The sequence below is a fragment of the Cupressus sempervirens genome, chromosome 4 (genome assembly GCF_028749045.1).
Source record: "Cupressus sempervirens isolate cs-2001-9-10 chromosome 4, ASM2874904v1, whole genome shotgun sequence".
In the NCBI taxonomy this organism is placed as follows: Eukaryota; Viridiplantae; Streptophyta; class Pinopsida; order Cupressales; family Cupressaceae; genus Cupressus; species Cupressus sempervirens.
In genome coordinates, this window is record NC_143121.1 from 415,136,541 (window position 1) to 415,280,719 (window position 144,179).

The 144,179-nt window shown below is 35.2% G+C and overlaps 1 protein-coding gene across 1 annotated transcript; it reads left to right on the forward strand.

The window, feature by feature from the left end:
- The first annotated feature begins 27,525 nt into the window (after positions 1–27,525).
- LOC149561809 (phosphoribosylamine--glycine ligase-like) lies at positions 27,526–117,426 on the forward strand. Its single transcript, XM_089825333.1, has 4 exons — positions 27,526–28,282; positions 52,372–52,742; positions 76,013–76,543; positions 116,720–117,426. The coding sequence occupies exons 1-4, from the start codon at positions 27,913–27,915 to the stop codon at positions 117,128–117,130; spliced, it is 1,683 nt and encodes a 560-aa protein (XP_089681459.1). The 5' UTR covers positions 27,526–27,912; the 3' UTR covers positions 117,131–117,426.
- The last annotated feature ends 26,753 nt before the right edge of the window (positions 117,427–144,179 follow it).

Genomic DNA, 144,179 nt, shown 5'->3' on the forward strand with positions numbered 1-144,179 from the left:
TTGAACATCACCTCTACCTAGCAACCTAGAGAGCCATTTGATAGGTTGGCCTAATGATAGCTCATTTAATATATATGAAAAACTCTAGAATATCAATCCATCCATTCTTGTGTGGAAAATCTAGAAAGAAAGGAATAGATGAATATTTTGTGAGTTAGAAATGAATATAGCATCATTACTTAACAAAACAAAAGCATGTCTAATAGAATTCATGAATAATCATTTGAGAAAAACAATAAAAGAGGAAGGATCCTTCATAGAATGGGATGGTAAAATGAAAAGAATTTGGAAAAATCTTATCAACCCACCACTAGTATATAACAAGAACAAATAGGAAGCAAGGAAAAATTACAAATGGGAACCACCATCGAAAGGATGGTCAAAATTAAATATTGATGGAGCATCTAGGGGGAATCTTGGTAAATTAGGAATAATATGTATCATTAATATAGATTTTGGAAAATGGATCACTAAAAGAGCCAAATTGATGGGGATTATTTTGAATAATTTAACTAAATTGGAAGACCTTCAAGAGGGACTTGAACTAAGTTTTAAAAATAAATTAAGAAACTAGTAACAAAAGGGGATTCTCAAATTGTTCTCAATGCCTTGAGAAAAAGAAATAGCCCAAATTAGGTGTTGAATTCAAAACTAGAAGAAGTTCTTATATTATTTGATCTTATTGAAGAAATAATAATTCAACATATATTCTGAGAAGGTAATCAAAATGTTGACATCTGATAAGTAAATATATTACATGGGATATAGGTAAGGGAGAAGAAGCGCTTTTTTGGGAGGATTCATGGGATGGTCTTCCCTCCCTAGATGACTTAGGCATTTCGAATAACATTAAAAATGTATTGATCAATGCATGGGGAACAAAAGTAAGCAACTACAAACACCTTCTGAAAGAAAATGGGGTAGACATGTGGGGTTGGAAATCATTAGAAAACACAGAATTGGACCCTGAAGAAAAGAAGACCTTGGAGGAGATCCTTCGACGACAAAAGGTTAATCATAAGGAAAGAAGAGAAATACTCATCTGGGGAGCACTCAAAGATGGAAGATACAATGCTAGAGAAGGATATAATTTGATAATATAGTCACAAAGATGGGAAGCAATTAATATGCCCCTTAAACTTTGTTGGGACACAACTTGCCTACCAAAAGAAGGAATGTTCCTCTAGGTAGCACTTCAAAATAGGATATTAACAATAGATAGACTTAGGAAAATAGGCATTGAGGGACCCTCAAGATGCTACTTATGTAAAGAAGAAAGTGAGTCAACAGAACATCTATTATTTCAATGTTCGTATGCAAAGGAATGTTGGGAATGACTCCAACAAAGGCTTTGTTGGACATCACCTCTACCTAGCAACCTAGAGAGTCATTTGATAGGTTGGCCTAATGGTCGCTCATTTAATATTTATGAAAAACTCTAGAATATCAACCCATCCATTCTTATGTGGAAAATCAAGAAAGAAAGGAATAAATAGATATTATGTGAGTCAGAAATGAACATAGCATCATTACTTAACAAAATCGAAGCATGTATAATAGAAGTCGTGAATAATCATCTAAGAAAGATAGTAAAAGAGGAAGGATCCTTCACAGAATGGGATGGTAAAATGAAAAGAAATTGGAAAAATCTTATCAACCCACCACTAGTATATAACAAGAATAAACAGGAAGCAAGGATTAATTGTAAATGGGAACCACCATCGAAAGGATGGTCAAAATTAAATATAGATGGAGCATCTAGGGGTAATCCCAGAAAATTAGGAATATGATGTATCATTAATATGGATTTTGAAAAATGGATCACTAAAAGAGCCAAATTGATGGGGGATTATTTCCAATAATTTAGCAAAACTGGAAGCCCTTCAAGAGGGACTTGAACTAAGTTTAAATCTAGGTATTAAGAAGCTAGTAATAGAAGAGGATTCTCAAATTGTTCTCAACACCTTAAGAAAAAGGAATACCCCAAACTAGGTGTTGAATTCAAAACTAGAAGAAGTTCTTAAATTATTCGATCTTATTGAAGAAACAAAAATTCAACATATATTTCAAGAAGGTAATAAAAAAGTAGATTCTCTGAAAAATAAAGGAGTAGATGGCAAGGACATATTAATCTATCAAAACCTTTAAATTCATAAATTAATGTGATTATTTATCAATAGTATATTTCTATCAATCATCATAGAGCATATAGCCATAGGAATTTATTTAATAATTATCATCAATATCATAAAAAGTTAGTGCCAAGCTTGGTGGCAAAACATCATAATCAACCATGCATTTTAATCATAACATTTTTGAGCTCTTCTAGATTCTTCAATCTCGTCTCCCTTATAAACTGGGAGTCATTGTCTTTAGTTCATTATTTGTTGTTTTAGTCATAGTTTTTGGGTTTTTGTCTTTAAGTTAGCATGGCGATGGTTGTTGTTGTTTTCCATGCACTAGAAACCAAAACTATGGCATTTCGGTGCATGTTAAGCCCAAAAGGTGGAACAAATTGCTAAACCCAATGGACAGTTTATCTAGGGTTGTAGTTAGCAGGGTCTTAGGTAAGCATTTTTTCAATTATGATTTTACTTGGTGCACAAACAACTCTGTAATTGGGTCTTCATAGCTTACTTGGCTAGAGCAAATATAGGTCATGTTGAGATTATTAGCCCGTGTCACAATGTTTTTGATCCTACATGGCTAGAGGGCTTAGAGAATGTTATATTTGGCATCAACCATTAGCAAAGGATTCCTCTTCCCAAGGTTATATGAACCACATGCCTGGTAGTTTGGGGCAAGCTAATGTCTACAAGCATCCTATTTTAACTATCAGGGACAATGTGTTGTTTTATCAAGTGTGGCCAAAAATAGAAGCAAATATAAACTTTCTTCTGTAATGGAGAAGGATCATTAAGGAGCAGAATGTAGAATGACTCCAGAATTACCCAAATCTATATTCTGCCTATATTGAGCTGAAGGTGGAATTAGACACTATAGAAAATGTAGAATTTATTCTTCCCAACTTATTCAAATCCAGCAAGGAGAAGATGACGTATGTGTTTCCTCTTGGGCGCCCGGTGTCAAACATAAAGGAAGCCTTAAAAATCATCATGGTCTGTGTGAAGAATGACGAGGTTTAGGCCTCTGTAGAGAGGCGTGTCTGTCATTTGGTTTTGGTGGTCTATGGATTTTTGGTGTTATAGGTTTTGTGTTATGTGATCAATGGGTCTTTGTTTATATCTGTTAGATCTGTATCTTTTACCTATGTGTGCTAAAATGTTGACACACTTCTATGAGTCATTGTATCCAATATTGCTCAAGAATGAGGTCTCAAATGGCAGCTCATAGCTCTCTATTCATGGAGTGCAAGGGTTTGTAATGGAGGCCCTCAATTTGACCTAGTTTGTGCCCATGCAAGTACACCATAAAATGAGAGATTCAAAGATCAAAATATGAATGCAAATGAAGATGCAAGCTAATCTAAATGATAACAATGCAAAGCAATGCAAGAAATAAAATCTTATCTATGAAAGGAAATAACAATGCAATACTAATCTATGAAAACAAATATGACTCTAAGATAATATGAAAATGCAAGGATGAAAGTTCATGATGGAAGCCTTGGATGCAAGAGAGAATAAGACAAGAAGGGAGAAGTTGCAATCCAAGCCCTAAGGCTCAAACTCCTTCTCCAAAATCGCTCTCTAAACCTATAGCATAACAATACTATAGCAATAAACTATTTTCTCTATATATCTCTCTATATTTCTCTCTATATCTTTCTCTATATGAAAGTGAGAAGGAGAGGGCTCCTTATAAAGGAAAATGTGGAGGTGGGAGGCTTCTCACAACCAATATGAGATAATAGAGTTTGATCCATGTGAGACAAAATTCCACCAATGAGAAAAGAGGAGTGTTTAAGAAGAAAGTGGAAAGAGGAAAAAGAGGAAACCCATTTAGAGATATGTGCATTTAAGTGTAGAGAGAAAAAAAAAAATTTATTTGTTTTAATTTAATTTATTTCTTCTTTCATCACAAAGATATATTTAAGTGGGGATTTTATTTAATTAAAAGGGAGCAAGTTCTTTTAATTAAATATGAAATATTTAATTAAATTAAAAGAGGGGTTTTCTCTTAATTAATTAAATGTGAATTAATTATTTAATTAAAAGAGAGGTTTTCTTTTAATTAAATAAGACTTAGGATAAAATGATCAAACCTTAAGAAATTTTGAAATAATTGAATTAATTACAGTTTGATCAAAGAAATTGATTTGAATTGATTTAATAAAATATTGCAAGCCATTGATTCAAGAAATTTGATAAATTGAATTATGGGGGCCCATAGTCTAGGCGACCATTTTAGGGTGCATACATTTCCCCCCTCTTTGACTAATGTGTGATTGATTTGGGAACACATGCAGTAAAAGAAAGAAATTGAAGTGTGAGATAGATTTGGGATTACAAAACAACCCAGATGTGTGGTCGATTTGGGAACACATTCAGACATTGAATACAAATAAATTTTGACTTGAGAAATTTGAAGGAAAATTTGATAAAACTGAATCAAGGATTGAAGTTAATAGATATCACCCCCTCATGATTGAAATTGAAATGAGATAGAGAGAAACAACAAATTGATAAATTTGATCAAATTGAACAAAAGATAAAGTTCTTGATGTAAGATGAAAGATATAAGAATCACAGAACCAAGGTAGATCAAAAAGCATGAAATATTATGCCCCAAATTTGAATTAGAAGAAAAGAAGTGGGTTGAAAATAAATGGAAGATAGACGTTTGGAAGAGGTGGAAAGAAATAACAACAAGAAAGATAATTTTCCTCAAGAAATAGAATGCCCCAAAATAATCAACTATTTAAGATAGAAATTTCGATTGAGATCATGAAAGAAGATAAGGAAATGAAAATCAAAACATGACTGTAGTTGATTAAAATTCCACAAGAAAGATGAAGGGAAAACTCTCTCAAACTCATAATGCAAATGAACATGAAGTATAATAATGCAAGCTACATGAAAATGCAAAGGTGTATTGCAATAGAGAAACTATAACATAGGATTTTGTGTTCATCATTCATTAGAGAATGTAAAAGAACTTATTTTCATCATTGGGCCATTATTAACAGACATCAAAAAATCACACAATCATCACTAGTCACAAGTGCAACTATGAAGATATGAATGTCATTTATATTGGATTGGAATGTGGAAAGATTCTAACATAAGTATCAAAGACATAAAGGTCAAGATGACTTTGATGTTAGCTTACCCAATTTAATGTAGCAAAACCATGCTTGCATCAAGGCATAGATGCTAGGATGACCATAAGAATAGTTGTGCAAAAATAGTCAAGGATGATGTCGCAACTCTCCTAAGTGTTTCAAGGGGCAACAAGAGACACTCTAGAGTTTCAAGACCACACCCAGAAGTAGAAAGAAAATAAAAACATGCCCCATGCCCCAAGTCCTCTAGTCTACGACATCCTCATCCTTGAAAGACTATTAGGGAGGGAACACTTAACAAATAAATCATCATAGACAACACACAAAAGAAAAATAAGCCAACAAGTCTCAACCAATTTTAAGTGTGTGTAAGTCACATGACTACTTTCCTTAGGACATCAAATACGTTAATGAGAAGCATCACAACATCTTAGACTATCGAAAATGTACCCAATAAGTGTAGAGAAACACTCGATGTCAAGGGGAAGTGTTGAAAACCATTATTGCAAGAGTTGCCAAACAAATGTCAATACAACAAAGAGACCTTAGATAAAGCAAAAGACCATCTATGCCCCCTAGACCTAGACCAGGATCAACTCCAAACTAGGAATTCCAAAAGGACATATGAATTGAAATGGATTAAGCTTAAAGTGCAAAGTGATATGGTGATAGACATAAGTATAAGGATCTCAAGTAGCACTTGTTTCTAAGTTTTTGCCACTTGGAAAGATTTTTTGATTTTTCTCAGAACTTTTTTATAATGGTTTTGTATTTTTAAGATATTTGATTTTTTTTTGGTGATACATCAAAGTTCCGATTGCTAGGGTTGTCACTGAGATGATCATTTTTTCAAGGCATTTATAATTTTTAGGATTTTTTTCCAGCATCATATATGATTTTTTTTGGGATTTTTAGAATGACATAAAGATTACTCACTCTCAAGCAATATCACATCATTTTGTTCCAATGACTAGCAAGGTGTAAGGTATGATGGAACAAGAAACTGGTGGATATGATGAATAAGCAAGGAATGTATGAAGCAAGTGAAAGTGATCTTCAAGGACTGACTCCTCAAGAGTACCTAGGCTAGGGAAAGATAACCATATAAATCATGTATTGGACAAGAAAAGAAAGCCATGAAAGGAGATAGCATGTGGGATAAGCAGTGGAAACTAATAAGCAAGAAGCATGTAGTCCAAAAATAGTAGGCATGTCAAGAGGCCTATGAGAGCCATGTTTTTCATTGCGTGATCAAGACCAAGGGATCAAATGGATAGGATAATGGTAGGAAAAAATAATAAGAATGAAGGTAAATATGTAGGCTATGAGTGAATGAACAAGCACAATAGACAAGTTGATGAATAAGATAGCCAATACACAAGGATAGCTCAACATTGTCAAGATCAAAGAGGAAATATGGGATAGATGGATTATGAAAAAATTATGCATGATGCCTGTTTGCCAGGTTTTCATCATGGTATTTATCCAAGGTGCCACAAGAAGTGGTTTTCACCATAGGACGAATTTATTTCTCTTTACTTTTTGCTGCTATGACACTTGTTTACTAGGTTTTCACCAAGGTACATTTTCAAATTTTTTTTCTGAATTTTTAGAAAGAGCTCAAGTTATTTCAATTTAGATAGTGCTCCTATAGGAAGGATAAGTCATGATAAGCCAACACCATACATAAGTATACTCAAAGATGCTAATAGGGTGATGGAAAGGAGATGGTAGATAATGTATATTGAGGACAAGGTTTTATGCTTTGGAGAGATAGAAGGAATATGGATAGCAAGTAAGTATATGCTTCAAAAGATTCCATAAGGGTAGGTGAGAAAGTAGGCAAGATCAACATCGACACACAACTTGAAGGGTTATGAAATGATGGAGTAATTGTGGAAGAAATAACTTCAGGTTTAGATGTATGAGGAAGTAAGAGAAATTTGGAAGGAGATGGAGTGGAAGTCTTTGGAAGCTTCTTAGGAAGATTTTTGGAAGAAGACGGAGTGGAAGCCTTTGGAAGCTTGAATGCCAACTTTGAACTATTTTCAATATTCAAGTCTTTCAAAAGAGACTTGGGAATTCATATAGCTTTAGATTTTTCTTTTCCTTTGGATACTTTAGAACACATTTCTTCAATGATGGATTTAGGAACTCATATTTGCTTTGATTTAGCTCTTTGGGTAGTAGACCTTTGTGATCTCTTGAATAATTGTTCTTTCTTCTTATTCACATGTCGATTAGATGGGACATAGTGATATTCATTTTAAAATGGATTCTTATGTTTTTTCTTAAATTGATCATCCAAATTTCTTCCAAAAGAATTGGGATTTGTAGATGAATAAGGATTGTATGATTGGTTCATATGGATAGATGAATGAGAATTCATCAAGGATGAGTGTCTTTGTTGATCTCAAGATATGATAGGAGAGCTAGGAGGTGAGATAGGAGTGAAAGTAGGATACAGAGGAACACAAGGTCCCAATATAGATGGAAGGTTTGAAGGCTTTAGCTTTAATGGATAAGGACCTAGGATAGATGCAGGAGATGTGAAGGGATAGTGAATAGGGATATTAGCATCCTTAGAGTGAGTAATGTGACCAAGGCCATCAATAGACTCATGAGTATCTTTAATAGGAGAAACACCTTGATAGGATTGTTTGAAGCTTGAGCATAATTTTGAAGTGAATATGGAAAATTAGAACGAGGGATACTTTGATCTTGACAAGTTTCTTTGGATAAAATAGGCATAGAACTTTCTTCTCAATTTTCAGCAAGCTCAAGGTAAATAGTGGAAGTAGTGTCTTCATCATACTTAGGAGGTGGATAAGACATAGGATATGGAGGGATGGCATCTCGAAGGAGATGAAGGGGTGCTTCATCTTGATCTTTCTTGACATTTTTATTGTTATCTTTTTGAGAGTCCTCTTGACATGGAGCCACTTCTAAGGGCAAGGGAGTATATGAGGTTTTCATGATAGGATCTTGAAGGACTAGCTGAAGTAGGCATAGTAAACATAGCATTGCGTGAAGGTTGAGGATCTTTAGTCTTAGAAGCATGAAAAGGGTTTTCAGCTGAGTGTAGATTAACTTGAGTTTATTTAAGAGGTAACCCTTGAGAATAACTATAGGGAACTGCATGAAAAGCATCACGACCTTTGTTTGATGGAAGAATGTTGGATAGCTTTGAATTTTTGGGAGATGCATAAGTATTGGAAGAAATGGAGGCATCAAGGAAACCATCACTAGACATGGGTTCATCAACATGATCTTGCTCAAGAGAAGCATCTTCATTACATAGGTCTTTAGGAATTTCAACATAAATGATTATGTCATCAATAAGATCTTGAATTATATGTTTAAATGCAATACAATCTTCAATTGTATGACCTTTGCATGTATGGTAGCCGCAATAGTGATCATATCTCCACCAATAAGGTTTTACCTTAGGTTCACAAGGTGTAGAAAATTTGTATTGTAAAGTAATGATCGGGTAAAAGTACAAAGTTCTATCACCTTTCAGGCTAACTTATTAGAACAACTGCATTTGAGTATTTCTATCTGAAAATCATTTTCATTAAAACATATGATCTAGGAAAAATCACTCTAGCTATGTTATATATGGTTTCACACATTTCTAATTGGAAATGTCTATTTAATTCATGTTTTATACTACTTTGTATCCAATTACTAAAGAAATTAAATTATTTCAAAAAATTGACATTTCAATAACTCTTATTATTTTTTACAATATTTTTTTAATAACATATAAACACCAATTTATAGAGTTCAAATTCAAGAATATTCTTATATAGAGTTTATAGTGCTTTAATTAGATATACTATATTGTAATTTAAAAATTCTACAATAACATATTTTAGCACTCAAGAAGATGTCAATTTTGAGAAAGGAAAAAATAGTAAAACATATAAAAAAAAATAAAAAATTACATGATGTTCTAGAGGAGAGAGTCCTCTTTAAGAATGTATAATGTTTATTTTGGTTAGAATAGTTTTGTTTTGAAAAATGTGGTGGGAGATGAAAACTAACGATTTCAGGTGAGTTGAAATTTGAATCATTATAAAAGATAAAAAATAGGTCTAAAACCAATTTTTATTTTTGATTGTTCTAGCTATATGTATTATCTATATCATAATCTAAGAACGAAGGAAAATTAGTCTATTTCCATATAGTTTTGTGGTGGGAACTAGACCCCTAATTTGCAATGTTTCTTAGCAAGTAAAAAATTGTCTTTAAAAATTAGGAAAATATATCAATTCTTATTCCAAATAATTATTAAACATTATAATCCTAAACTTCATCCATTTCTAGACATTTCATTAGTTTACTTCATATCAAATTCTAAATAATACTACCTTTTTTAGGTCATTGAAGATGAACAATTATACTTTTGTTAGCCTTTTCCTTTCTAAAAGGGTGACACATGTTTGTGCTTTTACCCGATCTTTTTTGCAACTAAGGTCTCAAGCACCATGTCACAAGAAAATCCCAAAGAAGTAAAAGTTCTCTCAAAAGTATATCTAGGATCATTTTTGTCATTCTCATCTCGATTAAAGATAGGCCTATCATGAAATATTGGCATATTCTCAAAGAAGTTATTATTCACTTTCTCTCTCAAGAGGTCTTTGGATCTAGAAGATGAAGATAATTGATGTCTTTGAGTAGAAGATGTAGACCTTAAAGAAGATGATTCACATTTATGTAAAGATCTTAAGGAAGATTCATGTAATGATGAAATCTCTTTCTTTAGCATTTCTTCATTTCTATCATGCGTCTAGGGAGACTAGCAGGTAAGTCTAGATACTTTTTAATGGCAGAGGAGAACTCATAATCATCTAGACTTGACTGAGGTTTGGTAACATAGGGTTTGAAGTCCATAGTGGTTTTGAAAGCATATAAAAGGAAAGAATCCTTAAGGCTTAATTTGATGGATGTGTCCCCTTTTGTTCAAAGTGGGGAAGGTTCTAAACATTCAAGCACATCAAACACACCAACAACCCATTCAGGTTTCTACAAGGATGCACAAGCTCAACTAGGGGATGTCCTTGATATACGTAAGGTACGTGAGGCCTAGATCTGTAAACGAATGAGAATATTGCCAAACAGCTAGGAGGAAACGGTAACCCAATCTCCACCTTCACTTCCCAAAGGTATAAAGTTCTTTGGGGCTTAGCCAAGATTGACAATATTTCTATTTCCAAGAGACCTATCTTTAGATTCAAGTCACACGAACATGAGAATTGAGGTCGTCCCCTAGGATGATCATTTCTCTAAGCAGGCCTCATAAAAAATTTAAAAATCAAGATCTCTTATTTAGGTTCCCCTCAAAATACTTAACAAGGATGCAAGAAGAAAACATCAATAAGAAAATCTTAGCGATTAGAAGACAAAAGGGGTTTTTTATTTTAAGCTCAAATCCAAATGTGAATGATTCATTTTAAGCCCTTTATTCAATGTTGCGAAGACACACCAAACAATTTGACAAATGAAAGAAAATTATTTTACAATGAAAAAGAACACAATGATCACTTTTTATAATTCAAATAAGAAGGTTTGGAATGTGTGCACTTTGATTTCATGCTTTCCAATTTTTTTCATCTTTTTCTCTTTAGACCTCCAAGTTACCTTCACAAATTTCAATCAAGTGCATGAAATCATGAAGAAATAGGAAAATTCACATGAAAATATATTGAACTATTTGATTCCATGTAAAATGACAACTCCTATCATGCATTGAAGTTTGTGCAAATAAAGTGCAAGTCAATCATGAATTTTAACCTAATCAACAAGATTGGACCTATATGTTATGAATTCAGATCCAAAAACCTAAATGCAGAAAAGAAACCCCTGTCAAAAATCAGAGAGCTTTCCAAAAATGTTAGAATTTTGAAAATATCTTTTCATTTGTGCCCTAGGGAGCTCTATTTTGTCAAAACAGACCAGTTTTTGCAAATCAAATTATTGAGCCTTAATATGATCTCCAAAATCAAAATACAAAGAACCAACCCTATTTAAAATTTAGAGACCTTTCCAAAAATGTAAAATTTTTTTCAAAAATTCACTAATTTGCACCCTAAAATTATTTTTTATGAAAAATAAAGAAAAAATTATAAAAAATACAAAATACCTCGAAAAAATCTTTGATATGTTGCCAATTTGTAAAAAAAAATTAGACCAAAACACCAAGCCATTTGGGAGATACAATCAAATCTTTGAGATCTAGGGTTTTTTGTCTCCAAACAAATCTGCACAAGAGGGTTAGCTCCAAAAATATCTAAAACCAACATGTAAAGGTGGGTTGCCCCATGGTGGGCACCAAAAAATGTGTGTGCTAAAATGTTGACATGCTTTTATGAGTCATTATATCTAAGATTGCTCAAGAATGAGGTCTTGAATGGCGGCTCATAGCTCTCTATTCATAGAGTGCAAGGGTTTGTAATGGAGGCCATTAGTTTGACCTAGTTTGTGCCCATGCAAGTACACCATAAAATGAGAGATTCAAAGATCAAAATATGAACACAAATGAAGATGCAAGCTAATCTAAATGATAACAATGCAAAGCAACTCAAGAAAGGAAATCTAATCTATGAAAGGAAATAACAATGCAATATTAATCTATGAAAACAAATATGACTTTAAGATAATATGAAAATGCAAGGATGCAACCTCATGATGGAAGCCATGGATGGAAGAGAGAATAAGACAAGAAGAGAGAAGTTGCAATGAAGCTCCAATGTCCAAACCCTAAGGCTCAAACTCCTCCAAAATCGCTCTGTAAACTTGTAGCATAACAATACTATAGCAACGAACTATTTTCTCTATATCTCTCTGTATATTTCTCTCTATATCTTTCTCTATATGAAAATGAGAATGAGAGGGCTCCTTATAAAGGAAAATGTGGAGGTGAGAGGCTTCTCACAACCAATATGGGATAATAGAGTTTGATCCATGTGAGACTAAATCCCACCAATGAGAAAAGAGGGGTATTTGAGAAGAAAGTGGAAAGAGGAAAAAGAGGAATCCCATTTAGAGATATGTGCATTTAAGTGTAGAGAGAAAAAAAAAAATTTATTTATTTTTATTTAATTTATTATTATTATTATTATTTATCACAAAGAGATATTTAAGTGGGGATTTTATTTAATTAAAAGAGAGTAAGTTCTTTTAATTGAATAGGAAATATTTAATTAAATTAAAAGAGTGTTTTTCTCTTAATTAATTAAATGTGAATTAATTATTTAATTAAAAGAGAAGTTTTCTTTTAATTAAATAATACTTACGATAATATAATCAAACCTTAGGAAATGTTGAAATAATTGAATTAATTACAATTTGATCAAAGAAATTGTTTTGAATTGATTTAATAAAATATTGCAAATCATTGATTCGGGAAATTTGATAAATTAAATAATGGGGGCCTATAGTCTAGGCAACCATTTTAGGGTGCAAACATTACCTAGACGACCCCTTTGTATTATGGGGATTTTTGATATCTATGTTATAGTTGTTAGTATTCTCAATTCTGTTAGGGCCCATTTGGTAACGGGAATACAAGCAGAATAAGCATATGTAAATTCTTAAAATTTTGAATTCTTCATCTAGATGCACCAAATCGAAATTGGAATATAATATAAAATAGGAATACGTATTCCAATTTTGGCCCAAAAATGAGGTTTTGCAATTCCACCTAAATAGGTGGAATTGAAATATGTATTCCTATTCCAGTTTTATTTATTTTAGAAAACATAAATTTTTGGGTCTGCAAATTCCCATCAAATTCTAGCTGAACCAAACAAAGAATAGGAATATGCATCCCCATTTTCTATTCTAAAATAAGTATTCTAGAATAGCTATTCTTATTCCCCTATTCCTATTCCTAAGCCAAACGAGCCCTTAGTGTTTGGATATCAACTTAAATTGCTCGTTTCTTTCTATGGAAAGCCCAATTTGTAAATTTTTGTCTACACATAATACAACCAAGTTATTAAGCATCTGTTGTATGTTTTGGGTATGTATATGGTAGTTGGAATTCACTGCAGAGGTGTATTTTTGTATTTCCTTTATCTTGTTTGGTACAATTCGATTATGAGAAATAGAGTATTTTTGTCATTTCCATCAATTTGGGGTTTCTTCCTCTCCCCTATTCTAACACAAGTATATCACTAGGTCTTTTTTAAGGCATGACTCAAATCTGGAAGGTTCTAATATTTTTAGTTAAGTTTAGATGATTACTTTACTTGAGGTAAATGATCCATGCTTTTTGTATGGAAATTTCATCTCTTTTCCCTTTTTTGCTTGCAAAATAACAAGTAGTTCAAAACTTAAGCTAATTAATAGGAAGCTAATAAGGAACAATCATACATAATTAAAAGGAAGCTTATCCATATGTAAAATGTTAATTGATTTATCATTTATTCGGTCATGTACTTTAATAATAGAGGCAACAATAGAGATTTTCCCCTTAATTTGGACCCAAATTTGATTAGAAGGTTATCCCGATTAATCTAAGGAATTAGTAAAGTTTAGTTTCAAGTAAATTTCCCAAATCAAACTTTTAAAAGAGGAATTCCTAATAACTAACAAATTATTAAATACTAATCAAAGAGGCTATAAGGCATATGTATCAAGAATCAATGCATCAAGAATGGAGATTAAGTAGGTTTAATTAAACAAAGTATATATCAGTATAGTTTATCATGAAGTTGAATGTTACAAACATAAGGACTTTTTGACAGGAAAATAGGGAGATCAATTCTGATGATTTTTTTTTTTCTAATAGAACTAATGTAATTTTTGAGTTCCATTATCATCAGCAAGTTAACAAGGTGTAATCACACCATTCATATTTGCAAAGGTATACTCTATTGCAATTAATGAAGTTTAACATGTCTTCATCGTTTACTCCCTAGCCACTGAAAAGCAAAAGATGTATGTAATTAAGATCAACATATCTGGAAATATTCAAAAATGAGAATCATATCAATTATATTAAATATAAAACAAAAGGAAATTGAAATGTTGAGACTGGGTATGCACCTTTTAATCATGTAATAATAAAGGACTAAGGTCCCAGGTAAGAGTGGAGGTTTTCTTCTCCATTCTTTCCTACCAGTGCCCGTTTGAATGGAGATACTATGTTGTCTTTTTATTAAATTAATATAATTATCGAGGCTTAGGCTGTTTATATATATATATATATATATATATATATATATATATATACCCAAAATTAGAAATTAGTTTAAATTATATAAAAATTCTACTAAAAAATATAATTTTAAAATATTACTTTAGAAAATTGATGTTTAAAGTTTTCATGTAAAATTTCCATTCAATACTATTTAAATATTAGTTAAATACTAATTAAATTATATATATATATATATATATATATATATATATATATGTAATCAAGATTAAATTATATTAAATATTATTATTACAACTAATTTTATTTAAATTTTAGTACTTACTATTGTATCTAATTAAACTATTACAACTATTGTTTAAATCACTCTATTACTTCTACTCACTATGCTTAAAAAAGATTAACTATTTTTTTCTCCCCCAATTTATTTTTCACAATTAGATTTTAAAAAAAAATACTAATAATTTTTTTTGATATAATGAGACACTTCAAATCTCTTCTATAAAATTTAATGAAAAATAAACAAAAATAATTTAAAATTACAATACACAAAAAATATAAATATTGAATAATTTTCTAATTAATTAAAATTTTTAAAATATTAAAGACAATATAAAATAAAATAAAAAAGTTTAAATTAAATTTTTAAGATTATTAAATTATTTCATTAAATTATTTATTATATTCATTTATTTACCACATTTTTATTTTTGTTCATAAGTTATATTTGTTTTAATCAATACATAACTTAGATTTTAATGTTTAATATTATCTTGAATTTAATTTTTGAGCCCAATGCATATGTAAAGTGGAGTAATAAATGTTTAAAAAAAATTATAATTTATAATTAGATATTCTAAAAAAAAATAAAAAATTTAAAGATCCATTTCAAATCTCTTCAATAAAATTTAATAAAAAATAAATAAATTTAAGATTAAAATTATAATACACAAAAAATTTAATTTTAGAATTTAATAATTTTTTAAAAAAATATTTCTATTAATTTTAAACATTATTATATTATTTTATTTAATTTCTTATAATATCAATTTTTTTTTCCAATTTTTTAACAATTTTGTTTTGGTTAATATTATCCTAAAATTAATTAATTTTTTTTAACCTAATGCTTATGGAAAGTGGGGCGATGAACTATTGTTTAAAGTAAGGGATCCGCGTAAATGAAAAAGTAGAAAATCATTTTCTTAAGGCCCCGTTTGGTTGGGGAAGATGAATTTTTCTCATAACCAGGTTATCTGATAACCAAGTTTTCGAAAACCTGGTTATGTATTTTAGGAAGATAGTTGGACCGTTTGGTTGACACGGAAGATGAATTTTCAAATCCATATTCTGCGTTTGGTTGCCAATTTAGAAATTGGAATTGGAACAGAATATGACTAGGAATATCTTTTTGTTGCGTTTGGTTGTTCATTTTCTAATTAGAATTGGAATTTGATGTAAATTTTTTTAATCTTATTTAATTAGTGAAACACAAGGATTAGAATGAGTAAAGTATTAATATTTATGATTTAATTTATTTATAATTAGACTACATTATTATTATTTTTTATTCTTGAATATTCACAGTTTTATTTTGTTAGTCAATAATAAATAAAATGATTATTATTTTTTATTTTAATTCTATTTATTAGCAAAGAAAAGTAAAAAATAATCATACATGCAATCATTTGTACGAAGTTATTTTTTGTCTCATTGTTGGAAATTGTGATCATATATATTATATATTTTTGAAAAATTGTGTAAGACAAATTTATCGTCAAATTGAATTTATTGTCAAGTTCATCCGAACTTCATAATTGTCGAACTCGAATTGAAACTTGAACCTTGTGACTTAGCCGCTAAATGTGTGTTTGTGTCCTCTCTCTATCCCTCCCTGTGTTTGTGTTCATCCACGTGATTTGGCAGAAGGATTGGACACAATAAATGTTGTTTATGTAGATGAATTATTGCCTACACTATATGAGAATTCTCGCATCTCTTAAGACTAGTTGCCGACACAGAGAGGGATTGTGAGGCGTGTTGTGGCTCTTGGTCGGTATCTTCAGAATCCATTGGCCATGGTTGCAACATTATATAGTCTTGGCAAAGAAATATTATCATTGAAGCTTCATTCACTGGAACATTTCCTTACTCAAGATGAAAAGTATGAAGCTGTTGAGCAGGTAATAGTTACAACAACCAACTGTAGAGGCTATTAAGCGACTTGTCTTTATAAATGCTATTGGTTTTTTTAAGGGTTAGAGGGAATGGACAAGCAGCATCCGAAAACCATGTTATGGATCCATTGGATGATTACTAGAATTCATCCAAAGTCATATGAATTTGCCAAGAAAATGGCTAAGGACATATATTGTGAAGAAGCTGGACATGATATAGATGATATGGATGAGGAAACACAAGAAATGGCTGTTGAGCATGTCAAAAAATATCCTGATCTATTAAATGCCCTTGATATTAATGAATATGCTAGAAGTGTGGAGTAATGGACATCCAATAAAAAGTAGGAAACCCTTGCTGACATAAAGAGTGAATTGTTACATGGATTTCAGGATTTGAGATCGCCATATAAAGAGGAATTTTATCTGTTGACTGGAGAAAATGAAGAGACCCTGTTAATGGGAAAAATTGTCCCCGCAGAGTCCAAAATCATCGTATAATTTGTGATCTGGAATCAAGCTTGACATGAATAATATTGAAAGAGGAGCTTTCTGATGATCTAGATATAGATCCTTTAGAAAAAATTGCAGAAGGCAGCATCCTTACCTATTGGGTGAAAACTATGACAAAAGTGAAGTACCTAGTTGAGTTAACTTGCAAAGAGAGTTCACTAAAGAATTATAACTATCAGGGTGCATAGGATAAGGATAAGGATATTGTGGAGGGAGGAAAAGACCAAAAGGATTTTGCTAGCTATCTTCGACTTGGAAAATACTTTCAATTGGGGAGGAGACATTTGAAGATCTTGATGAGGTCATAGACAGATATATATTCAAGAGAGGATGAGATATTTCAGTATTTCGTTCTACTGTTTGGTGAGTCATAAAACACACATCAACAGACAACTTTCTACAGATGCAGGAACACACAAGCTCCTCTCTCTCTCTCTCACTCTCTCCCTCTGTCCCTCCGTCCCCCCGTCTTATCCCGCACTCTCTGCCCCTCTATGTATCTCTCCCTTTTAATAAATTTATTAAGTTAGTTAATTATTCAACAAAATATGCAACTAAATGTTACGTGAAATATTATATAGGAAAAAATATACCATTTTACATTCACATACATTAAACATTTGATGATAACTTTAACAAGAAAAATGATGCTTTGTTAATAATTGCTCTTAAAAAATGTGGAATTTTGGCAACATAGATTTCACATGCAATTTTTAAAAAAAGATCATGAAAATCATTAATCATATAAATCATATTTTAACATCATGAAATTCTAATAATGAATTTCACATAATTACTACAATATGAAAACTTGCTAACTTGATAGAAAAATATCCATGATTTGATGGTGGTGTGAAAACACACCATTAAACACGAAAACACTGAGAAATCCTCGATGTATGCCTTTATGCCCCACATTCGACGACACACCATTACATACGAAAACACTGAGAAATCCACGATGTATGCCCTTATGCCCCACATTCGACGGCAACCCTCTCATGCTGCTCAATCTTCCCATTGCTGTTTGTATTGTTAGATGGTCAATCCTGCATATATGAACTAAACATGCTTGAAAAATCAAAACCTGATTTTTTTTTAATGGAATACACCAAGGAGTGGCATCAGAAATATTGATCATTTACAAACACAGTAAACAATCATCAGATAGCTCATTTTTTATCAGCATGTGTGGTCTTGCAATATTAGCAAATCAAGAGCAATAAAAAAATACAAGAGAAAGACACTTTATCAATACCGTTGACAATCTTGTCAAGAAGCACGTACATAGGAAACCAAATTGTGGAAAAAAAAAATAAGAAATTAAAAAAATATCCAAGCAAATTAGGAATATACATATAACATGGGACATAATCATGATTGTACAATCATCTACCAAAAATCCTCAATACTTTTGATAATCTTGTCAACGAGAACATACATAGGAAATCAAATAGGGACAAAAAGACAAAAAAATAAAAACATATGCAAGCAAATTAGGACTATAGATATAACATAGGACAGAATCATGAACTATACAATCATCTAGCAAATCACATTTCTATATGCTTTCAAGTTCTACAATTGAGCATTCATCATTTGCCACTCCTTGTGTATTCCACGTATGTATGGTTCAAATATAACTCTAATTAACAATGCAATGAACAACTATACCAAACGTTTACGAGATCATAAACTACGTGTTGTGAGAGATCAATACAATACCATTAAACAAAGCCAACTAACCCTCTGGAATTATTTCACATGCCAATCGTGTGAATGCCAATGAAATGAACAACTAAACTATGTACTGACCAATGCCAATCATGTCAATGAAATGAATGACTAAACTATGCATATATCAAGTATGTATACATACGTACATACATGCGTGAACATACATATGCACAGACATACATACATACGCACATACATACATACATACACATGTACATACATGTGTACATACATACGCACGTACATACATACATACACACATACATACATACATGCTTAGCAAAATAGAAAAAATGTGCTCGGTAATGATTTCCAATATAGTGTTGTGACAGATCAATGCAATACCATTACACAAAGCCAATTAACCATCTGGAATGACTTCACATGCCAATCGTGTGAATGCCAATGAAATGAACAACTATCCTGCGTATTGACCAATGCCAATCATGTCAATAAAATGGATGACTAAACTATGCATAGATCAAGTTTGTATACATACGTACATACATGTGTGTACATACATATGCACATACATACATGCATACGTACATACATGTGTGTACATACCTACATACGCATATACATACATACATGCTTAGCAAAATAGTAAAAATGTGCTCAGTAATGAGTTCCAGTATAGTGTTGTGAGAGATCAATGCAATGCATAGATCAAGTATGTATACATGCGTACATACATGTGTGTACATACATATGCACATAATACATACATATGTACGTACATACATACATGTGTGTACATACATATGCACATAATACATACATACGTACGTACATACATACATGTGTGTACATACATACTGTTTGTTTCAAATCTGTTTAGCAAAATAGTCAATATGTGCTCACTAATGAATTCCAATATAGTGCTATGACAGATCAATACCACTGAAATGGACAACTATACTTTGTAACAGTTTCTTGCTAGTAATGAGTTCTAGTATAGTGTTGTGAGAGATGAATGCAATACCATATAAATAGAGCCAATTCATAAGCTATGTATAGATCAATGGCAATCATGGCTTTTATCTAGACATAATCAATATGTGCTCAATATGTGCTCAATAATGGAATTTACAAGTATATCACTAGCTTTTATCTATACATAGCTGACCTATACATAGTTTATCATGGTTCTATTTTTATCTGCTATCTGCTTAGCATAGTCAATAGATGTGGTAACTATTTGTTTCAAATCTATTTAGCAAAATAGTCAATATGTGCTCACTAATAAATTCTAGTATGGTGCTATGAGAGATCAATACCAGTGAAATGAACAACTAAACTTTGTAACAGTGTCTGGCTATTTGTGTCAAATATGTTTAGCAAAATAGTCAATATGTACTCAATAATGAATTCCAATATGTGCTCATGTGATTACTTGTATATATCATAATGCCAATCATAATAGCAAAACATGGCAATCATGCTTTTATCTATACATAGTTGACCTATACATAGTTTATCATGGTTCAAATCTGTTTAGCAAAACAGTCCAATATATGCTGTAACAGTTTGTTTAGAATCTGTTTAACAAAATAGTAAATATATGCTCACTAATGACTTCCAGTATAGTGTTGTGAGAGATCAATGCAATACCATTAATCAAAGTGAATCATGCCAATGAAATGAACAACTAAACTATGGATATATCAAGTATGTATAGATCCATGTAAAATCATTCAACATACTTATGATGTCATAAACTATGTACAGATCAATGCAATACCATTAAACGCAGTCAACTCATAAACTATGTATGGATACATGGAAGATCAATGGCAATCATGCTTTTATCTATACATAGTTGACCTATACATAGTTTATCATGGTTCAAATCTGTTTAGCAAAACAGTCCAATATATGCTGTAACAGTTTGTTTAGAATCTGTTTAACAAAATAGTAAATATATGCTCACTAATGACTTCCAGTATAGTGCTGTGAGAGATTAATGCAATACCATTAATCAAAGTGAATCATGCCAATGAAATGAACAACTAAACTATGGATATATCAAGTATGTATAGATCCATGCAAAATCACTCAACATACTTATGACGTCATAAACTATGTACAAATCAATGCAATACCATTAAACACAGCCAACTCATAAACTATGTATGGATACATGGAAGATCAATGACAATCATGGATTTTATCTATACATAGTTGACATATACATAATTTATCATGGTTCAAATTTGTTTAGCAAAACAGTCCAATACATGCTGTAACAGTTTGTTTAGAATTTGTTTAACAAAATAGTAAATATATGCTCACTAATGAGTTCCAGTATAGTGATGTGAGAGATCAATGCAATACCATTAATCAAAGTGAATCATGCCAATGAAATGAACAACTAAACTATGGATATATCAAGTATGTATAGATCCATGCAAAATCATTCAACATACTTATGACGTCATAAACTATGTACAAATCAATGCAATACCATTAAACACAGCCAACACATAAACTATGTATGGATACATGGAAGATCAATGACAACCATGGGTTTTATCTATACATAATTTATCATGGTTCAAATCTGTTTAGCAAAACAGTCCAATACATGCTGTAACAATTTGTTTAGAATATGTTTAACAAAATAGTAAATATATGCTCACTAATGACTTCCAGTATAGTGCTGTGAGAGATCACTAATTAAATAGTCAAAATGTGCTCAATAATGAGTTTCAATATAGTGATGTGAGATTAATATAGTTTCAGTTTAGTGCTATTAGAGATTAATGCAAAACCATTGAATAGAGTAATCATGCAACATAAGTCATTGCAATCTAGTCAGTAGCTGAAATAGCTAAATGGTACCAAATGTCATTGCAATCCACTCCACTCTCTCCACCTCATCCATCATCAAGAACCCTTTGGCTCTTTCACGTTGAAGCACAAAGGTATCATGTGCTTTCACAAAAATTGCTCGACTCAGTTCAGGGACAGCTTTGAGAGCAGTATATGCAGCAGTCAAAATATTATCATCTTCAGATTTATCCACTTTTACAATCTGAGGCTTAATGAGGCCATCTTTCAGTTCCTTCATAGTTTCGCATATCACATCCAATGATGCAGCCAAAGATGTCTTCTTCCTCTTTCCCCTCCTTGATGATGATGGTGGAGGAGTCCCTCTAGCACTTGCACTCGACTGATTGGAATGATATAACTCTTCATCAATATCTGGTTGGCTGTCAAGAGGTGTACCACAATTGGTATCATCCTCATCAAGCACATTAAATGCATCGTTCATAGGGTGCCCTTCTTCAGCATCAAGGGGTGTTGTAGATGCGAACCCTTCAGCAATGTCGTTACCGACAATTACAGCCAACTCATTGAAATATTGAAAAGGTGACCTCTTATACATTCTTGCATTTTTGAATTCTCTCCTCTACATATAAGCATTAATAGATGGATTGGGTTGTAAGTTTTTCATTATTAAAATAAGAAGGGAAAATTTCTTCAATGAAAAGAGTACAAAGATGATCCTACCTTCAAAAGGTCATCCCACACTGAATCCTCAGCATCCACAGTTTGAGTTTCTTCATTCCAAGCTAACCCACTTGTATTTTTCAAGTCCTTCATTACTTTATATCCTACTTTTCATGCTTTTAGCTTATTCTTAAAATGATCTCGTGACAGATTCAAGTTCATCGCTGCATTGAATGTCCTCTCTATCGCAGTCCATGCCTCTTTTTTAAACCCACCTTCACATTTCCGTCCGAGATGGACTTGTTCAAGGAGCAAGTCTAAAAACTTGCGTTCCATCGATTTTGTCCACATTTTCTTCTTTGAAGAAGAAGATTTGTTGCTCACAGCGAGGGATCCATCTATATCACTCAAAGTAATGGGAGAACACATCTGGTTCACATGATTAGATCCGTCCATGCTCATCATGAGCTCGGTATATGCCATTGTGTACTCCTTCTTGTATTTCATTTAAATTTGAAGTAGAAAATCTTTAACTATCAATTTGTAATACGTCATAATGGAACAAGGCTAACATATTGAATAGGTAAACGTATTACGATTTAAAGTAATCATACGACTGAAATTGAAAGTTATTGCTCTTTAAATTTAAATGGAATGCAACAAGCAGTAACATCAGAAAAATAGGATTTTCAACGAATTCGTTGTTCTCTTCTTACTAGTGGGCTTATGATCTTCTTCATTTGGTACTCCTTGCTGTATTTCATTTAAAATTGAAGATGATAAACTTTAAATATCATTTTTTAATACATCCTAATGCAATGAGGCTAACATTTAATAAACTTGAAAGAATTTAACTGAAGATGATACACATTTTAAGCAATAATTGATGATAACACATCAACATCAAAAAAACTACCAGTAAGACAAAATGGTGATATCAATGGCAAGTAAATAGTCATGAGCCCCATTATGAAGCATGTTATTGTACTTTCTCAATGCAAAGATGTATAATAATTGTGCTTTCTTGCATTTAAATCAATGTAATCTATATTTCAAGTTGAATTGTGTATTGTAGATATGATCAACAATTTTTGTACATAATGTAGGTGTGAAATTGAAAGTTAATGTTCTTTTTATTTAATTAGAATGTAGCAAAGACTGATATCAGAATAACGAAATCAAACACCATCATTGTATATGCATACATCAATTTAATCATATAAAGCACATTGCCTTCTAATAAATCATTTATTCTCGAGATCTATAATCTTCCCACATCCTATTTGCTATATCTTCTCTAAATTGGGCCCACTCATTTCTATCCTCCTGAGACAACCCATATGTCTCAAGTAGTGGCACCTCTATCCCATCACGATCATCTTCCTCTTCAATAGCTTCTTCCAATGGAAGGCCATCCTCTATCGTAATGAAATTGTGAAGTATGCAACATGCTAAAACAATATAGGATTGTGTCATGATATCATAAGACGTTGCATGTCTTAAGATTGGAAAACGCTGCTTCAGAATACCAAATGTACATTCTACTGCATTTCTAAGAGAGGAGTGTCGATGGTTGAACAACTCATGTGCAGAGTTTATTGAGTTTTCTCTTGACCACTCTTTCAAGTGGTAGCGTGTACACCGATAAGGAGCGAGAAATCCAGGTGCATTTGGATATCCAGCATCCACGAGATAATATTTTCCTATATAAAGAAAGTATATTGTCAATACTTGATCCATTTAGCATAACCTTGAGTATATTAAAATGTGATTTGGCTTACCAGGGGGAACTACAAGTGGATCTGATCTGGATAGAGCTGAGGCTAGAACACGGCTATCTGCAGCAGAGCCTTCCCAACCAGCAAGGCAATACTGAAACTTACAATCAAAGGAGCAGACACCCATAACATTTTGTGATAGGTTCCCTTGTTTATCACGATATTTACCCTGTATGTCGACATCAACTTGCACTGGAATATGGGTACCGTCGATGGCTCCAATGCAATCCTGTGGGATATGATACACTGATCAAATGTATGCTCAAGTAATAATAAGATAAGGACAACATTCTAGACAATAAACTTGTAATAATGTGTGATTTACCTTGAAGAATGGTTCAAAACGATCCTTCCCACTAATTTCAGGAGGAGTGCCTGGACTAGGTGGTATGAAGTAATCTCTGTGAAGGGCTAAGATAGCCATCAAAACCTTGTGGAAGTATCGACTGACTGTCTCTCTTGAGTGCCCAAAGTTATGGGCAATCTTGCGGTTCCTTAGATTGTGCCCAAGGGTGTGGAGGAACATCACTAGTTGTTCCTCTAACTTCAAGTGGATCGTATCTCTCAAGCTTCCTTTCAGCCTCAGAATACGAGCTAGAGAAAAGAAGGCTGCCCTACTCATCTGAATCTGATCATGACAATCCACCTCATTCGAATGAATAATGTCTCTACAAAAGGAATTTCCTTTTCTTATTCGTTTACCCATTTGACTACCTTCTCGGGCTACCAGTACTTTGGCTATGCCAACAAAAGCAAAAAGAATTGTGAGAATGCGGGTGTATGTGGTCTTCCTAACTATGTTTCCTTGGACCTCTATACTCTCCATAGGATCCATCAGTGACCTGAAAGGTGGACAATTTAAACACTATCAGTTATGAAATATCAACTATCACCTATCGAGATACAACATGATTATTTGCTAGCCTCATTGCATTAAGAAGTCAATTATTTATTCAAATACAACAAGGAGTACCAACTACCGAGGATCATAAGCCCATAAAGAACAAATTACAATGTGTCATTATACTCCATGTAATCTATCTATACCAATGAAAGCATAATATTGATTCCATTTGTCTATATGTATACACACATGTATGTATATATGTATGTGCACACACATGTATGTATGCATGTATGTACGTACACACACACATGTATGTATGCATGTACGTACGTAGACACACATGTATGTATGTGTGTATGTACATACACACACATGAATGTATGTATGTATGTATGCATGTATGTACGTACACACACACATGTATGCAATGCATGTACGTAGACACACACACATATGTATGCATGCATGTACGTACACACACAAGTATGTATGTGTGTACGTACATACACACACATGTATGTATGCATGTACACACATGTATAAATGTACAGACACATGTATGTATGTACACATACACATGTACAAACTATAACTTGAATTTGGGCTTTTATGAATGTGTTTTAATAAATCGTCGGGTCCGCTGAAACTGAGGCTCGTCTTTTAGAAGATGAAAAGTAGCATAGTTGGCAATGGGAATAGAGTTTCTTTCTGCATTGATCTATACATAGTTTGAAATCATGGCTTTTATCCATACATAGTTTATGACCTCATAAGTATGCTGAATGATTTTGCATGGATCAATACATACTTGATATATCCATAGTTTAGTTGTTCATTTCATTGGCATGATTCACTTTGATTAATGGTATTGCATTGATCTCTCACATCACTATACTGGAACTCATTGGACTATTTTGCTAAATAGATTTGAACCATGATAAACCATGTATAGGTCAACTATGTATAGATAAAAGCATGATTGCCATGTTTTGCTATTATGATTGGCACTATAATATATACAGGTAATCACATGATCACATACTGGAATTCATTATTGAGCACATATTGAGCACATATTGATTATGCATAGATAAAAGCCATGATTGCCATTGATCTATACATAGTTTATGATTTGGCTCTATTTAATGGTATTGCATTCATCTCTCACAGCAGTACACTAGAACTCATTACTGGCAAGAAACTGTTACAAAGTTTAGTTGTTCATTTCACTGGTATTGATCTCTCACAACACTATACTGAAAGTCATTAGTGAGCATATATTGACTATTTTGTCAAACAGATTCTAAACAAACTGTTACAGCATATATTGGACTGTTTTGCTAAACAGATTTGAACCATGATAAACTACATATAGGTCAACTATGTATAGATAAAAGCCATGATTGCCATGTTTTGCTTGATTGGCACTATGATATATACAGGTAATCACATGAGCACACATTAGAATTCATTATTAAGCACATATTGATTATGTATAGATAAAAGCCATGATTGACATTGATCTATACATAGTTGATTCATACATAGTTTATGACTTGACACTATTTAATGGTATTGCATTCATCTCTCACAGTAGTATACTAGAACTCATTATTGGCAAGAAACAGTTAGAAAGTTTAGTTATTCATTTCACTGGTATTGATCTCTCACAGCACTATATGGCTCTATTTAATGGTATTTCATTCATCTCTCACAACAACATACTAGAACTCATTACTGGCAAAAAATTGTTACAAAGTTTGGTTGTTCATTTCACTGGTATTGATCTCTCACAGCACTATAGTGGAATTTATTAGTGAGCACATATTGACTATTTTGCTAAACAGATTTAAAACAAACAGTCAGAAACTGTTACAAAGTTTATTTTTTCATTTCACTGGTATTGATCTCTCACAGCACTATACTCGAATTTATTAGTGAGCACATATTGACTATTTTAAAAACAGATTTGAAACAAACAGTTACCACATATATTGACTATTTTAAAAACAGATTTGAAACAAACAGTTACGTTTGAATGAATCAAAAAAACTTAAAAAAATCCAGTATGCAAAGGTGGGTGTGAGAGGAGAACCGTTTACCGCCGCCGCTGTTCAAAGTGGAGAAGAGAAATCACAGAAAATGCCACGGCCACAGGAAACCACGGGCACAGAAAACCCACAAACCAGAAACCCTTGCAAACCACGGCCACAAAAAACCCACAAGCCCAACAAACGCAGCAAACCAAAAACTCTCGCCTTCGCACAACAGAGCACGAAAACAATACAACCGTCGTCTTCCAAAAAATCCAATTTGTTCTTCCAAAAACCTAAGGCGGATTCGACGGACCCAACGATTTATTCAAACGCATTCATAAAAACCCAAAACCTGGTTTTCATTTCAACTTCCACCTATTTCTTGGAAGAAATTTCTTCCAATTTTTGAACGAAATTAGCAGACGAAACCCGAAACCGGATTATGCATTTGATGAACCAAACGCCACCGTTTTCTTCCATAACCCGGTTTTGGCGCTGAAAACCCTATTCCGCGCCCGGTATTCCCGTAACCAAACGGGGCCTAAGTGCACACAAAAATCAAATCATTCCAGTGTCAAGCCGGGTTCCCCGACTGATTGAAATGGGGGAGAAAATGGAGAATGAGCGGACAGATATCTTCTGATCATCTGCATTGGTTCTCATATATTGAATCTTGAGGTTAGACAACTTCAGTATCGGCGTCGTAATTTCGCGTAAATATGAGAAAAAGTTGATTATTCTCTTTATTCTGGAGCTTTATCTTTATGCTTACGAACGCGGCGGAGCTCGGTGTTAAAAAAAAATTATGGCGGTCTCTGTTGGTGCAACTAAGGTCGAGTTTATTGTATGTACAGCGGGGCAAAACGCAACACCGAAATCCGGGAGAACAGTGTTCCAGCTGCATTACTTCTAGATTTTCAGTGGAATCCTAGCATTTTTTGACATTTTATTTAAAAAATGGAGTGCTTTGTTGTGCTCAACTTCAAGGGTCTCCACAGCCGGCCATTGTCTTTTTCTTCTGTTGCGTTTGTTAGGCATTGCATTTTGAAGCCTGCGACGGCTCCCAAAATTAAATATTGTTGTTATTTCTCATCTTTTGGAAGAAGTAGGGTTTATGCCAGCAAAACAGATAATTTGAGCGCAGCTTATTCGAAGAGCAACCGAGGAGGAGTAAGAAACAAATGGAGCACTGACATTTATCTGTCGCAGAAAGCAGATGATTTGTTCTCAGTATCCTCTTCGAGCCCTTTCAATGTTGATCATTTAGGCGAAAGCACCGAGGGAGACATGAACCTAAAGCAACCCGATCGTGTTGACACAGAATCTGGTTTGTTCCCGTTGAAAACCTTACTCTTTTGATCGTTTATGTTAAAGTATTCCCATTTGCATCTGATCGAAAACTCCAAGAACTGAAACCCCTTCTATTTTTTGGGTTATATGTTAAAATTCATATAATTTTGTCTACCAAACGTATAACTTGTTTTATAAAGATTTAAATTATTTTTTTCATTCGAAGACTACCGTATTTGTTGTTGGCAGAGTTGTAATGGACCTTGTTGAAATCTACTATATAATTCAGATTTCTCCTGATTCGTAACAGTTTAAATTTTGCAACAGAGTATAAAATGAACACAACAGATCATAGGTAGGAAAACTGGTATTGTTTAGATTTAGTTCTCAAACAGCAGTGCTAAAACATTTAATACGATAACCAACAGAGAGAGAACAGAAAATTACTAAGTGTCAAAACTATTGCAGTATGAAGACCTTTCCTATTATACGAAACTTACAAACACTATAGCTCAAGTGATGAATGATCTGTTCGCAAAGACACAACTGCTACATGAATTGATTGAGTTTACCAGACCCATAGCAAAGCTATGATGGAAATCTGAAGAGGTTACCGAGACTCATGTGAGAGCATACCAGATAGACATCTCCCGCACACAGATAGGCATCTCCCGCACACACTCCTGTAGCATGCAATTTGAATATGGTTTGCACCGAGAACAAAAAACATGCACGATACCACTCTAATCAGGAAAACGTGTCCGCACACTCTATCTCACTTGCTGACACTGATCAGATACTGATCATCCTGAACATGTCTGCAATCCTTGCACAATGCCCGTGACTATTGGTGCTACGTAGACTGTGATTGTGATGCAGAGCATCTTCACAAATCTTCAAGAACCCCCCAATCAGTCATGGAGTTCCATCATAAGTACAATTTATTCAATATTCTAGAGGCATCAATACATTTTTCTCAATACAATCAGCCATCATCAAATAACAAATCAATCTTGAAAACATAGATTTCAATTCTGCCATTCGAGACAGGCCTGCATACAAAGATTCATAACTTTTTAAGAAAATCTTATTTTTTCAATCCAACTGTCCACATTAGGTGCCATTAGGTTTTCAACAACATATCCAAAACTCAGAAACATCCAACGGTAGAATCCAAAGTTATGGTCTCTACACTGAGACCCATTTTCTGTAACTCCTTTAAAGATGGTTAAAAACTAGTTTTCACTAAAACGGTCATAACTTATACAAAATTAACAAAAATCTACCAAATCAATTTCATTAGAAAGCTGATTCATTCCTCTTGTCAAAAATATAAGTTTCATCCCTTGAAACAACAATTAAACATCCGTACATGTTGCTTCAATATGACTGTAATTTGAAAATCTGAAAAAACTGTCATCCATAGAATGCTCATAACTTTCTCAAATCTGTATGAAATAAACTCAAATCAAAAGCAATGGAAGGATTATTCATTTTCCCACTCTACCATATCAATAATACATCATTTTCAGGTTGTACATGGATTTTTGCAACTCTTCACCTTCTTGACAACTTCTAAGACTTTTGACAAATGTGATGCCATGACTTTGCATAAAAATTAAAGACATATTGAAATGACCATTTAGTAACCTTTTACATGGTTATTATCCTTTTAAGGGTCATTTTACAACTTTCGATATATTAAACCAATTGGGACCTTAACTATAACAATGTGGACAACATTACATTTTTGTTACAACTTTCCTTTTCAATTGGATTCCATAGAATGACATTGAAACATATATGAATGAAAACAAATCTTTAAAATATCCATTATGATATCATGTAATTATATTATGGCTAGGTGCTCCTACACCAGATTGATTCCCACACACTTGCCAACCTGGAGAAACACTACTGAGAATTATACGAAGGAATTGAGCCTGAAGTACGGAAGAGAGAAGACTAGGGGTTACATCCTATTCCCAGCATGATAGGTAAGGGATTTCGTCCTTCCATGGGATACCAGATTACCTTGCAGAAGAAAATCTCTGAATTGTTCGCATCCCCTCTCCTCACCAAACAAATCCCTTATCACTAGTCTTGCCACAGAGCAAAGAAGTGTTACATCCCCCATTACGAGCATTGCACCATCAATGACGAAAGTTGGTAATGCATCTGCAAGTATGCAGGAACATCAATTGACCAAGGCCACTCAAGCAGGGATCTCCACATTTGACACAGGGGAAGAATGAAGTGCAATGAGGTGGACTTAAAATATTTTAAAGTTATTTTTACTTCCATGCTCAAATCACCCTTTTTTATAGGGCTTAGGCATATCGGGGTGTGGGATAGGCTAAGCGTCACCCAAGGCAAATCAATTGGATGGTGGGGACATGACAATCCTCCCTTCCTGGGATTGCTTGTCCCCAAGCAATCGAAGAGCTGGGTGCTGCAGAATCTGATCACCTTCCCAATTTGCATCATCAATTGACAAGTTGGCTCATTTAATCAGATATTCTTTAGTGACTCTCCTTCTTAGTTGCCTTTCCCTAGTGTCCAACACTTCTGCAGGCACTAGTTCCAATTTACCCTCTTCATCAAGTAGGGGTAGCGCTGGTAAAGTGGTAACATGTTGCCCCAAGGCTCTTTTTAGACAAGAGACATGGAATATATTATGAATTCTTTTGTCTGTTGGCAGCTCCAACTCATGCAACTTTCCCAATTTTCCTTGTTACCTTGTAAGGCTCATAAAATCTAGGCCTGAGTTTTTTGGAACCCTTCTTTTTCAACGAACTCTGCCTATAAGGTTGGAGCCATAAAACCACCATCTCCTTAACCTCAAAAACTCTCTCTGTTCGGTGCTGATCAGCATAAATCTTCTGTTGATTATGAGGCTATTGCATATCTTCTTTGAGGGCGGATAGAATGTCCTGCTATTCTTGTAACCAATCTCGTATCAAAGGAGTCCGACTATCTGCTAAGGCCGAATCCACAAAAGAGAAAGGTTCATACCCATAAAGTGCTTTGAATGGTGACATACCAATAGTCATGTGATAAGTAGAATTGTAACAATATTCACCCAAATACAACCATTTGACCCTTGCTTGATGCTGCCTAGAAATGTAATTTTGAAGGTACCCCTCTATCCACTTATTTACTATCTCTGTTTGACCATCCGTTGGTGGATGGTAACTAGTGTTGGTCGTAAGCTGACTTTCTGCAAGTTTGAAAAGTTCCTGCCAAAACATGCTAAGGAACTTACTATCCCTGTCACTAATAATGGTCTTGGGTAGGCCATGCAGTCAAAAGATCTCTCTGAAGAATAAACCTGCTACTTGTGAGGCTGACCAATCGGTTGCTACTGCAAAGAAATGTGCTTATTTGGTCAGCCTGTCTACCACCACAAAAATATTGTCTTTGCCTTGAACCTTTAGAAGACCTGTGATGAAGTCCATGAATATACTCTCATACTTGTGCTCCGGAATCAGCAAGGGCAATAAACCAGTGGGGTGTACATGTTTGGATTTATTCTATTGGCAAGGTAAGCACTCTGTAACATGATGGAGAACATCATCTTTAAGACCCTTTTATGTGAACCTCTCACGTATTTGCTCGTAGGTCTTTAAAGCACCCAATATGTCATACTGTAAGGTTGGCATGAATTGCATGCATAATCTACTCTTTTGGTTTGGACTTGGGAACCAAGTAAGTTCTCTTTTTGTAATAAATAATATCATCCATTAACCTATACCTATCATCCTGAATCTACACTTCAATAACCTTGCAAGCGAAGGTGTTTTTGGAATATTTAACTAGTAGTTGAGACTTCCAATCAGCCGAAATTTTGACATAGAACAACAAGTGACATTAACTGGTCTCTTGGACAAAGCATCAACAACTACGTTGTTCTTCCCTTTGATGTACTTAATGTCAAAGTCATAAGCCTAGATCCTGCTGATCCATTTTTGTTGCCTTTCATTCAACTCCTTTTGGGCCAAGAAAAATGTAAACTATTGTAATTTGTCCTCACCACAAAACATTCATCCACCAAGTACTGTCTGAATTTGGCTAGGGTGTGCATGATAGCTAACATCTCCTTGTCATAGGTGGAGTTCAATTTCTTATGATCTTTTAGTTTCCTACTTTCATAAGCAATAAGATGCTATCGTGCATGAGTACTGCCGCAATCCCATCGCCTGATGCATCACACTCCAAGACGAATGCTTTGGTGAAATCGGGTAGTGCTAGCACTGGACATGTGCTCATCACCCTCTTGACTTTATCAAATATCACTTCCAAATCTATAGACCATTTGGAAGCCCAAGCCCTCGTGAGATTTGTAAGAGGTGTTGCAAGTTGTGAGAATCCCTTCACAAACCTCCTGTAGTAGTGTTGGTTAATAATTTGTCCTCCTATTAGATTTTATAACAACTCTTTGATACCCAATGTTTTGGAGAGACAAAAGGATGTTTACCAACAAATGGGTCAGTGTATATATTCTATCATTGCCCTCTGAGTTATTAGGTACAACTTCCTATGATTTGCAATGATATGTAATGAATATGTTTTTATAAGATCAGAAGTTTTGACATTATAAGCTTTTAACCTGAGAGCAGTAAAGGATAACCAAATTGTTTGTAGGCACAAACAATTCAGGCAAGATGGATTTGAATAACCTATCACACCCAATGGAATGACTGTAGTAGATTATCTTGAGATTTCTAACCCTTACTTCTATTCTAAATGCAGAAGAGGAATGAAGAGATATGCACATGAGGGCAAATGGAATTGCTTTCACTATAAGCCTTGAATGAAATGTAATCCAACCAATAACTAATAGATTCATACACATTTATCTTTCATTTCTCAATGAAACTATCTAACATGATATGAAATTAACAAGAGAAAAAACATAACCATATATGAAGAAAGTAAATGGAATCACCTTCACTATAATTACCAAAATAAAATAAAATCCATATGATTATCATAGAATCACATATGATTGTCTTTCAACTCTTAATGCAGAATTGATCTATGCATGGTCAACAAAACATGACAAGTAGATAGGGTAAATGGAATTACAGACCAATTCACCATCAAGTTTGCCGACTTTTGTATTGTCAAATGAGGTTACATTTATAGTTTTCTGTCATCTCTCAGTTCAACAGAGCAACAGTCACAAAATAGAAAAGAGAATAAAATATGAAATCATCTAATGATATAAACACGTGGCATTCTTTCCATCAATGATTATGAATTCATAGTACTTTTGGAAACACTCGATGACTATTCAGCTTCATGCAATCTTATGAATCCTGCGGAAAATCGTTGTTTTCTTCATATTCTATTGTTTCACGCATGCTTTTATTATTCATATTCCAATGGTCATTGCAGTTTTGAATTTGGATCGTCGATCTTAAACCAACGATCATGATTAAAACATTATAACCCTTCCTTTGTAACTTCCTTCGTGGGTCCCTTTTTGTACACATGTTGAATTATCGTTATGTTGCTATGAATAACAATTGAGCAACTTTACATAGCGACGTAGCGACAAACGTAGATCTTTTTCTGATCTAACAGTAGTGATAAAAGACATTTAACCCTTTGTTTACTTTGCTTTGTGGGTCCACTTTCTAACGATGCATGTCGTGGGAGACAGGTGGAACGATTTCATTGCTTGGAGAGTCCAACATTAACCTTTTCATTGGCTCATAACATAGAATGTCTTTATTTCATTAACCGTGGCGACTTGGTGACAGTTGTTCATTAACCATGATCGTGATTTCGCAACATTCAACTTAATTGCCTTTTCTTAACCCGCGACCATGCGATTTCTGTGTTTTCTCTCTATCACAATTTTTGACCATGAGTTACCTTAACTTGACCACGATGGTGTGATTGTTTCCTTTCGCTTAGTCATGACCTTAACCTAGGGTTTGTGTTAATCATCAACAACCATGCGATAACCATAGATTTCCAGTATTGGATGGTTAAGATTCAGAAATGCCTTAACTATCCTTTTTGTTTTGCAGTGTGGGTCCACTTGTTCTACGTGTCACATCGTTGTTATGTCGCTTGAGTTATTCTTCGTGTGACTTTTTATAGCGATATAGCGACAAGCATAGATCGTTTTCGATTTGACGGTCAACGGGATGCATCATTGAATACTTATATTTCCATCATTAAAACATCATCCGTTGATCTAGTCTTTATCAATGATTTGGATTTGGTCTTCTAAACCATTTGACTTGTCAATTGGCCAATGGCATGCATTCTTTCATTCATTTGACTTTTCTTCACCATGTAGCTTATTATGATCGCATCTGAATCGTTCGATGATGTGTATTTGCTTATCTTCATATTTTGACTCCAGGAGGGTTTTGAATGTTTTCTTCTGCATGAACTGCTTCTTCTACTCACTGATCTTGCTCATCTGCAATGTCTTTCATGGAAACCATAACGTAACGTTGAATCTTTGTCTTTATCATGGTTAGGAACAAATCAATAAAAGATCTAGACCTTCTCATTGGGATGACACATAAAAATCTCCCAAACCCCAATCACCTAGCTTTGGATTGATGCATTGCTCATATGATTCCCCATATTAGGTTAACTCAAAGGAATGATGAGAAGAAAGGCCATCCTATGGACAATCTAGACCTAGACTTAAGACATTGATACTTGACTTGACTCAAAAAACCCTAAAGCAAAAGATATGAACTGAAACTTGGGTAACAAGTAAGAACACAATGCAAGGAAGCATCTCAAATCTGACACATTCTTCAATGGTGGCCAATCTAGTATACCCTGAATCTTTTTCTAATGCACTTTAACTCTATTGGCACCGATCACGTGCCCTAGATACAAAATCTCTATTAATCCAAACTTGCATTTGGATTCTTTAGCAAATAATGAGTGCTGCTCCATAATTCCAAGGACCTCCAAATGTTGCAAGTGTTCCTCTCATGTCTTGCTAAAAATCAGAATATCATCAAATAATACTAGAGCAAACTTAAGCAATTGCTTATTAAATTTGTGATTCATGTATGACTGGAATGTAGCAGGAGCATTTGTGAGCCCAAAAAGATCACCAAAAACTCATAGTGCCCATAGTGACACTTGAATGCTGTCTTATGCACATCCTCCTCACAAACCTTAATTTGACGGTAACCAGAACAGAGTTCAATCTTTGAAAAGTAGACAATTCCATTCAACTCCTCTAAAAGCTCATTAATACGGGGGTATAGGATACCTATTCTTAATAGTCCTCTTGTTCAATGCCCTACAGTCTATACACATACGCAAAGTCCCATTCTTTTTCTTGACCAACACCACAGATGAAGCTAATAGACATGAGCTCGGCCTTATATGTCCCATGTCGAGTAACTCCTGAATAGTTTGCTCCATCTCTGCTTATAGTGCCTTTGATGACGATATGGTGTCGTAATAACTAGCTTAGCTCCTTCTTCCAACTCTATCACATGCTCAAACCCACAATCAGGAGGTATACTTGAAGGGATATCACCAAAACTCCCTTGAGTTTGTCTAACACAACTTGAATATTAATGTGATGCTGCTGTCCCAAGTTTGAATCAAACTTGGTGGAGATAAAACAATGTGCTGCCCACTTAGTGTCCTCGTGTCTCAAAATGGATTCCATCCTATGAGCTAAAACAATCTTGGGACCCCTACTAGTCATAGCTCTGAGGATGACTTGCTAGTCACCTTCCATAAACTCAATCTGTCTTCGATTATGATCAGTGGTGTACCTACCAAGAGTTTGGAGCCACTGCAAACCCAAAGTGACATCCATTCCACCTAACTCAATCACATAAAAATTTGGTTCAAGATTATTATTATTATGAAGTAATTGGAAAATATTTGCTTGATATAATCAGAGACCGAGAGGTCAATTTATGCAAAAGAATAAAATGATGTTTCCTTAGGAAACAATCGTAAAGAATAGAAACTTCTTGTTCTAGCTGATTGTAAACAAACAATTGTCTACAACTTAATTGAATATTAGAAACATTCTAATACTTACAATAGATTACAAATAGATAACCATTAACTAATAATGGAAGCTAACTGTTATATTAATGCCCTCCCTTAATGGTTAATCTATCCACAACACCAAGCAATCCTCTAAATTTGACAAACTTATCAGGACGAAGAGGCTTGTTGAGAATGTTTGTAGTGTGATCCGTTGTAGAAACATATTACAAGTCTATTGTCCCATCTTCAACCAACTGTCGCATGTAGTGATAACAAACATCCACATGCTCATGCTTGGTTTGTTCTCGGAAGACTAGATTCCATGCTAATTTGATAATGACATTTGCATATCCCCAAGCATTCGATGAAGCCAAACAATTTCACAACCTGTCTTAACTGCTCCTCTGTATTCAACTTTGATGGAGGAGAGAGAAACTGCCTATTGCTTCTTATTGATACATGCGACGGCACCGGATCCCAAATTGAACATGTATCCAAAAGTTGACTTTTTATCATTAATAGAGCCTTCCCAGTTTGAATATGTGAACCCACTAACTCTAAGATTAGAACTTGAAGAGTAAAGAAGTCGATAATCTAAAGTGCCTTCACATAACGAAGCACACGCTTTGCTGCTATCCAATGACTAGCCTTGGCAGCTGTTATAATGTGGGAGATGAAGCTGATTGCAAAGTTGATATCAGGCCTAGTAGCAAAGACGTAGATGAGGTTGCCTACTAGTTGCCTGTATGTAGTATCATCAAGGGGAGGAGAATCAGAGTTGGCTGATAACTTGAGACCTTTCTCCATAGGTGTAGTTGCAGGCTTGCAATCTTGCATACAAAATTTGTCTAATAGAGCCCTGACATATTTAGACTAAGAGATGAATATACTGGAAAACTGTTGCCAATCCTCAACACCTAGGCACTAATGCATGAGCCCAAGGTTAGTCATATCAAAAGATTGCCATAAATTCTATTTGATTCCCTGAATCAAAGATGCCAAACTGCTAGTGATGATCAAATTATCCACATAAATAACCAGAAGGATGATGTTACTGTCAGTAGTCTTGATGTACAAATTTGAGTCTGAAAAACTTCCCCTGGAAGCCTTGATCACTGAGGTACTTGTCAATTTTCATGTACCACCAAGCCTGAGGGGCTAGCTTCAAGCCATAGAGAGCTTTCACTAATATGAGAACTTGATGTTCTTTACTAGTAACTTTGAAATCAGGAGGTTGCATCATGTAAACCTCTTCTTGTAGGTCACCATTCAAGAAAACACTCACGATGTCCGTCTGCTGGACCTTCCAACGAAACTGTTGTACCATGATTTGGACTAATATGATTGTGCTCTACTTTGTAGTAGGAGCAAAGGTTTCCTTGACGTTGAGAAAAGCCCTTTGCAACTAAACGAGCTTTGTACTTATCCAAAGTACAATCAAATTTGTATTTGATTTTGTAAACCCATTTGCAGCTAATGGGTTTCTTCGTTGATGGAAGATCAGAAAGGACCCAGGTGTTATTCTTTAGCTAGCTCTGATGTTCAGAGGTCATAGGCTGTTCCCACTCTGGAATTCCTTTAGCCTTGGAATATGTTTGGGGTTCAAACACATTGTGATGTTGGTCATAAGAGAAAAATTAGTTGACTTTGTAGGTTTGCTATTTTTTCGAGTTATTCTCCCATCGATGAGCTTATCATCACGAAGATCAACAAGTGTCTTAGTCCACCACTTAGGCCTAAGATGAGAATGACCAACATTACTATCCATAGATTCTCTATGATTATGTTCCTCATTAGAAGAATATGGATCAAACTTAGGTAAAATATCTACAAATCTGGGTGATCCTATAAGAGAAGCTAGAGTTGGTTGTGCATGGATTACTGGTGTAGTTGGAGCTATAGGAGCTATTGGAGACCTCCCATCAGGTGAACCTAATGGAAGTCAAACTCCCAAATCATGAGCCTTCATAGGCTGATTTGCTGGATTAGGAACAGGAGAAACAGGCATGAATGACCCTTGATGCTCATAAAAGACTACATCACGGCTGTATAGGAGATGAGATGTTTTAGTGTTGATCAAGCGATAGGCTTTGTGAAGACTGTTGCATCCAACAAGCATGAGTTTTTGACTCTTGGCATCCAACTTAGTGCGTGACGCATAAGGGATCCAAACAAAAGTAAGAGAGCCAAAAACCTTCAGGTGACTAATTCTAGACTTGCGACTTGACCAGGCCTCTTTCAGAGTCTTACTTTTGACCGCTAGTGTGGGTGACCAGTTCAAAAGATAAACTACAGTGTTAATTGCTTCTGCCCAAAACTTCTTCGGAACATGTCTGTGTTTGAGCATGGCTCTAGCCATCTCGGTGATTCTTTTGTTCCAATGTTCAGCTACACTGTTCTGTTGTGGTGTGTATCCATGATGCCATGAATATCCAAGAAGCTAGAGGATTCATTAGAACAAAATTCCCCCCCATGGTCTGACCTAAGAGTAATAATAGATTTCCTAGACTCTTTTTCAACTAAAGGTTTGAACTTCTAAAATACAATATGCATCTGATTTCTTTTTAAGAAAATATACCCACATTTTTCCACTGAAATCATCAACAAATAACAGACAATACCTGGACCCAAGAATAGGAGTGGCCACAGGGCCGCAGATATCAACATGAACAAGTTGAAGTACTTGAGAAGCTTGCCATGAATCGCCATTGGTGAAAGGTGTGCAATGTTGTTTCCTAGCTTGACATGCATCACAAACTCCTAGCTAGTGAGTTTGAATATCTGGCAATTTGAGGACAAGCTCTCCCTGAACAAGTTGAGAGAGATAATGCTCATTTAAGCACCCATATTGCTGATGCCAAAGTGTGCTAACAAAAGATTGTCAAGCAACCATAGCTAAGTCCCAAGAATCACTAGAGTTAGTAAGTCGGAAAAGACCATGATTTGAAAGACCCACTGCAACAATAGATCGAGTCTCCCTGTCAGTAATGGTATATTGATGTGAACTGAAGGTGACATCAAATAGTGGGGAGTGTCACAACAATTGATTGACTGAGAGTAGATTTAGTTCCATCCCTGGAACATAATACACATTGAGGAAAATGAGATTCCTTTCAGTAGGTTGTAGCTGAATGTTGCCTTTACCGACAACAATGTACTCTTCTCAGCCACCAAAAATAATAGAATTTGAATAAGGATGGTAGTAAGTGAACCAGTCTCTGCGGTGGGTAAAATGACGAGAGGCACTTGCATCAATGTACTAAACAAATGACTTCACATGATCTACAACTCTTTTAGTAGTCAAGGCGTAAAAGGTAGATTCGTTCTGCTAAGTGTGCTTTGCATTGTTTGCTTTGGGTTGCGAATCCAATTGTTTAGATTGTGTAGCTATGCATATTTGACATTCAACCTTCATGTGACCAAACTTTTGTGGCAATAGTTGCATTGAATGTTTTTCTAGGAGCCTTCTAAAGTTGGAGCCCTCTAAAGCTAGAGTAGGGGACTTCTACTGATGAGACTGTTGAGACGTGCCTTTATTCTTTTGAAAGGATTTAGCAACAAAGACTTGCTCTGTGGAGGTGGAGTTAGAACTACTACCGAATTGTGGTTTCCATCGATCTTGCCGAAGCAGAAGTGTGCAAAGATCTCTGAACTTCGGATCAACACTAGTAGACGTGATGTTGAGAGTCTCGATAAAATGCTAGTAGGACTTGAGCAAACTTTTGAGGGTGATGACCACAATGTTCTCTTCCTCCATCTTGTGTCCAATGGCAAGCAACTAATCACAGAGTTCCTGAATCTTGTTCAGGTATTCCTGGAGCGATTTTTGCTCATCCATGATAATAGAAAACAGCTTCAAAAAAGCTTAGAAAATGACGAATTGCAAAGAAAATTGCAAAATCTGGTTGCGAGTAAATATTAGAGGTTTGTAAAAAGCCTAGATGCCTCCAAATAGGCAAAAAACAACCACTTTTTTTACAAAAAGGAAAAAACGGGCCATAAAACAAATGCACAATTTTTTGAGAAATTTGGACATGAGTAGCAGAATAATTTGGGGTGAGTTCCAGCGAATGGCGCCCAACAAACCTCCACACGAACAACAAAGAATAACCCTCGGTTTTAGAGGATTCAGTCACGCTAGTTGCAAATAGAAGGGCACGAGTTGCAGATTGAGTTATAGACAAAATGGTGCGATTTTTTTGACAGAAAACCCTAGTCGAATCAGAGGTTTTGGAAGCAAATATGCATGAAATAATTTTGAAAATAAAAGGCAGATAATTTCAACCAAGAAATATAATTATTTTTGAATTTTTTTTAGAGTATTGGCTCTGATACCATATTAGAAAGTAATTGGAAAATATTTGTTTGATATTAATAGAGACCGAGAGGTCAATATATACAAAAGAATGAAACAATGTTTTTTAAGGAAACAATTGTAAAGAATAGAAGTTTTCTATTCTACCTGATAGAAAGCAAACAATTATCCACAACCTAACTAAATAGTGGAAACATTCTAATATTTACAATAGATTACAAATAGATAACCATTAATTAATAATAGAAGCCTTCTATTATCGTAATAATTATAACTACCCAACTTAACTTCAAGTTGTGAAACCATTCTTGAGCACTTAAGAAGACCTCCACCAGCAACCTTGACATCAAAGTGCAGAACTGTATCCCGTTGTAATTTTCTTTTTGCTGTTATAGAAGTGCTGATGAAGTTAAATGTAGGCCCTGTATCCACCAAGCAAACTATTCGCTGCCCCTTGAGTACTCCCTTAAGATGAATAAGACTACCTATAATATCTCCAAAGAGGGTAGCAACTGTAGGTGGCTGAATTGGAACTTGTTTATCTACCTTTCCTGACTGGGGCTGCTCATGAAGATCCTCCTCCTCACTGTCATTAGATTTGTTACCATCATTTTCTTATCTAAAACCACTTCAATATAACGAACCTTGCCATTCCCTCTGCACCTATGATCCGGTGACCAAGGTTATTTGCATTTAAAACATAAATTTCTCCTTCTTAGCTTGTTTCTTGACTCAAAATCAGTTTTGGGTGGGTCACCCTTATTCTGATTTGATGATTTCACATGGGTTTTGGATCCTTTGAAGGGATTTTTGGAAGGCTGAACTGCTGAAGATGAGCTATCCAAATCAAGTGTCATCTTGATTGCATCTTGTAAAGTACTTGGTTTCAACACCTTGACAAATTTCTTGAATCTCTCACTCATTCCCTCCATGAACAACACTACTTTTCTGTTTTCAATCATGTCTAGGACCATGATAGATATCCTCTGAAATTCATCAATGTAGGTATCTAAGGATCCATTGTACTTGAGCTGAGCTAATTCCTTGCAGTAAACCTTTATGTCCTTTCTATGAAACCTGCTTATCAATTTATTGCTAAACTCTTCATATGAAATAATCATGCCATGATCTTGGGTTACTAACCCATGGTGCCTCCAGTCATAAGCTTTGCCCTCTAAATGCATGGTAGCAAACTTGATTACATTGGTTTTAGACATGGGTTAAGTGTGAGGAAAGTATCCAATTTTTGTATCCAGGCCCTGGCTGTAGTTTTCCATTATCATCAAATACTGATAATGAGAGCTTGTTCGTAGCATGTTTTAAATCTCTATTAGGAGTCCTGGGCCTCCTACTTTATCTAGCTCCCGTCATCTCCCTTCGCTGATTCATATATTGAACAAAGCCTAAAACCTCCTTAACATTCTCTGGAAACAAGTCTCATTCAACATGTCTAGCCATGACATCTTCATGTATGTCTCCTACAACTCCTGCATTAACAACCTCATCAGGTTGCTCCGTAAAAATCGACATTAAAGATCTGTCAGCAGTTTGAGTGAATGTCTCTTTGCCATGTGGTGATCCAATAACACTCCCACTCACACTGTGATGGCTTTGGGGTCGTCTAGGCCCAATATTCATTTGCTGTATTGCTTGTGTGACTTGCCGTAGAATAGTAGCAACCTGACTTTGTCCATCTATCAGAGCCCTTAGGGGTTGTCTCTTGCTTCTCTATTTGCCTCTTCTCCTGTGTTTGGAACCCTTTCAACCAGTGGATGTACTCCAATGACCTTTGAAACTGTTTTGCCCTCAGGAATTTGTGGAGGTTTCCATATTCCACGCGGTTCTCAGTTGTATTGGTGCATTCAAGAAGAAAACCACAAGGCAGGAGGTTCATTACTCTGATACCACTTTAATGGACCTTGTTGAAATCTATATAATTCAGACTTGTCCTGATTTGTAACAGTTTAAAATTTTGCAACAAAGTATAGAATGAACACAACAGATCATAGGTAGGAAAACTGATATTATTTAGATTTAGTTCTCAAGCAACGGTGCCAAAACATTTAATACGATAACCAACATAGATAGTACAAAAAATTACTAAGTGTCAAAACTATTGTAGTATGAAGACCTTTCCTATCATACGAAACTTACAAACACTATAGCTTAAGTGATGAATGATTTGTTTGCAAAGACACAACTGCTATATGAATTGATTGAGTTTACCAGACCAATAGCAAAGCTATGATGGAAATTTGAAGAGGTGACCAAGACTCGCGTGAGAGCATACCGGATAGACATCCCCCGCACACAATCCTGTAACATGCGATTTGAATATGGTTTCCATTGGGAACATAAAACATGCACGATACCACTTTAATAAGAAAAAAATGTCTGCACACTCCTCTATCTCACTTGCTGACACTAATCATCTTGAACACCTATCTCTACAATCCTTGCACGATGCTAGTGACTATGGGTGCTATGTAGACTGTGATTGATTCCCACACACTTGCCAATCTTCAGAAATACTACCAAGAATTATATGAAGGAACTGAGCCTGAGGTACAAAAGAGAGAAGAATAGGGGCTACATCCTATTCCCAGCATAGTAAGGGATTTCGTCCTTCTATGAGATAACCATATTATGTTGAAGAAGAACATCTCTGAGTCGTTCGCATCCCCTCTCCTCGCCAAACATCTCCCTTAACACTAGTTTCACTATGGAGCAAAGAAGCATTACATCCCCCCATACGAGCCTCACACCATCAATGGTGGAAGTTGGTAACGCAGTTGCCACTATGCGGGAACATCAATTGACCAAAGCCATGTAGGCAAGGACCTCCACATGGATGTGCAGAAAGAATGAAGTGCGATGAGGTGGACTTAAAATATATTAAAGTTATTTTTACTTACTCGCTCAAATCACCCCTTTTTATAGAGGACTTAGGCCTATTAGGGTGTGGGATAGGCTAAGTGTTGCCCAAGGCAAATCAGTTGGAAGGTGGGGACATGATAAGAGTGTGTATTTAACAGAATGTAGATGGAGCCCGTTTGTTCCACCTCTGGGATTATAGCTGCTTCCATCAAAGGCTTTATATTTTAATAAAAATTCTGGAAAAACTTTGCTCTCCACACAAGTTGCGAGGGACTCACACCCAACATCCTTTTATTGGTGCTGCTATTAATTGACTAGTTGGTGGACAAATACTCTATGCTTTTTGCCACCTGTTTTGATTGGAAAAAGTTTCCTTTGCCCCTTCTTATCTTGAGTCTATAGTCATTGCAATTGTATCTACATAGTTATCGGAATCAAGATTCTTATTCTCCACAAATAGGTAGTAAGCTAGATGGTCTTATCCTTTGTGGAATGTTCTCCACACAATTTGCGAGGGACTCACATCCAACATCCATTTATTGGTGCCTTTTTTAATTAACTAGTTGGTGGACAAATACCGCCACTTGTTTTGATTGGGAAAAGATTGCTTTGCCCCTTCTTATCTGGAGTTTATTGTCATTGCAATTGTATTTATATAGTTATCGGAATCAAGATTGCTATTCTCCACAAACATGTAGTAAGCTAGATGGTCTCATCCTTGGTGGAAACTCTGTTGTTAAGTGTGCTATTCTTGCAGTAGTACTCTTGAAAGGTCCATTTTTTCTAGTGTAACATGGGGACTCGCACCCCCTCCCAAACCTCGAAGTACCTGTCCCCGCACCGGGTACTTGAGTACCCAAGTACCCTAACCTTTGCCATTCCGCAACCATGCCGCTGTTGGGATGAGTATTTGAATTTCTATTTGAATTTTGATTTTTGGATGTTACTATTGGGTATGTACTATGTTACTATGCTGAATGGTTCTAGTTCACGTTGCAATTTTGCTATGTTTAAGTGTTTTAATTTGGTATGTTCTACAATAATGTCATTTCATAACTAGCATTTCAAGTTTTGTATGTATATTATTCAACACCCCTCACTGCCCCATCCCTCCCCTTGTCACTGTCCCCCCATCATCTTGAAAATGAAGCCCATTTTCCCTGCGTCCCGGGAACTCCTCCCGGCATCCTGCCATATCCCAGTACTGGTGTTACACTGATTTTTCACCTCTATTAACATCACTTAGGTGCAGCGAGTGCTGAGTGTACTGTTCATTCTCATGAGAGATGAGTTCTTGTGAACTACTACGAATGAAATATGAATCAAAGAGTTTGACTAAAAAATTATACAGTTGAATCTTGATAGCAATATCTACTATTTATCAAAAAGAACTCTGCCAAAGCTTGGCAAGAGACTTTGTCACTCCAAATTAGAGTCATTGAACTGTTAACAAAGAAGGATTTTTCTTTCTTAGCTTTCTTGAGAAGCCCAGTGTGATAATCAAAATTTGGATATTTTGGCTAAAACATATAGATATCTCTCAAAATTTAGAGAAATTGCAGCAAAATCTTTCAGGGTAAAATCTGCAGTTGAAAAGATAAAGTTTTTCTTTCTTCCAAAAAGTAGGGTTTTGATAGGGAAAAAAAAGATATTTTTATTAAAAGAAAACAAATAGAGGAGAAAAACTTGCTGTTTCCTAAATTTAACACATTTTATAGTGTAGAGATATGGAGAACAAATAAAATTGAGAGTTTACCCAGCCCGCATGGGTGACGGAGTTGGCTTGGGCCTTGGGTTTACTCGCCAATGGTCTCGAGTTCCAACTCCAATATCCAAACTCACTCAACGCGCCCATCTTTTGGGTGGCTTGGTATATTTCTAAAAGATTAGTCTCGCCTTAGCTTGCCCCTTCCTGACCTTAACTTGGCAGCAATTCCAAGGTAAGGAGAGTTGGGCATTGAGAGAGAGAGATTACCCATGAATAATGAAATATGGATTCTTGTCATTTATGTTCATATCAGTGATTACATTGCATTACACAATGCATATTACATAGTACATAATAATAATTAGATGCTAGGATACAAAATACATTGATATCAAACTTAACTCTTAACAAATGAACTATAAGCTTTGTTCACAGTTTTTACACATACTGTGGTTACAGTTTGAGTGCATCTCATAAAGGCCTTGCTAGTTTGAGTGCATCTGACAAAAGCTAGATGATCAAGAACCAATCGCTAGTAATACATCCAACATATAAATATTACAATTGTTCAGAACATAACACTTTAAAGTCTTCAGTTCAGAAATTACACTCGACACTAAGGCTTTTTGTTTCACATAAAAAATGAACATAAGAGTGATACCTTCAGATGATTATTACATAGTCAATATGATGATAGAGTAGAACACCATACACTCCTAAGTCTTCACACACACTATATCATATGGCAGTTAAGAAACAAAACAATACTGATCAATGAATGAAATGATGCCGCAGCATAAGAGAATAGACAATGTGTTGTTTTCCTGAGGATCACTGGAAATGTAATTGCACTGCCTGATTGGTATGTGTGTTCCAAGTGCAGCAAACTCTCTTTATGTTATGGATGAGATATGAATAGAGATGTCACTTCATGGGACATGTCTATTCATATCTATTTAATTAATATAATAGTCTATTATATAACTACACACACAAATATATATATATATATATATATATATATATATATATATAAAACTTCAGTTTAGTCTCATGAGTTTGTCCAACTGAAGTTACCAAACATTAACACAATGAAAGAAATGAACTGACAACCACAATCTGGAAACCGCCTACCATTATAAATGCAATGCTAGCATAACCATAGCATGCTAGCATAGACATAGATGTTCACATGGAGTCAATTCAACACTGCTGAAATAATAAACAAGGAGTAAGGTCTCTCTTTTCATCTTTCTTCCAGTAATACTAAAATGACAAACGATACCAATGGACCTCGTGAATACCAATGAACATGAGTTAAGAAACCACTGCAGAGATTAGGAGAATGAACCAAAACCTCCATAGAAAAATCGATGCTAATAAGGAATATTGATAACTATCGTCATAAGAATTTGCATACTCACAATGCCATGTCATCGCACAGGGTACTCGGAGAAATACAAATCACAAGCACTCTTAATTACCGTCACCAATGATAGGAACTGATTGCATAGGAAAAAGGTGTCATGAAACAACCAAACTAATGTTGATCAATACACATATGTAGATAATCTCTCTTGCAGCTACCAATACATTAACACTTTATTCTATCCCAAGCATTAATTGAGTAAACCATTTTCTTTGTTTAATTTATCTCTTATTCTATTGTTTAACTTTAATCAAATAAATGTAAGTTAAACTTTTAATAAAATAAATGTAATTTTTTCATAATTAGGTTCAACCTTATCATCCTATCCCACAAGAATTAAATAAATGCAAACCATTTATCTGATTCCCTTTTTTCCATCTTAAATTTAATTAGACTATTGGTTAGTTAAAATCCTTTGCACATTTTTAGGTGTGATTAATTTAATCAAACACACCCTTAATCATTATTATGTATTTCCATCTATATGCAGTTATGATTGCATATGTGAATCTATCCTTTCATACCACAACAAGTGGAAGTTATTGATAATTCATGTGGTTGTGTGTACTCTTGTAGTTTTCTTGATTGATGCTAGTTGCTGAGGGAGTCACAACTCTTCATTGCCCATCTCTTCACCTTTCATTAAAGTTAATTAACTTATAATTATAATATATTATAATGTATTTATTTATTTTTATATATTAATTTTATTATTATTTATCACTAAATCCTATTTTAGAAAGGGGACATTGCAGCTCCTCCGGTTACCCACTTGCCATGCCTGAGGGGAAAACCATCTGGTAATAGCTAAGCATTGATTATCAATCTTAATCACAAATGTACAATGAGGGGATCCAATCAAGTTTCTGCTCCAAATTCTCACTATCCTATCTTCTACAGCTGAATTTTCCTCTCTCACAAACACAGCAAACTAGAAATTTTCCAAACCATTGTACTGTCTTTGTAGCAGCTTTTTACAGATAAAGGTTTGGACCCTTTTGCATGCAATGGAAGACTTAAATTAGGACTTGGAAGTCCCAAATGTTGGTTCATTTCTAATTCTGTGTTCCATGCATGGTGACAAAACTGCTGGTTGTCATCAGGCAATCAGCTTCAGGATTTTGAAGTGGTGAAAATGATTGAATGTTTGGATCCATATGGTGTTGAAGATTGTAGCTGCGAAAGAGATCTTTATCTCTGATTTTATGAGAGAGAAATTTGTTGTTATGAGTCATGACCATTATGGCCATCTTCAGCTGAAAGAGATATTTGCAATCATAATTAAGTTATTATTTTGTGTAGAAGGACATGTGTCATATGTCATGCGAAGAGGCATGCGTATGGAAATATGAAGTGTTGAATATGTGGAAATATAAAGGGTCTTATTTTTGGGACTCAAAGAGACTTTAATGTGATAGGTGAAGAGTCTTATGCAATCTATTAATATGATTGCTTGGTATATTGTAACTCAATGAAGTGGAAAGCCTTCTACTTCTTGAATACTTTATGATCAATAAAAGATATATTTGCTGGTGTGGCTGGGTTTTCCCCTTCAATCTAGAAGGGTTTTCCTAGGATAAATTCTTTGAGTGCTATGTGTTTTGTTTATGCTCTTTTATTGTTGTTTATCTCTAGATTTCTGGGCTAAAACATTAACATGGTATCAGAGCCTAGTTGAATAAAAGCAATAAAGGAGTACTAAATAAAGTGATTGCTTAGGAATTTGTGAATATTGAAGATAAGGATAGCAAAGATATTTCTGTTTTGGACAACTAGAGATCGACCCAAGTATTGGCACTATGTAATAGAGTTTATTTCAAAGCGACATATTTTATTTGAAATGTTGTCAAAGGAAAGATACTATGCTGAACAATTTGAAGTATATTTAGAAGGACTTTGTTGGTCTTCAATGCGCATGCATTTTTAGAATTGCTAAAACGGAGGATTTGATTAGTTTGGATAATGAACGCTTGTCGATCGTAAAATCTATGGTGATGTTTTCTCTTCTCATTCTTTTCTTGTATAGTAGCTTCTTCATTTTTTTTACGTATATAGGACATGTTCGTGGCCATTATTCAGAGCAGGAGTTTTTGCACGATCATTCTTTTTGATGTTTTAAAAGATATATCAGTTCGATCCTTGAAGTGCGGATTGATTATTTTCTATTCATCTTTATTATCTATGGAATAATGAGTGATACTTGCTCTCTCACTCTGTGATAATATATTTTCAATAAGGTGTTCGTGCGTTGGACATATATTCATTCTTTCTTGGTGCTCGAGTCCTCTCAGGCATTTGTGCTTTCATTCTTTTAAGAGTGTTCTCTTTTCTTTATGGTAGATTTTTTTAGATTTCTCTATCTTTTCATATTATCTATGCGCTCATTCTTGTTTGGATTTGCCATAAGTATTGTCATGCATTCTGTGTTTAGTCTTTGCCTAGATTACTTCTTCAGTTATGGAATTTTTACTGAAACTATTCACAGAAGATATATGTATTTGTTCTACACATGAGGATATTGGGTCTCTTTGTATCATCTATTTAGTTAGAGGTGTCCCTTGGTGGAGAAGCCACCATAGTGACTAGTAGATTCTCTAACATGGGGGCTTATTTGAGGTTATAATCAAGAATTTTTATCGGTTTCTATGAAACGGTATCAGGAAGTTGACCGGCAAATATACTTCATTGGTTATCCTACGTAGTTGAAGGAGGATAAAAGGTTCTCTTGCATTCATAAGTGATGATTGGAATTTGGTTCTATCTTATCATTTAGAAGTACGTGTATATCTGAGTTCCGTGGTTAAAGGATACTAGGTATCGGTTTATTTTCAATGTGCCAATATCTGTCAAGGTGTTATTTGGAGCAAAATGATGCAATAGAATGTGACAGTAAAGAACAAAAGATCGTGCTGGAGTTACATCACCATATATATGGCAACAATATTTCTCCTACTCATGCTTTCAAAAGTCTTCTTTTGGGGCAACTTTATTTCTCTCTTGTGCATTTGAAAGTCTGATGTTTGAGCATCGTTATTCATTCTGCTTTGGCGTTTGATATTGATTCAACAATTGTTCTTTGCAATAATTTCTTAACCTTAAGTGTCGAGTGAGTTCAAGTATTGCTAAAAGAGGAAGTCCAGTTTGTGCTGGGAGCAAAGCATGTTGTCATGGAATGACATTGGAATTTATAAGGATGCGATCACAATACTGCATCATCATATGGTTTTGATTTTGGCTCGTAACTTCAACTTGAAGATAAGTATTATTGTTTTTTGTTAGAGGCTCATAAAAGAATCTCTTTTGTGTATATATATTTATATGAATGATGACACCTTGAAATGCCAATGATAGTAGTAGAGATGACTACAACTATTGAATATCACTAGCATGGAGCTAAGTTCTAAATTGATATAGAATGTTTTTTTTAGTTAACATTTATAAAGTGATGTTAATTTAGTGATTGCAGGATGCAACAACAATGATCCTTAGGGGAAGGCTTCATAAGCTACATTATGTGCGTGTAGAGTTTTTCAAATAATGGACTAGCATCAACTTAAAAGGAGCTTTGGGTGCAACGCGATAGTGATAGATTTTGGAAACATTGTTTGCAGTCTTTGTGGCATATTGCCTTCATTACAAGGGAAAATAAAATTTAGAGAGGGAGAGACTATTCAACTTCAGAGGGAGGCTACGTGATAGAGGGAGATGTCCAATCCTTTGCAAGTTTACACGATAGCCAACCATCTTATTGTGGTAATTATAGTTGTTTCTGCTGAGAGGGAGTCTCCGTTAAGAGAAAATCTCAGTTATTAATTCATTCTTCTCTAGGAGAAGTTTGAGGTGAAAGTCCTTGTCCTATCCTTTGCACGTAGGTACGGTGGACCACCCTCTGCAAGTAGGTACAGTGGACCACCCTCTACGTATAGGCATGGTGGAAATATATTCTTCTCTGGGAGAAGTTTGAGGTGAAAGTCCTCGTTCCACCCTCTGCAAGTAGGTATGGTGGACCACCCTCTTTGAGTGGGCATGGTGGAAATGTATTCTTCTTTGGGAGAAGTTTGAGGTGAAATTCCTCGTTCCACCCGTTGCAAGTAGGTATGATGGACCACCCTCATTGAGCAGGCACGGTGGAAATGTATCCTTCTCTGGAAGAAGTTTTGAGATTAAAAGTCTTCTTTCTACCCTTTGTGAGAAGGCATGGTGAAAGACGTGTGTGACTTCATTTTATGTTCTTATGAAGTAACTATGATGGATTATGTTATGCGTATCAGCTTTGGTTGCAGCTATTTGCGCATGCCTGAGTAAAGACCTTTCTCTTGTTAAGAGTGAGTTTTGAAGATTTTAGCTGTGACATAGATCTTTATCTCTGATTTTATGAGAGAGAAATTTGTTGTTATGACTGTTATGGTCATCTTCAGCTGAAAGAGATATTTGCGATCATGATTAAGTTATATTTTATGTGAAAGGACATGTGTCACATGTCATGTGAAGAGGCATGCGTATAGAAATATGAAGTGTTGAATATGTGGAAATATGAAGGGTCTTATTTTTGGGACTCAAAGAGACCTTTGTGTGATAGGTGAGGAGTCTTATGCAATCTATTTATATGATTGCTTGGTATATTGTAAATCAATGAAGTGGAAAGCCTTGAACTTGAATGCTTTATGATCAATAAAAGATATTTTTGCTAGTGTGGCTGGGTTTTTCCCTTCAATCTAGAAGGGTTTTACCAGGATAAATTCTTTTGTTATGTGTTTTTGTTTATGCTGTTTTATTGTTGTTTATCTCTAGATTTCTGGGCTAAAACATTAACATATGGATTAGTAAGATTCTAATGTAGAAGATGAATTATGGAAGAAGAGGAGTTATGGGAGAGAAATGCTGTGCATTTGGAAGCAATTGGTTAGAAGATGGAATTTAAAGGTCAATATAGTAAAAATTGGAACAGAAGAAATTACCATTAGAATATACTCCTAGACGCAATGCAGAAAAGTAAGTATATAAATAGATGAGATAAATATTTTGCATGGGTAAAGACAAAATGCATAAGTCTTACATGGAATAGTTTGAATGGCCTCAATTGCTTCTGAAACCATGTGCTTGGGAATATTGAAGCTAAAATGACAGGGAACGGTTATATTACCAGCTAGAATTAATTGTGAAAATGTTGTTCTATAAGGGAGATCACAATTGCTCTCAATATGTTGTCTTCAGTGAAATACGTGGATGATGAATTTCTTAAACTTTTGACATTATTGAGTATGCTGACGTCTTCCACTTGTATATATATTATAATTTTGATGAATAGAACCCTGTAATTTCTCCATGTTTTCTTTGACAACAGTTATTAATCACTTATTTTTTATGTTATTTAAATAATTTACAAAATGTTAGAAATGCAGCATTAGCATTACTTTATTAAGGAATTTATCGATGTGATTCTGTAAACTACCAAGCATACATCTATTCAATGAATGAACACTAACATGAATGAAGTTGTGTAGCTACTGACAAGAGTACTGTACTAATTGTTTCTAATGATATGTTGCTATTGATTATAATTCAGAAAGATCTTTAAAATTATCTCTGTCCTCACTCTCCTGCAAGCCTCTCCTATTAATTGATCGGCACAGTTTTAGTTATAAAATATGATGTATTCATGTTTGCAAGTTAAAATATGAATTCTCTCACAAGAAGCTATTGATAAACATTGAAAAACAGTCATGCATATCTTAAATAATGCTTTCTTGCCAGTGATTCTGATTTGAAATTTAAAGATACATTTTTGTGCAGGAGGGGTGGTTGTATTAGTCATTGGAGGGGGAGGTCGAGAGCATGCACTTTGCTATGCATTGCAACGATCACCCTCGTGTGATGCAGTGTTTTGTGCCCCTGGAAACGCTGGCATAGCTGATTCAGGAGATGCAACCTGTTTATCAGATTTGGACATTCTCAATGCTCCTGCAGTTATATCATTTTGCCGAGATTGGGGAGTTGGTCTGGTTGTTGTAGGTCCAGAAGCACCTTTGGTTGCTGGACTTGTAAATGAACTTGAAAAAGTAGGAATCCCTACTTTTGGTCCTTCTTCACAAGCAGCAGCTTTGGAGGGGTCAAAGGATTATATGAAGAAGCTGTGTGACAAGTATTCCATCCCTACAGCCAAGGTTCTCTTATTAATATTTTAGTGTAACCATTGTCACTTTTCAATTTTGAATTTATTCTTACCAAATAGAACGCTTTATATGGTTATGAGATCAGATTTACATTCATGTTATTGATGTGAAACTATTGGGATTTGATATACTTGATTTTGATTTAAGGTTGATAGCTATGTAGCTTTGAAGTGATAGTAAGATCTGAGTGAAACTGAAAGGTTTTGCTTCACTATTAGTATACGCTCACTAGACTTGAAAACATTTAGTAATAATTTGCAGATGAGATAAAGCTCCCAAAATCCCCCAACTTAAGAAGTTCATCTTGATTGTCATTGCAAATCTAACATGATATAGCTTGCAATGGTTGTGATGTTTCAACGCTCAATCAACTAGCAGTTATCATTTGAAGTTAAAACCATTATTTTCATATAGTAATGCTATAGAATGTGATTTCCCACCTTTGATTTATAAAGTGAATGGGGCCAACCAACTTAAATCAAGGGAATTAATTGTTTTCTATGATGTTATTTTCCTTCAAATGTTGCTTGCAGTGGGCCACTGGTCTCTGTTTTACTTTTATCTAATAGGAGGTTTGTGTTTAGATAGTTTTGTTTCCTTTGACATCTAAGGACAGCTTGAGTAATTTTAAAATCTCTAGAAAAGAAAGGAAGTCCCACAAACAAAAATAAGCCTAGCAGATTTGAAATCCACCCTACAACTACAAGAAAAGGGAAACCTAACCTATCGGATTATTGTTATGGAAATAAACACACTCTTTAGTTCTAACTCAGAACTAATCATCAAATTCGAAAAAGATCATCCTAAAAACAAGACCACTATCTTAGAAAATTTGATCAATGGATTCCTTGTACTCTTTAACAGACAGTTTTCTTTGATTTGGCCACATGTCATAAAAGTTTTGGATGCATTGACTACAACGTATGATCTAAAATGGATACATTCTTGTAGCTGCTCCTACACAGAAATTTCTAATGGCTAACAATATGCGGAGGATAGAAGATGAATAGGCCCAACAGCATATCCCAACTGTCAAAAAGCTGCACAATCCATTCATCATCATTTCTTTTGTTGTCCATTGGCCAAAACAGAAAAGATGGAAATGGCATAGTTGTTTGTTTACCATCTTCCGACATCTGCTTCAGTGAGAACAAACAATCATATGCAAAGAATTATTCTCTAACATAAACATTTTTAACAAATGGATAAGACGGCACCTAGATTTATATTGTGACAGCCATATAAAGAATGAAATGTTGGAATATTTGATAATGTTGCATAACCCAATAATAAAGTTATATGTAAAATAAAAAATGAATGTGTAGTTTAGTAATTATATGCCATTATTACCTCCAAAAGAATGTATAATTCAACAAATATGTTGGAATACCGATTCACTTAAATGTTGAATATCCAATGCCACTACATATAAATTTGGATAAGTATTCAATCAACAGAGTTGTAAATACTAAATCCAATGAGATACTACAAATTAAATAATGGAATATTTAAAAAGTATGTTGGGAAGACTAGATAGAGACACAACAAAATTAGAAATAGGGAACCAATGCTTTGGCTCTCGTGGAGCATAGGAAAGGAAACCACTAACTATGCAGAGCTGTTGGCCCCTTAGATGGCTCTCAATTTTCCCTCCAAGTAAAGTTATTTTGATACAAAACGAAAGATATTTTGAAATAATAATTGATCTCATTAAATATCCTTGAGTTGGGAAACTAAATTCTCTTACAGGAAAATCAATATTTGCAAGTTCGGTAGAGCATTCATGATGCCATCTAGTAGTTTTTTTTTCCGTTGGTAACAGATTTGTATTTTTATTAATAATTTAAAGCTTTTTTACATTGTAAAGTAATTACATAGATCAGTAGTCACAAGGCAACCTTACACTACCTACTGTTGAAAATAGACTAGAAAACATATAAGAAAACCATAAGCATATACCTTGGGAAAAACCCTCTTAACAAAGGGAAACAACCCAGCCTTCAAAGTAGATCTTTATTGAATAAGAGTGATTGTTACACAGTTCAAACTTGTTGTCTGAATACAAAATAACTCTTGTCTAACGCATCAGAGCTATATTCAAAAATTATATGAATAGCTTATCGTCTTAAAGAATAAGCTATGATTGCAAAATAAGAGAAATCGACAAAACATGCCAGAAGGAGAATATCGTACATAAATAGGACTCGGTTCACATGAGATTAGAGGTCTTTTGTGAAACTGAATCAAGAAAACGATACACATCCCAGGAAGAACAAAGCGTATATGTATATAAGACTTGGCGTGACAAAAAAGAAGAAGACCAGAAGACATCAGTTCAATTCTCGCTAAGGAAAAGACTCGCCAGTTAGTCATGACGATGAATAGGAAACGCCGAATATGAATCCGCAAGCTATAACCGCAGGTGAATAAGATTGATGATACATTTCAATAACCGCCAAGATATAGATGTGCGGGTCCCGTGTAAAATATCCTGCAAAATAAAAATTCTCCATACGAATATTGTACTCGTATTTAATATTGAGTAATTATTAATATACTGAATTTCATATAAGCTAAAAAATTCAACACTCCCTCTTAGCTTATATGAAATTTGTAAGTTAAATAAATAGCATAAGGATCCAAATTGATTAAAATCATGAAATGTCTCAAAAAAAAAATTATTTATTATTGGATTTGATCAATCATGACAAATTTGTAAGACTCACAGCTAATCCTTCATTCATGGACTCACTCAACATGAATAGATATGGAATCTCTCAACATTCCACACAGCTCTTATCACGGATTTACCCAACATGATAATATCATGGACTCTCTCTACATGATATTCACTATCGCATAGTGAAAGAGCTGTAATAGCTGATCTTACAATATTCATCAGATCACACACCAAAAATAATAATAGATAAATCTAAATAGACTAGACTTAGTTCCATTTAAGTCTTAAGATTTACCATTCCTAATTTTTCTCTGAAAAAACAAAATTTCACCTTAGATAGAGGCTTGGTAAAAATATCAGCAGTCTGATCTTCAGTGCTGATATACTTCAGCTCCACAGCCTTCCGAAGAACCATGTCTCTTAAGTAATGATACTTAATCTCTATATGCTTTGACTTGTCATGAAAAACTGGATTTATAGAAATTTTTATGCAGCTCTGATTATCACAGAAAATTGTAGTAGGATCAGAAGATTTTTCAAATAATCCACTTAAGAGTTTTTGAAGCCAAATTGCTTCACGAGCTGCTGAGCAAGCTGCCACATATTCAGCTTCAGCAGTACTTTGAGCTACACATTTTTGCTTCCTGCTGCACCAAGTAATCATGCCTGAACCAAGACTGAAACAAAAACCAGAAGTACTTTTTCTATCCAAAGTACAACCAGCCCAATCAGAATCTGAGAACCCATGAAGTTTCAAATCATTAGAACAAGAAAAACTCACTCCATATTGTAAAGTCCCTTTGATATATCTCAGAATATGCTTAGCTGCAGTGAAATGAAATTTCCGAGGTTCACTCATAAATTGACTCAAAGTATTGACAGCAAAACAAATATCAGGCCTCGTATTGACGAGATACATGAGAGAACCAATCAGTTGTCTGTAGATAGTACAATCAAACAATTCTGAATCAGCAGCATTTACTTGAATACTCTTCAAATTAGATTCCATAGGAGTCATATTTGGCTTACAGTCAAGCATACCAAATCTCTTAAGAATATCAATAGCATATTTTCCTTGACTGATAATGATTTCATTTGATAGTTGCCAAATTTCTAGTCCAAGAAAATAATGCATTAAACCCAAATCTTTCATTTCGAATTCAGAAGATAAGTCATTTTTGCATTTGACTATCATTTCATCATCTCCGGTGATAAATAGGTCATCAACATAAAGAACAAGAATCAACATGAGATCTTTATACCTTTTGAGATAAATGTTTGGATCAGCCTCATTCTTTGAAAAACCCAACCTCAAAAGATAACCATCAATGCAGTCATACCAGGCTCGAGGTGCTTGCTTAAGACCATACAGTGCCTTATGGAGTTTGCATACATGAGATTCTTTGTTGTGTAAAATAAATCCATTAGGCTGTTCTACATAAACTTCTTCATTAATAAATCCATTGAGAAAAGCTGTTTTTACATCCATATGGTGAATTTTCCATTTTTTACTTGCAGCAATAGCAATAATGGTTCTGATAGAAGTATACCTTGCTACAGGAGCAAAAATTTCATCATAATCTATACCTTCTTTTTGACTGAAACATCTGGCAACAAATCTGGCTTTGAATTTGTCAACACTTCCATCTGCAGCATGTTTTGTTTTGAATAACCATTTAGAGGAAATGACTGATTTATCTTTAGGACGAGGAACAACCTCCCAAACTTTATTTTTTAGAATAGACTCATATTCTTCTAACATGGCATCCTTCCAAACCTGTTGACTTAAGGCTGATTCAACACATGAAGGTTCAGAGTCAATGAGATTGCACATTAAGGCAGAATAATTATCAAAAGTTTGAGGACGTTTACTTTCCCTAAAGGTTCCTTTAGGAGCTGAAAAATTTTCAGCTTCTTGCATAATATTCCTTGCCCACAATGGTCTCTTCTTCTCATTCAAAGGACCATTGGGTTCAGCTTCAGAAATATCTTGAATTTTAGGCGAAGGAGAATCCTCCCTCTCAGAGAAGATTTTCGGATTAGGAGAAGAATTTTTAGGAACCATAGGAACATCCAAATCAACATCAAAAGAAGAATCAGCAGATTTGGAGCAATCAAAATTTTCTTCAAAAGAAACATCTCTACTAAGTTCAATAGACTTTTGCCCTGGAATATAAATCCTATAAGCTTTGGCAGATTCGCTATAACCAACAAAAATTCCCTTTTTACTTGAAGGATCTAATTTTGATCTCTTATCTTTGGGAATATGAAAATAAACTGATGAACCAAAAACTTTTAAATGACTTACATCAGGTTTAGAACCGGAGAAAACTTCTTCTAGAGTCATATTATTAAGAATACGACGAGGACTTCTATTTTGAACATAAACTGCTGTCTTGCAAGCCTCTGCCCAAAGAAAAATCTGCAAATCTTTGTCATGAATCATAGCTTTAGCAGCTTCAACAATAGATTTGTTTTTCCTTTCAGCAACTCCATTTTGCTGAGGATTATAGGGGACACAAAACTCCCTCTTGATTCCTGCTTCAACACAGAAAGACTGAAAAGATCCTGAAATAAATTCACCACCATTATCAGATCTGAGAGTCTTGATTTTCTTTTCAGATAAATTCTCGACTGAGGCTTTAAATTCCTTGAACTTGGATAAAACTTCATCAGATTCTTTGGTTTTAAGAAAATAGATCCATGTTTTTCGATAACAGTCATCAATAAAAGTAACATAGTACCAAAAACCACTTAAAGAAGCTGATGACATTGGTCCACATAAATCTGAACGGATCAACTCTAATATATTCTTAGATCTATTTTCACTTGAATGAAAAGGATTTTTCGAAATTTTTCCCAAGGAGCAACCTTTGCAAATGCCATCAAATGAGGAACTGAGAGAAGGAAGACCTATAACAAACTTCTCTAAAGAAGAAAGAGATTGGAAATTAAGATGACCAAATCTCTTGTGCCATAAAAGGTTGATGTTGGAAGCAGAATGATTTAAAGCATGAACTTGATTGGCTGCAAGTTTGTAAAGACTTCCATGACGTTCGCCAATAATTTGAGCAGAAATAAAATCAGAGTCCTTCTTCCAAGCCATTACATTTCCATTAGAAAAAGCAATATTAAGACCTTTATCTTCCAGAGCTGATATGGAAATTAAATTCCTCTTGATACCAGGAACAAATAAAACATCACTTAGATGAAGAGGAATACCAGACTTTAATTTCAATAAAGTATTACCTGCCCCTTTAACAGAATAGGATGCATCATCACCAATAATCACTTGAAGATGAGAATCTGATTCAATCAGATTTGAGATATGATGCTTGAATCCAGAAATGTGACGAGATGCCCCACTATCTATTAACCAAGTATTACGATCAGCTTGCACATGACTAGATAAAGCTGATATAAGAACAAGACCTTCTGAGTTGACATAAGAATCTTTTGAGGGAGAAGAAGCTTTTGAATCAGACACATCATGAAAGTTGAGTTTCATAGTGCAATGCTTAGCAAAATGACCAAGTTTTTCACATCTAAAGCATTTAATCTTGGAGAAATCTTTCTTTCTTTTAAATTCAGAAGATGAGGAAGAATTTTTATCTTCAAACCTTCTGAAAACATTCTTCCTTCCTCTTTTCTTAGAAGTTTGAGAAGTAAGTACTTGATCTTCTACTTGAAAAGATTTACGAGAACTTCCTCTAGCTTCCAGACGACACTCCTCTTGAATACAATCAGTTCTCAGTATTTCAAAGGTTGGAAAATCGTTTCTGCTACTAATACCTTGAATGAAAGATTCCCAAGAATGAGGAAGACCATTCATTGCAAGCATTACCAGTTCTTTGTCATTGACAGATTCTCCAATAGAGCTTAACTGATCCTTAAGTTCCGAAATCTTCAAAAAGAAAGAGACAACAGAGTCACCTTTGCACATCTTGATATGAAGAAGTTGCATGCGTAGAGCCAAAGTTCTGTTGGTATTGTTTATCTCATACACACTATGCAGAGAATCAAACATTTCTTTGGCGGATTTTAGATTGGAAATAGTAGGAACTAAATGATCCTTCATGGAGTCAATAATAATTCTTTTGGCTAGAATCTTATTCTTTTTCCAAGCTGCACTTTCTTTAGGATCAGAGGGTTCTGAAACTTCAGACTCCACAAATGAAAGAAGATCATTTTCTTCCAGAACTAACAAGATTCTGGATTTCCATGAGATGAAATTTGAGGCTCATTCCAGACGATCTTCTACCTTCAATCCAGACACCATGATTGAAAATGAAAAGAAATCTAATCTAGACTTAGAAATTATGAACCAGGCTCTGATACCATGTTGAAAATAGACTAGAAAACATATAAGAAAACCATAAGCATATACTGTGGGAAAAACCCTCTTAACAGAGGGAAACAACCCAGCCTTCAAAGTAGATCTTTATTGAATAAGAGTGATTGTTACACAGTTCAAACTTGTTGTCTGAATACAAAATAACTCCTGTCTAACGCATCAGAGCTATATTCAAAAATTATATGAATAGCTTATCGTCTTAAAGAATAAGCTATGATTGCAAAATAAGAGAAATCGACAAAACATGCCAGAAGGAGAATATCGTACATAAATAGGACTCGGTTCACATGAGATCAGAGGTCTTTTGTGAAACTGAATCAAGAAAACGATACACATCCCAGGAAGAACAAAGCGTATATGTATATACGACTTGGCGTGACAAAAAAGAAGAAGACCAGAAGACATCAGTTCAATTCTCGCTAAGGAAAAGACTCGCCAGTTAGTCATGACGATGAATAGGAGACGCCGAATATGAATCCGCAAGCTGTAACTGCAGGTGAATAAGATTGATGATACATTTCAATAACCGCCAAGATATAGACGTGCGGGTCCCGTGTAAAATATCCTGCAAAATAAAAATTCTCCATACGAATATTGCACTCGTATTTAATATTGAGTAATTATTAATATACTGAATTTCATATAAGCTAAAAAATTCAACACCTACCACCCCTAAACGACTTTTATTGTTTCAAACCCAAGAATTTAAACTAAAAACCGTAACCCCAACCTCCGCACTTGACATTTACAAAGACAACATAGAATTATCACAGCACAAGAGGGTAGAGCTTATAACCACACTCTTTAAGCCCACAACAATAACAATTTTGTTTCCAAAAATCAAAACAACACCATCAAAACCATTAACACAAAGAACTTTACCTGGAATCTGGAGTGTTTGCATGTGCTCTCCATTGCATCCAGCCGTTTCTTCAGCTTCCTTTCACAACATTGCCCTTGAGCTTTCTTCCTTTGTGACCACCTCTTGACAAATGTCTTTTCCGCAGAATCTTAACTTCCACCACCCCGTCATTTCTCCTCATTTCCTCAATTTCTTCCTCAAAATTCCACAGGCACAAAAGCAATTTTAGTTCTGTTCACCCTTGGCATGCTTCTTGGAATCGTTCTCTGCATTGCCTCTCATCAAAAATCCAAATGTAAGGTGTGAGTTTGGTGACCTCCAACCTCTCCTCTTTAACTGAGCCATCCTTGAAATTCACTCCTAACCCCAACACTTCCTATTCTAGAGTTGAATCCATTCCACCAAGGAACTCCAAAGGGACAAAAGCGTCCAAAACTATCCGTGCATTCATTGTTGACTCCCCCATTTGAAGTCCCGTGCCATGATCATAGAATATGTATGTGTTTGTTCTATGCCTATGTGTAATCTCATTGAACATGTCCCCTAGAATCAATGTTACAAACTTGGTGAGATAAACATTGTTAAATATAAACATTCCCTCCAGTTGCTTGTTTGACATCGGACCATAAAATTGATTTTGCTGCTTTGCTGCAGTATGAGTGAAGGATGTCTCCATCTACATGCAGCAGAGCCAAAACACAACTTTTAGATATTACTTTCATCCCTTTCAATATGTAATCTCCTAACCCTTAACTCTTTGCCACCTCGATTGCTCCCGATGCTGCCTCCACTTCTGCTACATCGTTCATTCCATCTTCTAATCTCTTTCCACCTATAGTAGGAGTATTCCTTGTCCAATCCTAAATTATGAAATTTGTGGATGACAACTTGGGTTGCCCTTAGAAGTCCCATCAAAACTCACTTTCCACCACTGACTTAACCCAATTCTTCCCTTAACGGACCTAATTTTGATACCTAACCATACTTACTGAATGTAATTATCTCTTAGTGTAAAATTTATTTTGGGATTGAAAAACCGTGATGCAACTTCTTCAATTGTTTCCTTAATAGCATTATTAATCCTCTATTTCAGCCTCTCCAAGCTCCCCTCTTTCCCTACAAAGATTTATCTATTCCTCTCCTTTTATTCCTTCCAAATTTTTAAAGGATTTATATTCCACACTTGACAACGTAGTTTTATCCACCTTGTTTGGCCAACTTTCAAACAATTTTCTTAATAAATTCGGAAGAGGACCTTATGGTAAGTCCATGTTGTTATTGTTAAATAGAGGAGATGAAAGCTCCTAATAGATTTACAATGACGACAAATAGAAACTACCTAATAAACTAAAGATTAACTAAGATGACCTTTAAAGAAACATAATAATATTTTAATATTAAGATCGTTTACATATCGGGTGCTCCCTAAGAGCAACAATTACAACTTATTCAAGCTCTTTCGAGCAATCACACTAGAAACAACAATTGGAAGACCAAGAGTCACAACTTAGAATCCACTTCTTACAATGACACAAATACAACCAATAGAAGACCAAGAGTCACAACTTAGAATTCCACAAAGATGTCCCTCTTGGGATTTGAACTAGGGTGTCCACAATGAGAACTCATTGCTTTAACCAACTAAGCTAAATCCCTTGGACAAGCATTATAATATTTTAATACTCTCCCTTAATGGTCATTGTCTATTTGCTGTCTTTTGATCACAAATTTTTGAAAATGTTTTGCCAATGTTGAGATCCCCCTTAGGCCTACAAAATGTTAATGACCAAGAAGCCAAAATCCATCTTAAAAAGAACAAATAAAGGTGCCCTCGTTGTCAGAATGCTCTACAACAAGAGACAAGAGCCTGCCACTGACTCTACCACTTAGATGAGTTTGCCACTAGCCTTCCCAGAATCAACAAAACATCTGACTAGAAATCCACTGATTCTGCCATTCAGATGAGTTTGCCACTAGCCTTCCCAGAATCAACAAAACATCTGACTAGAAATCATCACAAGGTTCCAACCTGACGTTGTAGCCACCAGAGACATACCAAGAACTCTTGGCACGATTTTGAGGAAAAATCGGCGAACTCTCCAAATATTTGCAGAAGAGCACAACACCTCAAAACAAATTGCAAAAAGTCCAAATACAAAAACAAAATTTGAGACATGAATCAACATACAAACCAATGTATTTGAGGAAAACAATAAAACCAAAAAAAATAATTTTGAGGAAAAAATTATAAAGCCAATAGATAATTTTCTAAGGAAAAAATTATTAAAACATAGTAGAGAATTTTCGAGGAAAAATTATTAAAACTCATCAAAGAAACCCTTAGTCACCGATTCAGGATACGAATCTAATTCGAGCACGTGAATCCCATTCGTGGATTTGTGATTTTATTTTTACCCATTAGGATTCGTGAGTATACACACACACACACACACACACACATATATATATATTCCAAGTTTGGCTCGTGGGTCCTTGGGGATTCATGAAGGACTCGTGTTGGATTCATGAGGATCCGTGTGGATTCGTGTAGGATCCTTGTTTTGGATTGTGGATTCGTTTGGATTTGCGATTTGCGGATCTAGACAATGGATCCAAACAGATCCATAGTCCAAAACAAGGATTTTGCCTATATCCGGACAAATCCTGGCTCAAATCTAGATCCAGCCTCTTGGGCACGAATCTGGTAACTAAGAAGAAACCTTCGTGCGGCAAAACATGAGACTTCGCATGGTAAAATGACACATGCAAGAAATAAGCAATTCACAAAATGCACATGTAAGCAACATGCAAGTACATGCAACCTTAAAAAAATTGAGACTTCTTCTCAAACCAATAAATTGTGTGATCAAAATCCTTGACCAAGCTTGCGATTTTCAGCAAAAATCTTTGAAGACAAATTGCAAAATTCTATAATATACCTATAATTTTATTTCAATAAAATGAAAAACAAATTTTTGGAAAACCTACCAAATCAGAAGAAGTTCAAATTTTTGAAGTAAAAAATTCGACAAATTTTATGAAATCCCATTGACCTACTTTGATTCCACATTATGGTAAATTGATTTTGTTGTAGCTGTTAAACAAAGGAGATGAAAGTTCCTTACATCGATTTGGAAAGATGGTTTTTCTAAAAGAAACAATTGTGAACTAAAGACAAAAACATGAACTATCTAATAAACTAAAGATTAACTAAGATCACCAATAAAGAAACATTATAATATTTTAATAACCGTGCCATTTGAGTTTATTCAAGACCATAGACCAACATTCTGAGGCCACATTACATTTTAATAATAAATGTTCTACATTCTCCTCGGCTTCCCCACACATGACACACTTTGTGGGTCCATAAATTCCCAGTCTTTTCCTCTTTTCCCCTGCTAGAATTCTATCTCTCATAGCTAGTCATGCAAAGGACCCAGCCTGATGAAGACACACCTTTCCATATAGTAAATTAAATGGCCAATTATCATCCATCTGCCCTCTTTCTAAGAACTGATAACCCAATTTTACTGAGCATTTACCCTTTCTAGCACCACACCACACCACCTTATTGGCCTTGCTTGTCAGTATCATTTTCCTAGAGCTAAATATATCTGTAAGCTGTCCGATTTGCTGTTCAGATAAATTCACATCCTGTAAATATTTCCAACCCCATTTGTCTCCCAATGGGCCCTTCCTCAATTGAACATACTCACTTACATGAATCCCCCAATTTGTCACACACCATTCCTTGATTTCATTTGCTCCCCTCTTTCAGCTAAAGGACATGTAGCCATCCCAAGAATCCTCCCAAAACTTTGGTTCTTGCCATGCCCTGTAAAAACCTGCCTACAAGAAACAATGAAGTTCCAAATAGCTGAACCTGAAGGTGGATTCTACATGTTAAAAATCCTTGTTTTTTCCATTGAGTCTAGATACTTAGATTTATCCTAACCCATAAGTGATCAGGTTGAGAGTAGATCTTCCAAACCAGTTTTGCTTCCAGCACCTCTTACATTTAGCTCTGATCTCTATGGCCTGCACCCTCATTCTGTTTATTCATGTGAATTTTATCCCATGCCAATAAAGGAATCTTATCTTGGTCATTTTTTCTGTTCCAAAAGAATTTCCACATTCGCTATTGATTCATTCTAATAATTTTCTGCGGAATCCCCTGGCACATCATAGAAAAAAATGATGAAGTAGATATAACAATTTTTAGCATCAAAATTCTATTAGCTGAATATAACCATCTACCTTTCCATCCTTTCATCATACTGCAGCAATTTCCCACCAGCTCCTACCAAATATCTGCCTTTCTTGCACCTCTAAAGAGTGGAATGTGCAAATACTTCCTAGGACAGTATGCAAGATTCATTCCCAAAATCACACAAATTTCCCTTTGCTTTCATGCAGTAGTGTTGTAGAAAAAAATCTCTGACGCCCCAATTAATGCTGTCCTGAAGCTCTTGTGTACTTGTCTAAAGTTGCTTGCTTAATTCTTGCCTCCCTGAATGAGAATGTGCCAAACAAAATGGTATTACCTGCAAGCTGTAGATACGAGATCAATGCCAACTGCCACTCGAATACCCTTCCATCTCCCTTCACGTTTTTTCCTTGAGACAAGTCTTCCCAATGCCTCAGCCATAATTATAAATAAGAACAGAGATATAGGGTCACCCTGTCTAAGCCCCTTGTCTTCTTCAAATAATCCTTGCGGGCTACCATTGACCATAACAAAAAATCTTGGAGTTTCAATACAATTGCTGATCCACTTGTACCAAGCCTCTTTAAACCGAAACTTCCTCAAAACAGCCAATAAGAAGTCTCTGTTAACCTCATCTTATGCTCTCCTAATATCTGGCTTCACCAGCATTCTCTCTATTCTAGCTTTACATACAGATTGAATGGCCTCATGTGCAACTATCACCCCTTTAGAGATCAATCTGTTTGGGAAAAAGCTCTTTTCTCAGGGGAGATAACATTACATAAACAATCTTTAATCTGTTTGCCACCACTTTAGAAATGATCTTGTGTGTAATATCACATAAAGAAATAGGCCTGTAATCATAAAAGAGTTGAGTTCTTTTTTCTTCAGAATGAGGGCTAAAAGTGTATTATCAAAGTTTTTGAAAACAAGACCTTCTGCTCTAGATTCTTCCACCACCTCCCAATTGTCTAAAGCAAAGATACCTCAAAATTCTTGAAAGAAGATTGCGGGAAAGCCATAAGGACTTCGAGATTTCTCTCCACATAAACCAAAAAGTGCATTCTTTACCTCCTCAAGTGTAACCAGGCTTATCGACATAGCATTCTGGGGCTCACTAATGCACGGTGGAATGTTGGATAAAATGTCATCCATGTCATATTAAGGAGCTTGATCACTTTTGAAACCATCTGAAAAGTATTTAACAGCTTCCTTGCAAATAGATTCTTTATCTGCTAACACATTCCCCTATTGATCTTGTATACAAAAAAATGCTGTTAACCATCCTTCTAGCTTTCACTGAGTATGACTTTTTTTTGTGCTCCAGTCACCATTCTTCAGCCATGTCTCCCTTGGTTTTTGCCTTCAGATTGCTTCCTCTTGCTGCTAGACTCTTGCATATTCTTCTGTAGAATTTTCTCATCATCAAAAACCACATCCACCACATCCTTATTAATAATCAAAGAATTTAAAGCGTCTAACTCTTGTTCAAGCCTGAGTATCTCAGGAAAAACATTCTTAAAGCCTTCCCTGTTCCATCTCTTTAGTTCCCTTTGGGTGCATTGGTCCATAATTCCGAGACGAGTTCACTTTTCCCATCCACACACAACCACATCTTTTCAAACTTAAAGGGACACCGTCTTGGAGTCTCACCCTCCTGGATTCTCAAACTAATTGGGAAGTGAACTGAACCTATAAATGAAAGAATCTCCGCATTCAACTCCCATTGCTTACTAGCCCACTTTCCAGCAAGTAAAACTCTATCAAGTTTTTCTGCAATGTTAAGAAAACCTTTGTGCCTATTTGTCCATGTGAACTTGTCCTTTTTGAAGTCAATCTCTAGCATGACGTATTTGTAACAAAATCACTAAAATCTTTCTGCTTTTGGTTCATCCAGCCCACACCACCTGTGTTTCCGAAGGTCTTAGTATAGCATAAAGTCTCACCCAAGCACAAAACCTCTCTTTCCCTTTATACCAGAGATAAAGTTCTCCAAAAATCTCTAAGGCCTTCAGTATTATTAGGCCCGTGTACATTGAGAATATTGAACTCATGTAAATGTTTTGATCTCACATTCACCCATTGCCACGACTTGTCTGAATTAATCACAAGTAAATCAATAACCTCAAGTTCCCATAGCATACAAACACCCCCAGAGGCTCGAGTAGCCTCTACAATCGAGCACTTCCACCTGTTAAATTGTCTACCAAACAAAGCTGCATCCTCCCCACTTAACTTAATCTTTTATAACAAAACGATCTTTGGTCGTGTTTGTCAAGGCATCTCTTGATCAAATGAAGCTTGTCATTGGCATTGCAGCCCCTGACATTTCAGGTTAGGACATTCATTTTCCCTGGGAAAAGGGATACCTTTTTCCTGATCTTAGCTTTTTTTGTCCTTTTGCACATCCTGCTATCTCTAGCTGAGAACTGATAGAATTCTTCATCTCACCTACTTTGCTTTGATTTCTTTTTGATGAGGTCTATGTGATATGATTCGCTTCTCTGTAGTTCCTAGTACCTACTATAGAGTTCAAGCCCAGCTCCTAACCACCATCCCAGTCCTCATCTGTAATGCAATCAGTTTCATAATCATAACTCTCTGCTCTTCCTTTTTCTTTTTCAAAGTATTGCTCCAAATTCCTAGCTGAGAACATTAGTACACGTTGTGGGTCCTGATCATCCTCACCAGCCTCTTGAATATTTTCCCCAGTCCTATTCTTACATGGGACCTGACTTGGGGTGGACCAATTGTCAGTCTCCACATCAGGATTCTCTGACCTCTGAATTTGTCTTTCTTTTGGAACCTCAGACCTTGGCAGGGTTGCAATGGTTGCTGCGCCTCCTGGGTTACCACCTCCTGTACCTTTTGAACATCCGAGATGAATTTTCAATAAGGGCCCAGGAACCCCTGCAATGGATCAATACCACTAGCCACTTGTCTTGTCCTGGCATCTGCAGTAATTTGTGGAACTTTTGTCAGAACATCTTTTTCCAGCAATGTCCCGGCTCGATTCATTTCACACGAGTCACTCTTCTCTAACCTTACCATAGCCTCGCCTTTTTCCTTGATGATTCCTTCCTCCATGAATCTGCCACTTCCACCACAAAAGCTAGGGCCACCCACTGTCAACAACCATCTTCTCTGATAGTCCATAGCTTTCAGAAAATCCTGATCTTCTGCCCAAGCATCTCCTTCCCTTTCAGAAATGAAGTCTATTAAAGCATCCTTCTGTAGTCCCTTCCCTTTGGTCCTTTCTGAGCATTCTTCGATAGGATGCTTACACCCTTTGTGTTCTGGGCATAAAACCATAGTCTCGTCCATCTCTATTTGCTGCTTTCATACACCTTCCCCTGTTATAAGTTCAACCATCTCTTATAGTGGATGACTTGGTTGCCATATAATGCAAATGCGGGAATACATACTTAACTCTTTCATTTCCAGTCTCATTGCTTGATGAACTGTCTCAGCTTATTTCCATTGTAGCTTAGGGATTCCTTATTCCAGTAATCATGCAGCAGATTATACAATCTTATACATAATGGCACCTCATCCATCTCTGCCATTTTTGGATTGAATTTAGGGACCCAGTCTTTAATGTAGAAACCTTTCCCGTCCATGATGAAAGGTCCACTTCTCATGATCCATTCTTTCTCTTTACTGGTAGGGAAAATTGCTAAGTAGAAGCCGTTAGGTAGGGTTTTTATTTTATAAGATTTTCCCCAATGTCTATCACAACAGTACTGGATTATCTTAAAGGATGGCCAAGGACCATTTCACTCAAGAAAAAAATACTTTTTTTTTGAAAAAAAGTATTAGTTTTGATCCATTCTTTATTCTCAATCAAAACCAAAACAATAGTAGAATTTTCCATGTTAGGATGTACCTTTTCCCGCTGCCGCTCTTGCACTAGAATGGCATTTTGCCCAAATGTTTACCGTACTGGGTAAAGAAATCAATGCGCACAGACAACAGATGAAAATAGCAGAACTTCTTCCTTTATTTGCATATGCCAAAACATTACATTATGCTTCCATGATTACAATGCTTCCCGTTGGGCACAAGTCGGCTACATAACAAATAATGCAGACTAACCTACTCGTCGGCTCATGTACAATTATTTACCGACTACATCATCCCCCCCCCAAAAAAAGATGTAATATTCTGAGATAATTCCTACAGGGGAGCTGATAAACTCTGTAGCATTCTGGTCTTAAAAATTTGGCAAAGTTGTAAAGTACTGATGGTGGTAATTATAACAAACAGTTCACAGACTCTTGCAGTAATTCCCAATTTGCTAAATTTACCAATGTATTCAAAACATCCGTACCATTAAGGAATAATGAGAGAAAGAGACACTACGTCAAATAATAATTATCTAATATGAATGTCTGCTCCTACAGCATTATGATAATGAGATTCAATGACTGTCATGAACAAAACTCAAATACTGATCTGAACTTCCACCTGAAAATACAATACCAGTTATGTAGACCAGTAGATTACTTAAGGAGATTACAATATAAGTTCAACTCAGCATTTATAAGAGGTTAATCAAACTAACAGTCGGAGCATATCATTCAACCAAAATGGAGACAAGGAAAGTGCTACAGATCCGTCTTGCTGGAGAATACCAAGTAGACAAAGACTGCAGGTCGAGCTGGGTCCTGTGACATACAAAATTCTGCTTCTCTCCTACCAGACTCCTTCCGTGATCAGTGTTGTATCTAACCCGAGTGCCCAGAAGGACTCAGACTTCCTCCTGTTTGCCCTACGGTAGCAATTTGCTACACTGCTGCTGAAAATGCGTGAAAGGAAGTCACTCAATCCCGTAGCGTCATCCCGTGTTCATGCAACTAGTAAACCAAGTAAACCCTGCAGTTATCTTCACGCGAGTTGTGACTCGCGACCCATCCAAAGAAAGACGTCTGTTAAAACGGGTTATACAGCGACTCAGTCTCCGCCAGCAAACATAATTTCATTCCAATCGAAAACTTGTATGGGATGTGACCGCTGCAATCTCAGTAACCAATAACTTGACCCCCATCTGTTCTTTACTCCACGAGAACGTTTTTCCCTTTCGCATATTACAACCGGCTGAGCTATAAATGCTACAACTGAGTCTCGAAATGGCACCACTGTATATGATATAACCTTGCTATGTCCTCCTGTTCACTGTTTTATTTTCTGAAGCAAAGCTGGGAAAATAGCTCTAACGAAAATGCAGACCAAGAGGTAAGTAAATACCAAGATTAAACTGCGTGCTTCATACCTGTTTCTTGTTTGATACTCAACTTTTAAATTGCCAATTTCTGCCCAATTCTTGAACTGAGATTTTAAGGAAGCTTGGGGTATCGTTCAGCTCCTTAGTGTTACCAGACTCGAGGGGTTTCGTCCTCAACGTCTCAGACCAGTCACATTGAAGCAACTAGGACTATGAATAATTTAATTCATAAATTCTTCCCCCTCAATCCCAATGCAAACTCGTGCATTTATAGCCTCGGAATGAGGGAAAGGTACCACGTGCAAAGAATGTGGGATTAAAAAGTCATTTTCGTCCTGTAGTCACTTAAAGCTATTTATAAAGTAAATAACTTTAAAACATTAAAGTGTCTTAACTCTGTACCTTTAATAACGTCCTGGAATATATTAAATTAAATTCCCCTTTTGTGACTGGATAGCATCTTGCCAGAAGTCGATATTAATCTATCCAGATGTGGAGATAGATTAATTCTGTTGCCCAGAACTAACATTGAGAAGGGGACATGACAAAAGAACAGTCATCTCTGGACGACAATACAACAAAAGTTGACCACAAACTAGAATCAAGATACTAGGCAGGGGGACAGGTCCGTGCTTTCAGATTGCTCAGCTCAGCCTAAAGCTTGTAGACCTGCTCCTTTCGAACCTTCAACTCGGCCTCCTCTTCCATCTGAAGCTCTAGCGCAGACTGCATCATCGCTCCGAATTCTCCCATTTCTTTCTCCTTTTCTGCTGCCGCTTGCACCTTCTCTACTGCCAACTGCTCCTTCTTTGTTGCCAACTGCCTTTGCCTAACTAATAGGGCTTCCCTCTCGGATTGCCAAGCTGCCCTCTCAGATTCCCAGGCTGCCCTCTCTGAAGCCAACCTAGTAGTTGACTCCTCCTGAGCTCTCTCAACTGCTACTTGATTCGCCTGACCCCTCCGAAGAGTGTAGTATGCCTCCCTGTGCAACTTGACTATCTCCTGGAGCAGAACCTCAACCCGTCTGTCCACACCAAAATCTGCTATGGTGGCCTAGTCCCGACGCATCTCATCAGTCTCTACATCCAGCCATCCTCGCTCCTCAAAATCATGAAGGCAGCTAGGCATCCTAGTCGCATAAACGAGATGACTCCCTCCAGCTCCTTCATAATCGAATCCAATGCTCAAGCCTTCGCTGAATCCAACACCTGATGAGCTCGGGAGGCTAGAGCGGCGAAGTCAGCAAGGAATGCCTCCATTCCTATTCCGCTCTTTAATGGATGTTCCTGCATACCCATAGCCGTCTCCACGGTGTCTGCCATACGCTCAATAGTACTGTGCGATGGTCCAACGTCTGGAACTGGCTCTACTATCTGAGGCTGAGTGTCTACCTCGAGAATATCATCTCGCGTAGGAGTCTGCAAATAGGCCATTCGGGGAGCCGGAGCACGGTGGAACCGCGTGCTCAAAAAAGTATTGACCTCCCGAAGTTGACTCTCCCTATCCCGCTTAGGTGATGCCAACAGTGCTACATCCACCATCACTACTGCATTAGATACTACGACATCCAAGTGTATGCCCGACGTACTCTCTCTCTGCTATCTCTGGTACTGGGAGGTCAAGTACCTCCATGATTGTCTCCTCTCCTCTGTCTGGCACGCTCTCTACTGTAGATGCCTCAATTGCTGCTGGCTGAGCCACGACAACTTCCACTTCCATTGCTGGTTGTGCTACGACAACTCTTCCTGTTGGCTGTGCTACGGCAAGTGCCACGGATGCTGCTACCGGAAGTGCTTCAGCAGGAGCTGGCACAGTCTCTCGGTTGACGGGTGCTGCTGCCCGTGCAAACCCTACAGCAAACCCAACTCTCGGCCGGACAGGAGAAGGCCTTACCCAGTGCTGCCATGGTGCTGCTACTATAATTGCCTGCTGGGGTGCACTGGTCATCAGTACTGGCCGCCTTGTCTGTCCAAACCGTGGAATGTGGGCCATGTGCAGACTTGCTGGCACCAAACAGGGAGTAGCGGATAGTGAAGTGCGCAGGAACAAGGGGGTAGCTGTGACAATTTGAACCTCTTCATCTTCTTCTTCCCCTTCTTTGTCCCCCACACTGTTTTCCTCAGAAGATGTCTCCTGACGGCTGCTGTCCGTATCACCTCCCGTGTCCATCCGAGATCTCTTCTATCCTGCAGAACCCTTCTGCCCAGTGGCTGTATCCAAGTGCTTCCACCGCATGATAGGAGGTTCCCCGGGAGCAAGTGGTCTAGGTTTTGCCTCTAACTCGTCCTCTAGGATCATCCGTGCTGCCGCATCAAGAAAGAGACCAATGGCGTAGTGTGGCATATAGAAGGTCTTATGCTGGAGAGTCATGAACTCATGCATACGCTCAGCTAGCATAGATGCCCAATCATACACTTTTTCGTTCATTATTCCATTCATTATAGGCACCTGCGGAAATGAGATATTGGATGCCCTAGATGATCCCGTGAGCCTGCTCTTGACCAAGTCCATCAGGCATCGCCATGGTCCTTCTTGAATGTCGGTTTTCTTTAAACCCCTTCCCTTCGATGTCTCAGCCAATGCCACCTGCTCTGCTTCAGTCATATCTCCACATACTTGTCTAATAAAAAATAACTTTACCTCCTTAGAAATTTTCTTCAATTGAACCTTTTTGCCCTGCGGCCCTGGAATGCCAAAGACTCATGCGAAATCAGCTGCCTTGAATGAGACCACCAAGTCCCTGTCCAAATACTCAAATGTGCTCCTCGGAGAAGCTTTGCCATAGATCTCAATCATAGCGCGCAGGAACCCTTCATAATATCAAATGCAAAAAATAGGCATCTGAATAGCCCATTCCACCTATGCTCTTCTGATGCTAGCTTTTACTGGATGCGTATCGGGGGTTTCTTGCCACCATCTTCTATAGTCCATTCCACTCAACCCCTCGAATTGTATAGTTTGTGGTGTGATTTCAACTGTTGCAGGTGTCGGGGGCTTACGCTTCTGCTTGCTGTTGGTGCCTTCATTCTGATTTCCTGCACTAGACATGTTCATGCCCTCCCCAACTTCAGACTGTTCCAGTTGCTTTTTCCACTTTTGTTTGCCTATAGACTCCATATACGGTTAGGTCAATTATTCTTTTTTTCAACAATTCTTTGCTTCTTGCAAGCGTACGGATCCGTACGACAAGTTTCCAACAAAATTATTCTCTTACGTACAACAGTTGAAACCGTACACACCAATAATCAAACTTAACCTTCAATCAACGGATTAACCTTCAATTAAATGACCTTCCAAATTCTGTACGGTGAAACCTTCAAATGCAGCTTGGAATCCGTACGACAATGGATAGTGATTCACTATTCAAGATACTCTCGGCAACTTGATAACCAATGGAAACCGTACAGCCTTAATATCCCCTTGATGCATCTAATGAAGACCTTGAAATCCGTACACCAAGCATTGTCTGGAAAAGCCATATGGTAATTCGCAAATTACAGTCTCAAATCCGTATGCCAATGTTAAAATCCGTACCCAAGATGAATCTTATAAATCCGTACGGTGAACTGGAATCATAAGATTCCGTACGGTGAACTAGACCCTTCATACACTTATGGAATCCTTACAGCATCACAATCTAGATTTCAAAATCCGTATACCAAATGTTTACCGTACTAGGTAAAGAAATCAATTCGCACAGACAATAGATGGAAATAGCATAACTTCTTCCTTTATTTGCATATGCCAAAACATTACATTATGCTTCCATGATTACAATGCTTCCCGAAGGGGGTATATATAATCACCGAAGGGCCTTTCGGAAGGTTCCCGAAGGAACCCGTCAAGCACAAGTCGGCTACATAACAAATAATGCATACTAACCTACCCCTCGGCTCATGTACACTTATTTACTGACTACACCAAATACATCAAAGTCAATATAGGTGCCTATTTCCAGTGTATAACTTGCTGGCTGCTTGAGTTAGTTTTGGAAGATAATTTGGTCTATGAAATCTACAATGCATTTTTCCACATTTCACTCTCAATTAGAGGTCCTTGGTCCCAACCTTTTAGCAAGGTCATTCTTTATTTTCGAAATAAATGAAAAGTAAACTTCACATCAGTTGGTTAGACATTCAAATTTATCTTACATTTATTTGCTGAACTAATTTAAAAATCACCTCCTTATCACGAGAAAAATATACATTTACCTCCAAGTGTTTGGTTCTATAAAGTTGAGATCTTTCCTAATCTTTTTTTAGGTTAACTATTTCCCTATGATGAGTTTCCTGTATAGGTGCATTCCCAAATACATCAAGGTCAGTATTGGTGCCCATTTCCAGTGTATAACATGCTGGCTGCTTGAGTTAGTTTTGGAAGGTAATTTGGTCTATGAAATCTACAGTACATTTTTCCACATTCCACTCTCTAAGAGAAGTTCTTGGTCTCAAGCTTTTACCAAGTTCATTCTTTATTTTTTTAAATAAATGAAAAGTAAACTTTACATGAGTTGGTTAAGCATTCGTATTGATCTTACATTTTTTTGCTGTAACTAATTTAAAGATCTCCTCTTTATCATGAGAAAAATATACATTCACCTGCAAGTGTTTGGTTATACAAAGCTTAGACCTTCCCTAATCCTTTTTAGGTCAACCACTTCCCTATGACGAGTTTCCATGAATTTACCACCACAGATTTCTTGACCCCTCTTAATACCGTCTTTGTTAAAACATGATGCTAATAGACGAAACTTAAAAAATGTCCAGATCTTAAATTTTAAGGTAAAAACAGTACTATTGCCTTCTTATAGGTAAAACTAGTAAGTACAAAGCCTTCCTGTCTTATTAATGTTAAGCACCTCACACAAATATTTACATGAATTGGTTAAATATTCATATATATTTTTTCTGTAACTAACTTAAAGGTCATCTCTTTATAATGAGTGAAATACACATTCACCTCCAACTGTTTTGTTCGGTAAAGCTTATGTCTTTACTAATGCTGTCTGGCTCAACCACTTCCCCACAGTGAATCTTTTCCACCATTTTCCACACCCATACAATAATTTAATTTCACCCATTAGTCATTGATGTAACTAATGTACACATAAGACCACTCATTATTCACCCATAGAAACTAAATCATATAGAGGTTTTTATGTTTCACTCCATGCATTGGTCATAGACACAGACTAATACGACACTTGATATCTTTATTTATGCTTGGAAACTATAACCACAGTCATAAATTTTTTAAGTTCTAAACATATTTTTTTATGTTCTACCTATTATTCATCAAAGAATGTTGACTGAAAGAGCTTATGGCACGACAATAGTGGTGAACTACACCATTGATATTTTCATCCTACACTTGTTTAATTTGTTTCTCTGGAGTCAATGCTTTTTCTTCAGGCCTATTCACTGAATTCATCTGTGATTTTGGATTTGTCCTCTTATGCTGTTCGCTGAAGAATAGTAGGGTTAATTATTTCCAATTGCAGTTTATTTGTGATAACTTCACACCATGGTCATCCCTTGAGGGCTTGTGAATACATTTCTGCGAGTACTAGGTATTCTTTAGTGTGTTAATATAAGTAAATGAATTTGTTAGACATTTCCATTCTTTTAACTTTAACAAGGCCTCAATGGAACTTCATAATAGCATTTGTAACCTAATCTGACTTTAACCTTAAATGTATTGACTTTGACCTTAACTATATTATGGACAGTAATCTATTGCGATCCCTAAAACAGGTTTTGATATTTTTTTAAATCTGAACTTGAGTGCCCTGAGATTCAGTATTGACTTGTTATGTATTTTTAATCCCATAACTCTTTTTGGTGAGCCTATGCTGTAATTCTCAAGTACAAAACATATTTATGTCTTGCATATCTAAAATTTATTACTAACTAATACAGCATTTATTTGCAGTATAAAACTTTTACAGATTCTTCAGAAGCAAAAAAATATATACAGCAAGAAGGGGCCCCAATTGTTGTCAAAGTTGATGGTTTGGCTGCTGGGAAAGGGGTAGTTGTGGCTAAGACTCTGGAAGAAGCATATGATGCAGTTGATGCCATGCTTGTAAAAAAATATTTTGGCTCAGCAGGTTGCCAGATTATTGTTGAGGAGTTTCTTGAAGGAGAGGAAGTTTCATTTTTTGCACTTGTTGATGGTAAAGATGCTCTTCCTCTAGCTTCTGCACAGGACCATAAACGTGTTGGTGATGGAGATACTGGTCCAAACACAGGAGGAATGGGGGCATATTCTCCATCTCCTATTTTGACAAAGGAACTTGAGTCAGTGGTGATGAAATCTATTATTCTTCCCACTGTTAAGGGAATGGATGCAGAAGGTTGTAAGTTTATTGGAGTACTCTATGCTGGGCTTATTATAGACTCCAAAACCGGCATGCCAAAGCTGCTAGAGTACAATGTTAGATTTGGTGATCCTGAATGTCAGGTTAGTGCATGTTCTACATTGTTTTGTTCTTCTATGGATTTCATGATAGTCTTCTGTGAGAAGTTATTTTATTAACTCTGTGGTCTATGCTATATGCTTTTTTATTGAAAATATTGACTTTCAATTTTGGATATAGAAAGTTCATGACATATAACCTTCTCTTTTGTAATGTCCCCTGTATCTGCTGTATGGATTTTTGGACTGATTTCTTCAGAATTTAGTTATAAGGGACTATAATGCAACTGGAAAATGGATATGTAATTGAATGTATTACAAATGTAAAAATGGATCTGACTATAGATATAATGGCCAGCCACTTGGAACTTAAATATTGGAGACCATTCATAAATGTAATTGTTTTTATTTATGTATTTGATTCTCATTAACTCTTGATTTGATGCTTATTGAGAGCCTGGATCAATGAACATTTGCTTGTATCTAACCCGGAACAGCCAGTATTATTTTCTTTGCTTATCTCCTCTTAATCACTTATAGCTGTCTTCACACTATCGTCTATACTGATTAAGATGCTGTTCTGAATCTCTGATTATACTTTACAAGTATGCAATGCTGGTGATGTCTTTCCTAGTTGTTAGCTTTAATTGTATGCTACTGAATTTGCCAAATAATGTTGCTGTAGAACTGAGGGATCAGACTATAGATCGTTAGAAGGTATTAATAATTTGATACGGAGGAGTCTGTGTCCTTTCAAGTTGCCCGTTATCCTTTTGAGTTCACTTTTGTTTTCATGCCGATCGAAATGGTAAACATTTCCAGGGAGGAGTGAATTAAGTTTGTACGGAAGAGTGAATATCAGTTAAGTTCCAATGTCTCTTAGGAATCACCATCTTGTTATATCTGAGTATTGTTATCTATTCCTCTTGTCTTGTACTCCTGGAAATGTTTGATGCTATTTTACGGACATACCTCTATATATCCTGATTACTGCTAACTGTTATTTTTAATCTCCACTTGATCGTTATTTCCTTTATATTCTTCTGTTCGATCTGCAACTCTGGATCTGTACACAACATATGTTCTGAGAAATATATCGCTGGAGGCTGCTGTATATCCCTTTGTTGCGGTGGATCCTCCATTGCGGTGGATCTTCCATTTTATATATGTTGAAGGGACATATGTTGTATGGTTGTCTTTTTGACCACTCTGTTTGGATGACCATTTTTCCTTTGCGTATGTAATTTATTAAACTGCCATACTTTCTTAATTAATTATAGTTTTTATTATTTTGTAAATTCGTATAGTTATATTTTTTTATTCATGATAATATATTATTTGTTAATATTAAATAATATTATATTGTATTAATTTCATGTTACTATCAATTGATATAATAATATATTATATTAAGTCATATAATAATATATTATATCAAATTTATAAAGTAATATATCTATAATTTATTCGCTCATTATTGCATTATATATATATTTTTCCATTATTATTGTATTTTGATGTAATAATTTATTTGTTATAGTTCATGATAATATCATATATGATATTCTTAATAATATATTCCTCTTATTGTAATTATAATTTAGATAAATAATATACCATATATTTGTTTATTTAATCAATGTAGTTTAATTATATATATATATATATATATATATATATATATATATATTTCATTATTTAATTGTTCATATTTAATTCTTCTTATCATTGATATCCCGCTTTGGAAAGGGGACATAACATCTTTGAGGGGGAAGTATACTGCATGAGAGGATGTAATCCCCCTTCTAGGAATATCATCCCCCTTCTAGGAATATCGATGTATTTTTCCAAAATTTCATTTAGTCACTAATGTCACTAAAAATGGACATCAAGTCATTAGCTATATGTAGTGTCCCTAGATTGGGGTACATATTATTTTTTACCCAAAGGAACAATGCCATAACATTATTTCTTCACAATAAATTTTCTATAATTAAATCACATAATGTCTATTGAACTTTTAAAGTAAATAAACAGTTAAGTGAAGTGACATTGCATACTTAGATCTATAACTTCATTTCCGATAAGAAAACATAGTAGGGATTAGAGAGGAATGCTTGATAGGGCGCTTGGAATATTCACCGCAGCTAAGCCCAAGGGTGTGTTGTAACACCCCTTGGCCCACAAGTAGTGGGAACTTGTCCATTCAACATTGGGGCGGCCTACTTAGAAGGGGAACTTGTCTCTCCCCTCCCAATAGTGCTTTCCCATACATGATTGCTACCATTCCTTAGTTTTCAAGAGCATAAATATATTGAGAAGTGGAGGGAGGGAGGATAGTGAATTAATATATTAATGAATTCCAATATTTTAAGACCTGATTATGTAATAATAATGTCCTTTCTAACATTTTTTTTAATAGATAATAGGCTATGAATTCCAACATTTTAAGACCTAATTATGTAATAATAATGTCCTTTCTAACATTTTTTTTAATAGATAATAGGCTATAGCCTTGAAATTTTTATTTTATTAATGATAAAAAAAATTACACCCCATTCAGGTGCAGGCATTGGGGAGAAAAGAACAGGGAAAGAAAACCCCCAGTATTACCTGGGACAATAAGTCCAGATTAATATAAATCATAGTTCCAAGAATCACGGCGATTCATGCGATTCACGCGATTCGGCGATTCGATTCAAGCCAACCGATTTTTTGTGAATCGGTGAATCGAATCAGCGATAAAGGGTTTATGAAATAAGTTACTCACTAAATTTCAAGGGTTTTTTTAATTTTCCGATTCATGGCCGATTCGATTCCGATTCATGGCCGATTCACGATTTGATTCGGCCTTGCCGATTTCTATCCGATTCCGATTCTTGTTACTTTGATATAAATACATACAGGTACTGCAGACTCTGTGGGTTTTATAGTTAGGAGATGAGATTCCTTTACAAAATCAGGAAAACAATCTTCATATCGTAGGACCGTTTATGTTTACAAGTTTTCATCCATAAAGGATTACGGATACGACTTATAGGTGCTTCCTTAGCTCTGGATCCTTCTTTAAGCAGTTTGTTCTTTCCTCATACAAGTGATCCCGGCCTCTGTGGCCAGGTCTGTATAGAAAAAACCTCCAACTTCCAGCTAAGATCATTTTTAGTGTGACTAAGAAAAGCCATCCAATGCCTCAAACAAAATCATCGTCGAAGGTTATATATATCCTACATCATTCTGTTTTATTTCTATGTGATAGCAGTTCCATTTAAGCTCTGTATCTCCTTATACAAAGGTCTGAGAAATGAATATGTAAACTCACAGTTCTATACTAAATCTACTCCAATCTGACTAGAAATTATCACATAGTAGAAGAAGAAAGCCCTTTACTGAAATGATCCAAAACCCATATACTACTGGCCTTAGTTAATTGAACTGACAATATCCTGGGAATTGGTGCTGATGTCTTCCAACAGAATAAAGATTCTCCCACAATATAATTGTAACAGCAATGAAGTAATGAGAATATTTATAAGTTAAGCTCAGAGTTTATAATATATTCCAGAACAAACATCCAATCATCTATTGAAGCTCTCCCTTGGTTTCTGATTTCCTCAGGACTTACGCTAACAATATATGGGCATATCACACATTTAACCAATGACAATGGGCATACAAGAATAGATAGTGGCACCTGATATTCCCGTGAGGGACTGGCAGCTTCCAGGCTACTGGATTGGGTTGGTAAGGGTCATGGAGATCTTATTGCTGTTGACGGTCAGACCACTGGAATGCCGTATCAGACTGCCCCTTATCCGGTGTGACATCCTACTGGCCTGTGATGAAGTGCACCCATACTGCCCGTGCCTGTGACTGGTGCCAATACACCCACAATCTTCCTGTATTGTACCTGTACCATGCCTGAGTTCCCCTTTAAGATGGCTGACTTCCCTTGCCTCTCTCTCTCTCTGTCCGTGCGATGAAGAACTGAAGCCCACAATACCAGTAGCTCCTACGTTACGGGCCTGCACTGTCATGTCCAATATCCCCTGCCGACTGAATGGTCTTCTACTGCATTATTACATGAAATGAACTCCTCACCTTGCAGATGGATACCACGGCCTCTAGGTAGCTACTAACAAAACTCTTCCGTGTGCGTGCCTGCTTCAACCAATGCACTCCTGGTGCAGACCCAATATGAGCAATATACCACTAAACAATAATCTATAAGAATGACGTCTCCAATGAGCAGCTGGGGCTATGTCCAACTCCTCTACTACCTTAAGGTGTTTCGTCCTTAAGCAACCAGTCACATTTAAGCAACCTTTTGTATTTTGAACAATTTCATATTTTCATGGTGACAATCCCAAGAAAGCTCATTGCTTTTATAACCTCGATATGAGGGGAAGTACAAACAACTAGGCAATGTGGAATGAAGGCCATTTTCGTCTTCTAGTCACTTTAGTTACTTTTGTTATAAAATGACTTAAAGTCATAAAGTAACTTTATAAATCCACTTTATAAAATAAAGTGACATAACTATAGAAAAACTCCATTTAAATATTTCCCCAACGAAACCAAATAAACTCCCGTGACTGGCTGACATCCTCAAGATTAATGCTGTTAGCCAATCCGGATGGGGAGATAGACCAACAAGGCACCAGTAAGGCCTAGCGCGGAGAAGGGGACATTACATTTACTGTAAGGAATTGAGATCTAAAAATATTCGGAAAGAAAGAGACTTAATTTTTCAGAAGACATAGGTACTACTAACTAATAAGATACTCACCCAAGCTATACTAATAAATGAATAGATACCAATCAGAGTTTTGAAAATCTGATACCGTGTGAGACTAAAACCTTCATTGTCAAATCCAGATCTTAAATGAGAGAAAAGGAAAAAGGGCAAACAAAACATTGTTAGAGGGCTAAGCCATGGGCGGGATGCTGCTACTCCTTATCCATAAAAAAACAAAGAAACTTCACTGAAATTACATACCAACCACAACCAGATTAACAAGGATTTAAGTTCTTGATTATCATTTAAAGTCTTAATATCATGTCTTCACTCATATACTTTTAAGCCAAAAAAAGTCCATACTGTATGCATCACCAAGAAAAGACTATCAATCCCGAAGGAAAATTGGATAATTGAAGTTATACCATGCATGACCCATGTATGATAATATTCATGCTGGTACCTATAACTCTGGGTGAAACTTGATGAAATACCCCATCCATCCATAAATATAAATATCAAATAAAGGTATCAATAATGGGCACTGGATAGGATTACTCTGAATATGAAAGTCTCTTTTGAAATGATAATCCCGACATCCTTCTATTTAGTTAGAGTCTCAGAAATACATTGTAAGGAACTTAAGGAGATACTGTAAATATGCAGTTTTAAAGCCAAGAAAGTGTCTAATTGGTCTAAGATGATTACATGTAGTTAATAATGCTCTTAATAATGCCATCAGCACCCATACTAGCTAATTTGTCAGCTCTTTTGTTGCCTTCCCTAAATATATGATTAAATGTCATATTAGGAAATAAGGAGACCATGTTCATAGCTGAAGTAGAAAGGAATTTAGTTTCCAATTAAGGGTATGCCCTTTCCTAAGAGCATTAATAATGATAGCCGAGTTACCTTCAATTTCCAAATTCTCAATTTTCAAGCTTCTACATAATTTTGAGCCTTATATCAAAGGCCTGAATTTCTGCCATATTGTTAGTAGTGTTCCCCAAAGGAAGAGACACTGAATCTATCTCTTATCCTTGACTATTATGAAGGACGCATCCAATGCGAGCCTTACCTGGGTTTTCCTGGATGCTTCATCAAAGTTGAGTTTAAACCACCTTTCCTTTGAAGGTCATTATTTACAATCCTGTCTAGCTCTATATTTACTATTATCACTGGGGCCTATATAAGGAGGAAGTTTTAGGCCTTCCCAATTACTTCTCAGTTTGCCATCCCACCATGTCATAATTGTCTTCTTACTGGGATGTGTAATGTCCCCACTTTAACAGTTGTCCAGTTGTGTGTTTGTTAGTCCTTTCTTTATTTTATTTTATTTTATTTATCCGACATTGCTTGTGAAAAGTGGTTGACTCTATGAAGTAGGAATAAAAGGAGAGTTTGTGGCTATTGTTAGGCAAGGTTGGATATGAGAAGAAAATAGATGTGTGAGTTACAGATCTGTTTTGGGCATTAGAGGACGTCTATCCTCTCTTGTGACATTCTAGACGTCATTCCTTTGGGGTTTGGCCTTTGGAATTCATTGCTATCAGTTTCATTAACAGGTAGCATGGGCGCATTTCCAGCTAGAGGCAGATTGGGCGTTCGTTCATATCATTCTCACTCCTCTGATAAATCATTGTGGAGGGATGATTTTATGAAGGTCTTGGACTGATTGAAGGCAGTTTTTTACTGTAGCAGCACTGTAGCATGACACTATTCATGTTACTATAGCAGCAAGATGGGAAGTCATTACTGGAATTTCATGTTATAATGCTGGAGTAATTAGTGAGTTTGCTATGTGTTTAATTTTATTAGTTTGAAAACTAATATTGTTTTAGCAGTAGTTCAATCTTCAGTTTTCATAAATTCCTTTTTGTTCATGTTATGTGGTTTCAAAATCTATGCAATAACATTAAAATCTTTATCAGCAGTTGGTTCAGTTCTTGAGCATTTCTAGGGTGCCCATTACAAGATGTCTTAGGATTGATTATCTCAATGATGCTAGCATTTATCTTATTGATCGGTTGGTCTGGTGTCATCTTTTTTTTTTTTTGAAGATCCCATGATTTCTTTCTTTCCACAATTCCCAAATCATAATGGAGGGACTGACCATCTAGAGAGGATTGTAGATACTAAAGTTCCTGATCTCTTCAATAGAGAAACTGCCATACAACACAATGTCATCCACAAATAGCTGGTGTGTAGTGGGATCAATATTATTGGTGATGTTGATACTTTGTAGTTATCAAACCTCCTTAGCTTTATTGATGGATCTAGCTAAGGCTTCAACCATAATAATGAAAAGGAAAGGTAAGAGTGGATCATGCTTCTAATGTTTCTCAGTGAGCCAAAAAAATCTTCCGAGGTGCCGTTGATCAAAATAGAGAATTTAGGTGAGGATATGCACTCAAAAACCAGAGTTATCCATTGTTTAGGAAATCCAAAATTTTCCAGAATTCTACATAGGAATCTCTAATCTACTTCATCACAAGCCTTACTAATGTCTAGCTTGCCTAGCATACTAAGATATTTATTTTGTTAAATGAGGTAAATGGCCTCTTGGGCAATAATGACCTCTTTGGCAGTAATATCAACTATTTAGTTTTTGATATAGTTTAGTTTTTTTGTCGACTATTTAGATTGTCTTAAGGACGGATAAAAAAGCATAAGATGAAAAGAAATGCATACAAAATATATTGACCTTGAGCATTTTATCTCTATCCATACTGTATTCTGATCTGAGTATATGATTATCATAATGCATGATCTATATTTAATAATAATGCATCTATATATATATATATACTGCACTCTGATCTGAGTATATGATTATCATAATGCATGATCTATATTTAATAATAATGGATCTATACATTTAGTAATATATATATGTCATGCTTTGCATGGATAATTTGTATCAATGTTAATTGTGATTATCAGATTAAGATCGCTGGTTTAATGTAACATGTCTCTGCCACATTATATATATATATATATATATATAATGTGGCAGAGACATGTTACAGTAAACCTGCCCGATAATATATATATATATATATATATATATATATATATATATATATATATATAATGTGATAGAGACATGTTACATTAAACCAGCGATCTTAATCTGATAATCACAATTAACATTGATACAAATTATTGATGCAAAGCATGACATATATATATTACTAAATGTATAGATCCATTATTATTAAATATAGATCATGCATTATGATAATCATATACTCAGATCAGAATACAGTATATATATATAATGTGATAGAGACTAGTTACATTAAACCTGCCTGATAAACCTCTCTTACGTTAAACCAATGATCTTAATTTGATAATCACAATTAACATTGATACAAATTATCGATGCAAAGCATGACACACACACACACGCACACACAAAAACCTGTCTCTTACATTAAACCAGCGATCTTAATTTGATAATCACAAATTAAGATTGATACAAATTATCGATGCAAAGCATCACACACACACACACACACACACACATATATATATACATAGCATGACACACACACAGAGATACACACACACACACACATTGATAATTTGTATCAATGTTAATTGTGATTATCAAATTGAGATCGCTGGTTTAATGTAAGAGACAGTTTTATCGGGCAGGTTTAACGTAACATGTCTCTACCACATTTTATATATATATGAAGATCGATCTCCAAGTCTTGATCAAGTACATAAATTAATCAGTGCAAAGTCATGGTACAGCAGCATTACGTATCTCATTAGCAATACATTGTCTCAGTTTATTATTAACTCAAACACATTGTAGTGACATCGTGCCTCCATATTGATTGATATCATCATTGCAGACATTGGATTGATATCGATACTGAGATCATAGCAGATCGATATCAACTTATATCACATTGGTTTTGATATTGTTATTGTTGTGATATTGTCATCAATAGAGGATATTCAAAGTATTGTCTGATCTGCATATATACCTGCAAAACAGTAATAAAAATAAAAATGCATTAGCATATAAATTAAAATCTGATCAAACTTTAACAGACTTATGCTGTTCATTCAATGGATATCAACTGCTTTAACAACTTTGATCACTTCCAACCAAATGAACTGCAAAGGAGAAAAGGTTTAGGAATTCTACCTATCTCTAATAATGTAAGACAATGTTGATGATGGAGTGAGCTTCTAACCAATTCTTGCTTCGCTGTGTCAGCTAGGCATAGGAGGGTGCTATCTTCTATGGATGCAAAAATGGTTTTTACATTTGTCAATACTCATTCGAGTACATTATGAAGGCCCAATCCAAATGAACATCTCCAATAGAAGTTAAACACTTGCGAAATTTAGGCCTAGACTAACCTTGCAATGTTACTTACAATCAGCAAGTACCAAAAGGTATCGACACTAGCTTCACCATTAATCACCATTCAACAATATCTTCCATGTATCTACTTCTAATTCCACTTCTACTTAACATGAAAGGAAACCCTAAATGAAGAATTGAAGAAACCAAACAATACTCAAAAGCAACACAAGTAATTCACCATGAAGGCCAATGAATCAACAATTACTTTATTGCATTATGGCAACAATTTTTACAAGTCTCTTACTTTACCTTTAATCTTTAGTTAATGAATCTAAAATCTAGATCTTTGCTAATGGAAAGGCCTTGGCCTTTTGTAGTTGTTCAATTACAATGGAAGGCTTGGTTCAATTCAAGATCAAGGGCCAAGATTTACCCATTACAACCCTAATTAGGGTTGCCTAATTATTGTCCAATTACATGAATGTATCACCCTATGGGTCAATAAGAGAATTACAATGCGTTTGAGAGCTAATGATAAAATTGTACACCTAGCACAATATGATAGAATGTATTTGAACACGTGCAACTAAATTTTCTGATTGGTTGAAAACGAGTGGGCGCCACCTTTGCATCCTTACCTTGTAGAGTTGATCAATTCCTTGCTGATGGTAAATATCTCTTGATAATATTATCAAACCTTTGATTGTTATGGCATATTTCCAAATTGCTTCGTCTTCTCAAATCTTCTACATCTTGTTCTTGAAAATTTTCTCATTGCCATGGTTTTGAACTTGATTGTGCTTGCAAACTTGATCTCTCTTTCAATTCCTTGACTTCAATCTTCTTGAATAAGGGAAGGCTTCATGCACTTGGATTTCTAGAGGAAATTCATGTATATTTTCTATCTTTTGCGTCTTTGATTTTTCATTCTCCTTGTTCTCTATTTTCTTGAACTCCATCTTGATCCTGCCTTGGAATTGTACTTTGATAACTTGATTTTGAACCTCTTTCACATTTGAAGTCTTCGAGCTTGATCTTGCCATCATCTCCTTGTGCTCCAAGCTCATCCCTTTTTAAAGTTAACCTTGCAAAAAACCTATGTTTCCCGGGGACGCGTACCCGGCCTAAAACCCGGCGTTTCGGGGATGGGGGGACGGGTACGGGATGTCCCCCAGCCGTCCCCAAAAAGTGAAAAAATGCAGGGGACGTCTCAGAAACTTGGGGACGACTGAGGGGAAAAAGGGGGACGGCCAGAAGTACACGTTATGGAAAGGGGACATCTGGACGTCCCCTTTCCGTACCGGGTGCTTCTGGCCGTCCCCCTTTTTTGTTTGCATAAAATTTAAAAAGTTTAACATAATTTTTTTTTTTAAAGCCTCCAACTTGGTCGGCCAAGTTGTCCCCACCCCTCCAAATGCCCTAAAAGGCAGTAGAGGCAGAATAGGAGCAGCAGGCTGCTTTATTTTTCTATGTTTTTTTTAATGTTGAACATGAACATGATTATGATACATTGATACTTATGACTTTATGGCAGCCCTCTACCCTTTGGGCCTATAGCTTTGGGCATATTTTGATTTTGATTTTCAGATTTATCATATTTATCATTATGACATTATGATATTGACAATTGTTAATGTTCATTGTTCAATGTTCATTGATATTGATATGCATTTTGACAATTGGGTACTAAAATCGGATATTATTTCCTAGATGGCATTCAAATGTTGTATTTTATGGTTCTGTAATGTCTAAATGACATGCTCATATGAATGACATGTATATTTGCAAATTTCAACATATATTTGCAAATTTCCCTATATATATATAGCCGTCCCCGTTTGCCGAACCCCCCTCCCCCCCTCCCCGTCCCCAAAATTGCCAAAAAAATTTGCTGTCTTGGAAACCCGTCCCGCCGTCCCTTGCTGTCCCCGTACCGGAAACTTGGGGGAACATAGCAAAAAACAATAGAGAAATTGCATTAAGCTTAAAATTGGTAAGAATAAACAAAATTAAGGAAATTTGAAAGCTTGTATTGTAATGACTCATGCCACAACATTAAATTATTTATTTTGGATTTTGCCGTCTAGGCTTTTTATAGTCCAAGGATCTTTATTTCTTCATATCTGAATGATTTCTCCAAGTTTTTTTTTTAATTCTATATATATACTCTTTCATTCTAAGAGTCATGACTGTACATAAGTAATAATTATATTATGAAATATAATATAAATATATATTAATAATATATATTATATTAGTAATATAGATTATATTAAATATATAAATATAAATATTACTACTTATAATATATTTACTTTATATATTTAGATTATTAATCTAAATAATATATAATATTTAACTCTCATATTTCATTAATATATTATGCAATGAATATAGTAAATATAACATTATTACTATTTCATTATTATTTTATTTATCTATTATTTAATTATATGAATTTTATTTTGATAGGGTATATCACAATCCTCCCCTCTCAAATAGAGCTTGTCCTCAAGCAAAAACCATTTATACATGGCTTTTTGTAGAGTCATCATACGAAGCATATAATAATTGGATGGAAGAAAGTTTAATATACATCAAAATGCATGAAAACATAAAGCATACACAAAGTAGACATATGGATGCATGAAAACACAAAGCAGACACATGAAAACATGAAATAGACACATGAATGCATGAAACACGAAGAAGACATGATGTAGACACATAATACATGCGTTCTTGATTAATGCCTTACAATTCACTAGAGTCAAGAAGATGATTTACTAAATTTAATTCTTCGATAGAATTCTGTAATCACAAGTGATCATTAGTACACGTGTATAAGTTTCAAGGAAAATGTGAGTCAAGCTAATTTATTCCAAGCCAATCCCGTACTTTCACAAGAGGTGGCTTATGTATGGGGATACTTGTTTTGTTTTGCACTTATTATCAATCTTCAGTCGAGAAGAACGCTTAGGATGTAAACTGATTGCTTAGGCACCAAACTCAATGGTCTTCCTCAAGGTTTCTGTGGATCCAAGCCCACGATCACATCCCGGAATGACCTCAAGGCAACGTGATCCGATCTTGGTCAAACCTCAAGGCAACTATAGGGACGCTGATCCTACCCATCTCAGAATGACCGATTGGTTGGACTAGCCTGAATACACCTTTGTTCTCTCTTCTGAGGCTACTTTTATAGGTAGGTAATAAACTATAAGGGAAAAAAAGTCATTTTATTCTGATTATAACTTTTGTCTAGAAGGAACGCTAAGATGCAAGAGGTCTCTTTGACACCGCACTCAATGATCTTCCTCAAGGTTTTTGTGGATCCAAGCCCACGATCCCATCTTGGCATGATCTCAAGGCAACTTGATCCCATCTTGGTCAAACCTCAAGGCAACTATAGGGACGCTGTTCCTACCCATTGCGGAATAACCGATTGGTTGGAATTACACGGGCCTTTCCTGTATTGCATCCCTATTCTTTTGTTCTAGCTTAGAGATAATAGTTGGCTTCAACATGTTAATAAAAAATAAATGATTTCAGTATTTCCCTTATTACATTAAAATAGACAGTATGATACATACTTACCTTAGAGATGTGTAAGTCTTAACAGAATATCCTTTCTTCTGTGTTGGTTATGTGTTTTTAAGCCTAACTGTATCAGACGTAGATTGCAGAACAATCCTGATTTGTTTATAGCTTCCCTGGGTATGAGGTGCAATAAGATGTATGCTGGTTATATATATATGTTGTTTAGGCCATATATGTTGTACATACTTTGGTTCCTCTTAAACCATTTTTATAAACACTGTCACAGTTCTATATTTTTGCTGGCTTGCAATATTTCTTATTGAGATTTTTATTTATATTCACTGATTGCAGACCAGTTCCATGCATCTCTTATTAATGCCCTTGCATGGAGATGCCTTTCTCTAATCCAATCTTGAAAACATTTTACCAAAATTCTGTTTGTATAATATCTTGGTATTTGCTTTAACACAATAACTTTCATTGCTCATAAAATTTGAATATTGTCCTTTCATAGATTTTACCATCAATTAATCTTCAATTATCAGACATGTCTCAAAACATGATCTAACTTTATCGATTAATTTTTTTAATATACTAGAACCTTTTTCGGTACATGCCAATATACGATGTAGGGTTGTCTGTTTCTTAATGTATTGATTGATGTCCTTTCACTGTTTGATTCTTGATTTACTAACCATCACTTATATAAATTGCAGCTGTTGATTATTGTAACGATATTGACATATAGTTGACCGAGCCCATGTAGCGTCGTACCAATTCTTATACATTGCAAACCTGTTTGTAGTAGTAAACCTCTCATCGCAGAGAGTGAATTAGTCAATCGATAGCATTGTTAACATTTTTTGGTTGCCAGAAATTTTGATCTCCTAAATTACTGTTGTTTATCGTTTGCATTCAGCTCTTCCTTTACTAACAACTTGGTCCACTTTTGCTGATAGTCCTTATTGCTGTCTCATACTTAGTGTTTATGTGTTAACTAACTAAATCCTTGGCAATTAACAATGACCTCATGGTGAACAAATGAACACCCTACTCCAGGTCAGGGTTCCTGTTAGAACCCAATTTTTATATGTTTTAAAGCAGCCTAACGGTGGCTAAAATCTCTTCTGGAGCTTATGTTTCTGGAATGTATCTGGCTCTTTTCACGGACATGGCCGAGATATTCCACAGAGCCTAGCATTTACCTAATTTCTTTGTTGAAGACCAACCGCACGGTACTAAACACAGATGTAAAAAGAAATAATGAACTTCATGGTGACCGCCAGAAGCATCTTCATTATTCGAACTGTATGAATTGATCGACTCCCTTGTAGAATCATTGTTGTCCAGCTAAGGGCGGTGTCCGTCATTACTTGATTAATATTTTATATTATTCCTTCCCACGTCACTTTGCTGAATAATATTTAGGAATAGATGCTGATTGTCATTAATTCCAACCATGTGTCTTGATTAAGTATCAGAAATAATTCCGTCTATTTCGAATTCATCAATCTACCCCTTCCATTTTAGAAATCAAATATTGATATGCATATATGAATAAGAGTGTTCCATTGACTGAGTACTAACAAGGTCTCTCAATGTTTAATTGTTTTTCAGACCTGTGAGTGGACTTCTGTGTGATGACAAGGTCATTTGGTGCCTCCAGCTTGAATGTCAGGAACTAGGTAATTCCAATGATAGTAGGTAAATCTCCTTGGTGTTGGAAATGTATGACACTGCACTATACACCCACGCATACCAGCAAGGTGACCGAATATTGTGGTCTTCGCATTCCCGTTTTTGTACTTGGCTTTTAATCCACCAGTCAGTAGAAAATGAGTGTGAATCAGTTATATCTCATACTTCTGCAACTCTTGTTAATCCTATGCAAAAATGCCCTACGTGATCATGAATTTCAGCACCATATACATTCTAATTCCCTTGGGTCTTCGTTCATGTCTAACTCCTCATTGATGGCTACCGCAATAGTTAATGCAATTCCCCTTTAGATTGAGTAGTAGTTGATAGCACCATCCACTTCCACGTGCATTTGAATCCGTGGTTGTTCCTTGGGTATGAGTTGCAAACAGATTCAATATTATTTCAAATGACCAACACAACTTGCGTTCTTTTCTGCAGGATGGGAGGATCATTGCTCTGATACCATTTGTAATGTTCCATGCCATGACATTAAATTATTTATTTTAGATTTTGCCATTTAGGCTTTTACAGTCAAAAGATCTTTATTTCTTCATATCTGAATGATTTATCGAAGTTTTTTTAATTCTATATAAATACTCTTTCATTCTTAGAGTCACGACTTTACATAAATAATAGTTATATGATATTTGATAATATAATTATATTAATTATATATTAATAAGATATATTATATTAGTAATATAGATAATATTAAATATATTAATATCAATATTGCTACTTATAATATGTTTACTTTATATATTTAGATCATTAAACATTATATAATATTTAATTCTCATATTTCATTATTATTTTATTTATTTGTTATTTAATTATATGAATTTTATTTTGACAGGGTATATCACATATATGCATCTATTTTCAACTTTGTTTCTACTAAATAAACCTGATCAAGAGCTTTGACTTTCTTAGGGTCTGATCTTTCTTTGTTTTAAGCCTAGATTTGTCTTTTTCCAGCACTTCATATTTCTCATTTTCATGGGAATTCAGTGAGAATTCCACCTTACCTACTAAAACAAACCTGATCAATAGCTTTGACTTTCTTAGGGTCTGATTTTTCTTTGTTTTAAGCTTAGATTTGTCTTTTTCCAGCACTTCACATTTCAATATTATATAGGTGGCTTGAAGAGGCATGTCTATATTTGGGCTGACTTGCCGTGGAGTTGAAGTGAGATTTTATCATTGAATTGCTTATTTAATTGCATCCCTCACTGATTAATTGGTTTGGTCCAATTCGGGGCAGAATTTGAAGCAATTCTAGGATTCAAAATCCCAGCGAGGGGGTGGATTCTGCCCCTTAGCTGGGACTGATTCAATGTTCACAATTGCATTTTTATTCCCCTTATAACATCTCCGCTTTGTCCTTTACTTGGTTGATTTTAGTTGATAGTTTCATCCATGTTCTTTGTGGTTTTGTATCTCCAAGGCCTGATTTTGTATCTCTTTTCTCAACAAATCCTCACTCTCGTGCTTTTATCTGTAAAGCTTCTGCAAATTCTGCTATAAATTAGATTAGATAATACCTTCTTTATGAAGCTTGCTGTAAATGATCTTCTATAACCAGACTTGAAATAAGTGATAAAAATAATATAAATATTATTCAGGAAATGTTTTATCTCTGCAAGTATTTGTCTAGGGCAGTATTATTAAAGGAGCAGACTATATGTTTACTGTGTGTCCTTTATCTGCAACCACACCCTATATATATACAGCAACCAAAGGGCATGTCCCTTGAAGGGACATGACCCTATCTAGGTCGGCCCTTAATAGATTTCACATAATTGGTGCCAAAGGAGAATAGGTTTTGTAATCACATTAACTAAGATTAGTAAAGTTTACACTCAACAACTATTATCTCAAATGAGATGCCGATCATGCCTATGAAGGGACAATTATATATAATCCTTCATTAGTAAGGCATTTCATGCAAGATTAGATCAGTGCGATCTGCACAATCAGGTTAGTATGGTAATTGAAGTTACAGATTTAAGACTCCCTCTTAACTTGATAATTATACTGAGATATAACCTATCTAGCATCATCAATTATGATGAATAAGCATAGATTGATACTCTATATCTATCCGAATCTTCTAAGCATGTGGTATCATTGAACACATGATACTATGTCATATTACTTTACCTGTGATATGACTTATCACTGATACTAGTGATAACAATATTTCAAAGCATACAATATACAGGATAAAATTCGAAGAATAATTAAATTATTCATTTATCCAAGTTGTGACTCATAGGTACTTGCATTCCTATATCACAACATGATTCTGAGTTAAGATCTACCAGAATATAGGACACAATCCGGAGAATGATTAAATTCTTCATTTATCCAAATTGTGACTTATAGGCATAGAAATGTCTATATCACAATGTGATCTTGAACTCATCCAGAGCTTGATAGTAGTTCTCTACTGTTCAACACATTATCTAAGAGATCCTCATCTCTCATAATGTCTTTTATACAAGTGTTCAATATCTCAAAGATCGTCACCTCTTAAATATTGAATACAAATGGTAGAGCCCATAATAGTCAATAGCTTGACAATAAAAATTATTTTAATAATAATTTAAATAATACAAATGTATTACAATTCAACCATACCAAAGTCTTTTCCTGAAGTGGTCTATCTTCACTCAAGAGAGAGGTTTGGTAAGAATATTTGCTGTCTGATTTGCAGTGGAAATGTATTCTAATTTTACAGTATTCCTATCTACCATATCTCTTACATAATGGTAAGGAATTTCAATATGCTTGGACCTATCATGGAAAACTAGATTCACAGAAAGCTTGATGGAACTTTGATTGTCACAATGAATAATAGTAGGATTCATGGGTTGACGAAATAATCCCACAAGTAACTTTCTAAGCCAAACTGCTTCTGGAGAGGCCATTGCTGCAACAATGTATTCAACTTCTATGAAACTTTGTGCTATTGATGGTTGCTTTCTGCATATCCAAGATATCATCACTAAGCCTAAATTGAAACAACATCCTGAAGTACTTTTCCTATCAGTAACACTTCTAGCCCAATCTGAGTCTATGTACCCATGTAAGTCAAAGTCAACTTTCTCATACTTGAGCCCAAGATTAAGAGAGCCTTGTAAGTATCTCATGATGTGTTTGACTGCAACTAGATGAATCTCCTTTGGCTCACACATAAACTGACTTAAGGCATTGACAACATAGCAAATATCAGGTCTTGTCTTTACCAAGTACATAAGAGACCCAATCATATGTTTGTAAAGAGTAGAATCTATGGAAGGTGATTCTCCTGCTGCTTCCTTAAGTTTATGTAGATTAGTCTCCATTGGAGAAGACATAGGCTTGCAGTTCCACATTCCAAATCTCTTCAAGATGTCTAATGAATACTTCCCATGATTAAGTATGATGTTAGAATTCTGCCACACTTCTAGTCTTAGGAAGTAATGAAGGAGTCCTAAATCTTTCATTTCAAATTCTTTGATTAGATCTTTCTTGGATTGATCTATAAGATGATCATCACCTGTTATCAGTAACTCATCAACATATAGTATCAATATTATCATATCATCTTTATCCCTTTTATAATAAAGATTTGGATCAACTTCATTCATTGAGAATTCTAAACTAGTGAGATACTTATCAATTCTTTCATACCAGGCCCTTGAAGCCTATTTAAGCCCATAGAGATCTTTCTTGAGTCCGCAAACAAAAACTTTAGGGTTATAAGTTTCAAATCCTTCAGGTTGTTCCAAATATACCTCTTCTGTGATTTTTTCATTTAGAAATGCTGTTTTCACATCCATCTAATGTACTTTCCATTCCTTCGATGCTGCAATAGCGAGGACTGCTCTTATAGAGGTGTATCTGGCAATAGGAGCAAAGGTTTTTGCATAATCAATTCCCTCTTTATGAGAGAATCCCTTGGCTTCGAATTTGGCCTTATATTTTCAATGCTATTGTCAGCAACATGCTTGATTTTAAATATCCATTTAGAAGAAACAATGGATTTTCCTTCAGGTCTTGGAACAATTTCTCAAACATTATTCTTAATAATGAATTGTTATTCTTCCATCATAGCATCCTTCCAAGCTGTATGTTTAATAGCATCTGAAACATTGGTTGGTTCTGATTTAGATAAATCACTCATGTTTGCTGCATAACTAGAGAATCTTTTGGGTCTTTTGCTTTCTTTGAAGGTTCCAGATGGTGCAGCGAAGTCTTGCACTTCCTCTACTGTCTTGATGGCCCAAAGTGATATTTTCTTTGGATTTTGAGTTTCCTCAAGATTGAGATTTTGAATTTCATCTTCAATTTCTTCAATGTTCTCCCTCAAAAACTCAAATTCAGTATTTTCTTTAGAACTAGGTGAGGGAGAGGGATCTCCAGAACTTAGGGCTCTTTTGAAGGCTAAATCTTCTTCAAATATTACATCCCTACTATGTTCAATGTTTTTTTGACCAGGTATGAAAATCTTGCTTTAGATGTTTCACTATACCCGAGAAAAATACCGTTCCTCCCGAAGGGTTCTAACTTAGTTCTCTTTTCTTTTGGAACAGGTACATATACTAGGCACCCAAAAATCCTAAGATGACTTATATTAGGTTTAACCTTTGTAAAGATTTCTTCAGGAGTTTTATCTCTAAGGTAGGAGTGAGGACTTCTGTTTTGAATATAGACAGTAGTATAAGAGGCTTCTACCCAAAGATAATATTCTAAATTTTGATCAAATATCATAGCTCTTGCTACTTCTATAATTGTTCTATTCTTCCTTTCTGCTACCCTGTTTTATTGTGGGTTATAAGGAACAATATACTCCCTCTTAATTCCAATTTCTTTACAAAACTCTTTAAACGAATCTGAAGTATATGCCCCTCCATTATCAGTCCTAAGAGTTTTAATTTTGTGTTCTAATAAGTTTTTAGTTAAGGTTTTGAATTCTTTAAATTTTTTAAGGATTTCATCTGATTCTTTACACTTTAAGAAGTAAACCCAAGTTTTTCTAGAGAAGTTATCTATAAAAAGTATATAGTACCAAAATCCTCCAAGAGAAGGAACAGACATAGGTCCACATAAATTTGAGTGGATTAATTCTAAAACATTTTTAGTTTTTCTAGTGGTATCATGAGATGGACTTTTGGTGTTCTTAGCTAGAGCGCATCCGTTGCATATGCTTGAGTGATCTTTATTTATCTTAGGTAAACCAATTACCATCTTTTCCATAGTTGATAAGGTTTTGAAATTTAGATGTCCTAACCTTCTATGCCATAATTCATTTATATCAGCAGCTTCATGAATTAAGGCTTGAATAGGTTGACAAGGTTCTGTATTTAGTTCATACAAGTATCCCTTTCTTTGACCAATCAACTTTGCTTTCTTAATTGAAGAGTTCTTAGACCAGGTCATTGCTTTATTGTCCATGAATGCAACATTATGTCCATCTTCAAGTGCTATAACTGAGATTAGATTCCTTTTTATTCCTGGTAGATAGAGTACTCCTTTGAGATGTAGAGAACTACTTGACTTTAGTTTCAAGGTGCAATTCCCAATTCTTTTGATTGAATGAGTGGAATTATCACCGATGGTAACTTTGCCCTCAACGTCTTCAGATATAGAGGCCAATGCTTCTTTGTATCCTGTAACGTGTCAAGATGATCCCCTATCAATTACCCATGCTTTGCCATATACTTCATTTGATAGTGCAGAATACAATATGTGATTCTCAAGATCATAGTTATCTTCTTTCCTAGTAATGTTTGTACAGTTTACTTGTTGCTTTGTATTCTCAGGGCAATTAGATCTAGTGTCCAATTTTTTCACATTTGAAGCATTTTATTTTGGATAGATCTTTTTTAGGTTTGTCATTTCTTTGATTACCCTTGTTCTTATCTTTATAGGAATTTGTATTGAGAACATGAAGGTCCTCATCTTCAATTTTCAATCTTCCTCTTTTCTTAAGTTTCCTAGATTCTTCTTGCAGGCAATCTCCTTTAAGTCTATTAAAGTCTGGAAGATTGTCTCTAGCACTTACTCCTTGTTAGAATGTTTCCCATGAATTTGGTAACCCATCTATAGCAATAAGAGTTAGTTCCTTGTCTTCAATTATGGTCCCTATACTTGCAAGTTCGTCTCTTAGACTAGCCACCCTTAGGAAGTAAGAGTTCATAGATTCTCCCTTCTTCATCTGTATATGATTTAGTTGCCTTTTTAGTTCAAGGGTTCTAGTTGCATTGTTAACCTCATGCATTCATCATATGAAATACTGTTTGACGTTTCATTAGCATAGGTACTAGTTCATTTTTCACTCCATCTAATATGATCTGCATGGCTTTCCTATTTCCTTTACGCTAGATAGTTTTATTAGGTTCAAGAGTAGGTAGCTTGGTTGCTGAATCAACAAATTGTTTCACATCATTGTCTTCAAAATCATCATAATTCTGAATTTTCAAGCAACGAAGTGTTCTTTCCCATCAAACTTGTCCTCGGGTTTGATTGTGCTTGCCATTGAAGATAGAAGGATGTTGCTAGATATAAAGGTCTAATTGTCAATTTGCATAGCCTAGGTTCGACTACCAAAGCTCTGATACCATGTAAAGTTTCTGCAAATTTTGCTATAAATCAAATTAGATAATACCTTCTTCATGAAGCTTGTTGTAGGTGATCTTCTATAACTAGACTTGAATGAAGTGATAACAATAATATAAATATTATTCAGGAAATGTTTTATATCTGCAAGTGTTTGTCTAGGGCAGTATTGTTAAAGGAGCAGACTATATGTTTATTGTGTCTTTTATCTACAACCACACCCTATATATATATGGCAACCAAAGGGCATGTCCCTTGAAGGGACATGACCCTATCTAGGTTGGCCCTTAATAGATTTCCCATAATCGGCGCCAAAGGAGAATAGGTTTTGTAATCACATTAACTAAGATTAGTTAAGTTTACACTCAACAACTATTATCTCAAATGAGACGCCAATCATGCCTATGAAGAGACAATTATATATAAGCCTTCATTAGTAAGGCATTTCATGCAAGATAAGATCTGTGCGATCTGCACAATCAGATCGGTATGGTAATCGAAGTTATAGATTTAACATTATCCTTTGTTTTCTTCTTTTTTCATGCAAGCTGGGAGATTAAAACTGTTAGAATTACTGTTGCCGTTACACCAAGAGCTCAAGCTATCAATGAACGTCACAACAGCCAAAGACAACGATCCACGGGAGGTGGTTAAACACGTCACAAATCCATTGGTCTATGTTGAATGGTACCTTAACCTAGAGGGTACGGAGGCACCAACCTCCCCACAATTGCCCTTGGCATGATTCGAGGGATTTGAATCCGTAACCCAACACTCTGATACCATTCATTGGAATCACCATTGCCGTTACACCAAAAGCTTGAGCTATCAATTACTATCACAATAGCGAGAGATGATCCACGGGAGGTGGTTAAGCACACGTTACAAATCCATCAGTCTATGTTGAATGGTACCTTCACCTACACGGGACGGACGCACCAACCTCCCAACAAAAACATGTTTTAATATCCTTAGTTTAAGGCATGAATATCAGATGTGCTGAGATTTACATTCTTACCTTTCATAAGATTTGGAATCCTAAGAGGGCAGCGTAGTCTGCCACCCCTCTAGGATTCTTTCTCTTCATTTTCATGCCTTTGCCAATCCTTGTTGTTTTAATCAAGTGTTTCATCCTCATTCTTCATGAGAATTGAAGGCTAAGTTTAGGACTTGACATCATGAAGGTTATGGCAGAAATCACCCATGGGTTAGGATTGAGTCTTTGGGATAGTGTGAAATATCGGTTGTCCTTAGGATTTGGAATCCTAATAGCTATGGTCAGATACATGAATGATATATATATTGGAAAACTGTTCATCATCCATATACCAGAGTATAGTTGTCAATCCAAGTTTGTTGGCCAATCTGTTTGTACAGATTATCCAAGAATATTTCATGTACGATCTTCATTGATTGCAGACGATGTTGAATCAGATTAAGTCTGATTAATATTCCATGCTCAGCGATCTCATATTTATATATATGTTTTAGTAAAGAATGCGGTCTTAACTAATCCTGATTATGATCGGTTTCTTCTTTGTAATGAACCGTTCCATTTTTGAAGACGTGTCCTGAATGGACGTGTCTCCACCGTGTGGAGACATGTCCTTTAAAACAATATAGATAACCAGTATCAATCAGCCTAGAAGTATTGAAATTCATAAATTTTATCTAGAGCAGATCGAACATAATCAGATTTGCATTAAATGTAATATTCAGTATTTGTAAATACTGCAATTGCATTTCTCCAAAATTTTGGCATAAGATTGAGATACTCATTATCTTTTTTAAACCTGCACATATGAAATCAGAGATTAGTAAATTCAGTCCTAAAATATAAAAGATATCCATTATCTAAATCTGACAGAAATTTAATTTACATTGACATGGCATTAGAGCCTTTCTAAGGAAGATCCGATTAAATTTGAGATATTAGATTTAATATTCAGATTGTAATAAAATTTGAATCAGTATTGTGTTTTCCGTTAGCCCAAGTTTATTTTTGCCAATGATTAATATTTCAGCCAAGCTGAAGATAGGAGTACAATTTTTGGAGAGGCGTGCACAATATTTGTTGTGAATATATCTGGATGGTAAAGTTCTAATGACAAGTTGAATATTGATTTTTGTACCGAATCACATGTTTTGAGTCTTATAAAGTTTGGGAACTTTATTAGTTATTGGGAAATAACTTGTGGGACAGGATTAAGGTAAGAAGCATTCTCTAAGGTTGGCCTCTTGCTATACAAATTTTAATTGGCGTGAAGCTTCTGAGGCGGACCCCAGCAGTTGATATTCAAATCAATACTTTAGAAATTTATACAATTCAGGCGAAATGTTTATTTGTTGGAGAACTTATCCCACGAAGTCAAGAAGGCTGGCAATACATAGAGCCCTAATCAAATGAAGATTGAATGCATGACCTGGTCAATGTGCCAAGACGCAATGATTGAATCCTTATTGTTAGTAGACTAATTTATAATTATATTCTTACCGCAATCAGATTCTTAATGTGAGGACAGTTCGGGTTTCAATAAGATGTCAGAATATCATGTTCAAATCACAAAAGATATAATATCAAGAACACGAACGCAAATTCCGGGCAACTGTGGAGCAACAACATCCCCACGTCGCCTTTTACGCTGCCCAGTTTTGCCAACCCCGACACAATTTCTCTGCATATCAAATCCATGTCCCCGAAGGTGTAGATTTTCCTGATGGAGATCCCTCTATTAAGCACAAGCTCTCTATCACCTGCTCCATGTTCTTGAAGCAGTATGTGTGTAGGGGAAGACAGTATGGATGTTTAAATCCGACATCTTTGATCGGAACAAATACTCCTTCAGTTGTGGATTGACATTGAGCACAGTAAAAGTTGTAGGTTGCATCAGTGGCAGATGCAGAGGTATAGCTCAATAATATTTAATTAGTGATCGAGGCATATGTGCAAATATAATGAATTAAAATAGAGAGTATCAAATTACCTAATGAAGGTAGTGTTTGCAGTGACTATAGTTGGAAACGGAATATCATATCTATTGGTGGATATTGTAAAAATAGTCTTTTTTGAGAAAAACTCGGAGCCAGATAATTGTTGTAGTAAGGAGTCCATTTATTTCCTTTGGCATAGAAGACATATTTGCTGGTGTAATAATCCCTTGATGGTATCCAGTAAGCGTTCTATGCAAGCTGGTGACAAGACTTCTCTTGTTGATTCAATTCATGCAATCTCTGTGCAATTACTTGTGAAAGAGCTCTCTAGCAAGAAAGGAACAGCAATGATACTCTCTGTTGAAGCTAAATCAGTCTACAACGTCTTAGATGAATATTGGAGACACATTGCAATTCAAATTCCAATATCACAAATCTGATTGAATGAGTTTCCACAACTGTGAGAGTAGAGACTGACATTAGGCAAAAGGATATTGTTGCTGGCTTACCAATAAACTTCTAGTGCTTGGTGGAGCACTGACTGATATTGGTATTTGCATGAGGGAACAAGCCAAGGATGGGTCATCTTCACAGTGGGAAGCAACACCGACATTTTGCATCAATTGTGAATTGAAGTGGCTTCAAACCGAAGTGGCAGAATATAAATAAGAAAGGCTTCCTATTTGTAGAACAAATTGTACAGCCTGATTTATATCAGATTTGGACATTGGGGGTCAAACATTGCGTAGGGCATTAACCCATATCAAAAGTTTCCCGATATAAAGAACAGTGTTGGAGGAGTTTTATAAAAATTGTGAGGCAAAGTTAGAGGTTGAAAATTCTATAAAATGGAATAAGTGGGAATTTTACATTTTGGGGGGAAGTAATAACCAATGATTCATTCCCACTTGAACTATCTTTAAAGGGGAGATGTCAGAGAAGAGACACTATCAGAGTTTCAATTTGAACCATCCTTAGTGGGTAAATGATTCAAAAGAGATGTCTCTCAAACAATCTAAGAATTCATTTTCTGATTTGATGCATATGGACCCTTGTTGGAAAGAGAAGAATGGTACATTAGGCATGCTAGCAAATATTGTGTAGGGCTCGATCTCATGTCATGTACGAATCATGCTATATAACGTGTCTTTTGAAGAAAGATAACTTCTATGATTGGAATTGTGCTAGATGAAGTATCTAGAGGATTTGTTTAAATTGAACATTCAGGGATTCTATTATCTCAGAGGGAGAAGATCATGTCACGATGACTTCTTTAGTGACCAGGAAATTGTAGCAATCAAGGAGGAGCAAATAATAGACATACATGGTGGTGATATTCTTGGTGTTTTGCTTGGAAACAACAAAGAAGCAAAGAATGAACCTTACTACAGTCTTGTGACCCAACTTAGGACTAGTTCTAGATTTAGCAACATAACAGATAAATATTCTACACCCTTGAATGATGTTCATTAAGCTCATGCTATAACATTGGGATGACAAATCTCGTATGCATTTATAGTTAAATTTCCTTTTTGAGATAGTTTAGGTTTTTTATCAACTATTTGGAATGTCTTAAGGATAGATCAAGAAGCATAAGAAATTACACTCAAGGGAAGGAAAAACTTGGTACTTAGAAGCTATATTTTAAATGGACATAAGATTCAGAGGGAGTTTGATAATCTACTAGACGAAACCTTAAGACGAGGAGGTCAAAACGTTGATAGCACATTTAGAAAAGGTCTAAAGCAATCTTGGACGAGAAGGTTGATGCATGTACTTGGAGCTTTAGATAGAAGCCACATTATTATGAATGCTAGTGTCGCCAAACCTAGGGATAAATCCATAGTTTATTGCGTTCATTCATGTTGCTATGAAATCATGCAACTATGTTTGTGTACGAGAGACTACTCCTACGAATAATGTTGTGATCAAAATAGAGAGAGGTTCTAGAAAATCTGTCAAGTTAATCTTTGATCATAGTGATTCAAAGGGAGTAGACATGGGAATGGCTTAAATATCACACACTAAGCTTAATTCCTAGACCAAAAGTGTTAAATAGTCAAAGTTGACTTTTTCTTTTCCAAGCTTAATTCTTCCATTAGTGTGTGATGTTAAAGGGTGGCCGTAGACATGATCACTAAAGAACGAATGGTTGATAGTCTTACCAAGTTTCTTACCAAAGTAAAGTTTGTGCATTTGGAGACTAGCTTGGAGTTGTGAAGAATGAAGCCCTTGCTAAGAGGGAGTCTTAGCATTAGTGATATCCTAAAATGTACTTTATTGGATTCTTCTTTGTGGAGAGAAGCTTAAAGTTCCACCTTGGTTCCACCCTCTGGGAGAAGTAGTGATAGATCCACTCTCTGATATGGTCCATGGTAGATGTTATGTGTGTGATGCCATGACATCACCACATGAGAGAATCTATGGTGACTATATAAAATTCTTTTGTCATGTGTGACTATATGACTTCATTGGTCCCTTGTGTACGCTATTGAAATGTGACGATCTTTAAAATAATATGCACTTGAATCTAACGTTGTGGTGACAACTTTACAATGATTAGTTCTCTATCATTGTGACTTGATATTTGTGGACATGTCATGATCGTTATTATCTCTTGAACATTCTGATAGATATCATGAGACCTGATATCAATTGCAAATCATTATGTTCTTTATGAGATACCATGATTTGTTGTGGTAGACATCATGAGACGTAATGTCAGTACACATACCATAACATGTGTATATATGTATATATGTATGTATAAATGTGTAATGTCCCCTTCTCCTCACTAGCTATAATGACGCCTAGTTGGTCTATCTTTCCATTTGGATAGGTTAACGACATGTGATTTAGGATGCCAGCCAGTCACATGTGTTTTGGTTTCAGTTGAGCAGATTTTAAATGGGAAATCCTAAGGTTAAAGTCACTTTATTTTATTGAGTTGAAATATAAAGTACTTTATTGTTTAAAAGTCACTTTATGACAAAATGACTTTTGACTAAAAGATGAAATAGTCTTTTTGTCCCACATTGCTAAGATGTTTGCATCTCTCCACACTTCGAGGTTATAAAAGAAAAGCATTTGCATTGGGATTGTCACGATGAATATGATAAATATTAATATATTGCTACCAACAGTTGCTTTAATGTGATTGGTAAACTCTGAGGACGAAACCCCTCGAGTTATTTGAGGAAGTTGGACATCACCCCGAACCCTCATTTTGTGTTAACATACAGTTCAGGCAGAAATTGGCAAGTGGACAGTAACATCATCTCAAAATTGGAAGTAAGTTATCTATTTGATCATACAGTGGAATAGGAATTAATTGTGTCAGTTCATTCCTCCATACATTAAGCAATAGCTATTGCTGGCTAAGGAAGTGAGATAGCGGCCAGAATAGACTTTGCGAGTGTAGACAGGGTGAATAATTTCCCATGGCAGTCAGAAGGTATCCAACAACAGTGCAAAGGGGTGATCGAACTGCAGTCACAGTCTGAGCCTTCCATCACGTGTATGTTAAATCACGTGTTCAACATATACTCGGCATCTTTCTCTTATCACTACTGAAGAGCGTTTGTGAGAAGATGTGTAGCCTGTGGGTTATAGATTAATATGTACTGGAGTCGCACCATTCGCAGTAGGAGTCACAGAGCATAAGAACACATGACGGCAGTCATCCTGGTTCACACGTCTTAGAGAGAGAGTTATGGGCTGTTGATTGAAGTTGGGAGCAGCTTGTGGCAGAATACATTCACCAAAACAACGTGGACAGTCACCTACAGCAGCTAACTCCAGGATACCAGTAGCCTGCGGCAGACATTCATAGCATGTTACGTGGACTGTTTACCTTCAGCGGCTAACTCCAGGTTCATTAATTCTTGTTTGTATTGTAAGGCTATAATCAACTGCTGCAAGTAAAGATATTGAATTCTATTCATTATTCCTACCATACTTTCAGTTAGTTTTTGGTAAACAAGATTAATCTGTTATCATTGTCTAAGCATTGCTGTTGTAATTGAGTTCCACATTATTCAAACTTTATTAGACTTGGTATGCATTACTAGAATCTGTTTATTTCAATGGCACCATAGTTTAATACAGAGGTCATACACCAACTGTTTGACAAAATTCCATCAGCATAAGTGCTAATTTTCTGATCAGATTAGGCAAGGATTATTACTATATATATATATATATATATATATGATATTCTTGAGCATATTATATCCTCAGATACCACATGTTAGGTGATATTTCTTTTCACAATAGATGAGCCTATTGTGATATATATACTTGATTAGATATTTATCTTCCCTAGCTAAGAGGGAGTGTTAAAGTATGATAGCTATGGTCAGATACATGAATGATATTTATGTGCGCACACACACACATATATACACTGCCACATATACACACACATATATAGATTGGAAAACTGTTTATTATCCATATACCAGATCGTAGTTGTGAATCCAAGTATATTGGCAAATCTGTTTGTACAGATTATCCATGAATATTTCATTTACTATCTTCATTGACTGCAGATGATACTGAATCAGATTAAGTCTGATTAATATTCCATGTTTGGTGATCTCATATTTATATATATGTTTTAGTTAAGAATGCAGTTTTAACTAATCCCAATTATGATCTGTTTCTTCTTTGTAATGAACAGTTGCATTTTAGAAGACATGTCTTGAATGGAGTGGAGACATATCCATTCAAGGACATGTACATTGAAACAATAATATATAACCATAAATTGATCTGCCTAGAAGTATTGAAATTCATAAATGTTATGTAGAGCACAGATCAAACATAATCATAATTACATCAGGTGTAATATTCAGTATTTGTAAATGCTACAATTGCATTTCTGTTTCATTTTGGCATAAGATTGAGATCCTCATTTTCTGATTTAAACCTTAACATATCAAATCAGAGATTAGTAAATTCAGTCCCGAAATATGAAAGATAGCCATTATCTAAATCTGATGGAAATTTAATTTACATTGATTGAGGGTAGCAGATTCTGTGTCATCCCTAGGATTTTTACTTTGCACCTTCTTCATGTTTATCATACCCATTCTTTACCATCCTCATGCATGTTTGTGGCTTAAGACATGTTCCCACACAACGTTAATATAAAGGTGGAGATTACCCATTCGCTGGGGTTTTGCCCTTATCAAGGATGTGAAATCTTGATGTTTCAAAGGATTGGGAATCTTAAGAGCTAGGATTCTCACCTTACATTTCTCCATGCCAATTTTTTTGAGGCCTTAGTCAAACACATCTCTTTTGTATCTTTTTGCCTTATGGTAAGTTTAATTGAGGTTTGGAGTCCACAGTTTGCCAGAGGCAGAATTTTAGCCTCCCTTGGGATTTTCACTTGTCATCATTTGGTGTCATCAAACTTGAATTTTGAATTGTCTGTCTCCCAACCCTTGGCTTCAATTGGGCCGTCTTAAAATCTCTCAACTTCTTCATTCTTTGTTCAATTTAGATCTGATTTTCATAGCTTCCACATATCCCAAAGATATTTCCATTAATGCAGGGGCATTCAGAGCTGGCTTAGGATTGCGAATCCCAAGTAGAGGGCAGAGTCCACCCTCGTGATGGGCATTTCATTTTGCAAGTTAACTCCCAATTCTTCATGTTAGTTTTTTAGCTCGGAGGGAGAGAATTTATATAAATATAATGTTTAAGTATAAGAACCTTTCTTATACTTCAAGTTATATTCTATGTAAACATTTTCAGGATGGTTGAGATCGGTTTCAGCTTCATAAGAGTTATATTAAAGATTTAAGATTGTAGGAGTTTCCGAGAAGAAAAAACTTGGCGAAAGTTCATGATTTAGCATGCCTTAATAGTGTTAGCTCCCATAACCTTTACCGATTCTCTAAGATCAATTGAAGCTGGAACAAGGATTTTCAAAAGGTTCTAGCTGACTTCATCATAAATCTTTTGATTTCAATTCCATATCCTTGACTATCTTAGCTTAACTCCAGCTAATACCCCTGACAAATGTGACTTCCAAGCAGGCCATAGTTGAACCCTAGGCAGGACCATCTAAGACTAGTATTATTGCCAAGCAGAAATTGGGGGTCTCCATTTGCAATGGGGCAATGGTGTGAAAACCTCAGAACAAAAGCCCAATAGGGAAAAACCACAGCAATAGATGTGTAAATATGAATATTTCCTTTTATATTATATAGACAACAACCTACTAGAGGCACCAACCCACCGAAATATCAACTATTCTTTAGAAGTCTGCTCTTTGTAGTGTTCTTCAATCTGCTAAAATGTTGATTATAAATCTGCCATAAAACTTGTCTCAATCTCCTCGTATAATCTGCAAAGAACTCTCTTAATATTTGCTCTTCATCTGCTGGTACATATATATGACTTATTTATGTTTTACTAAACCCACCCTCTTCAAACATTTTACAACTACCATATATATGTTTCCATGTGTAATGGGCACCCCTGATTTATTTTGGTTTTTAATTTTACTTTTATACAAAAGAACACATGCAAGGACTAAGCAGGATGGATTCTAATGTTAATCAAAGACACATGCAATTAATGTGAAGCTCTTAATAGGAAACTGTAAGGTGGGGGCTATGTTGCATTGCTACTTGTATCCATACCCCTAGACGCATGCTGGGTACCAGGTATGTTAAATTGTAGCTTCAGTAGAATAAAGTACACAATATGGTTAGTGTATGAATTAGTGACTCTCTCCTTACTATATGTGTGTGTGTGTGTGTGTGTGTGTGTGTGTGTGTGTGAATTTCTAAGATAAGGTTATATATGTCTGAAGTCACACACACACACGAAAATAAAATAATTTTAGGAGATAGAAACACTGAATATTAATCAAAGACCCATGCAATTAATGTGAAGCTCTTAATAGGAAACTGTAAGGTGGGGCTATCTTGCATTGGTACTTGTATCCATACCCCTAGATGCGTGCTGGGTACCAGGTATGTTAAATTGTAGCTTCAGTAGAAGTGAAGTACACAATATGGTTAGTGTATGAATTAGTTACTCTCTTCTTACTATATATATGTGTGTGTGTGTGTAAACTTCTAAGATAAGGTTCTATATGTCTGAAGTCACCCACGCACACACGCACGCACGCACACGCGCATGCGCACACAAACACAATTTTAGGAGATAGAAACACTGAATATTCACTGTTGTGAAAAAAGGAAAATTATTGACCTTCGGGTTTCTGTTTTGGATGTTTACCTATAAGTTGAAGTATCTCACTCTCAGTGTGAGACATGTAATCAGATATTTCAAATTTTTGGAACTCTTCTATCTTATCTGGTTGTTTTGTTAGTATGAAGAAGACTGATTACTAGACTTGTTATTTAGCTTCAACCCTCTGTTGTATAGGAATTGAAGATAAGATCTCAATTCTGGAACACTATATTTTTTCTTATTAATAAAATTCACAGGTTTTCTGGGCTAGGTTGTTTCCCTCTATGAAGAAGGTTTTTCCCAGGGTATGTTGTTTGCAGTTTTCCTGAAGCTTGATAATTTCCTGGTCTAGACTCTATATTTAACAAACCCAAGTTAATGAATCACCTTGTTAAAATATTTATAAGAAAGATCTGTTAGGATCAATCCAGCTATGGGATTTTCTTGTAGAAACTTGCTAGGGATCAACAAGTACAATGATCTATGAATAGCAACACTCCTATACTTGATCAGATCCAATTTAGCTCTATAGTACGCCAGTACATAGTTAGTTATACAACTGTACTCAATTGCAACCCTTACACCCACGATCTACACTTAGGATTTCATCCTACATCCCTATTTATTCATTTTATTACAAAATAGGACACAACTGCCTTAAGTCATGATTTACAATAATTCCCACACATTGATCACACATCTATCAAATACACAGCAGTTAGTCATTTGTTGACTTCTCCAATACACATCCAAAACTTTCAAAAATCCGTTCACCTTGATTATTGCAGTAATTAAGAATCACCAAAGATCATCCAACTATGTCATCATGACACTGGAAATCACGAACATCCACTCCAACCAATCAAATCACAACCGCTCATTGATTTGGCATCACCTGTTCATTCTTGCTCAAACATTCTTCGCTTATTGATCTTCTGCAACCAAAACATACATGTTGCGGTAGTCCATTCTTTCAACAATCATAGAATATCACAGACAATCAAGTCAAGATAAATATACTATGACCTCGTACGTGAATCAACAAGAATTTGATTGCCCAACCAAGTCATTCACTGGTTATCACTGTGTGTTCTTCGATTTGCTTCTAGTCTATCCAACTGTACTTAAATCAATCATAACTCAATTCAACTGTCTCATAAACATGTGCAGTCATACTGAATGTCATTACAAACATCCGTTTAGACACCAAATTCATAATGTAAACTGACTGCAACATCAAATTCTACCAAGCAGTATATTAAGAACACAGTCAATGGGCAAATAACCAAGTTGACATCAATGACAACACAATAATTGATCTTCCTGCCATCAAACCTATACCAAACCTTAGACATCATCACTGCATCACTTATGCCAACAATCTTCCCCTTTGGCATTGATGACAACACCAAAAAAATTGATAGCATCTTTCATATGAACCACTCCCCTTTAACTGGTACATCCTTGTTCTTTTTCTTATTCTTCCTCTTACCATTTACTCTTTCTCTCCCCCTAGAGTAATGCTCCTCTTCTTATTCTCTCCACCTTTGACAACAAGCCAAATGTGCTGCAAAAACATCAGTTGCTGTAGAAATAAAAACCATCTCTTCTAGACTTCTCCTCCTAAGGAGTAGTCTCCATAACATCAACCCAATCAGTAAGATATGCATTAAGCTTATTGGATTAATGCTATCAACAACGTCTTAGTTATAATCAGGTAGGGGAATGACCCCTAACCTACCTCTTAGATACTTAAATGTATCCATAGGCAATGAGTTTGTAAAGATACCTGCAAGCTGCTACTCGGTCTGTATGCATTCCAACTTTACCTCCTCCTCCTATACTTGCTCTCTTAGGAAATTATACTTGATTGAGATATGTTTAGTCTTTGAATGCATAAGAAGATTCTTAGAAATATTTATTGCATTGGTATTGTCACAGTAAAAAGTTTCTAGTCTAGTTACCTTTTCCTTAGTAACTTCCAAGATTTGCTTCATCCAAGCAATCTGTTTGCTATTTGATGCTGCTGCCACTTAGTCTGCCTTTGCGGTAGATTGTGATATGGAATCTTGTTTCTTGCTTGTCCAAGTCACTAATATTTCACCAAGAAAAAAAGCACATCCACTTGTGCTCTTTCTATCATCAACATATCCTGCCCAATCTGCATCAGTAAATACTCTCAAAGAGAAATCATCATTTTTTAGCATATCATAAACCATAATTTGCAGTCCCTTGACATATCTCAGTATCCTTTTCATTGCTACCACATGAGCCTTTTTGGGATTAGACTTTAATCCTGCAACTATCCCAAGTGCTTGTGCAATATCTGGTCTACTATGCACTACATAATGCAATTTACCAATCATTGGTCTGTAGCGAGTCGCATCTACTGCACTTGACTTATCATTATTGGACAATTTACATCCTGTTACCGTTGGTGTTCCTACTGTCTTTTAATCCTCAATTCCAAAGTTATTCAATATCTCCTTCATGTATTTTGACTGACTGATAAAGATACTATCTCTTAACTGTGAAATTTTCAACCCAACAAAGAATTTGACTGGTCCTATCATAGACATTTCAAATTCTTTCATCATTTCCTTTGCAAAAGCTAAACTCATACTATCATTGCCTCCAAAAATAATATCGTTTACAAACACTTCAGCCATGAGTGCCTTACCTCCACTAGCTTTTAAGTAGACAATACTATCCTCACTTCTTTTAATGAAATCAATTTTAATCAAGTAAAAATGTATTAAACCTGATAACACAATTACATGAATGACAACACAATAACTGATCTTCCTGTCTGATGGAACCCAAAAAATTTTCAAATCAATTTAAACAATAATAGTCTTGAAGAGAGTTTTTTTTTTTTATAGAGCGGAAAATGATAAGCAAGGCTATATATGAGAAATGTCATTACCAATGTTCAGAGCTTGATAGAAATGTATTGAATTGGCTGCCATCAGAGACCCGTGTTTTCACACAGTTTTCTGGAAGATGTCATGGTGCTTAGCATGTTTTATAATAGTGAAAAGATGAATCCTACAGTTATAGGAGAAATTATCATCACGGTATGCCAACAGCTAAAGGATAGGTCGAGGATCATGTCTGATATAGCCTGTACACTTTCTTGTATTGCTGATGATGTACTATGAAAGCAAGACTTTTAATCCTTGGAATCAGAAGATACATATAACCACCTCTGGTTGTAGACTGGGTAATACTGTAATCAGAATGTTCATCAAATTTTGTAGGTATTTCAGTGATTCTCTGTGAGGTTGATAATTGAGAGTTTGTATTCAGAAATACATATGAAGGGGTTTTTCACCAGATAGCAAGCGTATATGTGAGATATACAGCATGAATGCAATAAATGATGCATAGTTGCAATATTTGCCAAAATAGTGCAGTGAAGTCATGATCCTGATAATAAATTTATCTTTTGAAGTATTGGATTCCATTAGCAGTGAACTTTATGAACAGTTTGTATTGATTCAGAAACCAAAAGAGTATAAAATGTCTGCACAGAGTTCAGAAATACAGATAATAATCATGCCAGTCTCCTGTCAAAGCTTCTATCTAGATAATGCTCCAAACAAAGTTGCAGGAACTCAAATCTTGCCCACAATTGTGTCTCTGCTATATATATGGTGCAGCGATCCCAGTCAGAGAACATAAGTGCAGACAGTAATATTATTATCATGCAGGCTTGATGAGAACAAGATTTCGAGTCCACCAATGAAATGAAGTTCCTGTCTCACATTACATTGGAGTGTGCAGTATCCTCATATCAAATTGGTTAAGATTTGGAAGTCGTGTTTTCACAATCCGCCAAGTAGTTATCATCGTATTACTGTATATGCGTGAAGCTACGGGAGTTATTTGAAGGCCTAATGATTATGTTTCAGGAACCGTTGAATCATGGTTTTTTGTGTTAAATATTGCTAATCATTGATAAACTTATTTTGATTTTGTGTTCTTGCGCAGGTCTGGAGAATATATGCTGAGGAAAAGGAGGTATCGAATTAAGCGTATCTAGGCGGCGAGCGTATGAAACGAGAAAGACTATTTGCAACCCAAGCACAAGGAGGAGTTCCGCACAATTCACCCCATCTGTGTATTCTCCCATTCAAATGTCCGCGGGATTGAAGGAATCACGTCATCACCGTTGGAATCACGCAATAAGAAATCGCAGGAGAGCCGCCAGAATTCCATAATAATGTTTTCCAACTATAGCAAATACCGGTCACGGGAGTGCACATCGTCTATGGCAAATTAATCACTGTGCAAAGGCATGAATACTAGATTATTATCGCATGAATGAGTGCATGGAGAGGGGTCCTGAAGTGGTTTTTGTAAACATATAATCTATAATATGATGCTAGGATGCACCACCAGCCAAAAGACGCACCAGCAGTACTTCCGATAATGACGAATAAGTGATAGAAAAGATGGTATCTCAGATCCAGCGGGAGGAGCATTGAGAGCATCTGAAGTCATTGTATCATAGTTCCAAGAATCACGGCGATTCATGCGATTCACGCGATTCGGCGATTCGATTCAAGCCAAACGATTTTTTGTGAATCGGTGAATCGAATCAGCGATAAAGGGTTTGTGAAATAAGTTACTCACTAAATTTCAAGGGTTTTTTAAATTTTCTGATTCATGGCCGATTCGATTCCGATTCATGGTCGATTCACGATTTGATTCGGCCTTGCCGATTTCGATCTGATTCCGATTCTTGTTACTTTGCATTGTATAATGGGGTTGATTCACGCAAAGTTATGTTGGAGAGGTTATTTTATTTGATCGGATGCAAAAGACTCTGCATTAACACCAGTGGGAGATATAAAGCAAAGGCGTTTAATTATATTTTGATAAATTTAAAACACATAAGTTTTCAGTATCTGTTAGTTTTATTTATGAAGAGACACAAGGCTTCGAACGCAACTGATGCCTTTTGGACATTTATAAATATATGTAAAGTAGAACCAAGGAAGAGACAACAACATTCAATTTTCATATTTGAAACTTTTTCTTAGCCTGTTTTATGATATGTTATATCTTCTCATCGGCAACGGAGTGACTTGTTGAACCAAGCTTGTGGATGGTGGATTTTTGAGTCAATCTCATTCGGTCCTGATATATTTGCTGTAGATAGATCATCTTTAGGGAGTGTCTCTACTTTTAATTTTTCAGGCATAATCTGTAAGCACATTTATTTTATCTGCATTAGAGTTTAACTCATTATTAAATTGTGTCCTTTATAAATGTCTTTTATTTATATTTTATAAATATTTTAATATTCAGAATAGTGGACGGGATCATTATTGCATTTTAAATTTGATAATCATAAATATTGTGAAATAATTTATTATTTCCGTATTTATGTCTAACTTGTCTCAGTAAGAGTTAAAGTGCATTTTAGACTTATTTAAAATTGCATTTAAATAATCGATCCATCGCGTCTGATTATTAAAATTGTTTATAATTCAAATATATTAGATTTTATAAAGTTGTACGTTTTAATTGATAATTTTGACTCTATTGCCCATTTAATTAGGCACTGGTCTTTTACTCCTGATTCATAATCCATATGCTGGCAATTGTTTAATTTCTTGCCTTTGAGAAAGTAATATATTCATATGATGCATTAAGCTATATTCATACTTTATTTAAAACATTATTTCAATCATTTATTTTTGTTCTCAATTCATATATCACAAGTTTAAAGTTATTCTATATTTCTTGCCATTTGGAAATATTTATTGTGTTTGTGCTCTGATTGATCTGTTTTAAGTGTCTTGGATCTAAGTGTTTCATCCAAGATTAGGTGCACCCGCCTCGGTCTTGCAGAGCCGGAAGCGCAGGGTATTTAGATCACAATTGATTGATCCCGTCAAGTTGGCCTTAACCAGTTGGATATCCCAGCATCGAGCAGGCAAGGCTTGTAGGATTCCAATCTGCGGTTTTGGGAACCAACACTGTCATCAAACATGTAGCAAACCATAGTGATCATCACTGCATCAGTTATGGTGACAAACACTTCTAAAACACACCCAATCAACTCAAAACCAACAACAAACCAAAACCCAGCACACCACACTGAAAATCTGCAAATTCACGTCATAACACACTCAAAATATTCATCTCCACACTCACCACACACACCCAAAAATTTTCAAATTCTGAACTACTTTCGGCAATCAGCTCGAGTGGATCTTCCTCCACTGAAACTGATGCCCCAATTGAGGATTTTTGTCCTCGAACCAGCAGATTGTTTCCCTGTAATCACTCCAGCAACACTTGGTTATGTTCCCAATACAAAGATGATAAAATGAGAGGTAAATATGTCCATATAAATAATGAAAGAGAAGATTAGGGAAACAAGAATTTCAAAATCCCTTTCCCTCCCAAAACTCATTCTCCCCATTAGGTTTTCGTTTAAATATATTTTGATCTCTTGTATCTCCCCCTTCTAGTCATCTATTTTCCTTGCCCTTATAAAATGCTTACATTTATAAAACCATATTCTTTTTGCCCTTATGCTTCCATTTTTCCAAGGCATACACTAGCCTTAAGAAAATGCACGGCCCCCTTCTAAAAAATGTTCGACACGAGGTCCATTTCTGAATGGCTTAGAAAGCAACATTATAAAATATTAAAAAGCCCATTCATAAAATATTTCTTCAAAACCTTCAAATTCACCAAAGACATTAATAGAGACTACACTGCTGAGGACTGGTGGTCAGCTGGCTTACTATAAATAGTAAGTACTTCATATAGGTCCCTGTTCAAAGCAGAAGCCTCTAGAAACTCCTGCACTAACTCAACTAGGACACAAAGTCCCTTAACCCACATCACTTAACCTATTGGGACTCAGAAATATACTAATGGACTGTCTATCTGATCAAGTGTATAGAGGGGACATTACAGTCCTCCCACCCTAAAAAGACTGCTTGTCCTCAGATGATTGCAACTCTTGATGCTGCAATATTTGCTCGTTCTTTTATGTAGCATTCTCCACTGGTAGGTTCTTGTCTGCTCCTTGAAATCAATCACTGCCTCCAGTATCAATATTACTTTGCCTCCCTCATCCAAAGGATGCTTCTTTGCTGAGGCTACTACATTATGCTTGAGTGACTTTTTAAGGCAAGGTACATGGAAGACATTATGCACTTTGCTGCTATCTGTTCACTCTAATTCATAGGCAACCAAACCTTCTGACAGTGAATGGTCCATAAATTCTTGGTTTAAGCTTCTCAGTTCCACTTTTCTTGAGAGTAGACTGCCTTTAAGGCTGCAATCTCAGGTATACCTTGTCTCCTACATCAAATTCTTGCTCAGTATAGTGCTGATCAGGATACAACTTCTGTTGATTCTGTGCACGTTGTATGTTCTACCAATATAAAATCTCTAGCTCTAGGCGCTGTAGTATCTCCAAATAATAAATCAATGAAGCTGGGTTCATATCCATACACAGCCTTGAAAGGAGACATCTTTATGGACATGTAATAGGTGTAGTTGTTGCAATACTCCCCCAAGTGCAACCACCTAACCCACTCTTTCTGCTGTTCCGAAACATGGTTGTGCCAGTGACATTCCACCAATTTGTTGACCATCTCTGTCTGACCATCTGTTTGAGGATGGTACCTAATTTTAGGAGTTGATGCCACATAATTTGAACAATTCCGGCCAAAACAAGCTCATGAACTTGCTGTCCCTGTCACTAATAATAGTCTTTGGTGTTCCATGAATTGTAAATATTTCCTCGAAGAATAAATCTGCCACTTGTATAGCTGTATACCCTGTTGAAATGGAAAAGAAATGAAAAAAGTTTTTCCCACCTGTGCACCACCACATAGATACAATCATTCCCTTGCACCTTTAGAAGCCTTGTGATGAAATGCATCAAAACACTCTCTCACTTCCAAGTAGGAATTTGTAGGAGCTGCAGTAAACCAGCTGGGTAAGTATGCTCATTTTTATCTTATTGGAACTTACTACATTGGCGAACATTCTTGAGAATATCATCTTTAATCTTTTTCCATGAGAACCTCTCATAGATCTGCTTATAAAACTTGCAATAAGCAGGATGACCAACTGTTCGATTGTCATGAAATGTTTTTAAAATTCTGCTCCCCGTAGTAGATCAAGGGACTTGAGCTTAAACTAATAAACTTACTTTCAGGCACCAATAATATCCTCCTTTTATAGTAAATGATCTGTTCTCTTACCTCATATCTACTGTCCCAAAGAAAACCATCACTAATGCTGTTTGCAAGTGGACTCTTGGTATATTCAGCAAGTGGAATCACAAAACTATTCTTTTAAATCCGTAGGCAAATGGCACTTGATGGCACACAGCACAAATCATAAACTATGTCAAACTAGCGGGAACTCAAAAGAAAATGACCAAGCGGGCAAAAATGTGGAGGTCACCAATATGCAAAGGGATGATGTGTGACAAGTTTATAACATGCAGGAGGCCCAAATTGAGCTAAAAAATCAACACTAACAGACTGCAAACTTAACTGCCGGCAAAGTTTTGCCGGGGTACCAACAAGAGTCATCTTGGATGTTTCTTTCTTGGTACCTGAAGATCTGAAATAGCTACCTCCTTAGTGGCTTTTTACTATTAACTTTTTTTATAATTGTTTATATAATTTATATAATTATCTTTTATCAAAAAATAAAGCACATTCTACCTTAGTTGCATAGGTCCTTGGAAAGGTATATTGGGAAATATTCTTTTCAAAGGGATGAAAATGGAAAGCTTAAAATCAATGCTTTGGTCCTACACTGAAGTTATTGGAAAATATAATGTGCAAGTATGGTTCAGTGACAAAAAATATATGCAGTTAAAACCCTGAAAAACTTAGTCATAATCTTGTCTGCAAGATTAATTGGAAAGATAAAACTGATAACAGGTTGTAACATCCAGTCAAACGTGTTTTAGCTGATGCCATTGATTATTTTATGGATTATAGTTTATCAAATCAAACATGATTGTGTTGATCTGTGACACTTAAATGAATCAATCTTTATAATGTCTCTTCACATAAAAGTTCTACATTTCTTACTTGTGCCCTTCTTTCTTTCTTATCTACTGAAATTGAAATAGGTTGTAAATCATCTCTGCAATTTTGTTTTGCAGGTTCTAATGGTGCGCTTGGAATCAGACTTGGTTCAGATTCTGCTTGCAGCTTGCAAGGGACAATTGAGAGGTGTAACGTTGGATTGGGCAGAAGAAACTGCCTTGGTGGTTGTACTTGCAAGCAAAGGATACCCAGGGAACTATGCAAAGGGTACTATTATTAAGAACCTTGAGGAGGCTGGGCTTGCAGCCCCAAAAGTTAAAATTTTTCATGCAGGAACTTCATTGGACTCAGATGGGAATATGATTGCTGTGGGAGGACGTGTGCTAGGTGTCACCGCCATAGGTAGTGATATAGAAGAGGCTCAAGAAAGGGCGTATCAAGCAGTTGATGAAATTGTTTGGCCTGAAGGGTTCTGTCGCAGGGATATTGGTTGGAGAGCTATCTCTCGATTGCCATTAGCAAGATAAAAGTTTTTTAATGTTTGTAATCATTCATATAATAGCCTTTGCAGTTTGCTGAGTAGGCAGAGTGAAATTGTTTTCTTTTACTTTATGCCAGATAACACCCCATGATGAGTTTCCTTTTCTAGAAATCTATTGGAAATCTTTGTGAATTTGATTAAGGCTAGATTTGATTGTGCCTATAAAATGGTTTGTATTCTTGATTATCTATGCCCTGATCTCACTTTGTAGCAGTCCTTTTTGCTAAGGCGTTGTAAATTTATTCTCCAAATGAATCAAAAACCATAATTTTGTAGTAACAACTTCATAACAATTGGTAACAGTTTTCTGCAATTTACTTTTGTCAAATTTCCATCCTTATAAACATGATCTCTACAGTGCCAAGAGAGCTTTACTTAGGATTTTCTTGAAGTTAAAATCTCTCATATATAATAGTATATAAAATATTTGTTCTCTTCAAAACGATGTAAAAACTCTGATATTGAGGAGCAGCTATGGGTTTCATTCCTTCTAGTATCTTATCTTCATGACATTGGCTTTCCTTGTGTTGAATTTGGTTCTTGGTGACCACTTAATTCGACATGCTATTAAATTCCTATGTGATTGTGTGCAATTCATTTATTCTTCATCTTGTTAATGACTACAGTGATGATTTGATCATAGGAACACGAATGATGGCATCCAAGTTCAAATTTATACGAAGTAGTTTATTTCAATTGTAAAAAATAGACTTGAAATAATAGATCAATAGTTCCTTTTCCATCCCATTATGGTATCTCATTCATTAAAATTCATCAACATTCATTATTATTATTATTATTATTATTATTATTATAATATTCTTATCATTACTTATTATTTATTTATTGCGAGAACATTATCTATTTGTTTGATCATAGGAACTAGAGTGGGGGTGTTGGAAGTCCAAATTTATATTATATAAATTTTCCACAAAATATAGTTGAAATTGTAGACAAATAATTATACTTTTATCCCATTATGATAACATTTTATTCATTATTATTTATCTGACATTCATTATTAATATTGTATTATTTATTACTGCAAGAACATTATCCATTGATTTAATTGATTAATTCTCATTGTACACTTATTATCCACGAACGATCAAATCATTTCTGCACTTGATATGCACAAGTTATACATTTGATTAATTATTAAATCTTAAAAAACCACTTTATCTAGTTAATTATAATACTGCACTTGATATGCACAAGTTATACATTTGATTAATTATTAAATCTTAAAAAACCACTTTATCTAGTTAATTATAATAATATATTCAATCTGCTTAATTATGCTCTTAATCTAGTAATGAAATTATTCACTACACCCTTGTACATAATTGTTTCTTGCAAGTTATCAGCTCTCCTCAACTTCCCTCAACTTCTTTTATGTATTAAGCCAATTCATCAACCACCATTATTAATCCTAATTATTTTAGTAAAAAATACTAGTACAAGAGCACTTGAAGATACAAAATCATCATAAGGTCTTAGTGGTTAAGACATGAGGACATGAAGTCTAACAATAAGGTCTACAAGATCATTTCCTAATATAATCAAGGTTTTGAAAGTCTATTGAAGGCATTAAAATTATTTTGGTAAATGTTGCTATTTAGGCCTTATGACTATGTTAGGGCTTCAAAGTATAGGTTAGGGGGTTTTGAAGTATTTTTATTCCATAAGGTCTTATGAGACCATGTCTTTGTAATAATAAGGGTAAAAGATTAGGTTCTTTAGTAGAGGAAGAGTCAAAAGTGCAACAATTTTAAAAGTTGTCAAAAGTTGCAAATGCAACTTTGACAACTAATACCTCCAACAATTGCCTAACTCAAAAGTTGAGGGAAGATGTATTGGGCCTATTTAGACCATCCTCTTGTTGAGGGTAATGAAGACTAAGATTTGGATAATTTCTTCAATATATTGTCTTGCTTTTCTAGTTTTTGCATTCCAAACATGTTTATCATACCATTTTACTCTTCTGTTGGGACTTGTGTGCGCCCTAACCACTCATGAGAAGTTGATACACTCACAGGCCTTTGTTCTGAAATAACTTTGGTTTTATATTTATTAGTTTTGTTGAAGTTATTCAAGATTTTGTGAAAATTGGTAAAACTCGACCTATGGTAACTAGAGAACGAACTAAAATGTAGAAAATCCCTTTACATGGATCTAATTGTCATCTTTTGCAAGATAATAGGAGAATGTGTATACTTCGTTTCCCTCCAAGTTGTAGAGAATCAAGCAAAAGTTCCCATGTGTATTTGAATGGTGAAAGACATGTAATTGTGTCTTAGATTGAGCGCAATAGGGATGTCACAGTTGAGACTAAGGATTCAGACTTGAAGAATTTTCTTGTATAGGGAACAAGTAACTAGGAATGAAGTAGAGTGAGTCCAAAGGGTGTGTGAATGATTGGTGGACCAAGGGAATGCAAAATTCTTTTAGGTTAGAATAGTGACCATCTTAATGGACACGAGTATAACTACCACTCTGACAGAAAACTATTGTCATACCTTGAGGGATGAATCAACAATTTCTTGCATGGGTCTAAGAATTGGTGAAGTGTTGAGATAAGAGTTTAAGATTGTCAAGGGAATATGATCCCTTAGGAAGGGATATGGGTTAGTTATAAAGCCTATTGTGTTTCCATTTAGTTCCATGGTTATTTTGACCTGAGAGATACTTTGATTGTTCTAAAATGTTTATTTGCATATTGAGATGCTTTGATGACTATACACTATTTTGATTACATGTATGATAGTTGGTAGATGTTAGATGACGTTGGTATTCAGTTTGATCATATTTGCATAATGATGCTAGTGATGTGACATGACACTTTATGATGACCCCTGGTTTATTTTGTACTTGGACTTGGACTATGCTTTATATTTGATCACATGAATATTATTGGATTCATTTTTGGTGTGCTTTTATGCCATGGATATCTCTCTTTTGTCTTCAATAGATATATACTCAAATGATTAATAATGATTTAATTTAAGTGCTTTATCATATGATTATATGTTGTTATGCTATACTATACCATTTCTATGCATTGTTGCTTGTTGGTGCTACTATAAAATGGGAACAAAACCAGTTGCTTGCAAGATCTACATAGTGTAATGTTCTCCATCACGTGACTATTTGTTTGCATGTGCTTCGACTATTTATATATTGAGCATCCACACTTGCACTGAACATGTACTAGGTACATTCACCCTAAATTTAGGATCCTAAGTGTGTACCTATATCCCTAGCAATGACACCAAGAGATCATGACCTTGACCATTCATGTTGAGCCAATGTCATCCCTGTATGTGCAACGTATCATTATTCTTGTTACTATTAACCCATGAGCATGTCTGTGCATTAATGATTTGCAACTGTCACATAAAATGTTAATTAAAATACTTAATTAATTGAGTTGGGAGAATTTTATTATTTGATTTGATTTATTTAATTTTCTTTACCAGCTAATTTTGTCATGATTGAATTCCAAATACTTGGAATTATCTAATTTGATTTGGGAAAGGGGCTAATTAGTCTATTAAGTGACTTTATAGTCTAATTTATAAATCACTTTAATAAAAGTATCTATATTTCACAAAAGTGAGTTTTAGTACTCAGATCTCACTTAGTGATTTAATGCATTTTATTTTTTCTATTAAACACTTTGGGAGAAATTCTTGTTTTCTATGTTGTGGGAGATTGGTTCATAGGATCTTTGAGAGAATAAACTCTTTGGATTCATAGTGGGATTCTCCTTTATTAAGGTTTCCATCATATTTAGAGTCCTCGCTATTTTATTATTGCACTTTCCAATTTTCAGCATTTGGTGAGAGGTAGGACTCTCACGTTTCTTTTTTATTTACTTCGTTTCTTCATGTACCATTTGTTGCTAAATGATTAGGAGTTGAGGATGAGTGTTCCCCTTTGTTCTCATGCATTTCCATAGCTCACCTGTTCAAGTGTGAGTATTTATGCATTTTCGAGTTATAAATTGAAAATTTTAGTAGTAATATGCTGTCAAGTTTTGCACATATGCTTGGAATGAGATTTTTTTTGATGTTTGAGTATAATTGTGAAGTGGGTTTTCGATTTCATTGAAATTAGAGATGTTATTTTTGTTAGCCTTAATTGATAATGTATATGGTAATGTTATGAATGTATATAAAAGAGTCGTATCAGTTGTTATGTTGTCATTGATGTCAAGTCTTAGTTGGCTAGACATTATGCTAACTTAGTAGAGTGCTATATCATTAGATTGATGAAGAGGATTTGAAGAAAGTATGTTGAAGATAGAATAGATAAGTATTGTATTCAATGAGCACTTGAAGGGGTTTGATAGTGATAATGCAATGCTAGTTTGATTTTTTTACAATTGTGTAATGTTGTAAAGTATTGAGCTACACAAGTTTAAGCAAGTGACAAGGTTAATGAAGGAAGGCTGTATTCACCGAGTGACTACAATATTCACCAAGCAAATGAAAAAGTAAGAGTAAATTCAGTATTGCTTGAACGATTCTAGTATTGATTGAGTACTATATTACTTGAGTGAAAAGATATGCTTGCCAAGTAATAACGTGAATAACAAGTTGAAAGAAATGTAATCTAAGGTTGACTTTTGAGGGAAAAATGAAAAGTTCAAGATGGTCAAAGACACAAGTCAAAGTTTGTTGCAAGATCAATGATCTTGAAAATTCAATAAGGCTTTGATTATGGAGATTAAAGAAAGATAAGGAAAAACATGAAGTTCTATTTTCTATATGGTCTAGTACATTGAATTTGAGATCGCCAATTGCGATTTAGCAACATTAGATGGAAGAATCTAGAAGCTTAGAGATGACTGTTTAAGGAAAAGATCAAGATAGTTTCAGGTTGCTGATCGTCTTTTTGATTATGTTGATTATGCTAATGATGTTGTTGGTGTTGTTGTGAATGCGAAGTATGTAATGCCCCGTCCATAGATTCTTGGAACAAAACGATAAAATAAACACTGAATAATTTTTCTAATAAGATAAGTTAGTTAACAACATAAAGTAACGAAGTGCAAGAATGAAACATCTAATCAAGATAATAAGATAGGTAACATGGCTAAATTCACATGTTCACTTACACAAGCAGAAGTCTTACAAAAATTTCAAAATATCCCCAAGCACCATGTCATAACTAAAAACCAAAGGTCACATTAATAATGAGAATACTCAAAGGAGATTTTTTTTAAAGCCTAAAGTAAAAGTTCCTAACATGGTTAAACATATAAGTTCATTTCCAACTAACCATAACATAATCAAGAACAATAAGTAGGAACCCTCAAATGGTCTTCCACGAGACAAGGGCTCAAGGTTAGAACCACTCATCTACTGGATACCATGATGAACCCTGAAATTTGGCTAAGTTTGAAATCCTAAAGCCCTAAAATCTGACGAAGTCTAAAATCTTGAGGCCTTGAAATTTGACTAAGTCTGAAATCTTGAAGCCCTGAATTTTTCTAGAATCTTTATCTTAACTCCTAGAGAGTTGAAATCTATCTCAAATGAATCAGTGCATATATAAAATATATCATAATCTTAAGTATAAGAAAGAAAAGTATGCCAACTTATACTTATATTTTAACACCCTCTAACTAATCTGTTTTGATCTAGGAAGATGCAAGACCCAAAAGGGTATCCAGAAGTAAAAGTCACAACTTCTCAACACACATCAAAATACTCATTATTTTCTATATGAGGAAATGACTTCCTAATCTCGTACGAGTCAAGATTGGCTTTAGTACGAGTTTTCATAAAGTGTTGTATGAGTGGTCTCTTAAGATTGTATGAGTCAACAAAGGTTTGTACAAGTCTTTGCATCCTCATACAAGAGATTGCTTGCCTCGTACGAGACTTTGCAGTCCCATACGACCTCAGGATGCTATGAACTCCCAAAGTCAAACCAAAAGCATGAAATAAAGGAAAACCTCCACATCGAGAAATACTAGATCCACATAAATCGAGGAGTGAACACTTGAGAGCATAAAAGTAAATATAACAACTTAAAATAAACTAATTTAAGGATCACAACCAACATCTAAACATCTAAAAAAAAATCCTCATAAAATACCATGTACATAAGCAACATCACAATTAAAAAAAATCACAAGCAAATAAGAAACCAAACTAAAACAACCGTGCTCATTTCCTCCCTACCATAATGATATCATGAAACCTCAAGGGCTCTAACCATACCCCCAAGCATGAATCTCAAACTACCAACAAGATTGTTGAAGTTTTCTCATGAGATCGTTCTTACCATTAAACCATCCATTAACATCATAAGAAACAAGGAACACCTAACATGCTAATCTACCAGCAACATCACTAATCCAAAGAAGTGATAAGAAGCCTTAACTAAGCAATGTGATACAACATCATGATAAAGGAATGCATCAAGTAACAAACTAAACATCATCTAAACATGATATCAAATCCATCCAAAGAAAAACATAAATCACAAGAGAACAGACTCTGAATACACCGAAGCACCAAGTGAACATCCATAATTGACCTCAAATTGGGAGTAAACCATCTTTGTACACTGGTCCCCAACAATGATATAGATAGTTATGCCTCCCAACCACGTGGTATCTGCAGGCCCATACCCAGCGTGGCCATGGAGATAATGATCCAACCACAACAACATAAGACAATCACCCATGGCTAACACACATGCCAATCAAGAACATGATACCAATCACTACATGATCATGAAGACAATGCAGTACATTAGCTAATTGGTCAGACCCACTAAGGATAACTATGTAGGGACTCAAGTGGAGTGTAAGTATCTTGGCATTAGAAATCCCAAGCTATATTTGGTGCAGAACAAATTCCTCAGGAAACCATCACATTGGTGCGCAATGAATCCCTCAAGAAACCATCACACCATGCCCTCATATTAACCAAATAGACATACACCCTTAGATTAACTATACATGTGTTCTCTTATCTTATTATTAAGTTTTATTACCCAGTTATTAATTTGGTTATCACTTGTTAGAACTTCTTCACCCTACCTTTTCGGAATTTACACTGGGGTACACGAGAGAAGCCACTCCACCGCTTACCCTACATACCCATGCTCATCACATGATGAGTGCCCAAATGTAATGCAAGTTCCCAACCCAAACCCCAAATGAAAAATCCCTCAATCGAACCATATCTGGGAGTTCGGGTCTCACAAGATCTTGTCATATGCACACACACATACTCATGTTTGGCCACAACCAACTTCACGAGTGTAATCACATAATACCAATGTAAGGGTTGGATATGAGAAATGCAACAAATAAAACAATTATAACAACCTCACTCAACCGACCTATATCCGGGAGTATGGATTCAACATGAATCCCAATGAGGCAACAAAACACAAAACACCAAACATTAAGAACTTACTCAACTGTCCTAAATATAGGAGTATGAACTCTACATGAATCCCAATGATTATAAAGTAAAACTATGGTTGAATTGGAAATATAACAACATTCTAGATCCACAACCAAAATAAATACCAAGAATCACCCAATAAAATTGGGCAACACACAAAATGAGACGATGTAAAAATTGCTAAAAAATTAATGTTGTCGAAAATTGACAAAATTACAACCCATTATTGAACGGGTTTCCAAACTTCCAAAAATGCAATAAAAATTGAGCTCCAAGCTCATATGCCAAAATGACCAACATAATAACTCAAATCTTCTAAATTCCAAAGTTGAAAACCCCAATTTGCTTGCACACACCCAACTGGGCCGAATAAACATATGAAAATGGAGGGCAACACTAGTTCTCAACCTCCAACTATAAAGAAATTAAAAATACAAACTAAAACGAGCCAAAACTATTAAAATAGGAAGGCCCTGCCTTACAAGCAAATGTGTTAAAATGGAAACATGCACCACAAAATAATAGAGGTGCCAATAGCGATGAAATGCTAAAAAAATGAGGAGTTTCCTACTTTGTATCCAACTAGCCTAGTCTCACACTAATTCCACAAGCAAATCTCTAAATTGCTCACAAAGGGTTTTGGAGGATTTGCTCCAAAATTCTAATTTAAAAATGTGAGAAGTGAGAATAAACTTACTTTTACAATTTATGAACTTTTACAATGTGATATATTAATTAGTGTTGATATAAGATTGTTTTGAAGTGAAGAACCTACAATGGAACAATCATTATTTTGTCAATGATTTCAAAATTGCTACTTGCTAGTGAGACAATTGCTTTTTGGTCTGAAAGCTATCATTTAGTTGATTGATGAAGAGGATTTGAGAAGAGGAGATAGCAATAACACCTAGAGAAAGGTTGAGTTGGTATGTAAAAGAAGCAGTAAGACCAAATAAGACATTAATATTGTAGTGTAATGTTTATCTACTTAAAGTTTGAAATGGAACATTACTCAAGTTAAGATTGGAAGAAGATCAAGTATGAAAAGTGTTTGCCAAGCCTTGCCGAGTAGTCAGTGCAAGTTGAGAAAAAATTAATGGAAGACGAGGGAAAAACAAGAGGTGCCGAGTAAAGATGAAAAACAATGTAAGTCGAGTGATTGTTGGTATATGCCAAGTAAAGTTTAGTTGATGCCGAGCATCCGTAAACTTTAAGATTTGCTGAGTAAACTAGTGTTGGCCAAGTGGAAGAATAATATAGAAGCCGAGTGACAACATATTGATGCCGAGTGCTAATAAATATGTTAAACCAAACATTTGATAGATCTAAGCCAACTATTTTGTTTTCTTGAATTGTGTAAAGTGTGTGGAAGATAACTATGATGAGATGTGGCACATAATTCAAGGTAAGCCATTTTGAGGTGAATTTAAGGAAGATTAAGGAAGAAGTTTCTAGAGGAACCAAATGGAAAAGTGGGTAGATTCATTATATTCTACCTAACCCTAAAATGGATGATTTTGGTTAAGCAACAAAAGATCTTAATTCTCTATTTATAGAGATGGCTGGTGAGAAGCAAAGTTTGTCATGTGCGAGAACCTAAGGAAGACAAGGAGTCCAGGGTATTGCTTCATTTAGTGGCCGAATAGAACTGACTATAGTTGGCATGCAAAGCAAGAAGGCTTAAGAGTATGAATGCTTGAAGGGTGAACAAGCTATCAGAGTTGAAGTGTGTGAATGCCGAGCGGAATGGAGGACTAAGAGATCTATAATTTGTAAGTGAGTTGTAATTTTTTATAAGATCAATCCTTACTATTACTTTCTAATCATTATATTAGTCTAGGGTAAATTCTTTGGATTAAGGTTGACTTAACAATTATTTGTAAATCTTTTAATCGGGTGACATTCTAATGAAATGGTCTAAAGTCCTTTAACAAGGCTCACTCCTAATAGGGTGATTGAAATCCTTTAACCAGGTCACATTTAACAGTGTGCATTGTAACCTTTAACAAGGTTGGCCTTTCACATGGCATCACTTTAGAAGAGTGAGATTTAGTAAGCATGTTACTGGTGTTTTTTCTCAAATTGGGTTTCCACGTAAAATCTTTGTGTCAAATGTGTTATTGAATCTATTATGTTTCATGTTTACATTTCTACAAAGTTGTTTTGACCTAGGACAATAACCTACAAAGTTTAATTATTATATGATCTAATGGATGCATGCATGATAAGATTTGATGGACATGGGTCTACTAAGCATTGAAAAGTTTTATTTGATTTGAACCTTGGATAATTGATTCACCCCCTCACAGTTATTCTAAAGAATTCCAACAATTGGTATCAGAGCGCCATAGTGCTTAAGAGGACTAGTTTGAAGGTACTAGAAGCAAAAGATTAAGATGTCTAAAAGAGAGGTACCCAAGCTTAATAAGGAGAACTTTCCTGTCTGGAAAAGTATGATTAAGCTACACCTAAGAGGCCTTAGAGACCATGCACAATCTACCATCACCACTGAGTATGTTAACCTTGCTAGAGCCCTAACTACTGATGATTTGAAAAGGAAGAAAGAACATAATTAGAAAATGTTGGAGTTTGCCTCTGCCCTAAGTTATTTTGAGTTCGATGACATCAAGGGTTGTGACATTGCAAAGAAGATGTGGGATGCTCTTCACACTATTTATGGAGGAGGCACAAATGTTTTGAGAGCAAAATCTAAAAGTCTTAGAGGTAAGTTCAATGACATGAGGATGCAAGAAGGTGAGAACATTTCTCAATATTTCTCTAGAATAAAAGATGTTGTCAATGCTATAAGAGGAGCTAATGGTAAAATTGATGATGAAACTGTATTGAGCAAAGTATTGAGAACACTGTTGCCCATCTATGCTATTAGAGTTTTGACCATACAAGAATTAAGATATATACCAGGTTTAGATTTGATTCTTGAAGGTTTAGTAGGTAGGGTCAATGCCTTTGAACTCTCTAAGTTTGATAATTTCAAATCTACTTTCAAAGCTAAACTGCCATTAAAGGAACCTAAAGAGAAGAAGAAAAAGGTCAAACATGTTTCCAGTGACATTGATACAAATGAGGAAGATGTAGAGCATATTGAAGCACTTGCTGGATATTTCATAGAGGCAAAGGAAAATTCAAAGGTAAGTTAACTATGTTGGAAATACAATAGGGAAAGTGAACTTGAAGGAGGAGGGGGGAGGGCGGGCAAATCAGTCTTTCAAAACTTTAACCATACAATCATTCACCACACATCCATCTCACAATTTGCATGTAAATTGAAATACCAAACTAAACATGTTCATCCATAGCATGAAATCAAATAAATATTCAACACATATATGACACAAGATATTTGGTTACCTACAAACCCTCCAATGAGAAGGTAAAAATGGGGTGGGGATAACACCCACAAATCTTCACTACTATAGTTGTAAAGTTTATCCAATGAAGGTTACAATGTTTGATCATAAAGTATGATCTACCCTGTGAAAGGTCTTCCCTATTAAAGGCTTACAAGATTGTTAGATCCTACCCTGTTAAAGGATTTCAATACCCTATTAGAAGTGTGCCTGATTAAAGGACTTAAAATTAAAATTAAGCACCCTATTAAATGATTTATAATAGCCTAGTAGGACTACTCTGTTAAGAGATTTAACTAATTCAACTATTAGAATGTCTCAACATTGGTCCTGTGTTTAGCATTCTGCTACTAGATAACATATCACCTCTTTGCATGTATCTTTGATCCTCTCTAATTAGATGTAGCACTTCTATCCTCTAACTCCTTTCCTCTGTTCTCCTTTAACTGATTCTACAATGTATAAATTGATTCACAACTCCTTAGCCACCATGAATGCTCTGCCTACACATGCAAACTTCTCTCTTTGCACATGAAATGTTTTAGGGTTTGCCTTCCATTTGAAGACCTAGGTGACTTAGGGTTAGGTATGAATCAACAATTGTGATTCATCCATTTTACCACTTAACTCATTCCTTTAACTGATTGGTTGCATGTACTGCATAAGGATCCTTAATATAGATTCATTCTTATCATCTAGAATCACAAAGCAATCCTTAAGTCAGTTAAAAAATAGTTTACGTAAAAGTTTGTGCCATTACAAACAACTATGTCCAAAACTATTTTACTTGAAATTTGAAGTCCTTGATGCTCAACATTCACTGTATCTTCAATGCTGTTAACTTGGCCTTTGAATGACTCAACATCCATTGATCACTTGACATCTGAATCACTCGGCATCAATTGTCTGTTGGACACTTGAGTGACTCGACACTTACTAGTTACTCGAGACATATTGTATATCTCGCTTGACATATACTATTTGACAACTTATGCTTGACATACATTACTTTTTCGGCATGAACTAAGTTCTATTTGATAAATGACTTAAGTGTATCGTCACTCATATGTCAAAACCAATTCGAGATTAATAATCTCTCCCTTTGACATGAGTGGAAAACATACTTGGTCATGCATGAATAACCTTAACTTATGAGCATAACTCAAATGATCTCTATTCAGTACTTGGCTTACATACAAAATTTCAAAATTTTGCAAAACTTGTGACTTATCAGTCATACCTCAAAATTTTATAACTCCCCCTGAGTTGATTATCCCTTTCTGAGTCTAAATAGTCCTGCTAAGTAAATCTACTGTACTACTATGCTAGCTTTTTTTCTCTGTATTGACTCCCCCTTTGAGTGGTTCCCCCCAAAACTTATTCATTCATTCTCTTTATATCAGTCAACATTTATTCTCCTCCTTTTACCTCATTCTTCCCCTTTTCAACACTTATGTCATGGGTGGTAAACGAATAGTATGTTTGTTCAAGAATGATTTATGGATCTCCATTATGAGCTTCAGCACTGCATTCTAGTTGTCATACACTACCTCTAGAGATTTGATTTGAATAACTAACTTGATAGCAAGGTTAACTAGAAAGATAGGGATTTTTTTCATCAATGTTTCTGTAAAGGCTAGTTCCTTGTGTAACACATCCATGTGAGTGGTCAACATGGATTGGATGCTAATAAATGTAGCTCGAATGTTGGCATCTTGAGCTTGCAATGTTGCTAATTGACCTTGTGTTGATAACAAAATTTTGAAATGAGATTGACTATGACCAGGAGATTGTTGTAGGATTTTACCTGTTGACTTCAAATCTCCCTCCAGGTGGTCAATGTGCCTCTGCACTTCTTGTGTGAACAAAGGTACATCAAACAACTTGTTTTAAAGAGAGAAAATTTTCTCCAACACTTTCTTCACACCATCAATTTTGGTTGCTAGCTCAACCGGACTAAATGCAATGACACTTGATATCTTTTCAATTACCTTGGTATGAATTTTCTTCTCAGACCATTCTAGTAATTTGACATTTGAGTCTAGGTCTTCATCATTTATCTTCTCCACAATATTTTCCAAATTCTCAATGATTGGATTTGTTTCATTAGGTCTAGGTAGGTTAAATGCATCAAGAAATATGTCCTTGATGTCATTTAGTGCTTGTTTCTGGCTAAAGAATCCTGCAATATGCTCAATTTCTCTATGGTGATTGATGCAAGATCAAACTTTGGTAGTTAAATCACCTCATCTAAGTTGATATCACCAAAAGATGTAACTTCATCAACCTTAGATGTGCTAGGACTAGGCCTTGATGAATGCAATGGTGTAGCTACTACACTTGGCCTATGAAGTTCTTGACTAGGAATAGGAGTAGCAGTACTTTGTAGGGTAACTAGTTTCTTAATTTCTATCACTTCGTTTGGTTTTGTAGTCAAGACTAAATCTTTAGTCCTATCCTTCTCCTTTTCTATGATCTCTATATCACCTTGTGCTTGCGTTGTAGGTGCAAGACTAGCTTCTTGACCTATTTGGACTGGTGTCCCATCTTTCTCAACTGTTGAAATTGCATGTACAATTTTTTTTTACACCAATGTGTTGACATGTAAGGAAATTGTGTCCACCCTTTGATATACTACCATAGGCATGGTAATTGCACTTCTATAGATATAGGGGGGACAATAGATAGTTCTTGAGTTTTCTCCCCTGTTGATGCCAATTCTACCTTCTCAATCTCATCCACACTCACTAATATAGGATGACTACATAGTTTTTCCTTGGTGGTGGTATCAATCAACATCTTCTTCACATCCTCCTCCATTAAGGGATTGATATCCCAAGTGGTATTTTTAGAGACATTCTTGGTCTTTACTATTTTTTCTTGATGATCCTCTTTGTCCATATGAGGGGGACTATCACTTGGCATATGTATTCTCTGGTACACTCTGATCTTGCTATTGCTCTTCCTCAGCTGTAGCCTCTATATCTCCTTCTTTTACAATGCCTTCCTCATGTCTTTCCCTTATAGATTCATCCTTTGTTACATCAACTTCCTCTTGTTAAACTTTGTCTTCTCCTACTTCCACAGGTGCCTATTTGTTTAACTAATCAATTGTTACCCCATATATCAATTTCCGTAGTTGGGTGGCCTTTTGGACAAGATCATCAATATCATTTTATAAAATGTTAACGGCTCTATATTTTGGATCAATGGCCTTTGTTGTTGCATACTTGTCCAAGTTTGGCATCACTCTTGCTACAGTAGTCTCTCTGATGTTCCGTTCAATTGAGAGATTGTATGGCCACCTTTGCTAAACTCTGTCATATAGACTTTTGGGTAAAGAGTTGGCAATCTTAATTGGATTTTTCTTAAAAGTTTCCATCATGGCATACATAGATTATTCTACTTTATTCATTTCTACCTTCTCAAATTTATCAAATTCAACATGTGTGAACCCTGATAAATCAACATTGTTCTTGATATTATCACATAAGTTGTCCAAATCAGAAGAGGGACTATGACTTACCACTTTGAATTGGCTGTTGTCATTTGACTCAATTTTTTCCTCATTTGATTTAGCTAGAGCTATATATTTCCTCCTTTGCCTATGCTTAGGTTCATCTTCCTCGGTAGTTGTACTAGCTCTCTTGCCTTTAGGCTTCTCAACTTCTTGAGTCTTCTTAGTAGTAGCTCTTGTGCTAGCCTAGGTGATAGGAACTATAGGCTTTTATTGTGAAGGTTTCACAACTTTCTTGGGTTTTCTTGCTGCCGGCTTCTTTACTTTTCTCTTTTTCTTTTCTGTAGCAATAAGTGCTTCATTGGCTTCTTCTCCCTCGATACTTTCATCAAATTTTGCCTCTTCTTCTCCTTAGTCCTCTCCTTGAACCTGTATGATAGAAAGTGGTGCTTAGGTAGGTATATCTTCATCTTCATCTTCATTATCTTCTTCTTCATCTCCTTTTGCCTCTTCATCAAATTGTTCTTTGAGCTTTTTCACAACTTTGTTCTTTTTCCTCATCATAGAAGCTGTCTTCAAGTCCATTGTGATTTTAGACTTGGCTACATCATAGTTTCAAAATGTAGTAGCCTTCTTATCTACTTCCTCTGCCAGTAAAGTAGTGATGGTTGTAGATGCCTCATCCACATCAATTTCATAAGGCAATGGCCCGAGACATCTAATCCTTGGAATAACAACTTGAACATAAGTGAAATCAACATCAACTAGAAAATAAACATCATGGAAATGTTTCACTACTAGTGATATTGGTATTCTTAGTCTTTATTTCATTGACTTCTTAAAGTCTTCAAAATAGCTTGTCATTACAGTCTCAAAAATATCTCCAAGTTGCTCTATGTATTCTCCAATCTGTACAATGACAGACCTGTTAGTCTTCCAAGCAACTTTTCCAAATGAGGGAAAAGTGTTTTGCACATAGAAAAATATAAAAACAAGTATTGAACAAAATTTGAAATTTGCACTTTTTTTCTTTGTTATGACTCCCAAGTTTTTTGATAACTGTTGGAGTTGCAACTCGGCAAGGTCATAAGAATGGTCCTTCTTTACTATCTTATAGCCCAAATCCATAGCTATACATGGTACACTGTTCAATCTACTAGATTGAAAGAACTTATGTACAATGACTCTTACTACAAATGAAATTAGGGGATCAATGATTGTGTCTATGGTCATCTCTCTCTTGTTTCATACTACCCCTGTACTCTTCTCAATTGCCTCTTTTGCATCACTCCTCATAGTCTTTGTTCTATCTAGGTTAGGATACCCTATTACTCTTTGAATAATCTTTTTTGTAATCTTTATAGGACCATCTTCTAACCATATAGAGTTTCCATGTATTCTACTGAGAACTATCTTAATCTATTCTATCTTGAATACGTTAGGAAAATCTAGGGCACAAGTTAATCCTTTTCTCTATACAATTTTTTTTCCCTCTTTCAGCACTCCATTTTCACACAATTTTCCATACAAGTTTCTAATTTCCATGTCTCCTATACTTCCTACCTTACAAGTGTAGCAACATCTTACATCTTGTATCATTAAAACTTGTGGTGGTATCATACATAACACACCAGATGGGTCTCCTTTGTATGCAATATCGAGAATTACCTAAAAATGTGGTTGTTTAATCTCATTACTAATCAATTAAACATTTAAAAATTCTTTTCCTTAACCACAATATAAGAAGAGCTAGACACCATAATAAATATTTAGGGTTTGCATAAATTCAAACAATGTAGCTCGACACACGATAAATACCTTGAAAAATTTGACGTTTGGTGGTGAGTAGCAGTTGAATTCTATATGCAAACTCTTGAATCATTTTCTCTAGTTTGCCTTATTCTCTTCGTGCTCTCTTTCATCTTGAATGATTACAAACAAGTCAAAAATTGACCTTATAGCCCTTGAAACTTTGCAATAAATGCCCAGTGCTTACACAACTGTAAGCTCAACTCCAATATTTTTTTTGACTTACTCGAATTCCATGAAATTCATACCATTCTTGAAAACCATAGTGAGCTTAGCAAACATTATCACACCTTCAATAGCTCTACATCAACTAAACTTTCACTCAACAACAATAGTGAAACTTTTCATGCTCGACAACAACATGAAAACTTATAGATTTCTTCTAAGTTCTAACCAATACTTTGCATCTTACTTCATGCATATATGATCTTTTTAGAACTGAATCCTTGGAACCGATACATAATTGAACTTTGAAATATCAGTCCCACACATACCTCTTGATTGCCTAGTTAGGGATGGTGTGATCGCTTGATCCATTAGATGAAGTGATCCCATCTGAACTTGATGTGCTACAATCTTTCTTTTTATTCCATGTCTTGTTCATCTATACTTTGACTTCTTCAACATTGATCTTTTCTTTTCCTTTATTTAATTCACTGCTAGGTTCTTTCGACCTTGTTGGACGATTTCTGCTAATGTGACCAGTCTTAAAACAACTAAAGCATGTAGTTTGACTCAACCATCTACTGTAGTAACTTTTGCAATGTGTTTTAATGCAATTCTCAGCAACATGTCCACACTCTTGACAATATTGACAGCTATACCTTGTATTGTAATCCCAATTGTAGGATCTATTAGTATGGTTTACCTTAGCTTTCTTTTTTGATGACTAGTTAGGCTTGGATCTGCACTCATATGATTTATGTCCATACTTCTTATAGTTATAGTAGTAACCTTCAAATCTTTGTGTGCAAGTTTTCTTGGTCTTGCATTCATGCGCTTGATGCCCTTGATTATTGCCTTATGATAGTTACCCATGAATTTCTTCTTAGGGTTTTGCTTTACATTGTTGTTCCTACAAACATTTTCTATATGACCTATCTTTCCACAATTATGACAAGTAGGTTTGTAGTTCTTAGCTTAGTTTCTTCTTTGTTCACCACTTTTAGATGATTCTCCTTCTTCAGTAATCCAATAGTATCATTATTAGATCTATGAGATCTCATCAATTTCTCAAAGTATTTGATAACTTCATTAGGTTTGTTGAAACTTTTAGCAAATTATTTTTCTCTTTTCAGATCATTTCTCACTTGTTCATTCTACAACTTTAGTATTGTGAACTTAATATCCTATTTATTCAATTCATCATTGGAAATCATCATTTGATTCATTTTTTTAGTTGCATGTGAGAAATCCTATTCACCTCTGATGTCATCTCTTCCAATCTATTGGTCAGTATCCTTTTGTCATCTTCAATCATGACTTTGTCTTCCCTAGCTTTCTTTTTTTGCTTGGTCACCTCACATATCAATACTGATTGGACTTCTTATTGTATCTTGAGATTGATGACCTCTTCAGTTAGGGAAACATTATTTTCCATCAAATTTGCAACTACTACATCAAATTCACTTGTGTTTCCATCTGTAAACAATTAAGTAGTGTCTTACTCTTGGTAATGTGTGCCATTCTCTTTAATAGCTATCTCTTTCCTTCTCTTTAATGAGTGCTTCAACTCATTTCTTGCTTCATTCAGTTGATGTAGGGAAAGTTGGATTTCAATCTTTTAATTCTCAATAGTTTTGCCAAACTTTTAGACTTCCATCTTCAAGATCTTTCCTTAAAGTCACAAAGGTTTCCTTTCTAGAGAACTAGGCTTTGATATCAATTGTTGGAAATACAATAGGGAAAGTATACTCTGAGAGGCGGGGTTTGTGGGGGGGGGGGGGGGGGGCGGGGGGGGGGGGTGGGTGGGATGTGAATCAATCCTTCAAAACTTTAACCATAAAATCATTCACCACACATCCATCTCACAATTTGCATGTAAAGAGAAATACTACACTAAACATGTCCATCCATAGCATGAAATATAATAAACCTTCAACACATATATGACACAAGATATTTGGTTACCCATAAACCATCCAATGAGAAGGTAAAACTGGGGTGGGGATAACACCCACAAATCTTCACTACCGCAGTTGTAAAGTGTATCCAATGATGATTATAATGTTTGATCATAAACTATGATCTACCTTGTGAAAGGTCTGCCCTAGTAAAGGCTTACATCCTGTTAGAAGTATGCCTAATTAAATGACTTAAAATTACAATAAAGTAAGCACCCTGTTAAAGGATTTACAACATCATGTTAGGAATACTTTGTTAAGAGATTTAACTGATTCACCTATTAGAATGTCTCAACATTGATCCCGCAATTAACACTTTTTCGCTAGATAACATATCACCTCTTTTCATGTATCTTTGATCCTATATGATCAAATGTATCACTTCTATCCTCTAACTCCTTTCCTCTATTTTCTTTTAACTAATTCTACAATGTATAACTTGATTCACAAATCCTTAGCCACTACGAATGCTCTATCTATGCATGCAAACTTCTCTCTTTGCACATACAATGTTTTAGAATTTTCATTCATTAAGAAGACCTAGGTGACTTAGGGTTAGGTATGAATCAATGACTTTGATTCATCCATTTTATTGCTTAATCCATTCCTTTAACTAATTGGTTGCATGTATTGCATAGGGATCCTCAATATAGATCCATTCTTATCATCTAGAATTGCAAAACAATCCTTAAGTCAGCTAAAAAATGGTTTACATAGAAGTTTGTGCCATTACAAACAACTACTTCCAAAACTATTTTACTCAGCACTTGAAGTCTTTGATGCTCAACATTCACTATATCTTCAATGCTATAACTTGGCCTTTGAATGACTTGGCATCTGAATCACTCAGCACGAACTATCTTCTTGGCACTTGAGTGATTCGACACTTACTAATTACTTGACACATACTTTATATCTCTGTCGATATATACTATCTAACAACTTATGCTCGACATACATTACTTGTTTGACATGAACTAAGTTCTATCTAATAAATGAATTAAGTGCATTATCACTCATATGTCAAAACCAATTTGAGATTAACAACTTATCATGTGTTTTAATTGCAATTAGCTTGGCCATATTGCTGCTAGATGTCCATAGAAGAAGAGCAATAGAAGTGGAGACAAATACATATGTAAAAGAGATGAGAACAAAAAAGATTACAAAGACAAAGGCAAGAAGTCTTGCTACATTGTAGAAGACAAAACTAAAGATGGATCCAACGACCATGATGATGAAATGGTGTATGTTACAATGAAAGATGATTTTGATTAGGATGAGGCAATTGCATTGGTGTCTTGTGTGAACTAGAGTGACAGATGGATCAATGATAGTGGGTGCTCACATCACATGGCTGGAGATAAAAGTAAGTTCATTAACCTGAATTATTATGATGGAAATAGTGTAAGGTTTGGTAATGATGCACTTTGTTTGATAAGAGGAAAAGGATCTATCAAACTCACATTAAAGATCATGTGTGAAAATTCTTATTATGTTGAAGGACTTAACTATTATTTTTTAAGTGTGTCACAATTGAATAGTTCAGGTTGCAAAGTTGAGTTTGAGAACAATATAGAAAAGATCTATGACATTGATGGGAAACTAATTGGGAAAGGTGATTAGACTAGAGGTAATCTATTTTTATCTTGATGTGAATGATGCCACTTGTCATGTTGTAGAATTTGATGATGTGTGGCTATAGCACAAGAGGCTATGTCATGTTAAATTTGATAACTTGGTCAATATCAGTAATATGAAAAGAGTCAAAGGTTTTCCTAAATTGAAGAAACTTGACAATATAATTTGTAAACAATGTCAGTTAGGCAAGATGACAAAATCTAGTTTTAAAAGTAAGACTCACACCTATAAATAAATTTTGGAGATTGTTCATACTAACTTGTGTGGACCAATTAATGTGAAAAGCTACAAGGGTGACAAGTACATTATCCTATTTGTTGATGATTATTCAAGGATTATGACAATTATGTTTCTGAAACATAAATATGATGCTTTCCAAATGTTTAAGTGGTACTTAGATAGAGTTAAAAAGGACACAGGAAAAAGCTTGAAATGTCCAAGATCTAACAGAGGTGGAGAATTTACATCAAATGAGTTTGAGATGTTCTGTAATGACAAGGGAATCAAAAGACAAACATCTACACCTAGGAGCCCTAAATAAAATGAGATTGCTGAAAGAAGGAAAAAATTTGTAATGGACTGTGCTAGGACACTCATGATGGAGAAGAATGTTGCTTTGAAATACATGAGAGAGGTTGTAATTACAACTATCTATACCTTAAACTGTGTGCAAGTCAAGAAAAGTACTCATTCACCACCTTTTGAATTATGATATGGATACTCATCCAATGTAAAATATTTTAAGATATTTGGAAGCAAGTGCTACATACTTAAGGATTTTAGGAATGGTAAATTAGATTCCAAAAGTGAAGAAGGTATATTCCTTGGATATTCCACAAGAAGTAAATCTTATAAGTGTTTAAATACTAACACTAACAAAGTTGTTAAAAGTGCAAATGTAAAGTTTGATGAATATACAAAAGTACATGAAGCTGAACCTATGAAGGAACCTAAGGAGTAAAAGTCATCTATATACTTTAATGAAGTTATACCTTCTCATGAAGATGCTATAAACCAAGTTTCAAATCAGTAATAAGTTTCAGTGACTACCGAGTCACACACAATGAATGCCGAGTTGCTTTCAAGAACCGAGCTACAGTCAGGAGCCGAGTTGCAAATAGGAGCTGATACTTATTCTGATTTTGAGATAAGTATACATGAAAGAGATATTGAATTACCTAATAGAGAAGTGCATAGTGATTCTAAAGTTGATAGACCTAATGAAGAAAGAAAAGTAGAACCAAGAGTGTCAAAGTATGTCAAAAGACATCATCCTGCTGAACAAATTATTTGAGACAAAGATGCTAAACCAATGACAAGAAACAAGCTGAGAAGTGATACATGTTTTTTGAGCATGCATGAGCCTAAGGAAGTGAAATATGCTTTAGAAACCAAGGAGTGGAGCAAAGCCATGAAAGAAGGCATTGAGAAGATTGAGAAGAATAAGACATGGACTCTAGTTCCTAGACCAGAGGACAAGAATGTGATTGGAACCAAGTGGGTGTACAAAAACAAGTTAGATAAAAATGTCAAACTCACAAGGAATAAGACAAGATTAGTTTTCAAGGGGTATGCACAAGAAGAGGGAATAGACTATGGAGAAATATTTTCCCCGATTGCAAGATTGGAAGGAGTAAGAAGTCTTCTTGCTTACTCTACATACAAAGGTTTCAAAGTTTATCAAATGGATACAAAGTCAACATTTTTGAATCACATATTACAAGAAGATGTTTATATAGAAAAACCAAAATGATTTGTTGATGCTAACAAAAAGAACATGGTATGTAGACTATATAAAGCTTTATATGGTTTAAAGCAAGCCCCAAGAGCATGGTATGAAAGGCTTCACAATTATCTTTTGAAGATTGGTTTTGAGAAGATTGATGATAATAGCAATCTCTAATTGAAGACAAAAGGAGGTAAAGGTATTTTATTAGCCAAAATTTTTGTTGATCATATCATATTTGGAAGTCAAGATATTTTATGTAGGGCATTTGCAAATGAAATGAAGAAATAATTTGAGATGTCTATGTTTGGAGAGATCAAGTTCTTTTTTGGTTTGCAAGTATTTCAGATGAAATATGGTACATACATCACTTAGTCTACGTATGCAAAGGAAATATTGAATTTTTTTGGATTGGAGGATTCAAAACGAGTTAGCACACCTATGGTGACAAGACACAAGTTGTCAAAGAATGATGATTTAGCTGATGTAAATTGAACATTATACAGGCCTATGATTGACAAATTACAATATGTAGTGCATAGAATACCTACCATTGCATTATCTATTGGGATTATTGCAAGATTCTTTGCTAATCCTAAGGAGAATCATTTGATGAGTGTTAAGAGAATTATGAGATATCTGAAAGGAACAAAAGACTATGGTCTATACTATAAGAAAAATGAAAAATTTGAGTTGAGAGCCTACATAGATGCTGATTGGGTTGGAAAAATTGATAAAAGAAAGAGTAAAAGAGGTGGAGCATTTTTTTCTTAGGAAAGAGGTTGGTCACCTGGACCAACAAGAAACAAAATTACATAGCTCAATCTATTGCTGAAGATGAATATTTGGCTATTGTAGTAAATTGTACAAACATTGTATGGATCAAACAACTACTTAAATGTATGAAGGAGGAAATTAATGAAATTGTGGTACTTTCTTGTGATAATACAACTACTATAAATATATCAAATAACCTTGTGATGCACATAAAGATTGAGTACATTATGATCAAGTATCATTACTTGAGAGAGTTAGTTCAAGATAAAGGAGTGAGGATGGAATATGTGAATACAAAAGAGAAGATAGTGGATATCTTCACAAAAGCTTTACCTAAGGATGCTAATGAGTATCTGAGAGGTAAAATAGGGGTGATACCCCTATCCAAAGCTACTTAAGAAGAATAAGTAGTGCCCTGCATCAACTGAGCTAAATGTTGTATCTTACAACTTGATGCTGTGGATATTACTTTAGGAACTGCCTAAAGTAATGAAGGAGCTAAATTAATAGATTTATAGTCAAATGAAAGGTGACAGAGGGAGAATTTGAAATTGATTATATCTACATACAAAGATGTCAAGTCTTTGACATTTTTGTCAAAGAGGTAGAAATGACCCATTGAGGGAGAGATGACTAAAAGAAATATACATCTACTTAGTAAGAGGGAGAAAATACTAAGGGAGATATATGAACAGATCAAAGAGAGATAAAAAACTTGAATATCAGAAAGAGGGAGATATAAGCCAGAGGGAGATATACCCTATACAAAGGAAGGACATATACTACATTGACAGAGGGAGAAATTTCAAAGATTTATTTTCTTTTTGGTATTGTTGATTGATGAAGAGTATTTGAGAAGAGGAGATAACAATAGAACCTAGAGAAACATTGAGTTAGTTGGTATGTAAAAGAAGCACTAAGACCAAGTAAGACATTGATACTATAGTGAATTGTTTATCTACTTAAAGTTTGAAATGAAATATTACTCAAGTTAAGAATGGAAGAAGATCAAGTATGAAAAGTGTCTGCCAAGCCTTGCCAAGTAGTCAGTGCAAGCCGAGAAAAAATTAGTGGAAGACGAGTGAAAAACAAGAGGTGCCAAATAAAGATGAAAAATAATGCAAGCTAAGTGATTGTAAGTATATGTAGAGTAAAGTTTAGTTGATGTCGAGCAGTAGTAAACTTTAGTGTTTGTTGAGTGGAACAATAATATAGAAGCCAAGTGACAACATATTGATGCTGAGTGCCAGTAAATATGTGAAATCAAAGATTTGATGGATTTGAGCTGACTATTTTGTTTTCTTGAATTGTGTAAAGCACATAGAAGATAACTATGATGAGCTGGTGGCATAAAATTCAAGGTAAACCATTTTGAGGCAAATTAAAGGAAGATTGAGGAAGAAGTTTCTAGAGGAACCAAATGGAAAAGTGGGTAGATTCATTGTATCCTACCTAACCCTAAAATGGACAATTATGGTTAAGCAACAAAAGATTTTAATTCTCTATTTATAGAGATGGCTAGTCAGAATAAAAGTTTTTCATGTGCGAGAATCTAAGGAAGGAAAGGAGTCTAGGGTATTGCTTCATTTAGTGATCGAATAGAAGTGACTGTAGTTGGCATGCAAAACAAGAAGGCTTAATAGTATGAATGCTTGAAGGGTGAACACACTATCATAGCTGAACTGTGTGAATTCCAAACAAAATGGAGGACTGAAATAGAGATCTATAATATGTAAGTGAGTTGTAATTTGTTATTAGATTAAGCCTTACTATTACTTTCTAATCATTGTATCAGTCTAGGGTAAATCCTTTGGATTAAGGTTGACCTAATAGCCATTTGTAAATCCTTTAACTAGGTGACATTCTAATGGAACGGTCTAAAGTCCTCTAACAACGCTCACTCCTAATAGGGTGATTGAAATCCTTTAACCAGGTGACATTTAACAGTGTGTATTGTAACCTTTAACAGGGTTGGCCTTTCACAAGGCATCACTTCAGAAGAGTGAGAATTAGTTTAAGTATTGTATGATCTAATGGATGAATGTATAATAAGATTTTATGGATATGGGTCTACTAAGCATTGAAAAGTTTTATTTGTACATTTGGACAATGGATAACTGATTCACCCCCTGCTTAGTTATTCTAAAGAATTTGAACAATTAGATCATTTGGAATTAAATAATCTAATTAGCTCCCTTAACCCAAGTAAATTTGGGAATTCCAATTGCTTGGAATTCAACTACAACAAATTAGCCGATAAATTAAAAAATATTTAAATCAAATATAAAATTCCCATTAAACTATTAAATCACAATAATTAATATTTTTTGTGACCACTGCAAACTCCTAAGTGCACAAACACTTCACTGGTCTAGTTACAAATGCATAATAAACCTCAATTGATTAATTAATTAGAGGGTTTATTTATTTAATTAAACATGATATGTCACCCATATAGAGATGATATTGGCTAGGTAGGAATAACCAAATCACTCACTCCACATGTGACTGGGATGTAAGTCCCACACAATAAAAAACCCAATGAAGTGTAGATGCATGTCAATAATATAGTCAAAGCAACAGTGCACAAAATCGCATGATTAATAATTTGATTAATTTCATTAAAATAATATTTTTAAATAATTCATTTGAACCATAATAAATTTTTACAAAAATAATGATATAAATATTCGTAGCCCAAATACGTCAACCATAAAGCGATAAAGTCCATCATATATCCTTAAACAAATAAGTCAACCTAGTCAAACACATGAATAAATACTACTCTAGGAACCTAGTCAAGTGCAAGAGGACAATAATACATAGTGCAATCATTGCACACATCTTAGGGTAATCATGGAACAATTATCTATCTAGGAACTAGCTAAATCATCTAACATTTCATAATCTCATAAATTAGGCATAACCATATTTAACTAGCTAATTGAACAATAGAATCAAATCACCCCAAGGGTGTAGACAGCTCACGGGTTCCAATCATGATCACTTAAAAACCAAATCATCAAGTTTACATCCATCAAGATGATTTACATAAATTAAATGGGAGAGACACTACATCATCCCCCACAAGGACTAGGCTTAATCCTAGAATCCTACGATCCAAGAATAGAGACAAAGCATTCCAAGTGGCCAAAAAAAATCTAGAAAATAAAAAAAAACCTCATCTAGCCACAAACTTAACACTAAAAGGCAAGATAAAAAACTCAAAATTATTGTTTCCAAAGAATGTAAGAACAAAATGTTTAGATCCACAAGAGAGGAGGAACGCTGACACACACCATACATCCATATAAGCATGTAATAGAGCATTATAAAGACATATAATCTCATTTAACACAACCAACATTAATTCACCTATCTATAAGAAGTTAAGAACATTAGAGCTAAAATATTTTCAAAGCAGGCAACAAGAATAAATAACCATTTAACAAATATGCAATTTTATCAACTTTCTTTTTCTTTCACATGACAACAATTTTTTTTTCACCATTTAATCAAAACACATTTTCATTACAACTATATATCTATTAACAATATGCTAGTATGATCCACAATGTTATCCCTTGTACATACTATCAATAGTTCAAATGAACATGATAAAGCCACAATACCTTACTGGGCAACAATAAAAGATATTTGGAATAGTCATCATAAACCAAAATTGAAAATTTTGAAATGGGGGAATTAAGAATTCTAATAGAAAATTTCAAAAATGTGCATAGTTCAACAATAAGTCAAGCATGACAACTATCACAAAGAGAGATAGATGAATTTTTATGACTAGTCCAAGCAAGAAAAATACCAAAAAATAAAGCTAGCCCATACAACATGTTGAAAGTTCCACTAGCCAAAATAAAATAAGGCATCAATTGAGTCACATTACATGTGATGACTAAAAACAATTATAGAAGAGGGATTAATTGCCACATGGTGCTAAGGAATACATCTTCCTAGCATTATTAGAGAACACACTCACTCACATCAGACATTATTGTTGACCTAGCATTATTAGAGAACACACTCACTCATATCAGACATTATTGTTGAAAATAATTGATCAATTATATATTATCTTTGATGTTACAGAAAATGTCATATCTTGACTAGTTAGTGTATGTTGAGCTCACTCGGGTGATGAAGACAATTTCCTATGTCTACCAAGTATTCTAGTGTTTGCCAAGTTTAGAAGATAGTGTATGCTAAGCTCACTAGGGCCTCAAAGAGAAGTCAACAAAAGTTGAGTGTTAACCAATCTCACTCAGTTAATAAAAAAAAGTTGGATGGAACTAGTGCTAATCGAGCTCACTCAATTACCAAAGGAAGTTTGTGAAGATGCAATGTTAACTGAGTTCACTTGGTTAACACAAGAAAATTATTTCTAAGTTAGTGTCTACTAAGCAGGGTCGGCTAACGAAGGATTTTCTTGTTTTGGCATATTGAGTTTTAATAGATTGGTTTGTTGGATCTAGTTGACTAATGAGATGAATATTGATTATTATAAGATATATTCAAGCCGAATTGAAATTATGTATAATATAAGTATAAGGTCAAGTTGAAGATTGAAGTGTGTAAGTGGATGAAAGAAAAAGAGATGCCAAGAGGAAGTGAATTAGAAGGATAAGAAAAATATTCTTGAGGAGCTGCAAAGATACATTTGATCAGGGAGGATCAAGTATTTGA

Bases quoted from the DNA above. Each gene is read 5' to 3' on its own strand.
- LOC149561809 (XM_089825333.1), top strand. From the start codon at position 27,913: ATGGAGTGCTTTGTTGTGCTCAACTTCAAGGGTCTCCACAGCCGGCCA. The intron at 52,743-76,012 runs GTTCTCTTATTA...ATTTATTTGCAG, and splicing joins ATTCCATCCCTACAGCCAAG to TATAAAACTTTTACAGATTC. The intron at 76,544-116,719 runs GTTAGTGCATGT...TTTGTTTTGCAG, and splicing joins TTGGTGATCCTGAATGTCAG to GTTCTAATGGTGCGCTTGGA.